This window comes from Garra rufa, chromosome 13 (assembly GCF_049309525.1).
Source record: "Garra rufa chromosome 13, GarRuf1.0, whole genome shotgun sequence".
NCBI lineage: Eukaryota > Metazoa > Chordata > Actinopteri > Cypriniformes > Cyprinidae > Garra > Garra rufa.
In genome coordinates this window covers 31,589,996-31,734,174 of record NC_133373.1, presented here as the reverse complement: position 1 = coordinate 31,734,174, position 144,179 = coordinate 31,589,996, and the positions used below count along the sequence as shown (strand labels likewise).

Below are 144,179 nucleotides of genomic sequence, written 5' to 3'. Positions count from 1 at the left end.
CAGTTTTGTAAAATTTAACCTTATTACTGGTTTTGTGGTCCAGGGTCACATATAATAAAATTAATAGTGTTTGATAGTGTTGATAGAGGTTTTTTTTTTACATTTTGCCTTTAATACAATTACATTTTATTTAATAACATTTTTACTCTTTTTAAATAAAGATTTCGAAAGAAGAAACAAGTGATTTCAATAAAATAAACAGTGTGTTCAATTTTCATTTTAGAAATGCAGCTTTGAATTGTAGAATTCTACAACATTGTAGCCCTTAAATGCCAATTCACACTACACCAAAAGACACTTGGTTGGTCATTTGGTTTTGTCTAATCGCTCTCTCTCTCTCTTTTTATAAAAAAAATAGATGTGGATGAATGTGTTAAGATACCATACATCTGTGGTCCAAACTCAATCTGCAACAACACTATTGGGAGTCACAATTGCTCGTGCAAGAATGGATATAATGTAACAGATCCAAACCTCCCTATAAACAGCAGTAACACATGTGAAGGTAAGATTGACAGGTATTTCTCATAGTTCAAGTGCATGTCAAAGAAATTGAGGAATGACAGGCATAAATAATATTTTTTCTTTGTAATACAGTGTCAAAAGTAACATTGTTGGTGAAAGTTTGTTTAGTGTTATATAAAAATGTGTATTTTAGTGATATAAAAACAAATAGACACCCATGGAACATGCTGTACTTTTGAATATGGACATGATACAGACAGAGTAGCATGACCTCTCATATATTTAAACATCTAGTTTAGTAGTGTTTGATAGTTATTGTTGATAGAATTTTTTTTAACATTTTGCCCTTAATGTAATCACATTTTATTTATTACATTTTTTTCTCTCTTTTTAAATAAAGATTTAAAAATCTTTTCACAATGAATTATTTTATATTAGATATTCAAAAATGTTACTACTGTTATAATTATGTTAACAATAAATTGTTTATTGTTAAAATATTCTGTTCTTCCCTTGCAGATATAAACGAATGTTTTTTCAATCCATCTGTATGTGGTCCAAATGCCAACTGTACAAATGAACTTGGAAGTTACAATTGCTCATGTCTGGATGGATTCACTGCAACAAACTCAAGTCTCCGCATCAACATCAGTAACACATGCAGAGGTACATTCTGTGTTCAGATCTGTGTACTATAACAATCAATAATAAACTAGATATTTTTCCACACCATTAGTCCAATCAGTTTTGTTGAATTAAATAATTATGTTTTTAATGCCAGGTATGAGATTTAATTGGTTTTCTACTTGTAAATGGAGCATTAGATTGTAAGGATACTCAAAGAATGAGTTGATCTTTATGTATAGTATGTATGAGTGAGACAAACTGTAAACTCTTATGTTTGTCTGAAATGTTATTTCAATATAGATGTGAATGAATGTGTTGAGATATCAGATGTCTGTGGTCCAAACTCAATCTGCAACAACACTGTTGGGAGTCACAATTGCTCATGCATGAGTGGATATAATTCAACAAACTCAAACCACAGTAACCCATGCAAAGGTATGATTGACAGCTGAAGCTCTGAACAGTTACTATTTACACTGCATAAATCTTTCTTTAAAGTGTAACCTTTATGTCTAGTCTGTTCTGTGGTTTTCATTGGTTTTAAGTTCTGCTCCCTGTGACCTAGTTTTCCTGAGTTATCGCTAGACCCCATTTCATCCACCTGTGTCTTGTTAATTAACTCATCAATTCCTTTGTTTGCTTTACCCTTAATTCTTCCTTTGTCTCTGTCCATTCTCGTTGTTTGTTTGGTATGTGTCTGCTAGTTTATTATTAAAGTCTATTTCCAGCGTTTCTTCTTTGTTGTCCGAGTGTTTTATACTACCAAACGTAAGGGACCATTTACTGATCAGCAAGGACTCACCTGCTGTACTATTACTATGCCTGGAACAGGAGCAGAAAAGCCCAGAGGCTCCCTGTGCTCGTTTTACCTGGCCAGCCTAAATGAGCAGACAAATGCTCGCCTGCATCTTAACATCTTTATATACTATTAATATCTCTGTATACCCCTTTATAGATGTTTTGAATGCCTTGTGGAGTTTTTTTATGAATAACTTTTAATGAATCTTCTTTTCAATTTTTGTTTCATAGACATAGATGAATGTCTGTTCAGTCCATCTGTATGTGGGCCAAATTCCATCTGCACAAATGAAATGGGCAATTACAGTTGCTCATGTCTGAATGGATTCACTGCAACAAACCCAAGTCTCCCCATCAGCATTAATAACCCATGTTCAGGTACGTTGTGTTGTCATTTCTGTGTATTCTCTAACTGTCTTGAGCTGTGTTTCATTTTAAAGGCTGCATCCTCTATAGATTGCATTTGTTGACTGCATATTTGACTGAGTATGTGTCTTTTCAGTAAATTATTTAAATATATTGCTTCGTTTGCATTTTAATGGTAACTTCTCCAAAATAACATAAAAAATCATATTTTATATAATAACAGTTATATTATAATTGTTGAAAATGATAATTAAAAATAATTTACAATAAAACAGTATGTGTTGAAATTGAAATTTAGATTTTAATTGGGAAGTTATACAAATTCATAAAGTTTCAGTTTTTGTTGTTGAAATAACAATCTTAGTTTTTAAAATGTTAATGGGTTTTTTTTGTGTGTGTGTGTAGATTTGTTTACCCTAAACTTATATTATTATCTAGAGTTAATAAATTTAATTTTTACCTTTTACTTTTACACTTCCTTTCACTATAGATGTGGACGAATATGTTGAGACATAATGTAACAGACATAAAACTTTCCTATAAACATTTCATTAGTTGGTGCACCTTTAACTGTTTGTTTATTTATTTATTAATTTTATTATTGGAATCATCGTTTCAACTGATATACTGCAAAATACATTTGATGATAACACACATACTGTATAATAAAAGCTTTTTACAATTATTAGAATGCCAAGTTTTGCCAACATAATTATTTTTCATCCCAGAGCATGTTTTTTATCACAGAGGATCTGTGCAAGTTATTAAAATCACAAATGTCAACCAAAGACATTTTAATACATTAATACATTTATGTATTAATAAATTGCATTGCACTCCATATTCCATCAACATTCCGGCTGATCCAGAGCTAGTAGGGGCAGCATTAACACTATTGCCTCCATTGTCTATTTGTTGTCGATTAGCTGCCAAATATAAGCACTCAAAAATAAAAATTCTGTCAACATTTACCCCACAAAAGAGGATTGTTGTTAACCAAATAGTTGACAGTAGCCATTGACTGTATTTTTTGACATATTTTTTTCATCAGCTGCTACAACTATAGCACCCACAACCACTGCAACAACTATAGCACCTACAACAACTATAGCACCCACAACCACTGCAACAACTATAGCACCTACAACAACTATAGCACCCACAACCACTGCAACAACTACAGCACCTACAACAACTATAGCACCCACAACCACTTCAACAACTATAGCACCTACAACAACTATAGCACCCACAACCACTGCAACAACTACAGCACCTACAACAACTATAGCACCCACAACCACTGCAACAACTATAGCACCTACAACAACTATAGCACCCACAACCACTTCAACAACTATAGCACCTACAACAACTATAGCACCCACAACCACTGCAACAACTACAGCACCTACAACAACTATAGCACCCAAAACCACTACAACAACTAAAGCACCTACAACAACTACAACTAAAGCACCTACAACAACTACAACTAAAGCACCTACAACAACTACAACAACTATAGCACCCACAACAACTAAAGCACCTACAACAACTACAGTAGCCTCCACAATTCTACAAGCACCCACTACAACTACTACAGCACCTGAAACTATTACAGCAGGTATGTAAAAAATAAAAAAATACCACGAATGAATCTAATCTTTCAACAGTGCCTGCCAAAAAAAAGAGATAGTATCATTACTGTTGCTGTATTACTATTATTATTATTAGGGGCCAAGCACAGAAGGTGACCTATTGTATCCATTGGCGTTCTTCTTCTTCTTCTTCTTCTTCTTCTTCTTCTTCTTCTTCTTCTTCTTCTTCTTCTTCTTCTTCTTCTTCTTCTTCTTCTTCTTCTTCTTCTTCTTCCGTTTTCATTTCTTCTTCCACTTTTGAGTCTATGGCAGCCCATAGAACTGCTTGCGTGAAAGTTATGAAATCTGGCACACAGATAGGGGACAGTCTCAACATTAATCATCGCAAGTTTGAAGTCTCTAATGCAAATTCTGGCACCACCACTTGTCTTAATTTCACTCATGTTTATGCTAATAACTTTTGAACTGTAAGGTCTAGAAGGAAAATTTTTTAAGGTCTGATTTGAAGGTCTGATTCTTTGGCTCATACCAAGTCAAATAGACACCACAATTTAAAAATTGTAGGGTTTAGTTTTTTCGCAATTTTTTAATAGTTCAAAAAACCTTTTTTGAACTTGTCCTAGACAGTTTGTCTGATTTTCACCAAAATTGGCTCAGATCATCTTCAGACCATGCTGGCAAAATGTTATGGAAAAAGTTGATTAGTCAAACCGTTCTCGAATAATGTTGATGAAGATATGCAAAAATTAATATGAGGCTATATCTTCGTAATTGTTAGGCGTATTAAGCATGACATGAGCATGACATGAGGCTATCTGCAGTGTTTCGGCACAGTGCCACCTAGGTCAGGAGATATGCAAAAATCGGTATCGGCCAGTGTGGTACAACCTAGCTACCTGCAGTGTTTCGGCACTGTACCACTTAGTGGTCAGTAGATATGAAAAATTGCTATTTTTGCTTATAATTTTGTGTCAATATATGAAACACTTTTTGTTTAGCGTGTCAATGAATTTGCTGGAAAGATGCCAAACTGCATCTGAGGCTGTATCTCTGAAAAGCTTTGACATATTGACACCAAATTTTGTATGTGCCATTGTTACCTCTAACTGACCACGCCCCATCAATTTGGTAACAGCGCCACCTATTGGTTGAGAGTGATTAACCATTCATTAACTATCAATAATGAAATTTCCAAAACTGTTAGTAACTTTTGATGGTATTAGTTGTTTGTTATTGTAATGAAACTGGTCTCAAAATATTCCCTGGGTCATGCTGACAACAATTTTGCTATAGTCGGCCAAACTTTCTGTCTGCCATTTTGATTTATGTTAAAAACATACTTTTTCAAACTCAGCCTGGACCATTCGTCTGATTTTCTCCTACAATTGAGTCATATCATCTTCAGACTGTGCAGACAAAAAGTTATGGATTTCATCTTAGTAGATGAAACCGTATTCATACAGCGCTGCAACAAATGTGAGGCATGATACCAAAATGACTCTGAGTTTTCACGTATTGACACCAAACTTAATTTGTGCCATTATCACCTCACACTGACCACACCACATCAATTTCATAACAGCAACACCTACTGGTCGACAGTGATAAATCTTTCATTATTATTAATAGTGACTGTATTTGTTTTTGTTTTTTCAGCCATGTCTAATATGTCTTTAATTGCTCATTTATGCATTTGGTCTGATACTGCCAGCCATGCTGGCATGACTTGTCTTGCCTTCTTTGTGCTTGGCCCTTTAATTAATTAATAATTAATATTAATTATTGTTATTGCTATTGTTGTTCCATAAAGCTGTTGATGCATTCAACTGACCTAAGAATTATTTGTTTTGATCAATATACTGTAAGGAATCATTCTATTTGATTCATACTTTTGGTATTCACCACCATTACTTTGTCCTGCTGATGGTGACTAAAAAGTTACTGACTTTTTTTGTATTTGCAGTTAAGATGTCCATGAAAATAAATAAAGCTTTTGACATCAGTCTCAACACTCCCACTAGTCAAAAGTTCAATGACTATGCTGAACAAATTAAGTTAGCGGTGAGTATTTTAATTTTGTGTATAAAATGTATTAATAGTTTATGCTTAACAACATTTAATAGAAATAATAATCATTAAAAAAAATCCCTTCCCGACCTCTAGAAGTCAAGCAAATGAATAATGCAAGGTTGTAATACAAAGCAAAAAAATAAAAAATACTTTTGAGTACTTTTTTAGGCAAATATGTTTATTACTGTAATTTAAAAATGATTGTTTTATATGGAAGGATAATTGCAAATTGAATTTTTAATCGTGTTTTCCATATGTGGGCACATAAATTGTGACATAATCCAAACGCAATTGTAAATAATTTTCACTTTCGCGAACAGTCCAGTCCATTTGTAAATGTATTTCACAAGTCTTATGAGTTATGAGCCTGTCATGTTTCAATATCAATATTAATTACCATGACTGCTTTTTCCACTCTCTCTGTGTTGCGCATATAACCTGACAAATCTTAAATGGAATCCCAATTCTTTTAGCATTTGAATTTTCAATGCCTTACACGAAAATTTGTCAATCAGTGTTAGGGGTGGGACTACACTATTGTTTTTATTAGGAAGTGGTGTAACTTGTAAAACACTTGCAAATGGACTGAGTTTGCTTTTCATTTTGTAATGAAGATAATTTTCTGTATGCTTATGCTGCCTTCACGCCATTTCGTAATTGACAACACATAACGTTCCTCTTGAAGCTGTTCACATCCTTGGACTCAAAATATAAACACACTATCAATGCCTAAACACAGTGCCTCAATGATTCTGAGGTGGTGAGGTGGTACAATTGTAACTCTCAGAAAATTCCCATTTTACAAGTTGTAAGTTCTACGAGGATTGTAAACACTTTTTACAAGTTGGTATCTCATAATCATGGTATTTATTACATGGCATGAATGCACTTTTAGTCTACAGTATACATTTCTGGTTCTTGCCACAGATTAATGTCATCAAACTACAATACATACTTTTATTTCATTTTTTTTTTAGATATAGTAAGGTACACTTTCTAATTAACAGTGGTTTAATTCTCTTTTTACAGATTGAAAAAAGTTATGGAGATTTGAAGTTCTATGTTAAAAATTCAGTTAGTGTCACTCGCTTCAGGTAAAATCTACGATCTAAACTTTTACTCCAAAAGTCCATTTTGGTTTTTCTCTGTTGTGTTGTTGAAACTGTGTTCTCATTGTTTTGGTTTTTGTGGTGCTTTATAGGTCTGGTAGCATTATAGCAGACTATCAAATTAATTCAAAATCCAGCAGCCTCAGCAGCAATGAATTTGCAAAAGCAAACACAAAGGTCGCCGGTACTCTCACATCTGTAGGATTCCCTGTAGCTGAAAATGATTTTGCTGAAAGTGGTAAGGCTGGTCAATATCTAATCTTAACTCTTTTTTGTATTATAATTTTTATATTTTCATAATGATTATTGCTTGTAAAGTGTTGAAAGGACCAACAAAGCTATAATTTAAATGAGAAGGATAAAATAAGGTTTATTTTTACTTTTAGTACCAGCAAACCTTTCCACTGTGGACAAATGGTATCCTCTGCACAATGTGACTCTGAAATGTACACGTCCCAGTTCTGTTGAGGGTCCAATGAGATGGACAGTGAAAGACCAAAATGCTACAATAGTCGATGATAAATATGTCATTTCATCTGACAGTAGCACTCTTACTGTTAACAACGTCAATGAGCGTGACAAAGGTGAGTCACACATACCTTTGTCTTATCAATGATATCTTACAGTTTGACTGTTCCTAGGTCAATATTAAAACTATATGGCAATTGTGCTTTTGTGGCTGTCAGGAGCTATGGAACAGTCTACCTTTGTTTATTTGGTCTGTACTTAAATTTCAGAGTCAGAGATTAGAATTTACAGTATTTGCTTGCTCAGGTTTATGATCAACTTAGACTCTGTGTTGTTTATGTTCAGTCAGAAATGAAAATGTTTCTTTCTTCTATAGAGCACATAGTGAAAGTGACTAGGGATCTGGGCTATTAAATTATAAAATGACAAAGAGAAAGAAAAAAAACCACAACAAGTATCATAGACTCTTCAATCCTGCCCATGTCCTATCCAATTTTCTGAATTTTTTAGTTTTTCCACTTTAAGTTCTTAAAGCTGGTCTTATATATTTTTATGTAGTAGCTTACCAGAGCACAGACAAACGCAACACTCAGTTGTATGATGGGACACTTTATCCTACTGGTCGCTATGTTTTATTAATGTCATACTCTTTGAGTACTGTATCATTACTTCATTTTTATTTGATAAATGTTATTCCCAGGGTGCACAGCCTTACCAGATTACTAAGTGTTCTGTTAGTTAGTTTTTTTTTTTTTTTTATTAAATTATTTGATTAAAATTTTCTTTAGCAGAACCAAGAAGTTGCCATCTAAAGTATACATTTTTGTTAACTACACTGTAAAAAGTTTTCACCAGTTTCAACTTAAAAACTTAAGTTTAGCAGCTGCCTTAAAATTTTAAGTTAAATCAACTTAAGTCATTTCAACTCACAAGTTAAATCAACTAATTTTTATTGTAATAAGTTAAAATGACTTCTAGTTTTAAGCTGATTTAACTTAAAAACTTAAGGCAGCTGCTGAACTTAGGTTTTTAAGTTGAATCTGGTGAAAACTTTTTACAGTGTAGAGCAGTGGTTCCCAACCATGTTCCCTTTTCTTTGTCTGACACACCCATATTAGGTCTTGAAGCAGAGATTGTTTTATTATTGGGCGGTGAGTGGGTCTGTACTTACCATTGGAAAAAGCGTAACACTAACTTGGATCACGAGGCACCTCAACCAATCATACAATGGCAGTGACATCATTGGCTGGCTTTTACAGTTCTACAACAGTCAGTTACCGTTTACATTGCACAGTAAAAAGACCTCGTATTGCTTTAACTTACTGCTCACTGCAATTCAAGATTAGTTTTTATTGTTCATTAAAAAAACAGCATGATTGGGTATACATAACAATGATACTAGTCACTAAAAATGTAACTAATTTGTTGAAATCTGCAAGCCATAGAATACATTTTTATTAGTTAAAAATAAATATATATATATATATATATATATATAAATATTTATATATATATATATATATATATATATATATATATCTTTAGTCATTAAAAGCCTTCATCATTATAGGCAGCAGTCACAAGTCACATTTCAAGTTGAGTTTCAAATTTTTTGAAACTCAAAAGCCATAAAGAACATATTTTAATTTCATTAAACAACATATAAAACGTAAATTAAAATATAATTAATTTATTCATTATAATGCATTATATCAACATAAGGCATATGGTCACATAATAGCAAAAATGTCTAAACCTGAAAACCAAAGAAAAGAAAACATCAATATTTGTAGACAATAAACAATACTACATATCTTTTATTAAACAGTAATGTGACATATGCTGGTAATATTGCCTTAAATGAGTTTATCAAGGTTAGATAAATATTAGTGTCCATTAGCATCCATTAAAAAAATACAACGGCCTCTGGTCTCCTTCCCTGCTGTTACAGAGAGACGTGAGTGAGAAACGGGCAGATCCAAATGCAAAGCTTTATTAGAATTAGACAAAGACATGATCATTAACAAGCAGGGTCAGACACAGACAAACAGGTACAGTACGGGCAAGACATGAGAGTAAACCGTAAACAGGCGAGGGTTGATCGGCGGTGAACATAATCCAAAGAGCTAGGCAAACGGGTAATCCAAATAGACAGGCAAGAGTTCATACGAGGGGCAAACAGAGTCCGAAACAGCAAGACGAAGGGTAATCCAGACAAGCAAGAGATCCAAGGCAGACGGCAAACTAGACAAGACGATAATAACCAAGCAGGGAAATTAACACATGAATAACTAAAGACACAAGACTAAATTTAGAACAAGAAAACTTGGGAAATGGCTCCATAAATGAAGCTAACACTACACGAGTGTTAAACGCTATTCAAGACTCTGCAGTCTGAAAGAGGAAGTTCCTCGTATTTATACCGAGAAAAAATTATATCTGATTGGATGCACCTGTGAACATGATCAGTGAGGTGAAGCATGGGAAATGTAGTCCAGGGTGTATTGCAATGGTCTGTGTAGCGTGAATGTCAATAGAGTGGCAAGGCGACCTCTGGTGGTGAGCGGGTGGAAAGCCACGGACCGGATTCGTGACACCTGTGTATCGCCAAAGCCGCGGTGTTAGCATTAGCCATTATGCTTTTTTGGCTAAAGGTTAAAGAGTTGCCTTCCAGTGGCTTTGCTTGGAGTCTCTACTAATGAGCTGATGATCTGAAAAACATGCAGTGTTGGGGCCACTTCAGGAATGTGGTTGGGAACCTCTGCTCTACAGTGAACATCAGCAGATTCCTAAAGGATAATTATCTTAAAGGGGTCCTATTATGCTCTTTTACAAAGTCTTTATTTTGTTTTGGGAGTGCAGTAGAACATGCTCTCTTGCTTGGTGGTTCGAAAAATGCATTATTTTTCACATAATTTACATTATTCAGGCCCGTAGTCAGCCTACCAGAAGGGGGGGGGGGTCTTTTTTTTTTTTTATAAAAGTGGACAATTTAAAAAAAATGAAGCCTACTTCATTTTGGTGACTCCTCATGCATGTTTGTGCTGGACTAGACTATGTCTGTTGGTATCTTAATAAGCATGATTTTTTCTGCTCATGTGAATTTGCGCTCCGCTGCTGTTTGAACTGTGATCCGAGCGGATAAACGGTCCGTGTGGCACGCTTTATGACTAGCACATTTAATCCATAATGCGATTCTTGTCTTTCTTTGCCCAAATTTATGACATCTTTAATAATTAAGGCTTTTATACTTATTAGGGTATTTAATACTTTTTATGGCTTTAAATGTTGTTGTTATTTAAAAAAAAACCTTGTTTATTAAAAAAAAAACGTATTTAAATTATGGACCTTTGACAGTATGGGGTGGTTCGTTCGAACCCCGAGAACCCCCCCTGGCTACGGGCCTGTTATTACAATAGCTTTCTCCCCAGGCTGGCACAAATGGCTTGATTAGTTCTGGGTTTGATGAAGGTCCACCTTCCAAAAAACTAAATTTCTTGTGATTAGTTAGCAGTCCTACTGCATTGCAATTGGTGAACAGCTCAGACAGCGTTTCAGTCCTGCCACGCCCCTTCCCAAAGTAGCAAGTTCTGTGTACAACTGCGCAAGCTAGATTCAAGTGATTCTTACTTTTTAAACATGGATATTTTTCTTACAAAACAACTTGGGTCGCTAAAGGAGGCTTTTACTTTTTCAATGGCGCGGCTCCAACACGGCTACCGGAGCAGTTCGCGGACACTGTAGTCAATGCTCGTGTTTACGATTCGAATTTCCGCGTTTACGATTCGAATTTCCGTAGGCGGGATTTATTTGAATAATATTCTAATGGACTGCAATGTGACATTGCATCTGGAAAACAACTAACAACAACTTTTTAAACTAAATATCTCCCTTTGGAATGGACTTTGAGATTTGTAACTTTGTAGATAAACATACACAGCACACACTGTCTAAAATTCAAAAAGTGAAAAAGCATAATAGGACCCCTTTAACAAATCCGTGTCACAACCAGTGTTGGGCACGTACCTTTAAAAAAGTAATTAGTTATAGTTAGTAGTTACTTCTCACAAATAGTAACTGAGTTACATAATTATAAAAGTAACAAATTACCAGGCAAAGTAACTATTGCGTTACTTAAAAAAAAAATCTAATTTAATATAACTATAAAATAAATATAAAACATTGTACACTAATTTACACAATTTTAATGTTGTCAGAGACAACTATCAAATTCAACATATTATAAATATTATCATTCATTACTATAGTGGAACAATAAAGCACAATAGATGGTTTAGAACTTTAAATATGCCTATTTATTGCACAGACCGACGCAAAGAAAATCTTTTTTCCTGGGCATAAGTTGCACGTTACATAAACATTTTTGCCTTTCACCTCAGCGAGGGAAAAGTGCTTATACTTCCAGTTTGTGAAAGCTACCTTGCTAACTTGTTGGACTTGCCATCGTTGTGACTCCTGGATGTTGGTGTGTGCGACTGACCGTGCATGTGCTTGTGTGTGAACATCTCTACTCTCTTCTGATTGGCAAACAATGGAAATTTACTCAATCTAAGCCAATCGTCGCGTTTTCAGTTACATCACGTTTACAGACACACCAATCATCATCGCTGGTTATGTGTCCCGCCCCGAACACACACACCCCAGAGAAAGAGAGGTCCTATGGCTGAGAGAGACGCTGCTCGCATGAAAACCGCTTCAGTGTTTTCAGTTATAGTAACGTGCATTTTATTGTCAGTAACGGTAACGGCGTTGTAATGGGGGAAACAGTAATTCCGTTGATTACTCGTTACTGAAAAAACAATCGCCATTAGTAACGCCATTTATTTATAGCGCCGTTATTCCCATCACTGGTTACAACCAAGTAAATATAGTGGAATATTAATTGACTTTTTGAAAAGATATAGGCCTACGATATTTGATCATCTTCTACACACACAAACAAACACAGCTCTTAATAGCTCCTAATGGTAAGATAAAATGACGAATACAGCCTCTGATCATTTTGTTCCACTGAATAAAGCTCTGTGAGATGTGCAGACTGACATTTAAGATATTTACTAAAATGAATGGGCTGAATGAGATCAGTGGAGGGGAAGATTATTAGATTATATAGCATATAGGTTTTATGAACTAAGTTTATGAAACTTTCACAGTGCTTTTTTGTCATTGTGGAAACCAATTTACTTTCATTATATGGAAAAATATGTAAAGTACATTATTTATTGTTATGCAGTTTGGAGGAGTCAATGCTAGTTGCCAGAAATCAGATCCAGTCTGTGGATTTTGGACAGTCAGAGTTTACCAATTTCACAGAAAGTCACATAGTCACAGACTCGATTTCAATTCCATCCAGTCACAGGATATCAAACATGTTTGATATTTTGAGCTGATTTTAGAACACATTGTTTGTGCAACTCCTAGCAATGGGGCACATGTTTCTGTGTTAATTTGTTGTGTTCTTAATGTGTTTTGTTTTTTTTTTTGTTTTTTTTACTTGCAGGTCGATACGCATGTATCATAGACAGGGAAATACCTTTCATTCAGTGGCAAGATATAGGTATTGAACCACTTCCCAATATCATAGTGGGTGACAAAATGAGACAGTTTCAGTGTACGGAAAGGACTGTGGAACTGACATGCTGTGAATCACAGTATGAGGTTGAGTGGACCCCAATAGCTCCTGCTGATTATGTGACACCTCCAGGTTATTAAATATTGTTTTTAAAAGTTACTGTAGAAAATTTTCAGTAATTGAAATTGATTGAAGTTACGTTGAATTTACCATGTTTTAGTATTTTATTATAATTTTTATTCTGTTTTTTTTTTTCCTTTTTATGGAATCAGACAATGGATGCATCACATTAAAGCATAAAATTCTGAGTACAGATTGTACAAAAAGAGAATTTACTTGCCAACTCAAGATCTTGGAACTACAAAAGTTCTCTTATGGCCAGAGCACAGTCACAGTTGAGAAAAAAAAAGATGGTAAACTTTCAGTTTTTACACTTCGATGCAGCATAATGTTCTTTTACCTGTTTCAGTCCTCTGAAAGAAATAAATTATTTTTTCTGATTTTTTTTTTTTTACTCCAGAATTACCCTGTAAAAGTACAATGCTTGGAGATGGAAATAATGGTAAAATTGTGACAGGACCCTGTGAAAAAGGCAAGGATGGCACCATAACTTATGAATGTAGATCAAGTGAATGGACAGAAATATACAGGGACTGTATACTTCAAGTTATCAAAAACATTGAAAATAAAGTTGAGGTAATCTTCATCATCTATTTATTTGGGGGGGTGGGGGTATTTACATTTCTTTTGTATTAACATTACATTTCTGATATTTACATTTCTTCTTTACTTTGTAATTTAGAACTTGGTCCCACTGGAAATACCAGATGTTGTGGCTGACCTTAGTACTGCTACACAGAACAATACACAAGAGATAACACAGTCTGCTGTGACTGTCCAAACCATTGTTGAAATACTTGTAAAAGTCGCTGATGTTTCACAAAAAATTATCATTAGTCAACCTGTGATGGAGGTATGTACATTACAGTGTATATGCAGAAAAGATGTCAGTCAAATTTTGGCTAATCAAAACTTTATCACGATAAACCTTTGTTTTCCCATCCTATTAAAAATTGCTAAACATTTTTTTCTGTCATTTCCAGAATTTCCTTAAAACAGTTGATATCCTTGTTTCATCTTTTGCCATTGATACCTGGAAAAATTTAAACAATGACAGCAGGACAGATAATACCAGCACAGCACTTCTGAGCGCTATTGAGAATATAAGTAGCCGTCTCACAGATGCCAATTTTAGGATTAATGAAACCTCAATTGAGTTGAATAGAACTGTAACAAACAGCACCTTTTATAGTGGAATATCAAGCCTCCCAAACTCAACTACTGAGATTCAGATACCAGAGATTCCTATATACACTCCTATAACCATTATAGTCTTGACAACTCTTGACAGTATCCTACCTACTCGAAATATTAGTAATAATGGCACTAACCCATCAGATGTGCGCATTAATGGAGATGTGGTTGTAGTTAAGGTTGACAACAAAACGATTAACAACATATCTTTTGCATTTGACATTACTAATCAGTCTTTGGGAAATCCTCAGTGTGTCTTTTGGAACTTCAAACTCGATGCATGGGATTCAACTGGATGTGAAGCAAAGCCCTATATAAGTAACGGGAACGAAACTGGCAAGATTACATGTGAATGCAACCACACAACCTCTTTTTCAATCCTAATGTCACCGTTTGTCATTGATCACGAAGCCATTGCCTATATAACTTACATTGGTGTATCTATTTCAATGGCCAGTTTGATTATATGCCTGATTATTGAGACTATCATTTGGAAGTCAATGACAAGAAATGACACATCCTACATGCGACATGTCTCCATAGTCAACATTGCCGTGTCCCTGCTGATTGCAAATGTCTGTTTTATCATTGGAGCTGCGGTCGCAGAAAGTGAGCAGCCAACCTCAGTGGGTCGCTGCAGTCCAGTGGTTTTCTTCATGCACTTTTTTTACCTGGCTCTCTTCTTCTGGATGTTAATTTCAGCGCTGTTGCTCTTTTACCGTACAGTCATTGTCTTTTCTCAAATGTCAAGGACTAAAATGATGGTCATTGCCTTCATAGTCGGTTATGGTGCACCTTTGCTCATAGCGTCCATCACTGTTGCATCAACAGCTGGACCTGAATATTATGTTACCAAAAGAAATGCATGCTGGCTGAACTGGTTGGAATCAAAGGCCCTGTTGGCATTTGTGATTCCAGCTCTCACCATTGTAGCCATAAACCTTGTGGTTTTGATTGTGGTTCTGTACAAGACGTTAAGGAGAGGAGTTGGTACCACAACTCAATCAGATGAGAAACATGCCCTGGTGGTTACTGCCAGATGTGTGGCCATTTTGACTCCTATCTTTGGTTTAACATGGGGATTTGGAATTGGAACCATGGTGTCACAAGACTTCGGTATTCATGTGGTGTTTGCACTCCTCAATTCACTGCAGGTACTACTTTCTTTACTCTTTTTATTTTGACTTTATGTTAAGGTTATATTTTGTGTGCTTTATTTAAATGCAATAACTGTAATCCAAATAATGCTATAATTATTGTTATGTTATTCTAACGATCCGTTATAAAACCTTACAACAAAATATTTTCATGCAAAATAAGTTATTTCCTATCTTGTTATTAATATATAATATTTAAACAGCAACTAGTATTTTACATATAACATTTTCCTCATGTATTTGTATCATTTGTGCAGGGATTCTTTATTTTGGTGTTTGGAACGCTTTTAGACAGCAAGGTATGAATTGATTTTTGTTGCTTGATAGTTTGACAAACCATTTTGTCAGAATCATTTTATTAAAATTATTTTATAGTCATTTAGCACTTCTTCAGTGCTTTAACTCATTTTGTCATATATGGTTGCAGATCCGTGCGGCTCTGGCAGGAACATTTTCGAACGTTACCAGCTCTAACCGTACCAGGGTAAATGCCAGCAAAAAAATGCATATGATCCATGAGATTTTACAGTTGGCTTTTTTTTTTTCAGTTATGACAAATGTGCTCAGTTTATATCAGCTGATACCTTAAATCTTTCAATTACAGAGTACTAGTGCAGGACCGTCATCTTCAAGTGGACAGGGTTTACTTCAAAGGTTCCAGAGAAGAAGTAAGTCAAACTATTACAATGAATACAATTGTTTACATATTTTAGTATACAGGCTTTCATTTAATCAAAATAGTTTTAGTAGGTCAACATTATTGACAGTATGTAATAATATTTTAAATAATGTGCAAATATCTATTTGCAGATGTGTACAACATATCTGAAAACAGCGCTGTCTCATAAGCTACATCTTCAAACAGCTCCAGTGGCTCTGATACTGTGAATGCATAATCAGCTACTTCATTAACTATAATCTACTTTATTAAATGTTAAACAGCCTTTCCAAACAAGATTTCTAAACTGCGACTATGTAAACTGCACTATTAGTTACTGATTTCTGGGAAGAAGTGTTTTTTATGTTTCTATTATAATGGCTTACAATCTTCTACAGATCTAATATTTAATTAAGTCTACATTTTAATATAATGCTGCAGTTGACATGATGGCATGCACTTTCATTTATAACAGAACAATTACATCAATAATATAGATCTGGAGAAATAGCTTTATGTTTTCTGGAAAGTGTTTTTCTTTGCCATTTATCATACTGTTCTATGGTGATTATTTAAAATAAATAAACATAATAATAATAATAATGTTACAGCTTCACCAAAAATGAAATGCCTCTTTATTTTACATTTATTTCATAGTATTACTCCTATCTTATTCCAGCTGGTGTTAACAGGGGGGACTTTCATCCCCTCTACTTATTGTCATCTATATAAATAGCTTGGATTTACAAGCTATAATTCCTGTGTAATATGCTTAAGAGCTAACAATCGCTGAGCTTTTGATGGGATCCTCACTTGGCATTACTCAGAAGGCCTTGGACTGGGATGCACAGGAATTTTCACTGACAATGAGTGGAACTATGACCATCAATATGATATTTAGTGCCAGGAGGGATGATAACATCTCCTCTCCTCCTTCTCCAGTAATTTCAAGACATGAGTCTCCACTTCTAAACTGCTTGGAAATTTAAATAGCATCTGATTTATCATGGGATGCACATATCAAGTATGATTTCAAAGTCACAGCCAAGAATCTATTATCTATTATCTTAGCGCTGTAAAGAGAGCGGGTCTCCCAGGCAATGTTTTAATGCAAATATTGATTGCAGTTTCAAAGGGCTGGCTCTCAGGGGTGTCAAACATGCGGCCCGCGGGCCGAATACGGCCCACTAAGGCGTCTAATACGGCCCGCGGGATGCTTTGAACAATAATTTTTAATATTATTATTTTTTATTATCATTATTATTAGTAGTAGTATTAAACAAAGTCTATATACGAGTATTCGCGGCAATATTGCATGCGCATTCCAAAGCGGCGCCTAAATCAAATTTCGAACACGTCAGCTGTGTCTCATTTAGAAGGCTGCGCCCTCCGGAGGTCGAATCCTCTGTAGAGTGTGTATACGAAGTGTCCTTAACTTAGAACAAAAACGAGACGGCCTTCGTAGGACGGGAGGAAAGAAAAATAAGGACAGGTGGAAAATGAAACAGGATTTATCACGTTACTATGCAAACAAATTTCGCATCGTTGCACTCTCACACTATTAAATGAAGGAAAATTATTTTTCAATTTATAAAGTAATTTGAAGGAAAAAAAAAAAGCTTTTACTTGTTTTATTTTATTCAATGTTTCAAGAGCTGCAGCATATCTGTTAGAGAAAAAAATAGGAGGATATGAAGAACAACCTTATCCATTTCTACCGATTTAAAGGTGCAATGTGTAATATTTAAGAGGATCTCTAGACAGAAATGCAATATAGTATACATAACTATGTTTTCAGGGATGTATAAAGACCTTACTTAATGAACCATTATGTTTTTATTACCTTAGAATTATCAGTTTATATCTACATACACCGCGGGTCCCCTCACATGGAAGTCACCGTATTGTTTCTACAGTAGCCCTAAACGGACAAACTGCTCTACAGATCGCGTTTTATCACTGTTGTTCTAGCGGAAAAACACTGACACAATGATGAACAAGTAACTGTAATATTCACAATAACATCGTTTTATTTAATTATTAAGTAAATATAATTACTTAATTTACGTTTTAAAAGAAACCTCATTACTCTTTGCTGTCTAAAACGACGACATCTTAATCCCGTGTGGGCCACCGTAGCTTCTGTAAAGGGAGGGGTGAGCGGTGGACGGGAGCCGTTGGTTGCAATTCACAATCTCACCGCTAGATGCCGCAAAAATCTAAACACTGCACCTTTAAATGATAAACACCACATCTTAGCTTGTGTGTACATCTGCCGGTGCCGGCATTTTTCAAATTAACAACAGTTGTTTACAGCGACGCAAAGAATTGTGGGTTATCTGTAGTAGCAAAGGATACACCTCATGCATCCTTCGAATTCACGTGAAAGAAGGTCGCATTCGAAGGTCGCATTTGAAGTGTCCTACTTGCTTTTCTGAAATGAGACAGCCTCGATGACGTATGCAGCCTTCGAATGCGACCTCCGGAGGGCGCATCCTTCTAAATGAGACACAGCTGTCGGCTAATGTGTGGCAATCACTCGCGTGTATGGTAAAGGCAGAGGAGCTTGTGTGTCCTGAGAAAAAACAGGCTTTTGCCAGTATTAGCTTGAAGGGCTGTGTCTAAATTCAGGGTCTACATCCTTCGGAAGACTCATTTAAAGGATGTTACGTCACAGCGCCGCGACGAAGGCTGTCCAAATTCGTAGGATCCTTCAAATGCGGCCCACAAATACGTCCTCCTTTTCCCCGAATTGGAAGGATGGGTCTGGTGGATCCTTTCCCGTCCTACCTATCCCATAATTCCTTTCGGCAGAGCGCTTCCAGAATTTTCAAATAATGGCGGACGAAGCGAGCGGCAGTAATGCCTAAGTTTAAAAAAAACTGGCGTTTCAAAAAATATTTTTTACAGCGGTTGTCTAGTTAGGCCTTTGGTTTTAGCGTTAAGCTTTTTTTTTTTTTACATTTGTATGTTTATATGTTTAAAAACATCCCTTTCGTAAACTAGCTTCTTTCTTACTGTCTGTGTGAATATCCCCTTACACACAGCTAATTTCTTGATTGAAGCTGTTTTTAACGCTTTTAGGGACGAAAGAGCAGTTCTTTTGTTTTGTGCAGTACAGGAAACCTTACTTCTTGCTTAGCGCTGTCACGGTTGCTAGGCGACAGGATATGAGCAACGGGTAGGGGAGGGAACTGAAAGAAGGGTAGGCTGTCCAAATTCACAGACACCTACTTCCAGGTTTTGCGGTCTTCGGAGGACCCCTCCTCCTTCAACCTGGTAGGAAGGATCCTAAGGAGGATGCAGACCCTGAATTTGGACACAGCCAAGAAATACTGTGGCTAAAAGAATTAAGGACCTTGCAAGAGACTTGAACCGTCAGCTGAAAGACAAAGTTAAAATATTCATTGCTTTCTCTGTAGCACTCCATGAGAGTACTGACGTTAACGACGTAGCTGGTTGCTGATGTTGATGCACTGTTTTCCTATTAAATATATTTGATGATTGCGCCTGATGCGCCCGCTCTGTCTGGGAGGCGAGTGGTAAAATAATAATTATTATTGATTACTTATTTTACAGTTTTTTACAGACGCTAGGACACATTTCTCAATACTTAGGCCACTTTTGCAAAACTCTTCACACAATTCTCCTAACTGACTTTCAGCTTGGCAAAGCAGTTCATTTCACATTCAAAATGCACTACAACTACCAAAACACTTTATTCAGGTCTCAAATAAACTTATTCTTCCAGAACACTAGCAAAGGTTGACAGCCGACAAACACACTTTGTCACCCACAAAACAATGACCTAAAAAACACTAACAACATGTAGCATTACACAGTGTTTTCTTGTGTAAAACAAGGAAACATCTGTTTATAATTGCAATATATATTGTTTATAACTGCAATATATGTTACTGGAATGAATCAGACATGATGCAGAATTCGTCAATATTTTATGTTGTTTATTTATTTTTTATTTTTTTGTACTAAGTAATTCCAAAATACAAGAATTTGTATACACACCATCAACTGATACAGATAAAAAAGTAATGCTAATCTACTGCATTTTTAGATTTGAAATATGTTTCAATAAAATATTGCTGTTGAATTTTGCTGTCTTGTTCAGTTTTGCATTACGTTATTGTTTGGAACATAAGTTTAACAGTTTTGAAAACAGTATGTAAGCATGTGCAAAATGTGCTGTACGTACAAAGGTTTTTTGGCAGTTGTTGTGTCTGAGTGAGAAAAGAATTCATGAAATTTGAGAGATGCAGTCATTGAATGCATTTTGTGCTAAAACAATGATAATTGATCCTCAGTTTAGCCTACATAGACTTCTGTTGTGCTCACTGTGTGAAGAGTTTTGTAAAAGTGACCTAAGTATTGAGAAATGTGTCCTAGCGTCTGTAAAAAACTGTAATCAGTACATTATAACTAAAACAATACCTTAAAAATGAAAAGAAACAGAATTTTACGATCTGAAATTTCTTAAACTGGTGAAGTAGTTATGCGTTTAAATAGTAAATTCAGAACGGCTCTAATATAGAGAAAACCTGACCGATTTCATCAGAGATTGTGGAGAGTCACATCCAGATGTCAGTTAACCTTATTCTTTTCAGCGTGGATTTGGTTTAAAAGCAGTGATTGAGCGAATATAAGTGTGTGCAGTAGGGGTGTGACGAGATCTCGTGTCCCGCGAGATCTGACTGGTCTCGCTGGAATGTGAAGATATCATGGCAAAACATTTTGAAGTGTTTACATTATGATCATGATCTCTATTCAAACACCCATGCGATCTTATTCATGAATGACAATAATTTAGCGTTCTCCATTACAACTGTTTCACGCTCCACTGATGCTTACCATGTGAAAGTTATTGAAGACATTCAAATCTGCATTCTTACTGCTGCTGTTTCAGAAAGCAAGACAGTCTTTTTAACCATATAGTTCTTTGTTACAGACATTTAAATAACAGAAGTACTGGGATAAAAGCTTATAGTTTAAGTATAAACACTTATTGTCTACAGTAGCGATCAAAACGAAAGTATCTTCTAATCTAACACGTCTGTAGAGCAACGTTTATTCTCTTCCGCCAGGAGGTGGCGACAACTGCACGTTTAAAAAAAGTATTTGTCATTGAATTATTATACATTTATTATATTATACATTCAAGAGATTCCAATAATGAAACAAGCCTTTATTACAGTTTTTTACACAGGCTAGGACACATTTTTCAATACTTAGGTCACTTTTGCAAAACTCTTCACACAATTCTCCTAACCGACTTTCAGCTTGGCAAAGCAGTTCATTTCACATTCAAAATGCACTACAACTACCAAAACACTTTATTCAGATCTCAAATAAACTCATTCTTCCAGAACACTAGCAAAGGTTGACAGTCGACAAACACACTTTGTCACCCACAAAACAATGACCTAAAAAACACTAACAACATGTAGCATTGCACAGTGTTTTCTTGTGTAAAACAAGGACACATCTCTGTTTATAATTGCAATATATATTGTTTATAACTACAATATATGTTACTGGAATGAATCAGACATGATGCAGAATTCGTCAATATTTTATGTCGTTTATTTTATTTTTTTTGCACTAAGTAATTCCAAAATACAAGAATTTGTATACACACCATCCACTGATACAGATACAATGGTAATGCTAATCTACTCACATTTTTAGATTTGAAATATGTTTCAATAAAATATTGCTGTTGAACTTTGCTGTCTTATTCAGTTTTGCATTATGTTATTGTTTTGAACATAAGTTTAACAGTTTTGAAAACAGTATGTAAGCACGTGCAAAATGTCCTGTACGTACACAGATTTTTGGCAATTGTTGTGTCTGAGTGAGAAAAGAATGCATGAAATTTGAGAGATGTAGTTATTGAATGCATTTTGTGCCAAAACAATGATAATTGATCTTCAGTTTAGCCTACATAGACTTCTGTTGTGCTCACTGTGTGAAGAGTTTTGCAAAAGTGACCTAAGTATTGAGAAATGTGTCCTAGCGTCTGTAAAAAACTGTAATTGAGACACTGGCTCTTTATTATTATTATTTTTTATTTTATTTTTTTCAAAAAGTCTGTCAGTATCACTAGTAAATTAAGAAATTTTGTTTAGATTTCTAATCCTTTTTTTCTTTAGAATCGTGATCTCCAATTTATAAAAGAAAATAGTTTTTCAGTTTATCCAGAATCATGCAGCATTAGTTTACATGTTTATTACTGCATATAATTCATTAAAATAGAAGTTTCATTTCATAAAGTACAAGTTCATATCAAAATGCACCTACATTTTTTGCATTTTGTGTTTTTTTTTTTTTTTTGTCGTCGAATAAAATACTATTTTACCCTATATATTTCATCATTGAGGATTTCTTAAAAAAAAAAGTTTAAAAATCTCGTCTCGTCTTGTTCTCGTGAACCCAATCTCGTGTCTCGTCTCGTCTCGTGAGATAAGTGTCTCGTCACACCCCAGATCAGCTGTTAAAACGAACCATCCATTCATCATATCATCATGCAAAACTTAGAATTACAATAATTGTAATAGGAAGATCAAGTGCTTCCCGAAGATTTTTATTTGTTAAAGTTCTCATTTCTAGTGTATAGTTCATATCCAAAGTAAATTATTTGTTTTTCATTAGAATTAACCATTATTTTTTTACATATAAGCTATTGAGTTGTTAAATATGTTAAAAGCAGTTTTTTTTAATTGTGAAGTGTTTTTCTAGTTTGTAAATTATATTGTAGCATTTAGCTTCATATTTAATGTAACTCTGTACACATAATCTTTAGCATTTGTTATTTCTTATTTTCTCATTACTAAAAGGTATCTGACAAATAATATTAGTGTTCAAAGAAAAGGGTTTTGTTGCCATTACTTTGGACAACTTTGTTTTCCCAAAGAATAAGAGTGTTAATGAACAGTTTCTGAGGACTTATTAAATGCAGTTTTACAGAATATTGTGTCTTTCTAGTTTTTTTTTAGTATTATTATTTTTTGCAAATTCATTTGTAATTTGGTGCACTATGATTTGAAAGGAGATTCTATGAAAAAGGGAGATTCGGCCCGCACATCTGGTCACATTTCTTCTCATCTGGCCCTCACCCTAAAATGAGTTTGACACCCCTGCTCTACATGATCCCAGCTGAGGAATAATGGTCTATCTAGCAAGACGATTGATCATTTTCTAAAAGAAATTTACAATTTATATACTTCTTAATCACAAATGCAAGTCTTGCACTACCTCACACCTTATGTAATTACGGAAGTACCGACCCAGTGTTTACAAAGCAAACGTGCAAAGAAAGTAAAACGCCCTTTACAAAAAAAGGTAAAACAATGATGTCTGACAATTTTGAGGCTGAAGGAAAAAAAAATTGTTTTTCTCCCTACCACCCTACCTTTTTGAATCGAAGTACACAGATGAAGATCATTTGTTGTCATTTTTTAATGTTTAGGTGAGGACCTCCTTCCCTTAGCCAGGGCATTGAAAATGGGTCGTGGATGGGACACTGACCCAAAACACACAGCCAAGGCAACAAAGGAGTGGCTTGAGAAGAAGCACATTAAGGTCCTAGTGTGGCCTAGCTTGTCTCCAGACCTTAATTTTATAGAAAATCTGTGGAGGGAGCTGAAGGTTTGAGTTGCCAAGCATCAGCCTCGAAACCTTAATGACTTGGAGAGGATCTGCAAAGAGGAGTGGGACAAAATCCCTCCTGAGATGTGTGCAAACCTCTGTGATTGCCAACAAGGGTTTTGCCACCAAGTAAGTTTTGCGAAGGCGCTAAATACTTATTTACTCATTAAAATGCAAATCAATTTTTTTAAATGTGTTTTTCTGGATTTTTTTGTTGTTGATATTCTGTCTCTTACTATTTAAAATAAAATGAATTTGACTGATCATTTCTTTGACAGTGAAAATCTCATTGTATGCTTTTTAAATAATTAATTACCATTTTATTGCATGAAATAAGTATTTGATCACCTACCAACCAGCAAGAATTCTGGCTCTCACAGACCTGTTAGTTTGTCTTTAAGAAGCCCTCCTAACCTCCACTCATTATCTGTATTAATTGCACCTGTTTGAACTTGTTACCTGTATAAAAGACACCTGTTAACACACTCAATCAATCAGACTCCAACCTCTCCACTATGGGTAAGACTAAGGGCCTGTCCACACGGAGACGCGTTTCGCTGTATACGTATACATTTTTTATCGTATTGGCGTTTCATCCACACGGATCCGGCGTTTTAGGAGACTGAATCCGCTATTTTTTGAAACCGGGTCCCAAAGTGGATAAATCTGAAAACGACACCCTCGCGGTTTCGTGTGTACAGCCAATACGTATATTTTGTGAAACGATGATGTCATCACATCACGTGTCGGCTGCGTCACACGTAACAGCAACAACAATAATGGCGGACTACATGATTGTGTTCGTGTTGCTACTAAGCCTACTAGCTTTATTACAGCAAAATCTATTGCTTCTATGCAACTGTTATGAGCAACAAGCGATAATGTTCGCATCTTCGTCTTCTTCTTCTTAGTTCGTATAGAGCGCGCAAGGTTATGCGCATGCTCAAAGTCTTCTTCTCCGTGTATAGCGTATCTCTATGGCAGAATTACAGCACCCCACACTGGTCTGGCATATATACTACACCGTTTTCAGTGGTTTCGTGTTTACGGAATTTTTTTTTAGAACGAGGAAAAAAATGATCGGATAGGGAACGCACCGGCTTCGTGTGGACGGAGTCTAAAGAGCTGTCTAAGGACACTTGGGGCAAAATTGTAGACCTGCACAAGGCTGGGATGGGCTACAGGACAATAGGCAAACAGCTTGGTGAGAAGGCAACAACTGTTGGTGCAATTATTAGAAAATGGAAGAAATTCAAGATTACTGTCAATCTCCCTCGGACTGGGGCTCCATGCAAGATCTTGCCTTGTGGAGTATGATCCTGAGAAAGGTGAGGGATCAGCCTAGAACTACACAGGAGGACCACAGTCTCAACGGTTTCCCAATAGTAACACACTACACCATCATGGAAAGTTCTATTTTGGTCTCATCTGACCACATAACCTTCTCTTATGCCTCCTCTTGAGCAGTGTGCAAGTTCCCCTGCTCGTGCCAGCACATGTCCAGGCCCGTCTGAAGTTTGCCAAAGACCATCTGGATGATCCAGAGGAGGCATGGGAGAAGGTCATGTGGTGAGATGAGACCAAAATAGAACTTTTTGGTGTAAACTCTACCTGCCGTGTTTGGAGGAAGAAGAAGGATTAGTACAATCCCAAGAACACCATCCCAACCGTGAAGCATGGGGGTGGAAACATTATGCTTTATGTTAAAATCTTTCTTTCTTCAGTCATAAAGAAATTATGTTTTTTGAGGAAAACATTTCAGGATAATTCTCTATGTAGTGGACTTCTATGGTGCCTGTGAGTTTGAACTTCCAAAATGCAGCTTAAATGCAGCTTCAAAGGGCTCTAAACAATCCCAGCCAAGGAATAATGGTCTTATCTAGCAAAACAATTAGTAATTTTCTTTAAAAAAAAATACAAATGTATATACTTTTTAACCTCAAATGCTGGTTTTAGGGTATGCCGAAAAACTCCCATCTCATTTTCTCCTCCACCTTCAAAATCATCCTACATCGCTGCAGAAGTACCGACCAAGTGTTTACAAGTCAAATGTAACAAAGATCAAATGCCCTTAACAAAAAAGGTAAAAGAGTAATGTAGAATGATTTTGAAGTTCTATGAAATTCCTGAAATGTTTTCCTCAAAAACAATTTTTTATGCCTGAAAAAAGAAAGACATGAACATCTTGGATGACAAGGGGGTGAGTAAATTATCAGAATTTTTTTTTTCTGGAAGTGAACTAATCTTCTTACGGGGTTGCAACGACATGAGGGGACATGAGTTAAGACATACAACAACAAATTTGGCCTTATTTTGCATTGCACAAACGGCAGACAAGCTGAATGAAAATGTAACTCCACTCTCTGACAGTAGGTGGTTCTTATGAACAGCAGAAATGGAGCAGTTTCTCAGTAACCGCTGTAAACAAAGCAGCGCTGAGCTTAGCTGATACCTGCCTGCTCCTCATTGTTCAGTTTTATTATGTATCTCTGATTATATAGCCTGTATGTGACAGAATTTCCAATTTTACAGATGTAAAGTGTCTGGATGAGCCATATAATTGTTGAAGTAATTTTTACTGACATACATCAGTGAGCAACATGGCTGGTCAAGGTACAATAAACTACACATTATTTTTGATTCACTATATCTCCTTTTGTCACAAAAATGCTGTAATGCAAGACATTGTACTTTTTATCTCAAACCACCTGAGTCAGTTTAGATGTTTACATTGAATGAGACGGAAGTCATGCAGTATTTTTTTATGAGACCTTTATTTTCGAGACTGAATTATAATAAATGTTTAGTTTTCTTGATATCTCTTTGTATATTTGTTTATATGTTCAATTTCTCTATTAAAGGAAGAATATTAAAGCACTACATAGGAATCGTCTTAGCTGTCCTGCTGACCCATGAATGTGTTTTAGAAATGCTCGATTTCCCAGAAACAAGTATAGATTTAGAGGTAGGGGAAAGTTTATTTACTGCAGGAACATAAAACAAACCATATGAAAAAAAATCTTAGTTTAACCTCCAATAAGATATTCATTTTTCATTAAGAATTCAATAGTTACACATTATAAGCACATTTAAAATCTTTAAAGTCTATAGCAATAAAACAGAAATGTATAGAATGGGGCCATGATTACATGATCAACCATAAATGAATGCAAAGTTCTGGCATGAAACTCTAGATGGCGCAGTCCGATAGGTCTAACTCAATCTGACATAATGACATCATTATCACATGGCACAGCTGATTGGTTCTCTCCTGTATCAGTAGCCAATGAGCTCGCTACTCAACATTAAAATATATGACTAGTGCTTGCTGTAGCAGTTGCAGCGTGCTTCAAAAATGCTCCACCTTATGTATGCAAATGTACTCAACTGTAGGTTATACGTACACATACAATAAAAAAAAACTACATTAAAGGGGTAAAATGGATGAATCTGCATATAATTTGTGCAATGAAAAGTGTGCAATGCTTACTTACAGTTTTTTTCAATCGCTAACAAGCGCTTACCCATACTTCAGATACTTTTTCTAAACTCTTAACACAGACTCGCACCTACAAAACACAATTGGCCAAATGGATAATTTTCTTCTCAAAAATACATTTTGTTAAATATATACTAACTCTTCATTTCAAAACAGAACACATCTTTCTCTGCACACACTAACTTTACCAAAACACTGGAAATCTGACTCAAAATGAAATTATTCTGTCAAAGAATAACACTTGTTTTCACTTCACAAGGTACATGCAGTCAGTCAAAGTACACCAGGTTTCAAAATACTGGCTATTGTTGACATTACAAAAACTGCATAGACTTTTTATGTTTCAGTTTTACAGGTATTTGCATGCAAAACATGCAATCCACCATTTTGACACTAAATTTCTTGGTTTGGAACTGTCTGTCCACATGTACAGTAATGTTCACATTCAAAAGCATTCCAGTAAAAAGCAAATAAGTTTGTTTTTCTGTTTATTACAGGAGCTACAGTAGAAACATGGTATGATAGAGCAGAAAAAGTTTAACTGTATTGCATACAGTGAACAAAATATCCATGAAACACACAAGAGCATTCTGAACAAAAAAAAAAAAAAAAAAAAAAAAAAAATACAACAGCAAAAAGCCCAGATAAAAAAAAGGGGGGGGGGGGGGGGGGGTCTAAAAAAAAGCACAAAATTACTGTATCTAATCTCTGCGATCTTGAAATGAATTGAATTGAGAATGAATGGTAAATTCCAATTCACTTCCTGGAATGGAATTGGATTTGGAATTGGAATGCCAGGAAACAGAATTGAAATCAAATTCCAAAAAATTCCACTTGAGTTGCTAGTTTATAATACATTAAATATTGTAAATCACATAAACAACAAACATATAAAAGAAATACAAAGTACTGTATATTTAGTTGGTTAAGCATGATCATTTCACATGCCAAATGAATTTATGATAATTCGATGCAATAAAAAGTGAATGAAATACATGAATGAACATGACTCAGACATATATTATGTGGTAATCATATATTGAATGTATAGTGCATAGAGAAACTTATCACCACTGTCATTCATTTTATTTACTTGCATTTGATCAACTCTATTTCATACATTACTTGGTATTTGTAAAGCATCATAAATAAAGTTAAAATGTATGTCTCTAAATGCAATCACACATAGATGCTCAGAAACAGCAATAAATGGAATTCATTGGAATTTCTCTGAATTTAATTCCACTTCCTATAATTCCTATTCAATTCCAACTCTGTTTCCCTGTAATTGTTGTTGAATTCCAATTCCAATTCCTTTTCCTTCTTTGAATTGGAATTGTTGAGTTCATTCCTGAATTGACCCCAACCCTGTTTCCAAAACATCACTCCTCAAAGTCCTCATTTTACTGTATAAGTGTAAATGTAATAGAAAAAAATAACCACTGCCTCTGAGTCTAAGCCAGACATAAACATAAATCAGCTGTGTGTCAATTATTTAATTGTTTGTTTATTATCAGCTGAGATATATTTTTGATATTGATATTGTTTTTGAACTGATATCATTGCAGAAGCAGAGGTTTTTATACTGTATCTAAGGTTTGGAATATTGTTTTTGCTATTGTGGGATGTTGTGTGTTAACATTCGGAAATACTACAAAAACAATCCATAATTTTGTTGGGAGGTATAGCTTGTCTGTTAAGAAAATGTAAGCATTGTGGAAATGTGTTCACTGATTGCATATTGGGTGAAAACGACATGAAATGTGGAAATGGTATGGCCACAAAAGACCGATGCTGTGCTAATTGTGTTTAGAGTTTTGAAAATGTGACAACTGTTTGGACAAACGCTTGTTAGCGACTGAAAAAAACTGTAATACGTAGACTGCTTATTTCTTGGATGTAATTACACACTCATAATGTAAACATATATTGTATGTAAACATAAAAGCGTGTAAGCACTAATATGCTTGTTGACATACAGAACTGCCCGTCACAGATTCTTGTCTGAAATTGAGCTGGAATCATCAAGCATCTCTCTGATCGATGAGATGAAACGATATCTGATGAATATCACCTTTCCACTTCAGCTAGATGAGGTGGTTGAAGTATTAGATATGGACATCACGACAGGTGAAGAATCTCAAATGACCTTTATGACCTTCTGAACACAAATAAAGTAGTGCTAATCTGTTAGAAATGAGCTTACATTAATGTTGTATCCTTTCTTAGTGTGCAATTTTAATAACAGTGGATACAAATGCGAAATGTGAGGACCAGTATTTCTGGCCATGTGAGAAGTGCAAAGAATATGGGAGCTGTGAAAACATCACTAACAACACATGCAGCTACATCAATGATATTCCAAGAGACAGACAGTTCTGTCAAAGAGTCACCGAGATAACAAGTATACAGATTTTAGATATTTCCTTTAGTAATCGCACATAAAATCTGGAAGAGTTACTCTAACATGAACTGTATAAAATAATTTCTAATCCATTCTCATCCTTTTCCCGGAAGATATAAAAGATTATATTCGTCTAAAAACATTTTCACACCAACAAAATTCTCCCATATTTGCTGTTCATTAGACCTGAGTGTATCATGAAAGTAAATCTAAGTTCAATTATTAGTATGACATTTTTTACTGATATCCAACATTTATGAATAGGTTTAATGAATAGGTCCCAACAGCATTATTCAGAGTCAAACTCATTTAATTATTTGTTTGGATACATTAATTGCTCCACTTTTTAAGCAACAGCCATTCATTCTCAAGTAAGAAATGTGTAGCAAACAATTAGTCAGGGCAATATAATGTCATAAATAACAACAATAATATTTATTATTGATAAAATATTTATAATGGATATCTTTGTGTGTGTGTGTGTGCGTGTACCTGGTATTCATCACGTTGTGGGGACCAAATGTCCCCACAAGGATAGGAATACCAGTAGATTTTGACCTTGTGGGGACATTTCTCAGGTTTTTGCTTGTTTGTTGTTTACAGTTCTTCAAATGTCAATGAGAATAGATGCGGTTTTTGATGCCAGTCTTAGCAATCCAAATAATGAGAAGTTCAAACTATATGCCTCTAAAATTGAGTCAGCAGTGAGTAGTTTCATATTTTGTAAATAAAATGTATTGTTTATACTTAACTAAAAAAAAAGATACTGTGCAAATGATAAATACACGGTTTGAAATACAGAGTGTACCTTTTCAGTACTTTTTTGGCAAATATGTTTTTTTATTTCACCTAAACGTTCTTCTGTTTTGGTAATAAAACTGTACAGAGTGTAGGCCAGAACAGAGCCTTTTCCTGAGGATATTTGACTTATTATCACATTTGATAAATAACTAACTGTCTAATATTCTGTCTAGTGATATTCCAGTTTAATCATAAGTAAGGTTCACTTCCTAATGTACATTTGTTACTCTGTACAGATTGAAGAAATGTACAAAAATGTGGCTGCCTACATAAAAGGTTCAGTAAAAGTCACTAGTTTCAGGTAAAGTCTACAATCTAAACATTCACTCCAAAGCTCTTGTTTTAAAACAGTGTTTTGTCATTGTTGTGGTTTGTGTGTTGCTCCATAGGCCTGGTGGCATTATAGCAGACTATGAATTTAAATCGACAACCAACAGCCCCAACAGCACTGAATTTGCAGCAGCAAACACACAGGTCAGCAGCGCTCTCAGAAAAGAAGGATTCTTTGTACCTCTGGATGCGTTTGCTCAAAGTGGTAAGGGTCGTCATTATCTAATCTTAAAAACTATTTTTCCTAATTTTATCTTTCGTATTATTATTGATTACAATATGTGGCTTACAAAATGCTGGTTTGTTATAAGCATGGATACTGCTTGTAAAAATACTGAAAGAACCAGCAAACCCTAAATATAAAATAAGTTTTGTGGACTTTACTTTCAGAACAAAAGAACCTGTCTACTGCAGAAAAATGGTATCTTGAGCAAAAGATGGTGCTGAAATGCATACACCCAGAGTCTGTGAAAGACCAAGATCCTACACTAAATAAAGTTAAATACATAATTTCATCTGACAGTAGCATTCTCACTGTGAATGACGTCAATGAGCGTGACAGAGGTGAGTGACACATATCTTTATCCTATCAACAATATCTTACATGTTGACTGTCCATGTAAGGTCAAGATTAAAGCTATTTGGTAAATTTGCTTTTGTGCTAGCTGGCCCAAAGCTATGGAACAGTCTACTTTTGTTTATCTAGCTGGCTGCTATATAAGATTAATGTCATATTCATTATATAGAATTAGCATTATTTCATTTTATTTATTTATTTTTGATCAAATGGAATTACCAGTGTGAACAGATTTATCAGATTCGTTGTTATTAACAATATTAAGTGCATTAAACGTTATATTACATCAAGGTTTCCCAAGCTAGTGTTTGTGAAGAAACTGCAGGGACTTTATGAGTTTAATAAAAAGCTAATAATTAATGAAATCATAAAAATTTAAAATGTTTTTTTAATCAATCAAAATAAAAAAGAACTTACTAAAAAAATGAAATATTTTATTTGTTTACCTGCATGTTATAACCATAACCATGACCATAACCAACATTAGAGAACATTCAATTCAATCAACATTCAAATGTGATACTTAATTATTAAAATATTTATTTTAAAATTCCAGAGGTACATCAAGTATAAGTATAAGTGAAAATTGTATTTACAATAAATTAAACTCAAACTTCAAATTACAGAAAATAAAATGTCCTTAGGAAAAAGTTATTAGGATTCAGTCATATTTACTTTATTTATTAAAACTGTTATGTAGCTGTCACTTTATGTTAATTGTATCAAGCCCAACAGACATCTTTTTGTAATAAGTGGCTAGTTAATTTCATTATTTTGTGATCTTTCAAAAAATAAAAGGATTTACTATTTTGCTGTAATATTAAATGCATTGCTTTAACTTAGCATATTTAAAGGAAAATTATTAAATAAACATTATTTAGTAAACCAGTCATTTATTTTTCTTTAGAAAATAATAAATGCATGAATAAAATTGTGTAACCTTTTTTTTTTTTTTCATTTGCAGGTCGATACGCATGTATCATAGACAGGACAATACCTTACATTCAATGGCAAGATATAGTTATTGAACCACTTCCCAATATTATAGTGGGTGAAAATGTAAGAATGTTCCAGAGTGTACCCCAGACTGTTTTGCTGAAATGCTGTGAAGAAAAGTACAGTGTGGAGTGGACCCAGATAACTTCTGAGGATGAAGTGACGACAGGTTATATATATTTATAGACTGTCAATACATTCTTATAAAAGTTACAAACTGCAGTATTCAGTAGTAATGAATTGTTTTGTTCAATTAACCATGTTTTAATGTGTTTTCAATTATTTGTATTTACTTGTTTCATACAATCAGAGGATGGATGCATGATATTAAAACATACAATCAAAATTGAAAATTGTGGGAGTAAAACCTTTATATGTCGACTTAAGAACCCAGTGCTTCAAGGTTTCACCTACAGCAGTAGACGTGTTACTGTTAAAAAAGTCAACGAAGGTCAATTTTCAGTTTTTTATCCTTTGATGTAATCACATGTTTTTCTGTTTCAGCTGTCTAAAAGAGAGATTTTTTCTATTTTTCTAAAACTCAATCAATCGTTTACTTTAGTGTTTAGCTGTAAAAATTCAATGCTTGGAGAAGGAAAGAAAGGTGACATTTTGACAGGGCCCTGTGAAAAAAGCAAAGAAGGCACCATAATTTATCAATGTATATCAAGTGAATGGAGAGAAATAAACTGTAAAGGACTGTATACTTCAAGTTATCAAAGACATTGAAAATAAAGTTGAGGTAATCTTCATAATCTATTTATTGGTGGGGGGGGGGGTGTCCCTTTTAAAATATTTCTGATATTTACATTTCTTCTTTACTTTTGTAATTGGTCCCACTGGAAATACCAGATGTTGTGGCTAACCTTAGTACTGCTACAAAGAGCAATACAGAAGAAATAACACAGTCTTCAGTGACTGTCCGTACCATTTTTAAAATACTTGTAAATGTTGCTGATGTTTCACAAACAATTATCATCAGTCAGCCTGTGATGGAGGTATGTACATCACAGTGTGTATGCACAAAAGACATCAGTCAAATTGTAGGAAATCAAAACTTTTTTTTCATGATAAAATATTTGTACATTTTCTTTGTTTTCCCATCTGATGAAAAATTGTTTAATTTTTCAGAATTTCCTTAAAACTGTGGATATCCTTGTTTCAACACTTGCCATTGATACCTGGAAAAATTTAAACAATGACAGCAGGACAGATAACACCAGCACAGCACTTCTGAGCGCTATTGAGGATATAAGTAGCCGTCTCATGGATGGTAATTTTAGGATTAATGAAACCTCTATTGAGTTGAATAGAACTGTAACAAACAGCACCTTTTATAGTGGAATATCAAGCCTGCCAAACTCAACTACTGAGATTCAGATACCAAAGATTCCTATAAACACTCCTGTAACCATCATAGTCTTCACAACTCTTGACAGTATCCTACCAACCCGAGATAGTAATATTGGCAGTAGCCCATTAGATGTGCGCATCAATGGAGATGTGGTTGTAGTAAAGGTTGACAATGAAATGATTGATAACATTTTCTTTGAATTTGACATTACTAATCAGTCTTTGGGAAATCCTCAGTGTGTCTTTTGGAACTTTGATCTCGACGCATGGGATTCAACTGGATGTGAACCAAAGCCCTATATAAGTGACGGGAATGAAACTGGCAAGATTACATGTGAATGCAACCACACAACCACTTTTTCAATCCTAATGTCACCGTTTTCTATTCTTCACATAGCCTTAGCCTATGTAACTTACATTGGCATATATATTTCAATAGCCAGCTTGATTTTGTGCCTTATTATTGAAATTAATGTGTGGAAGTCAATGACAAGAAATGACACATCCTACATGCAACATGTCTCCATAGTAAACATTGCCGTGTCCCTGTTGATCGCAAACATATGTTTTATCATTGGAGCTGCAATCGCAGAACAACAGCCAACCTCAGTGGTTCGCTGCAGTCCAGTAGTTTTCTTCATGCACTTTTTTTAAATCTTGCTCTATTCTTCTGGATGTTAATTTTAACTCTATTGCACTTTTGCCGTACAGTCATTGTCTTGTCTCAAGTGTCAAGTGCCAAAATGATGGCCATTGCCTTTATAGTTGGTTATGGTGCACCTTTGCTCATAGCGGTCATCACTGTTGCATCAACAGCTGGACCTGAAAATTATGTTACCAAAAGAAATGCATGCTGGCTGACCTGGTTTGAATCAAAGGCCCTGCTGGCATTTGTGATTCCAGCTCTCACCATTGTAGCCATAAACCGTGGGGTTTTGATTGTGGTTCTGTACAAGATGTTGAGGAGAGGAGTTGGTGCCGCAACTCAACCAGATGAAAAACATGCTCTTTTGGTTATTGCCAGATGTGTGGCCATTTTGACTCCTATCTTTGGTTTAACATGGGGATTTGGAATTGGAACCATGGTGTCACAAGACTTCGGTATTCATGTGGTGTTTGCACTCCTCAATTCACTGCAGGTACTACTTTCTGTCTTTGTATTTGACTTTATATTAAAGTTATATTTTATGTGCTTGATTAAAATGCAAACTGTAATACAATAACCATTATATTCTGTAATTCTAGCTATCCATTATAAAGTCTCAAAACAACACATTATAATGCTAAATAAGTTCCAGTGTTGTTACTGATATAAAATGAAACAGCATTACAAGTAGTATTTACTCAAAACATTTTCCACATATATTTGTAATAATTCTGCAGGGAGTCTTTATTTTGGTGTTTGGAATGCTTTTAGACAGCAAGGTATGAACTGACTTTTGTTGCTTGGCAATTTGACAAACCATTTTGTCAGAATCATTTTATTAAAATTAATTTAAAGTCATTCAGTACGTCTTCAGTGCTTTAACTCATTTTGTCATATATGGTTGCAGATCCGTAAGGCTCTAGCAGGAAGTCTGTCACTAAGGAATCTTACTAGCTCTAACCATACCAGGGTAAATGCCAGCAAAACAATGCATATGATCCATGAGATCTTCCTTATGATAGATGTAGTCATTTTACAGCTGATATAAATCTTTAAATTACAGAGTACTCACGCAGGACCGTCATCTTTAAGTGGACAGGACTTCTTTCTAAGGAGAAGAAGTAAGTGGATACATTATATACCTGTATAATTATTTTACATAACATTATTTTATAATTATATAACATACAAATAACTATTTGCAGATGACAACTTATCTAGAGCCAGCATTTTCTCAACTGCATCTTCCAACAGCTCCTATAGCTCAGATACATTTATGAGTTCATGATCAGCTGCTTCATTAAATGTTAAACTGTTTTTCCAAAAGCACTTCCTAAACTGCAACTATGTAAACTTTACTGAAAAAAAAATGTACAGATTTGATAAATAATTAAGAATACATTTTTTAATTGTGTGATTTGTTGGGTCTAGACTCTAAAGATTTGCTGTCCAGTTAGTATTGTTATATTTATTACCCTGTTCTGTTTTGTCGGATTTATTAAAAAAATAAAAAATAAAAAAACAAAATAATTTCACTGTTTCACCGATAAAATGCCTCTGTTTTTTTAATGAATAATTAAAAGACTTGCTCTCTCTTTTGTTCATTTTCATAGCTGCAGAATTATAGACCACAATGGTAAAATAAATGTTTTAAAATTATTTATTTTATTTAACAACTTCTCAGTATGAGTCATAATGTCATGTGACATTGGGCCTGCAACACCTAGTTCCCGCTGCTAAATGTCCACCTCATAGCATAATTCAAAATGACACATTCATGGAAGTATAGATAAAATGCTATATTAGGACTACAACTGTGTATAATTAAAGTAACAAACTACTGTAGACCAGTTTCACACAGTATTTACTGATAATAGATCCCCACTGCATCAATACAAATGTATAACATTTTTTAAATGGATCATAGTCTAAAAGTAAGAAAAAAGTCATGTAAGAAAAACTGAAAAGGTACTAGTAATTTTACTACATTAGGTTTTTTTAAATTTCCTTTATCCATAAAACACACAATGAAATGCATAATGCAAAATATGGGTCAAACTTAATTCCCTAATGTTAACACATTACAGTGTCCTATTTTTACATTCAATTAAAAAAATATATATTTAGAATACAGAATTGTGAAATTTTTGTATAATTATTTCAACTGAAAATTTTAAATGAATTACTATTTGTATTTACACTGTTACGTACTATTGGCACTATTAATTACTTCCTTTACAGGAACTCCACTCCACCACAGATTTTAATTTGAATTTGAATGACCACACAGTCTGCATTTTGCATATGTCTGCTGTGTGCCTTTCTCATTTTGGTGAGTACACATCGAAAAAGATTATCTTTGAATTAGTCGCTGGTTTGACGTCAGTGTCTGAATACACAGGTAAGGATGTAAATTGTTGTGCTGCTGGGTTTGTGTTTACAGTTGCTCTGATGCACTTAATGATAAAGTTCCCAAAATGATAAAAGTTCCCTTTCTAACCAATCTCCCTCATTATCTGAGCACTGAAGCTGATTTACAAGCGTACCATTCTTATTCTTTGTCAGGCAAGCTATTGCTATGGTAAACAGAAAATAAAAACAAACAAAAAAAATACTCATAATCAGTACACAGGAAAACTTTTGAATATTTGAAATAGAATAGGATAAAACAATAGGAAATAAACAAATGATAGAACAAAATTCCCGCCTACGTTTTACATGGTTTCTTAAATGGAATTATTAACCTTCATGAGCATGTCTTGTCATTTTGAATGAGCATGCAAAGCAGATACATTTCCATGGATGCTTATTTAACAAACAAATACGTTTGAAGAAAACAAGAGACTAATTTGCAAGTATGTTCCCTGACAATTAATCTTTTGTAAAATCTTTACTTTCACTAGATGTTCTACTAAATTTATGGACGTTTACAGTAGTGTATGTTCACAGTAGAAAAAAAAAAAGATCTTTTTAATCTGTATAGTTGACAGAATGTATGATGTAAATAATACAGCAGTTTGATATGAAGAGTTTGTATTGTATGGGATGGAAACCATTCACGTTAACTGTGGTACATGTTGATAACAATGCTTTTAATTCACTAACAATCATAATACGCTTTTACTCTATCTTACCCAACACATTCATGTTCTCCACAACAGCCAAATAATGAGGCTCAGTGATTTCACCTCATGCTGAATAAACACAGTCAGTGGAGATCCTGTGTGTTACCACATATTACCATAGTCATATGTGGGTTAGATGAGCTGAAAGTAGTGGTCACCATAACGGGCAAACAACCTCATCGTTGGAGGCTTAAAATAACAAATGATAAAAGATATAGTGAGGTTAATATATAAGAATGTCATTTCCCCTTCATCTAGGAGCAAATAGAATCTTCCAGATTGAAAGTAGGATTTTAGTTAAATGGACACTTTGAATTTAATTTGAATTGTGTCCATTTTTATTTATCAAACAATTTAGAAGCTTGAATTGGAATCATTTTGTACACTGGCCACATGGTGTTCGACATTCAGAAACAGCAGATCTTTCGTAAGTCTTATTTCGAATAGAAGGTTTAAACATGAAAATGATTTATCTAAATCAGCCACAAATGACAATCTAACCAAACATAGTTGGACACAGCATGCAGCTCGGAGCTACATTTGTTAGCCAAATCTCAATGGAAAGTCTGAAGCCACGACTATTGTGTGCTAGCTTATCCAGGTGGCCTATGGACTTGGGGAATGTAAAATGCAAATCTTGGAGAGCTTTGTAAATTAGCTTTTGCCTGCCCCACTGCATTCGTCAACTTTCCTTAATTCTCATTCAGCAGCAACTTTCATTCTGGAAACTGGTTCACAGGGAACATGTTGTTATGACAAATAACATTGCCTAAAACTTGCTGATCCTCTCTTTTAAAATGCCGATTGCAAGGTCAGTATTTTGGTCCATTTGTTCTTCAGCTTATATTTTTATAGCAAAGCGGTTAAGGTTCTTATTTTAGAAGTCTTATTGAAAAAGTGTCATCTTTTGGTCTTCACAGAATATGTTCTCCAAGCTATTTTAATCCTCATTCCAATTCAACGAATTGATTGTTTTGAAAGAAAAGAAAATGTTTCCATGTGAATTTATTTAGCTGGTGTTTCGAAAGGCTGCGTTTAACTTTTGCAAAGTTGTGTTATTTGCATTGAGGTTTGATAAGTGAGAGATGGCATAGAGTATTATAATATAAAAATAGCTCCATTTTCTATCAATAGATATTTGGGCAAACAAGTTCAGAGAAAAGTTCCACTTAGAGGTTTGAGAATGTCTTTTAAAAGAATTCAATGTGATCTCTTTAGGACCAAGACACTGTCTGGTGCAGGAATGCTGCTTTTTGCTGCACTATTCATTTTTAGCCAAGTAAGTTGATAAAGGCAATATGCATGAAAGCAGATTTTATCCTGAATAATACAAATCATGAGTACTTGCCTGACTGCCACATGTTGTACCACATACTGCTCTGACTGATGATCATGTCACTGAATTAATTTTTAAACACCACGGTCATCAGCTATATACTTCAAATTTATTTAAATTTTAATATATACAGTATTTTTTGTATGTTCTCTCATAAATACTGTAAGAATTCCTCTATTGTTCATATGATCAGTTGTTTATGACTAAAAAATAAAAGTACTGACTGTTTTTTTCATTCTGTTACCTAACAGACTTCATATGTGGGTAAGTTTTCATTTTACCAGATACAGTCCTTTTCGAAATCTAGTTTTGAAAAGTTATATAATACACAAATAACATGCAGCAAATTTATAATTTTACAATGTATATGATTTCAGGGTCCACAGAAGTGACCCACTGGGCAGAGGTCATGATTGAGGGGAATAAAACCTTAAATGTTGCAGTCCATCTGCCTGGACTTATAGGGACTGTTCTGGATACAACAGGGGTAACAATCACAAACGCTGAAATAGCAGCAGGTAAGTTAAATCTACCATGATGCAAGTTATTTTTTCTGATTTTATTCTGTTTTAATTTACAATTCTATATGTAGATAAAACATTCAGTTTTGAAATCAATAAACATTTAAAATGGCAGATTTAATTTTTGTGTTTAATGTGTTGTTATAGAGTGTGAGATAATTGGTCAAAATTCAACATGCTGGTGTGGACCAGATTATGTGTGGAGCAATTTTGTGTGTGACAATGTAAATAAATGCTGCAATGTGCTGCAATGTGTGGCAAACATATCACACTTCACACCTTTGTGTCTGCCAAAAGTGAATGGTAAGTTGTCGATATACATTAAATTTAAGTAAAAGTCAGTTAGACGTCACATGTGCAATTCTGGACAACATTTATGATTGTTTCCCTCTGTGTACCCACTAGTTTCACTCATTGGCGTGCTCACCGGGAGCTCCGCAGTGGTCAATACCATGGTACTTTTGCATCTTATTGTTTGGTAAATGATTACTAGTTCTGAAATGCAGTATCCGTGGGCAGCTGCATAAATCTATAAAAATATTAAATATGGAAGGGAAAATACAATAAGTTGGTGAATAGAGCAAATATACCCCCATTTGGCAATCAGGACACCGAAGCTTAGGGATTTATTTTGCGATAAAGAACTACACACTGTATGACTGTACGTTGTCCCGCTTAAATAAATAAAGACACAAGCGCTAAATACTAATCTAAGATTAAATTAGTGAAATTAATTTAATTGTTAAATTAATTGTAGCTATCTGCTTCATAAAGCCGCAAAATATTTACAAATCTTTTATTTTGAATCAGTGGTTCGGAATTGTAGCGTCACGTAATTTCAGCAAACGAAGCTTCGTAATGTCATACTTTTTTTATGAACGTTTAAAAAATTGTTATGACCAGCAGGTGGCACCAGCCTGTAATGTTTGATTTTGATTCATCCAAGCAACTGTGTAAATTCCAAAGTTTCAAAAAGCTTAATTTCTCATATTACTTAAATATTATAATAACTGACGTTTTCTGTTGTCATTTTTAATAACTGAGGCGCAAGGTGGCGCCAGCAGCGTTTGAATAAAAAGAGTAAATTCGCGGAGTGATACGAAACACGCGAAAGTAGTGCTGGTTTCAAGTGATGAGTATACCGCTGGGTGGCGCTATTGGCTAAAAAGAAGCACTCAAGAGAGCAATGTACAGTCAATCCAAAATTTATTTGGGTAACTTCAACATTTTTACATTATGACAGTTTGTTTGCTATAGTTTAGAAAATAGCAATAAACTATGACAAGAAGGCAGAGTTAATCGGTGTCAGAACAAATTCATCTTGATAATGTCAGATAACTTTGATAGAAAGGTATGTAACAGATTACAATCAACCATAAAATCATTCAGCGGTTAGTATGACAATATTTACACAACTATCAGTACTTTATTGACTAATTACGAATCAATGCTTAATTTTGTTTAGTCTGTGGTGTAGGTTGCATTAGCAATTATAGAATAAACACTTTTTGGTCCCAAATTTTTATCAGTTTTACTGGTAGTCCACTGTATGAAAAATTGTTGGGTATAGTATGTCACACTTTGCTTTATTTTTCTATCCTCACTTACATGCACTATAGTGTCCTGCACCCACAAGTAAAAAAAAATATCCAAAAATTATATCTGGTGTCTGAATAGGTTTTGTTTTGACTGTATTTCTGAACAAAAAAAATTATGTAGGCTGACTGTAAATATATTTAGTTTTGACAAAGCTCATATTCATCATGTTAACATATCTGCTTTTCAGCTGCTGTCTGCTTTTAATGTGCTAAATGCCTTCAACGGATTGATTATGGAAGGCTCCCTGTAAGATACTCTTCTTATTCTTTTTTTTTAATCTTATATTTTATTTGCTTATCTAAATGTAAATAAAGTAGTAATAAAGACTTTAACTACTTTTTGTTTGATAACATCTACAGTGATTTGTAACCAATATCTTTGTTTTTCTGTTTTGTCACACAGTTACACAGGGTTAAATACATACGCTCACAATTTCACAGTGTCTCTGAGTTCTGTGTTTTCCACCCCCAAAGTTCAAAGCATAATTTCTACGCTGCTAATGGATCCAACCATTTACAGCCTCAGTGTTAAGTCACTAGGTAAAACACCAACATTTTTAGCCACTTGTCCGATCTAGTAGGAACCCAATCTTTTTACCATCACAGTATTTTGTTTTCTTTTGCAGGCATGGTATACATGGAGGCACCTGCAGGGAAAGTGTGTTATAATTCAAGACAGCAGCTGAACTGTACCAGTATAGAGGCTATGAGCAAGTGTGTGTGGCAGATGACCAGAGACGATGTAGCAACATTGACTCTGGGACCAGGGAGTGAAGTACAGCTGTCAGATACTTGCACAGAACTCTCAACAGTCTCACTTCTAAAGACAAATGGATACTGGTCGGGTATGTCAGGTTAAATGCAGTTATGAGTCAAGCAGGATGCTATTTATGTTACTTTTGTTCTGAGTTCTCATTTTCTTGATATTCCAGGAACATACATCTGCCTTTTTGTCAGTGGGAACATAGCTCACATGGCCATGGCACCTATTTCAATCGCACTTCTGCCAGAGGTCATTAATGTGACAAGCACTCCACAAACTGCAGACTGTTCTGCATCATCAACCGCCAAAGTTACCATTTTATGCTCCATCGAAAACAGCACTGAAACCTACAAACCCATACTAAAACTCGGAAGTGCTGAACTTACACCAGCTAAAGAAGGTAAGGCTTTAATTATACTATAAATCTCTTATTGAACTGAATGTAAAGCGGAATGTATTGCACTTATGCATAACTGAAAGCGAACACAAATAAAAATGTGATCCTTTTTTTGCAGAGCTGAACGGAATCATTAAATATACAGCAGAATTCACTGTTGATTGTGCGGCAGACAGCAAACCAAGTTCACTTGAGGCCAATTGCATTTTAGAGAACTCTTTGAGTCAGCTGCGAAATCGCACAATAAGAGTACCAATTCTTTATCGTAAGTACTTAAAGTCATTTTTTACTAATGCAAAAATGTACGCCATTGTACAAAACTCCTTGGTGACTGGTAAAGTAAAAAAATTAAAAATAAATGTTTGTTTGTTTGTTTGTTTGTTTTGTAGCCTCTGACCTGTTTTGTGCAGAGGAATTAATTGAAGACAGAAAATGGCCAAAAACCAAGAATAATGAAACAGCCATTATAGACTGTGTTGCGACAGGAAGGCAGGGCTCAATGAAACGCAAATGCAATGGGAAAATATGGGGGGAAGAAGTCTCTCTGTGCGTTAAAGCTGTCCTGAATAATGTAGCTTTGCAAGCAAAGGTATGCAAATCTAGAAGAGGTGACTAATGCTGAGTCACTTGAAAACTTTACTGTGTGTTTACCGTGGAAATGTCTCATTTTTATCTCACTCTAGGATTTTGAAAAAGGCCTCGGAGCAACACCAGAGGGCGCTCAGTATATCTTTCAGAGCTTGAAAAACAACACATCTGAAGAGAGTGAGAACAGTTTTGGCGATGTCAAGACTGCAGTTACTGTTTTCGAAACTATGAACAAGGCCTCAGCAAACATGCCATTAGGCGAGAACCTTCTTGCAGTAAGCATTTCAACCATTTCACTCACTTCTGACAGCTCACAATTATTATATGTTTCATCTGAAATGCAACTCAGATTCTAACCTTATCAAAATGGTCATATACAGTCAAAAGTTTTTGAACAGTAAGATTTTTAAAGTTTTTGAAGAAGTCTCTTCTGCTCACAAAGCCTGCATTTATTTGATCCAGCAAAAACAGTAACATTTTGAAATATTCGTACTATTTAAAATAACTTTTCTATTTAAAAATGTTTTAAAATGTAATTTATTCTTGTGATTTCAAAGCCAACTTTTTTTCATCATTACTCCCGTCACATGATCCTTCAGAAATCGTTTTAATATTCTGATTACCCTGGTGAAAAAACAGTTATGTTGAAAATAGCTGAGTAGATTTTTTTCAGGTTATATATATACTGACTCCAAGCTTTTGAATGGTATAGTGTATAATGTTACAAAAGCTTTTTTATTTCAGATAAATATATATTTGAGGTAATTTCTTTGGGTCTTTCAATTCATCAAAGAATCCTGAAAAAATGTACTCAACTGTTTTACATATTGATACAGCAGTTCTGCATATTAGAATGATTTCTGAAGGATCATGTGACACTAAAGACTGGAGTAATGATGCTGAAAATTTAGTTTTGATCACAGGAATAGGTTACATTTAAAATATATATTCATAACAGAAAACAGTTATTTTAAATAGTAAAAAAATATTACAACATTTTACTGTTTTTGCTGTACTTTGAAGTAAATAAATGTAGGCTTGGTGAGCAATTTTTAAGAAACATTAAAAATCAAAAACGTTTTACTGGTAGTGTACCTGACATATTTGCAGTTACAGTAAAAAATCTGTTCTCTTCAAGGATTTCATCGACTCAGCCAGCAGCATGTTGAACGTAAGCTGGGAAGTGGGAGATGAGGAAGAGAGCGGTGCACTGGCCTCACAATATCTGTCATCCGTAGAAGGCCTCGTGAAGAGCATCCGAATAAACGCCAGCGAGGGCTACAACTCCACAAACATTCAGCTTCAGATCTGCCGAAGCGGCAGCTCTTGCAACAGAACCGTTTTCAACGTGGACGTTGAGCTGAATGCAACAGCAGATATGGTAAAGACCGTAGGATTACAGTACTTGGCCAACCGCATGCCAAATCTGGGCTACGAGGATGCTATCTTTCCGAGCATAGTCGTATCCAGCACAGTTGAGAACAACACTCAGTCGTCAGTGAACATCAGACTGGCTTTTCCAAATGAAGACGCCGGAAGTGCTTCATTGACCTGCGTGTTCTGGAACGTCACAGAGCAAAGATGGTCAGACGAGGGCTGCGATTTCGTTAAAGGCCCCGGGAACCTCCTCTACTGCGAATGCAATCATCTCACCTCCTTCTCCATGCTCATGTCTAAGCATTCAGTAAGCATGCCTTTTCTAGATCAGCTAACGTACGTCGGACTGGGGGTCTCCATATGCTCTCTTATCATCTACATCATCATTGAGTGTTTGGTCTGGAGCGCCGTTGTCAAATCCAGCCTCTCCCACTTCCGGCACACTTCTCTCCTCAACATCTCTCTGTGTCTGCTTTTGGCCGATGTCAGCTTCTTGGCTTCCTCCTTCCCATCAATCCTAAATGAAACCCTGTGTCTTGTTTTGGTGGTGGCCAAGCATTACTTCTTCCTTGCGATGTTCTTTTGGATGCTGTGTCTGAGCGTCATGTTGGTCCACCAGCTCATTTTCGTCTTCAGCCACCTTGGGAAAAAGGTGTACATGATCATCGGATTCACCATTGGCTACGTTTGTCCGACAATAACTGTGGCTGTCACTTATGTGTACTACGACCAAGCAAGCGACATCCCGTACTACAGCTCTAAAACGTGCTGGCTTACCTACCAGTCAGCCATGCAGGGATCCATCCACGCATTTCTCTTCCCAGTCGGGACCATCGTGCTGGTGAACCTGTTCTCCATGGTGGTGGTCATTGCAACCGTTCTAAAGCCATCTGGAGCTGAGACCAACAAAAAGAGTGACAAAGATGCGGCGAAAAGCATCATCAAAGTCATTATCTTTCTCACGCCTGTTTTTGGTGGGACATGGATTCTGGGGCTTTTTGTGTTTCTGATGGACGACTTTACACAGTTTATTACATACGTAGTGCATTATGCATTCACCATTGTCAACTCCCTGCAGGTATTCACTAGTTTCTCCATGCAAATTATAATACTTAAAATAGCACATGTATTTAATCATTTATATCTGATATCATCTATACCTTCCAGGGCTTCTTCATCTTGTTGACAGGATGTTTTGCAGAAAAAAGGGTATGTACTGATACTGACATTACAGCTTTTTTGTATAGCTGGTATCACTGCACACTGACATGTTTCTTTTTTTCCCTTCAGGTCCGAGATGAAATATTGAGAATAGTTCTAGGGGTAAGTTCTGCGGAGCACATCAAATCTTGATTTGTAAAGAATAGTGCAATAATTTGCTGAAAACATGTTTAAAAATATATAATTGATTTCCTTCTATCAGAAATCAGGAAAAGAAGGAGCAACAACATCCACCAAATAAATGATCACAAGGTAAGTCTTTGGATATGCCTCAATTTCCTTGTTTGATTTAGAACCAGGAGGGATTATGTAAGGGAAATTCAAATCAAGCCACATTTATTTTTATAGTGCTTGATACACAGTAATAAATACACACAGCAGTTTTACATAAGGCAACAATGTCATTATTCACACCAGTTTGGTTTAAATGTTGATTCAGTTTAGTTCAGTAACAATGTCAATGATGAAAAGTTCATCAATTATGAAACAAATTCAATTTAGCTGTCAAGCAGCTCTACGGAAGACAATAGTGTCATTACTTAACTCAGGTCAGTCACTGTTTATTCAATTCTGTCAGTGTTCATCCATTCAACAGCAGCTCTACAGAAGCCAACAAAAATCCTTTTAGAAATGTCTTTAATAAATTTTGTTTCCAATTTGTATTGCAGAAGGAACATGTAAACAAATTACGGGACATTGATCCACCTCTTAACCCATGGCAGCAACAAAAATAGGAGAAGGGGCGCAACTATTTGGTGAAGACCTAAAAGTACTTCTTGTACTTTAAAAGACTTAACATCTTTGGAACAAAGTATAGGCTGTGGTCAATTTTATTTACTGCATAAAATTAGGAACAAACAATAAGAAACAGATACAAAAAAATATAATAGATGGTCATGTTTGTGTTTTTAAAAGAACAATATAAGTGCTGCTGTATATATGTAGCAATAATCTGTAGTTTTCTACTTTGATTGTTGTCTTTTATTTAACGCTGTCACTCTACATGCAATGTAAAAAGTGGTCACCTAACTTAGTTGTAAGCTGACTAGTTTTAGCTCTGCTTTTATTTTGCAAAACATAAGGAACTATGACATCAACTTCTATGTACTATTTAGTAATTCTGACAAAATATCTGAAGAACCAAAGTTAATTTAACACATAATAAGCGTGCTTCTTGAGCTTGACACATAATTTGTTGTTTTTGTTTTTTCTCTTGTTAGACCTATTTCCTTGTTTCTTGTAAAGGGATATGGAAAATAGAGAGATGAGATTGTTAATAAAGATGTTTATTGTAAAATGGTTCATCAATAAAATACTTTGCTTATCAAAGAGTGATGTCAAATATGTTTAGTTCTGCCTGTAGACCACAGCAATAATGCCGACAGTAAGAGCTATAGTTCCTGCAGCACCACCGATCAGAACTCCCAGAATTCCTCCATCAATGCGCTGTTTCTCACAGGTGTCTCCTGTGTACACAATAGCCTGTCCAGAGGCGCACCTGCAGAAACAAAAGCAATTTATATATAAACAACTAATTTTGTAGAATGACCCCTGATGCAACTCATGCAACCCAAGTGGGACACTTCAGAAAAGAGATAACAGCTAAGATAACAGTCAGATTTAGGTGCACTAACCTGCAAGTTGCTTTCCCCTGATGCACAACACATGCTCCTCCATTATGGCAGGGGTTTGGCTGACATGGTTCACTGATTGCTCGTGGCTGCCGGACTTTTGGTCTTTCATAGCTTTCTTCTACAGGTTGGGGGTTGCGTGAGAGGTTGGGTTTTATTGGAACTTCTGATTTTATAAGATGTGCCAAATCTGGTTGTAAAAGAACATACTTTTCATAATTAGCAAATATGTTCATTACAAGAGTTGTAAATATACAGCACTAATAATTATGGGGATGGTTGGAACAGTTTTGCACTATACTCAGTAGGCCTGGTTTTGACACAAATTTCATGATTCCTTTGTGGTCGCAAGATTTAATTTGATTCAATATTGATTGTTTTGGAAATATATCAGATACAGGTACAGCACATGTCTTCACATGTTTTCTCAAGGAAATAAAAACATTCAACTACACTCTTAAAAATAAAGGTGCTTTGAAAGGTTCTTCAAGCGATGCCATAGAAGAACCATTTTGGTTCCACAAAGAACCATTCAGTCAAAGGTTCTTTGAAGAACCATCTTTTTCTTACCTTTTTATAATCTGAAGAACCTTCTTTCGCCACTTTGGTGAAACAGAAAGGTTCTTCAGATATTTAAGGTTCTTTATGGAACCATTTAGACGAAAAGGGTTCTTCTATGGCATTGTGAAACACCTTTATTTTTAAGAGTGTAATGCATGCAAAATATACATGAGAGATAGTTGGTCCTACATAAGGTTAAAATGAAATGATTTCTATACAAACACTTAAATTACATTCTATGAAGTTTTGACAATAATAAAGTTATAATTACATAATTATATTTCTACTTTTTTGAAATATAAACATTCAAATGGTGTCAGTCATAAAAACTTGACAGATTTTTTTTTTTTTACATAAATTAAACATTGAAGAACAGTAAAAATTATGAATATGTTATATGGTGCATATATTTAGCAAAACTGACTAACTAGCTGACGAGTTTATAGTCACCAAATATGTTTTTCTGACATAAAAGTGACATTACGTGACATTGTTTACAAGCTATTATACTGACTTCTTTCTGTGGTTGCAAAATGATTAAGTGATTACATTAAACAGGATACGTATTTCAGTAAGTTGTACTCTTCCATTTAACATACATTCTGATGTTCATTCATATTTATTTCATGCTCTAACTGGTATTAAAGCGGATGAGATAATCAGTTCACCTGCACTTTGTGCTGCAGATTCTCACTACAACAATCTGACATTCCACATTGAACAGGGCCAAAACTGTATTGTTTAAATACTGTAACAAAATGGACAGAATTTAAAATCTGAGACTTTGTTTCACATCTAAAGTAACAAAGCACAAAGCTTATTGTAATTTATACAATTTTCCCTTCATTAACTGAAAACAGTCTAGACTAATTGATTCTTGGGATTTAAGAATTTAAGAATCAATATAAATTAAAATCATAATATATTAAGATTTTCTCACCATTAAAATTAACGGTAATAATCAGGTCGTCGTTCTTGAGGAAGTCCCTCCTGCGAAGCTGATCGTGCGAGATAAATGTGCCCCAGCCAAACTCTGGACCTCTGAAGCATGGGCAACTTTCGTCCCATTCTTCAAATGTAGATGGTTTACTCCACCGCGAGTCAGCATCTAAGTGAGTGATTCAACAGGTTCTATTAAATCATTCAGAAATCAAAGTGAAATATGACAGATAGATAGACAGACAGACAGACAGACGCACCAGTGGTGAAGCTTCTGCTGTTAGACATTTGAAGTGTTGTATCTGGATTTTGATCCATAACCGTTATAGTAACTTGACGATTCTCTGCAGGCCATTCTAATACTGCATCATTCTCACCACTAAAGAGGTGAAATGTGATCCCAACATACTCTTCGGATGAGTTTTTCCTGCCGTTTGGATAAACATTAATTCCATAAGCATAACCCTCAGAGCTGTAAAAACGGTGAGTCTGAACTTTTTCACCATGTGGGATAGTATTGAGGAGGTTGGTGAAGTTCTGAATCCTCCAGACTGCATTTGGGCATGATGTTTCAGTCAGAGTAATGTCATCTATAAAGATCGCTCCTGATGTCTTGTTGGAGCCAACAACACCCTGGAAGAAGTATCTGAACTTTTCCTCAACATTTAGAGTGACGTGTGCAATTTTCCATGACTCGTCCCCATCCCCTGAAGAAATAAAAAAACACACAGTATTCAATATATAATAAGTAGTGTCTATATTGTGTTGGTGATATCAGAAAAGACATTTCAGTCATTTGTCAGCAGTCAATAGATAAGTCAAATTTGTTTGTATAGTGTCTTTGACAGTAGATATTTTTCAAAAGCAGCTTTACAGAAAATCCCTATTATCGTCATGCCTTACAGTCACTTTCAGCAAATTAGAGCTGGGGATTGATAATAGTTTGTTTTGCACGATAACATATAGCTGGTTTATGCTGGTTCTTTGCTGGTTTATGTTGGTACTGGTCCTTAGCTGGTCATGTGCTGGTCCTAAGCTGGTCTCTCCTGCTCAAGACCAGCGCATGACCAGCATAAACCAGCTAAGGACCAGCATAAACTGACTTAGGACTCGCTAAAACCAGCATCCTAGCATCAAAACCTACCTAACCAGCATATTCTGTTTTTTTCAACAGGGTATGGACGTCATATGCATTCTAATGGGTTCCACTACAAATACTATTACCATCATTACATTACAACTTTTAACCATTTAAGACAGTTTTCTGTAGTGTGTTTTGGGACATATTCCATTAGGATTTAGTGGTTTTAAAAGGTGCTAATAGAGAGCAACCAGTTACCAGTACAAACCCACATGGTCTATTACAGTCCCATTATAACCAGTAAAACCATTACAAATTTGTAAGGGTGTCTGTTTGTTTGTTTTTTTCCTTGTTTTTTTTTTTTTTTAAGAAAGGTACTGTAGTATTTATGCAGACATACATTTCCAACTTTATACGAAGAGCTGGGCGATAATTAAAGTTATATTTTGCCACAAATTTTAAGAGAAACAAGCGTAGCCATCTTTACAATTGTCTTTGAACCTCTGTTTTTGCTGTAGTAGCCTATATTTCTTTGACATTCCAGTCCAAAACTAATTAGCATTAACCAGCTAACGAAAATTTTATTTTTTATTATTTTATTAAATATGTTCAAAGCGGATGTAATAACAAATGTAAGACTGGGAAGATATCAAAACGAGCGGTTCATTTATAAATCTGTATTCATAGGGTGACCATATTCTGAGAATCCAAAAAGAGGACAACGTAGGAAATTTGTTGCTAATAAATTATGTAATAAAAAAACATTCATTAATAAAAATCATCACCCTCATGTCGTTCCAAAACTGTATGGCTTACTTTCTTCTGTGGAACACAAAAGATATTTTGTATAATGAAACCAAACATATTTGGTCACCCTTGATTTCTACTCTATAGACAAAAAAGTTTTGAATTTCTCAAAGTATCTTCCTTTGTTACACAGAAGAAAAAGGTTCATACAGGATTGAAATTATTGAAATTACATGATGTTGAGTAAATGATGACAATTTTTATTTTTGGGTAAACTGTCCCTTTAAGAACTTTATTATGTATAGTAAACACCTAATTTATATAAGACCCATATTTAATTCTTTAATCAGGCTCTTATTGAATTAACATTTTACTCCAATTAAAACGAATTACAACTAAAAATTAAAAGAAATTATTGATTAGAATAGTAGTAAGACGGTGGTCACAAGAAAACATTAGTTATATGGTTTTTAAAATTAAATAGTAATTATAAACTATGAAATTTGTAATAATTTTGTTTTGACAGTAATTATTTATTGGCATTTTCCACTTTACTTCATCATGCAGTATCCAGTGTCGTGGCTGTTTTCAGCCAGCCCAGCAGAACTTACAGAACCTTTAAAGTGCATATTGCAGGTTAAAAAAAAATTCGAGATAAACATATATTCGTGAATGAAAATACTATACGAACCGTTAATGCACTATTTGAAAATATTTTACAAGACCTAAGGGCACAAATTTAGAAGACAAAGTGACGGTTTCCTTGACCGCTCTCAAAAACAACTTTTTTTTCCACACCGCGTCATATGACGTCACGAGAGGGAGTCGTTCGCCTAGCTCTGTTGCTATTCAGTAGGAGCAGTCGTGAGTTAGTGTGTTTTCAGTAGTTATTTTTTATTTCAATTGATCATCGTCATGTTAAATTATTGTGTTTATGGAGGCTGCACAAACTCCAGCCTGTCAGGACATCGTGTCCACGGGTTTACTTACAATAAAAAGAACGGTGCTATCTTCCGTATCTGGGTGCGTTTGTGCGGATGAAGTGACTGGCCTATACTAATGCATCTGCTTCGAAGAACGCGTTCACTTTACACTGGAGGATTATCATCCCGGCGATATGATGCAGTTCAACATGAGATGCTGAAGCAAGAACCAAGTGAGGCTCAGAGCCGGTGCAGTTCCTTCGGTGTATACAGCAGCTTCATCTGTTCTCATATCACATGACTGTATAACACAATTCTGTGTGTTATCTGAATGGATCAAGCAACTTACACTGTTTATCACTGTACATCGTGGCAGAAGCGCAGCGCGCGTTCGTCAGCACTGTGCGGGTGATTGATCCCACCGCTTCACACTTTTCGGCTATTTGCGGTTTTGAATGCGCTATAATTTAAAATAGCGCCTAATATGGGGGAGGTCTCCCTCGCTTCGGTGATCGGCCCACTGGGAATGTCCCGGTGCTCCCGATGGCCAGTTCATACCTGCAGGTACCTCAGAATAATGCCGGTGGGTAGTGGCTGCATTTAAAGTGTTTAATTAACGACGGTCAGTGAAATGAGGTAAAAAAAAAAAAAAAAACGGACATTTTATGATATTTTACAAAATCCCCCCGGACATAATTTTATAGCCAAAAAGGAGGACATGTCCGGGTAAAAGAGGACGTATGGTCACCCTAGTATTCATGCTGTGGTAATACAAACCGGAAGACAATGAGCGCAGTATATCGCGTTAACTGACCTGTGATTGTGTGAACTTTGCTGACTTTGCGAACATTTCTGGACCCATCATCCTTTCTGACCCAAATGATGAGCTGGTCTCCAGGGTCTCCACTCATCTTGTAGAAAAACTGAAGGCACTGCTGGTTCCTCTTGGGGTAAAGAATCCGTGACTCCAACAAAGCACTGTAACCCTCAGCTTTGTTAGCGGTGTCAAACTTCATATAATAGCCTGCATCTAATAACAATTAATCATATTGGTTATGCAAATGGATTTTAACTGCATTAAAACTGTTGGAGCTTTAATATATTGAATATTGTTGCCACATTGTGCATTTAAATATTTAAGAAAACAATATTTTGCTAATTCAGAAGAGAATTTAAATGGCAATAATAATAGTAATAGTAATAGTTTTGGATTGTAATTTGAAGTATCTTGGAAATGTTGGTTAGACTGGACAATTATTTTTAAAAATCTGTTATATTTTACACCATGTAAGGTATTTTCCATCAAAAATGTGATATTTATTAAATAATACAATGTTTAAAAAAAGCCCTTAATGTTGAGCCCAGACATTGCCTTATTCTTTAAACTGAATTTAAACCATTTCAACTGAAATTCTCAAAATGTATTTGTACCTCTGCATTGTCCTCCAAGTGTGTGGTCTTTTCCATCTGTAGAGCTCAAAGCCTGGACCCAGTCAGCATTATCCTCATCATACTGAATCATTCCGCAAATGTTGATCTGCTCAAAGGCACATTGATCCAAGAGAGTGATGGATGCAGCTGAAAGAAACCAAGTCGATATGGCAATTCTGCAGGTATGAAATATCTATGTTTTGTTTGCTTTTCAGACATGCACAAAATATGTTCATGTTTGTAAGAAGTAGTTGTTGCATTTTCTAACTTACTGCATTCATACATGCGATTCAGTCTTTCCAGATCAAGAGCGCTGAAGTCTAAGCGCTGTCCTATTATGTTATTAAAGGCAGGAATGGTGGTGGTTATGGTGGGAATATCAGGGTCCTTGTTGAAAGACAGAGGCCTGTAGTGCATGATGGACTCGTAATCATAGGGTGTGTTTAAGTCGGTTATGAAATCATCCTCATACTTATTGAAATTGTGCTCTTTTCCTGCACAAATGTGGGTGAGAATAGAATAGTGGCATTACATTTTTTTTCCATCCTTCACAATAAATTTGCAATGCAATAAACAAATTTGCGTGAGCAATAATAAGCAACTAAATTATAAAAGGAGATGTTATTATATCATGCAGATAACCTGGAATGATCTGATCCCACCAAATGTGTACATAGTCATCCCTGTCTGAACGAGACTGCTCATGGTAGAAACCCAGTGCGTGCAGAATTTCATGTTCTACGATGGCCTTGGTGTCACATCTGTCCCCTATGGAGATGTTTTGCCCTGTCTTTAGATCTCCAACAAATGACCAACATCTGTAACAATAAGAAATAATATTAACATTTTATGTTATGGATATTCCTACTTTCTTCACATATTAGACAGGTTGAATTTTACTTACCCATCCAGCTTTATGAAAGAAATGTAGGTGCTCTCTCCTTCATAGGGCTTAAAGTCCACACAAGACTTAAGACGATACATTTCAAATGCTTGAAGGATCACTCCTTTTGCATTAAGATCTAAACAAGTGAAGCTTTATGAATTGTCCCATCTTAAAAATTAGTTTCTTGTGAGCATTTGCTCTAATAGAAAATAAGCTTACCCAAACTATCTGTGAGGATGTATGGAATGGGAAACTGCCATCTCGCTTTTTCATTTAATATGGCATTTCTTCTTGGCTGGGAGATAAGATTTTGTTTGAGGAATGATCAAAATAGTGATGATGAGATTGAATAGTAAATACAGTAAAATAAGGGAAGTAGAGATTTGAACAATAGATTTTTGTTTTAAAAGGAAAGACTTACATCTCCAGCAATATCTCCTTCAAACAAATCTCTTTGGGAATCTGAACAAATTAAACTTATTTTATTGAACTGACAAATACAATGTACAGTTGAAGTAAAAAGTGTACATACACTTTTCAGAATCTGCTAAATGTTAATTAATTTAACGAAATAAGAGGCATCATACAAAATGCATGTTATTTTTTTATTTAGTACTGACCTAAATAAGACATTTCACATAAAAGACGTTGACATATAGTACATAAGAGAAAATTATGCATGAAGAGCTGGGGGTGAAAACTTTTGAACAGAATGTGTACATTTTCTTATTTTGCCTAAATATCATATTTTTCATTTAGTACCGCCCTTCAGAAGCTGCAGAAGGTACTAACATGTTTCCCTCAGAAGACGATATAAGTTAAATTTACCCTAATCTTCGCTCTTAATGCATCCTATTTCCTTCTGGAGCATCAGTGAGTGTTTGAACCTTCTGTAATAGTTGCATATGAGTCCCTCAGTTGCCCTCAGTGTGAAAAGATGGTTTTCAAAATCATACAGTCATTACTGGAAAGAATTCAAATACACAAAAAATGCTGAAAAACCCAAGAATTTGTGGGAACTGAAGGACACAAGGCAGTTTAACTGTTCAGGAAAAACTGTGGATCATTCAGGTAACAACACAGTAATAAGAATCGTGTATGTAATCTTTTGAACAGGGTCATTTTTTCATAAATGCAACTATTATTTTCTCTTGTGGACTATATGTATATATATGTATTTTTAATGTGAAACATCTTATTCAGGTCAGTGCTAAATAAAAAATAACATGCATTTTGTATGATCCCTTACTTTGGTAAAATAACATTTTGAAGATTCTGCAATGTGTATGTAAACTTTTGACTTCAACTGTATAATATGAATTTTAATAAAGTTTCTGGCATTTTACTAACCCAAATTAATTTCAAGAATGTCCTCCCGTAATTCACCTGCATCTGCATCCTCACCTAACATTTAATAAAGCATAAATATCTGTAAGAGTCACTTTAAATACTATAGATAACACTTATCAATAAAACATCCAAAATATTGTACCATATTGAGTTGGAAGAGCATGCGCCTGCAAGGTAGATTGATTATAGATTAGATTAATATATTTACATAGGTTGTGTTTTCTTTACCATAATTCAAAATGTGTTTTTCATTAAAAAAAAATCAATAATAATGATGTTTGAAAATACCTTAAATGTGAGAAGTACCATGAAGGGAATGATTCTCCACACAGAGTCCATGTTAACTCCTGGAGACGAGAACAGAGTTTGGAGCACATATACAAACATATGAATAAAGTCAGAGTTGAAGTAGTACTTTGATCTTAAAACCACAGACAATTTACCAGGTGAGGTGACACACGTGGATGGTGTTAATTAGTGGCCTGTCATGTGTATAGTGAAGTGTCCGTATACTGCTTGTATCAGCTCTTCTTTACCCTTTATCTCTCTCTTCTTTATCTTATTTATCTGTACCTTTCTTTATGTCAGCAGTATAAGGAGTTGAATCGGTTGGAATGATTATAGTTATATTTGTACAAAAGAGAGTCGCTCATTGCATTTGATGAGCAACAAAACATAAAATGTAATTTAAACTTAATAAGCCCATATTTTAGCAGCAATGTATTTAATGGGCTACAATAAAAACTGATATATTAGGAAAACCATTTATTTTGCTTAAAATGTAAATGAAAAAATTCTACTCAGCTGTTTTCAATGTAATAATAATGATAAATGTTTTTGGAGCAGAAATTCAGAATATTAGAATGACTCCTAAAGGATCATGTGACTGGAGTAATGATGCTAAAAATGCAGCTTTGAAATCACAGGAATAAATTATATTTTAAAATATATTCAAATAGAAAACAGTTATTTTAAATAGTAAAAAAAAAAATCTAAATTGTCTTGTTTTTGCTGTACTTTGGATCAAATAAATGCAGGCTTGGTGAGCAGAAGAGACTTTTTTTTATTTAAAATCTTCCTGTTCCAAAACTTTTGACTTGTAGTGTACAAAGCTTTATATGTAAATTGACTTTTTGATATTTGATGTGCAAACCTGAAGTGAAAATAGCGGAGGTTTACTGCAGGCCAAGATATGGAGATGAGTATATATAACCTCAGCCCTGAAACATATCAGGGTGATTTCAGATAAGATTAAGATATTATCACATTTAAACACCTTTCACAGAGAAACCTCAAGGTTCAACTGCATGTAGGTGTATCTCTTCAGATGCCAGTGCAATATGCAACAAAACATAACTATTCACTGCATTAAAATGACAATTTGGCAAAAGAGTGTAATTCAAGACTTTATTGAGAACGTTTACAAACAGATTAAGTATATCAAAGACAGTTTTATAGCACTATGACATACTTCCATTTTAAAAATGTTTTAAAAGACGTTCCCACACAGTGCACACAGCTTCCTCTCTTCAGACTTTTCAGAATCTGACACCTGTTTCAAGAGATAAATAGTAAATTCTCTCATAAATGTATCACACTGCATGACATTTATCAAACAAGTGATATTTTCTAATTAGTTATTGGTAGATCAAAAGGTGTGGTAGTTAAAGGGATAGTTCACCCAAAAATTAAAATTCTATCTTGAATTACTCACCCTCATGCCGTTCCAAACCTGTAATACCTTCATCTTCAGAACACAAATTAAGATATTACGATATTTTTTCAGTTGCCATGATACTCTTGTGTACGTGTTATAGACTGACACAAAAGAAAATAAATTGTTGAATAAAGCTGGTATTTTTGTTTTCTTCGCACAAAAAGTATTCTTGTAGCTTTATTATATTACGGTTGATCCACTGATGTCACATGGACTGTTTTAACAATGTTCTTACTACCTTTCTTCTAGGCCTTGAATGTGTCAGTTTCACTGCTGTCTGTGCAGAATCAGAAAGCTCTCGGATTTCATCAAAATGATCTTAATTTGTGTTGCGAAGATAAACGAAGGTCTTAGCGGTTTGGAACCACATGAGGGTAAGTAATTAATTGTGAGTTATCACTTTTAACCAATAAAACTGCTATATTTACCATAACTGAGCACACTTACAGATTTATTGGCCTCAAACCTTTGGCGCAACCGGAACTTCACTGTTTATCAGGCTTGTCAAGTCTTCAAAGAGACACATAAAAACAAACCATTAGACAATAACAGTATTAATGTCGAAGACAGAATGTGTCAGTCAGTGTAACGTACCCTCAAAGTCAATAAAGATAATAAGGTCATCGTTTTTCAGGTAATTTCGTCTGCGTAAATCATAGTGTTTTATGAAAGTTCTCCATCCCACTGAATCTCCTCGATAACACTCGCAACTTGGGTCAAAGGTCCCAACATTTCTTGGATTGTCCCATATTAGTTTGCCTCCATCGACTAGAAAACAGGAAGACAAAGAATGTGTTATTTTTTAACTCACATTTTAGTCACAATACAAGTCATTGTAACTTTAAGGACATACCTGTGCTCATGTCAGTGGTGAGGCTCCGAGCAGAGGACATCCTCAGCTTTATGTCTGGATCCTGGTCCATCACCACTATGGTGGCCTGGCGGTTCACAGCAGGCCACTGCATGACGATGTCATTGTCACCACTAGCCAGATGGAAGTATAAACCAGTGTATTCGCCCGTGTAATCAGAGTAACCAGACAGTGGTCGTACTTGAACGCCAAAACCGTAACCCTCAGGGCTGTAGAAGCGAGGGCTGTTCAGCACAGTGTTGTAGTCTGCTGTTTCCAGGATTCTCGAGAAATTCTGGATGCGCCAGACAGCGGCAGGGCAAAGTGTCTCTGTCAGACTGATGTCATCGATAAATATACCTCCTTCGGATTTAGCGGGGTCTCCTCTTACTGCCTGAAAGGCATAGCGGAATTTTGCCCCTATTTGCAAAGGCACATGAGCAATCTTCCATGTTTTGTCGTCATCAGCTGGGAGAAGAAAACCTTTCGTTATCACAAAATTCACTTTAAGATAAACGATTACATAAGGGATAATATAAGGGATAATAAAACAGTGGTTGAACCTAAGTAGCATGTCCCAATTCATAGTATTCATAAAACAGTTGGCAAAAATATTTAGATGGCTTACCATTTTATTCAAACTAATTGTAGTACCCACTATTCAGCAGGGAATTGTAGATGCAACTTCAGTGGAAAAACGTTTTAAAGTTTTTTGGATTTCAGTATGAATATATTAGCCATAAAGGAGTAGTTCACTTCTAAAAATTTACAGATAATGTACTCACTACGTTGTCATCCAAGATGTTTATGTTTTTCTTTCTTCAGTTGTAAAGAAATTATGTTTTTTGAGGAAAACATTTCAGGAATTATTTCCATATAGTGCACTTCAATGGTGCCTGCAAGTTTGAACGTTCAAAATGCAGTTTCAGTGCAGCTTCAAAAGGCTTTAAATGATCCCAGCTGAGGAATAAGGGTCTTATCCAGTGAAACGATCAGTCATTTTCTAAAAAACAAAATTTAAATTTCTATATTTTTATACCTTAAATGCTCGTCTTGTCTAGCTCTGCCATGTGCATGCATACTCTGTGTAATCCGGTTCATGACAGTTAGGGTATGCCGAAAAACTCCCATCTCATTTTCTCCTCCAACTTTAAAATCGTCCTACATTGCTGCAGAATTACCCACCCAGTATTTACAAAGTGAACATGCAAAGAAGGTTTAACACATTTTACCAAAAAAGGTAAAACAGCGATGTAGGACAATTTTGAAGTTGAAGGAGAAAATGTGAGTTTTTCGACCTACCCTAATTGACCCGGATTACACAGAGTACGCATGTGTTTTAGTAAGTGACCGATCGTTTCGCTAGATAAGACTCTTATTCCTCGACTGTGATCGTTTAGAGCCTTTTGAAGCTGCATTGAAACTGCAGTTTTGGATGTTCAAACTCACAGGCACCATTGAAGTCCACTATATAGAGATCATTCCTAAAAAGTTTTTCTCAAAAAAAATTTCTTTTTGACTGAAGAAAGAAAGGCATGAACATCTTGGATGACAACAGTTTTATCTGTAAATTTTTGTTCTGGAAGTGAACTACTCTTTATCTATAAGATAGTGTGCTCCAAAACAATGACAAAATTCGCATTTACACGATATAAGCATTTAACTTAGTCTCTAACTGCCACCAATATGGATCTACGATTTTGATGACATCACCCTGCACTTCAGCTTCTCATCAAACTTTCTGTCCAATCAAATACTGTCTAGAATCCGAAGTGTCTCACCCCTGCACTAGACGCTGAAGCTGCGGTTGAAATCAGTCACTTGTTCACAGAATTTTTTTTTTCTGTATGGTAAATGGCACATAGTGCACTATATAGGGGATGTCAGTGTAAATATGCTTTCCATAGGTGCAAATGAAGTCTGGATTCAAACTGCCGCAGCGCGCACACAGCCTGCTCCGGTCCAGACACATGATAGCACAGAGTAGATCATATGCATATTCAAAGCACTTCAGTGGACCTTTAAAGAATCTTTGTTTTTTCACTATAAAGAACCAATGTGAAAGTTCCATGGATGTTAAAGGTTCTTCATGGACCACAGATGCCAATAAAGAACCCTTATTTTTTAAGAGTGTAGGCTACTAGTAGTTCAAAAAGGAAACAATTACCCCAGATTGTTTGCAGTTTCTTTAATGTACGCACGGTTCCTGTTCCATCATCCGTCTTGGACCAAATTACTAGCCTATCCATTGTACTCCCTGTCATTTTGTAGAAAAACTGGAGGCATTGTGTCTTCCTCTTAGGATACAGGATGCGGGACTCGAGGAGAGCAGATTGCTCTGCATTTCCAGTGGAGGTGTCAAAGTGCATAGTATATCCTAAACCTAAAAATCACATAGCAAAAATGTTACATTTGTCAAACTGTAGTCACTTGGAAAAACTTCATTTCAGGAGATTGAGTTCTGTAACCTCTGCATTGTCCACTGAGTGTGTGATCCTCTGAGCTTTTAAGATGGACCCAATCAGCATCATCAGTCGAACTCTGTATCATCCCACAAATGTTTATGTTTTCAAAAGCACATTGGTCCAGCAAGGTAAGAGAAGAGGCTGAAGAAAAACCGAAAATAAATAAATAAGTGTGTATATTCATAAACTTATAGTTATATTCAGAAATGTACACCATAATAATACTATTAACTTACAGCAGTTGTACATTCGATTCAGTCTAACAACATCCATCTCACTAAAGTCCAGATATTGCCCTATGATGTTGAAGAACTCTGGGATGTTGGTGGTGATGGTAGGAATATTAGGGTCTTTGTTGAAAGCAAATGGACGATAATGCATGACAGATTCGTAGTCATATGGAGTATTTAGATCTGTGACAAAACTATCATCGTATTTGTTGAAGTTGTGCTCCATGCCTAGAAAATAAAATTATGTAATATATGAAAGACACATCCAAGATTCAGTAATGAATATTAAACAATTTAGCAAATGACAACAAACAAACCTTCAGTGACCTGATCTAGCCATATCTTCACATAGTCATCTCGGTCCTGGCGAGACTGCGTATGGTAAAAGCCCAGAGCATGCAGCAGTTCATGCTCAATCACGGCCTTGTGGTCACAACCAGGCCCCAGAGAAAGCACCTGCCCATTCTGTAGATCGCCAACATAAGACCAGCACCTGCAGGCAATTCCAAAGTCCTATTAGTATGACTTTTATTGTTTTATTATAATAGATAGGTGTTGTCTAATAAACTGATTATGCTCATACTTAATATGCTGGTGCTATAACATAAATAGTTTTTGCAATGTCTGGCTTCACACATACCCGTCTCTCTTTTCAAATTTGATGTATGTCTTCTCGCCCTCATAGGGTTTAAAATCAACACAGGACTTCAGACGGTACATTTCAAATGCCTGATGAATAGCACCTTTTGCATTAAGGTCTGTGTAATAAGAAAATATCCATAAAGAAATTCATCATAATAAAAATACAAATGTGTCAGTTTTTTTGTTTTTCTACTTGATTTTGTAAGTAATTGAAAATCACCTAGGCTGTCAGACAGAATGTATGGAATAGGGAACTTCCATCTGTACATTTTGTCAATAAGACCAACGCGACCAGGCTGTAAAAAGACATACATTTTAATAGACATTTTTAAAATCAACAACAGATACTGGTACATAGGAAGATTTCAGCACATGCAAAAAAATGTTTACACACACCTTGCAGAATCTGCAAAATGTGAATTATTTTATCAAAATAAGAGGGATCATACAAAATGCATGTTATTTTTAAGTTAGTACTGACCTGACTAAGATATTTCATATAAAGTACGTTTACATTTAGTCCACAAAAAAAAAAAAAAAAAAAATAGTTGAATGCAGAAAAACCAAATAATTTGTGGGACCCGAAGGATTTTTCAGAAGAACAGCGGGCAGTTTAACTGTTCAGGACAAACAAGGGACTCATGAACAAGTATCACAAAACAAAACAAAAAAGAACGTAGCTGTGGATCATTCAGGTAACAGCAGTATTTAGAATCAAGCATACGTAAACTTTTGAACGGGGTCAATTTTATAAATTTGACTATTATTTTCTCTTGTGTACTATATGTAAATGTATTTTATGTGAAATATCTTATTTAGGTCAGTATTTAAAAAAAAAAAACTTACATGCATTTTGTATGGTCCCTCTTATTTTGGTAAAATAGTTAACATTTTGCAGTTTCTGTAAGGTGTATGTAAACTTTTGACTTCATCTGTATATATAACATTGATTGTGCACTTACAGGTATAGCAATGTCTCCCTCAATCAGCTGGGTTTTTGCTCCTGACAAACAAGTTAAAATATACATTATAGTGGTGTGATAATGAATTTGCATAAAAATGAACTTTGTTTTGTAATGTAAAATATAAAAGTTGATTTAGATTACCAAGATTGATGAAAGGGTTAAAATTGGGTTCATCTTCAACCTCTGTAGAAGAAAAAGTGTTATATAACTGTTTAGATCAATTGAATAACAATGTATTATTTACAGTAATTGATTAAAATAATAAATCTTACCATGAATACGAGTTGAAACTGGAATCTGAAAGTCATGTAGGGAGGAATAGAGTTAAACGCATTTAGAGATAGCATTTAATAGGGACCAAAGCCTATGTAAGTATCATATCATCAAGGTTAAATTATAAATACAGAAAATCATTCACTCACAGCATGAAGTGCTGCAGCCAGCACTGTAAAGATGAGCAGCTTCGGTAAAAGCATCCTGACAATATGTGGGGTATAAGAAATTGTCATTGCTTAAATGATATAAAGAGAACTTTAACCTTTGACCATGTTTATTGGAGTGATGGTTTTGAAGTCTTACTTCTGACAGTATTTTTATAGCCCAAGAAACACGTGTCTCCCATAATGCAGTGTTAGTAATTATGTGCTGTTTACAGAGCTTATGCAACTCAGTGCAGTCCACCATTTTAAATAACAACTCAAGCAACCCTTATTGTAGTAAATATTTCTAATTAAGATGTACTAAATGAAAACAAAAAGAACTGGACTTTTTAAAAAAGTGCTAAAAGTAGATGCTAGCCAAATCGGAGGTAAAATTGCGATAGAACTTTGGCAAGACAACACTTTTAAAAGCAAAATTGGTGTATTTTAATGCATTCAATTAACACATACAGTAGCTTTTCTTCTTCTGTGGTTTTTATTGGCAGTCGTGGTTGTGTCTACATCTACCAACCCTAAAACTCTTTACAACAGTGCAAATACAGTAGTTGTTGTTCAGAATGACAAGAATTACGCAATATTGATGTACACATGGCCAGTATCCGCAGCTGTATTCCATCTAGCCTTAACCGCAGTTTTGAAAACGAGCTGCATTGCCGCCATCTTCTGGACTGAGGTCCCCCCTTAAAAAAACAAAACAATAGGCACCATCAAAGAATTTGTAGGCTTAATGGTTGAACTGGTTATAATGAGACTTGCATTGATTTTAATGAAAACTGTAATGGACCCTGTGGGTTTCTACTGGTAATTGGTCACCTTCTATTGGGGATTTGTTAAAGCCACTAAATCCTAATGGAATATGTCCCAAAACACACTACAGAAAACCATTTTTAAATATTTTTTACAATTCTACAGAATTGGTGCAAACTGCTGTCCCAGAACAAAAAACACATTTAAAAAGCATTATTCTATTATCTCTTGAAACCCACAATAATATTTAAAATATTGGTAAGCTTAATAAGATTTAAAATCATAATTTATTGGGTACTTTCAATTGGGAGGTTGCTGTCCCAAACGCTAACACCTAAATTTCTTATTAAACATATGAAAATGATATTTGAATTTTTTTCCATTGTTGTTTTTAAAAGTATCTTTTTAATTAGTGTGCCCCCTCTCTCATAGCCACAAGGTGTGAGTAGACAGGCCCCATTATTTTGAGGTAAATTTGTTAAAAATTCTGAAAACCATTGAAACTTTAAGGAGCGCCACTACCAATCTTTTTTTCTGCAATTAACCACAGGTTTTTGGGAGTTATTCCATAACATTTAGTTTTTATATGTGTACCACTGTTCAGATCTGTGCTAGCTCACCATGTGCTGATCATCTTTGAGCTAGATCCAAAAGTATTAAAAATTCTGTTTTTTGGGGGGTGTTATCCCATAAAATTGTCTCTAATGAAACAGTTACGACTGAAACATGTCATCATTATTTCGGTAGTGACAAAAGCAAACATAATCCTCATATTTGGGGGAAATAAACAAAATTTTAGTACTTTTTTTGTATGTTTTAGTAGTGTTTTGGTTTGTAAGTTAAAATTCTGTAATGTGATGTGGTCGCTACCAAAGCATTAGCGTCACTACTGAAAATGTGCTGTCACTCCCGAAACATGGGATGTTTTGTCAAAAATAAAGTATAGGCTACTGAATTATCAACTAAGATGTTATGATTGTTTTTGGTTTAATGTAGGTTTAAACTAATGAATCTTTAACTTTGAAATCAGTTTGATCAACTTTTTGTCTTTTACGAAGAAAAATTGGATCCAAAATACAACAAATCTCATAAATTAAATTTGAAATATTGTTAAAAATGTAGTTGCTATTGATTTACCTGATTTTTTTATAAATACAATATGAGAATTAACTGTACAATTACTAGAAATGGACACGAATCTTTTGAATCATTCAGATTAGTTCACTTGCCCCGATGGACTGAATCATTACGACACAAAGAGTCTTTCAAAACCGGGACCAAATTAAAGTCCTTTATTATAAAGTCCTTTATAAAAATGTTCAAATCGTTCTACGAATCTGCTAAAAGTCCACTTTCTTTTATCGTTCTGCACAAAAACGACTCGCGTGATGAGTCACTGAGCGAACAACATGCTTTTTGACCCTAAAGAAGATGAACTGATTTGTTCAGTGAAGGGGGCGTGTTCCTTCAGTAAGTCCAACAAATGAAATGCTGCTTCACGCAGCCCGCACTCGAATGCTATTGGCTCGTGTTGCAGTCCGTCAATAAAGGCAAGACAGCAGGCGTGCCATTTCAATGTGAATCGTTCTTTCGACGAGTCACTCACTTAAAAGATTTGTTCAAAAACACTTTTTGTGACATCAACACATTTTCCCCACTGATCCAAATTCATTAGGATCTGTGACAGTTGACATACATGTGTCGAGTCGCGGATAGGATGAGGCTCCGCCTGCTCAGCGGCGACTTCAGTTGAGACTCTATGTTGCCCTGCTAACGTTTATGTATTTTGTCGGCAGACTCGGTCAACTGACTCTGGTCAAGAGAATTTATGAATGGTCAAAGTCAACGTCGGGTAAGTCATGAAAAATTAATGTTAAAAGCTGTTTGACACTTTGCCATAGCAGTGGCTAGTATGCTAACAGTAAACAACTTGGCAGCGTTAACAGTTAACGTTAGTTGTTACTGGTTTCGCTATTGACTTCCTATCTCGTTACTGATTTTCATAGTTTTTGCATATTTTTCTTATTGTCAAGCCATTGTTAACTTCTATTTATACTGTTATATATTTATACTGGGATTCATTATTACACTGAAAAGCACAGTGAGCTCACATGATGAGCTACTTCTCTAATAGGCATTATCCATATGACTAATAAACCAAAATGTGGTTATTAACAAGCATGAAGTAAACTAGAAGTTGTCAGAGACTCGACAAACTTGTTTGAAAATGTCATAACGTCATAACCAGTGTGGTTATCTTGTTTTTCAGGTTTAAAGTTTGTTCCTAAGTGGAAGTGGTTGGTTGTATTCACAATGGGTAATTCAAGCGGGCACAACAACACTTTGAGTATCCCACCAGGAAAAGGACCCCACCAAGTGGGATGCACAGACTTGATGGTGGGCCACACAGTCCATGTAAGTGTGCATTTTAATTGTGTATGCTTAATTTGAAAAGCAGCAGGTTTACAAAATGTATTTGTATTTTTTTTAAGGGTACATTCTTGAGACTCTACTATCCGTGCCAAGCATCCGAGAATCCTCATCTGCCAGACTGGGTCCCGTGCAGGGAGTATTTCAACGGCCTCGCAGACTTTATGAAGATTAACAGAACACTGAGTGAAAAAATTTTCAACTACCTCTTTGGTAAGCATTTATGTTTATTGAGTGCTGTGCCCTTTGAAAATGTCAGTCAACCATGCCACTTCCTCAGCGTATCTGTCACTTCGAGATGTGGTTAAACATTGGTTTCCAGTGTTGTCATGCTATCGACATTTATGTGTGTTTGTTTGCATTAGGGTCTTGTAAAATCCCAGCTGCCTGGAATGCGTCGTTTAAACCGGATGGCAAATATCCTGTTATTATTTTCTCTCATGGGCTGGGAGCTTTCAGGTGTGGCTGCTTTGAAAATTCAGGCACAAACATGATCTCAATCTTTGATTCAGTGTTTTATAATGCCACTGCGTTTTTGTGTGTTGTACTTCCAGGACGTTGTATTCAGCCATATGTGTTGAACTGGCCTCACAGGGCTTCATTGTTGCAGCCGTGGAGCACAGGTGCCTGCTTTCAGTGGAATTTATTAGCTGTAAAGGCTTTTTGTCTTTGCAACTGGACCAGTATGTTGAGATAAGAGATAGCCACTAACCGCACACTGACATGATTACAACTGCTCTCCTTGACCTGCGCCGGTGAAAGGTTTTGTATGTTGTAATAGTCAAAGTGTGTGAGAAGAATGCAAACAATAGTATGAACTAGGTCATCACATTCTTAACAGTGTTTACTGTTAAACTGACACGTAACAGGACAGCAGAATTGGTTAAACACTGCCTTTCAGGTTTAAACATCAAAATGGGACAATGGAAATACTTCATAGTGTTGCAACTAATAAGTTTATAAGTAATAAGGTAACCAATTTTAAAAACTACAGTAATTACTATGGAACATTTTCACATTTCCGGGTACCGTTAAATCCTGTGTTAGCATGCTAATTTTGACAGCACTAATAAAAACTTTGGTACCAATTAAAAATGCGTCATCACAGTCTGTAAAAGGGATCCATATACTAGAAAACATTAAACATTAATTATCCTCACTCTTGTTCAAAATCCCAAGATCACCTTATGGTTACGAAATGAATGTTTCATTTAATGAAACCTATGACTGAGAATCACTAGGTGTGTGTTGTATTTTGCCTGGTGTATTTCTCATTCACTAAACTGTCTTTTTAATTTCAGGGATGAATCTGCCTCTGCAACTTTTTACTTCAAAGAAAATACTGAGCCAGGAACAAAAAAGCATCCATCATGTGACATAGCCAAGCCTGTGTCTGATAATCTGGAGGAAGTTTGGATGTACTACAGGCCATTGAAACCAGGCGAGAACGAGTTTCCTCTAAGAAACAAGCAAGTGAGAAAATCACCTTACTCATTACTCATCTGATACCAAAAACATAGTCTTTCTATTTGCAGGAGCTTTTATGATATTTGCAGCCAAACATTTTTGTGTTGTGTGTTGTTTTGCATTGAAAAGTGTTAGTGACAATACAATTACCTCTACATTTTTTGTGCATAATTTCTTTGCTAATGCACCTTTGAAGGAACTGTCTGTGTTTCATTTTCTGTGAAAAGGGATCCAAATTTTCTTTATGTTTCAGGTAAAGCAAAGAGCAGATGAATGCATCAGAGCCTTGGATCTTCTCTTTGACATCAATTCAGGAAAGTCTGTGGAGAACGTCTTACAGTGTGACTTTGATTTCTCAACAATGGAGGTGAATATTACAATTCGTTTAAACTCAATTAGTTTGAGATTAAACTGACTAACTCAATTAGTCTTCCTGAATTTCAGAACTCCATGGACTTGTGTAGAATAGCAATTATGGGACATTCCTTTGGAGGTGCGACTGTGATCGAAAGTTTGTGCAAGGATGTCAAATTCAAGTATGTTTTGAGCTGACTAGCATGTCCTATACATATTACGACAGGCTATGTGTTACAAGATCTTGTGGGTAGATAAACTTTTATCATGCTGTCTGAGAAACAGCTTTTTCAGTTAGTGTGGTTGGCCTTTATTTTATCCTTCATGCTGATGTCTGTGAAACCTCTGCAAATTTCCTGTTTTTTTTTTATCTTTTCATGCACTCTAAATGGCAAGAATAATTTAAGAAGAAAACATTAGCATTGAATTGCAGAGGTGATTTTCTTTTAGGAACAAATTAATCTAGCCAAGAAAAACACATTTACTTCGTAAACTAATTACAGTAGCATGTCGGTAGTGCCATGTAGTTTTCAAGAAGAGATTCATACACAAAATAATCAACTTTGCATCAATGTTGCTTTCTAGGTGTGGTGTTGCACTGGATACCTGGATGTTTCCTCTGGACGAGGAGATCTTCCCAGGAGTGAAGCAGCCAATCTTTTTTATTAACTCTGAAAAATTCCAGTGGATTGGGAATATCATCCGTATGAAGAAGCTGGATTCTGCCATCTTTCTTCGAAAAATGATAACAATCAAGTCAGTAATTCAAATTTTTTTAGTGTAGTTGTATTCAATCTGAAAAATGTGCTTTATTCAATTGTGCTGTACTGTGTTTTGACAGAGGGACGGTTCATCAGAGCTTTCCAGATTTCACATTTCTTACTGGGAACTGGCTTGGAAGGCTCATGAAGCTGAAAGGAGAGATCGATCCACACATAGCCTTGGATCTTTCCAACAAAGCAACTTTGGCTTTTCTTCAACGCCACTTAAGTGAGTTATTTACCCTTTTCAGTATGAATGGGTTTGCATGCTCCAGCTCACTTTTCCTTTTAAAATTATTGTTTTATTTGAATATGTATTACTACCTAAAAATTAAAAGAATTTATGATAATGAAAATAAAGTTGTAATGTTTCGAGAATAAAGTCAAATTGTTTAAAGAATAAGGTCAAAATTACAATTAAATCGTAGCAATAAAAGTTAAAATATTTAAAAGTATAGCCTGCGCATGCAAATGGCCCAGATTATTAGCGGAAATCATACCATGTGTTGTACTCGTCGGGAAAGTATGCTTGGAAATAATATTTCGCATCTTCAAATGCAATCATTAGGCTTATTTTAGTGCGCCAGCCACCCAGTAATAGCAATAAGCTTTGTGCTTTTGGTACTTTTAATATAAAACAAAGTCTTAGATTTCAAAATCTGTCAGTTTTACAAGAAATACAAACAATGTGTCTTGCAACAGTGTGTTTTTCACACTCTTTAATGCAGCAGAACAGATCGCTGTATTCATGTGAATCATTCGTCTTTTCAATTACGAGACATTAGTTTAATTAAACTATACTGTTTTCTAGGGGTGAGGGAAAAATTAATTTAAGCGATTCGCATCGATTCACAAATTTCAAAAAATGTTCTAGTTAATATAATAATAATAATAATAGTATTATGTTGTCAGAAAAAAACAGCAACAGCAATAGAGAAGGAAAAACAAATACATTCTGGCCCATTTTCAGCAAGGGCAAGTGTTTGGAAGAATATTATGTGCCCGACTAGTGAATCCGTAATCGGAAAGGCACTACGGAGCCACTAGACGGACATGGTTAGCCACGTGCTGTCAATTGCCTGTTACATTAGAGTACATAATATATACTTCACTTACCACGTAAACGGAGTAAGGAGAGATGGCGATGATAAGATGATGGCGAACGATTTGCAGATCCTGTGCACCACTGACAAATATCTAATCTTGTAAAATATGTGGTAAACAGGCCTACTGTCGCTCTGTGTGATTGCGAATCTTGAAAGTGAAAGTAAAATGCAGACGCACATTCAAATGTATTTTCAATGCCCTGCATATTAATAAAGGCTCCCCGATGACCGCAATTTATATACAGTATAATTATCCAACGATATAATTGCAAGAGAAAGCAGTGAAATATATTTTTACTCCCATCTCGTATTTAGCGGTTTCTTAGTACATGAGTCCTATTTGCAGAAAGGAATATGGTAAGATTCTGACACATCCCTAATAGGAAGTGTAAAATATTTTTGATTAATTAGGAAGTTAATAGTTAATAGGAAACATTGATTATTAGCCACACTGTAGACTGGTGTGTTTTTGTATTAAAATTACTGGGGCGTTTGATATCCAGTGTGCACAAAAGAATTGTGAATCGTGTTTGAAAATCGAAAAATCATGAATTGATTTTTCATCAAATCATGACCCCAAGAATCTACTTTAATCGAGTTGTGAGGTACCGAAAAGTTCCCACCCCTACTGTTTTCTTTGTGAAAATTTCACCTACTCTGCATGGCATCCAAACTTTCATTCCTCACATGTATTTACTTAAAAACAACAATAAAGCATTCTAAAGGTTGAAGTGGACTCAAGCTCGTTAACAAATTTTCTGAGGTATATAAGTGACTGTTCACAAGCTGTTTTATTCACGGTATAGTACAATAAATTATTAGAAATGATATTCAACGCCTTCTATTTACAAGTAATCACAATAATTTTGTGCTTTGTTGCTTTTAATATAACACAGCTCAGCTTTCATATTCTGTCAGGTTTATTACAAAATACAAATTGTGTTTTTCCTCTTTGTTTCAAGTTTATAGCATGATGTGTATATATATGTATATGTGTATACTTTTTACTTAGAAATGCATGATATAAACCCACAATTCTGACTTTTTCCATCAGAATTGAGTGATATAAACTCAATTATGAGTGTTGTTTTTTAGAATTGCGTGTTTGTATCTCACAATTCTGACTTATCTCACAATTGCGAGATATAAACGTGAAATTCGGAGCAAAAAATGGTCTGACTTGATTTTATTTTATAACTCAATTCTGAGGAAAAAAAGTTAGAATTGTGAGAGAAAAAGTCACAATTAGCTTTTTTAAAATGTTTTATTCAGTGGTGGAAACTGCTGCCATGTTACCTTTTAAAAGATTGCGGTCTGATTTTTTGTCTAGAAATTATTCAAGAAAGCAAGCATCTAATTCACTAACAGTTAAAGACATTTACAATGTTACTAAAAAAATCGGTTCAAATAAATAGTTCATTTAGACCTTTATCAAAGAATCATGAAAAAATCCACAAAAAATTCCAAAAAAAAAAAAAAATATTAGGCAGCACAACACAAGCGTTTTCAACACTTATAGTAAGTGTTTCTTAAGCACCAAATCAGCATATTAAAATGATGTCTGAAGGCTCATGTGACACTAAAGACTTGAGTAATGGCTGGAAAATTCAGCATTGCATCACAGAAAAAATAACATTTTAAAATACATGGGAAAACAAGTTATTTAAAATTCTAATAAATTTCACAATATTCGTTTTTTTTGTTTTTGACAATTATTGCAATAAAATATCCCCCCTAAAATACATCAGTACTGTATGTAATACTGTATACTTGCTTGTTTGCAATATCTAACATATCTCTTTAATCCCCAGATATGGACAGAGACTTTAATCAGTGGGATCCTTTAATTGAGGGAAAAGATGACAACTTGATTCCTGGAACCAATATTGTTATACCACAGTCATCTATTTAATCGAGTAACCTGAATGTGACCTGAATCAGTACAATCTTGAAAATGCATATGTAACAAATAGAGCCAGAACGCTACATGTTTGAGGAAGGGCCAGTCTATCATGATGCAAAATCTATTTTTGAAATTTCATAAAGGAGACTAAATTTTGACTGCTGTGTATGAGTACGATTGAATTTGCACTATGGATTAGAGGTCTCAAAGTCAACTCTTGGAGGGCTGCAGCTCTGCAGAATTTAGCTCCGCCAGCTCCAACTCACACCTGCTTAGAGTTTCTAGTAATCCTAAAGATCTTGATTAGGAGTGTTTGATTAGGGTTGGAGTAAAAGTGTGCAGAGCTATGGTCCTCCAGGAATTGAGTTTGAGATCACAGACGGTGATCTGATGTAAATTACATTTAGTATTTTTGATAAACATGGCAAAACTACATTCTATGCAGAATGACTTATGAAAGGTACCAGCCACATTTTTGCAAAACAGACAGTGCAATAGACTTTAACTTTTAACACTTCACCGTCCTTTGTGCCTTAATGTTTTTACAGTTATATAAAGTGGGTTTTTATATCAATGCAATGATTTTAATGAATTCTGTGACTGATGTAAAGGGGACAGTTAGCAACCATTTTCAAATCAAATACCGTACTGTGAAGCATATTTATCATAGCTTCCTTGTTTCACCCAAGTGATTTTAACACATGGAAAGTAAAAAGTAATGTTTTCTCTAAATCTGTAACTAGAACCTGTGATTTTCTGATTTGTAAGGCAATCAGTTTTTACACTACTAATCATCAGTAAAAAAAAATTAACTATTCTGTGGGTTTCAATATATATTGTTTCCAGTAAAGCCACAACAATGCACAAGTTTTTTATGTATATGAGACTTTGTTTAATAAACAATCTCACCTTTGGTATTTGTTTTTTTTTCCACATACAAAAAGTCTGAAAAGTATACTATTAAGAAATGTTCATCCAACATTGCTATACACAAAGGTTGCATATTTATTAAAGAAAATGTCACATAATACAACAAATTGCTTTTTCACCACAAATGTAAACATGTAAGAGCATCTGAACAAACAACAGACTCCCTGCATGAAGTATAATTTAGAAACATTGTTTCAAAATGCAATAAGGAATACAAAAAAAAGGCTGTGTAATAACTGAAAAACAAACATAACAGCCTTCATCTGCAATAAGAAATAACTGAACAGTAATGAAAGAAGAAAACTAAATTAAAGCTCTACTCTATGAACAAGCAGAAGTGCTTACTGTTGCTATTATACTGTTTATGGTATTAGGTAGACAAAACCACTTAATACATCAAGCTGTTGGCAACAAATGTGAACAAAACAAAACCAAACCAACAAAAAAAAGCACATTACATAAACTTGCCTCTTAGGACACATCAACCAGCTCCTGAGAGGTTTACAGTGTTTACATTAGTCAAGTTTGTGTTTTTCATTTTCACTCTCCGGCTCATATACTTCTGCCTCGGATTCTTGCAAAACACCAACAAAAATGACGTCATCGTCAGATGCGTCCTCAACCTTCAGGGTCAGATGAGTGACACGTGAATCCTCTGCGCTGGTGCAATCAGATGCATCTGACTTTTCTTGTATGCCTGTGAATCACACTGCCATCAGTTCTCACTTTAACCAGAAATTAATATTTCTAATAAAAACTGAAACTGTTAGTGATTCTTCCAAATATACTTACACTTAAATGACTTACATGAAGATTCTTCAGCATCAGTATAAATTTCCTTAGCCACTGCATCTCCCTGAAGCTGAGTAGTCAAAATAAAGAATATAAATACATGACATGTTTGTGGTTAAAGGAGTAGTTCACTTTCAGAACAAAAATGTACAGATAATGTACTCACACCCTTGTCATCCAAGATGTTCATGTCTGTCTTTCTTCAGGTCATAAGGAAATGTTTTTTGAGGAAAACATTTCAGGATTTCCCTCCATATAATGGACTTCTATGGTGCCCCTGAGCTGGAACTTACAAACTGCAGCTTCAAACGGCTCTAAACCATTACAGCCGAGGAAAGAAGGGTCTTATTCTAGCAAAACAATCGGTTATTTTCTTAAATAAAAAATTACAATTTATATACTTTTTAACCTCAAATGCTTGTCTTGTCTAGCTCTGTGTGTACTCTGTGTAGAGATTAAAAAGTATAAAAATTGTAAGTGTTTTTAGAAAATAACCGATCGTTTTGCTAGATAAGACCCTTCTTCTTTGTCTGGGATCATGTAGAGTCCTTTGAAGCTGCATTTAAACTGCATTTTGGAAGTTCAAACTTGGAGGCACCATAGAAGTCCATTATATGCAGAGAAATACGGAAATGTTTTCCTCAAAAAACATTTCTTTACGACTGAAGAAAGAGAAACATGAACATCTTGGATGACAAGGGGGTGAGTACATTATCTGTAATTTTTTGTTCCGAAAGTGAACTACTTTAATGAATCAAATAAATAACAATAAGCTTATAATACCGTGCCATCAGATGCCGTGTCAGACTCCGTTCCATCACTAGTAAGAACAATAAGATCTTCAGTAACGTCTGTGAAAGAAAAATACAAACAGATGCTGAACATCGATTCTGTATTTGTTTAAAATTGAAAGATTGAATAGGGAATGCAAACTAAACACACTATTGAACTCCTCAAGCAAGTCATCTGTTCGAAGTTCAGTCTCACACGCATCCTGCATTTGCAAAAACATGATATGAGAGGAATGTATATCTTTAGCCACTGGGTAGTGTTGGTCTTCACTCAAGATAAGAGAGAGAGAAAAGACAAAACACCTTATCATGGAGAGGCACATCAAGGAAATCCATCAGTAAATCCACACCGGTAGTGATCTGGGCAGCATCTTCTAAACGGTCACATTTTACAGATTACAAGAAAAACCAGTGTCAACTACTCTTTAATAAAGTTTATTAGAGCTCATTAAAGTATGAAGTGTAACCTCTTTGCTCTCCAGCTGAGGTGTTTAAATCCTCTTGGGGCTCATTGATTTCTACCGGTTCAGGCTGAGGTACAAAAAAAATTGAAGATGAGTGGGTTAATATGATTTAAGGATAAGTTCACTTCCAGAAAATTAAAAAAAAAAAATCCTGTTAACTTACTCACCCACATTTGATCCACGATGTTCATGTCTTTGTCTTCAGTTGCAAAGAAATGACGGTTTTGATAAAAAACATTCCAGGATTTTTCTCCATATAGTGGACTTCAATGGTGGCCAATGGGTTGAAGGTCCAAACTGCAGTTTCAATGCAGATTCAAATGGCTCTACATGATCCCAGCCGAGGAATAAGGATCATTTGATTAAAACGATAAAAAAAAAAAAACATACTTTAACCACAAATGCTTGTCTTGGACCAGCCTGACCTTACTATTATGTAGTCACTTCAGCGAAAGTACCGGCCCAGTGTTTACAGAGCGAACATGCAAATAGACAAATGCGCTTTACAAAGAAGGTAAAACAATGTGATTTGATTTTGAAGTTGGAGGACAAAATGAGATGGAGGTTTTGGTTTTACCGCACCTTTTTGAATTGAAGTACACAGACGAAGAACACTTTCTAACATGATTACATAACGCATGAAGCCACGCATCGCAAAGCTAGTGCAAGACGAGCACTTGTGGTTAAAAAGTTTATAAACTGTTCATTTTCTGAAGAGAGAGAGAAAAAAAAATCATTTCGCTAAATAAGACCCTTATTCCTCAGCTGGGATTGTGTAGAGCCCTTTGAAGCTGCAATTTAGACCTTGGCTCCTATTGATGTCCATTATATGGAGAAAAATCCTGGAATGTTTTCCTTAAAAACCTTAAAGACTTGAACATCTTGGATGACATTGGGGTAAGTAAATTATCAGTCATCAGTCAAATAAAAGTCATCTCAACAGTCTTACATCTCAATGTGTGTACTTACACTCAGTACTTGAACAAGATCATCCACTTGTGCACTTTTCCCTGATGCATCTTCCATTACAAAAAAAAGAAAAGAAAAAAAAACAGCCCTGTCATTTGCATTGAGGTCAAATCAGGACATTTGCTTGTTTGTATAACTCTGATGGAATTACACACTTCAGTTTTGTTTGAAAGATGATGTGCATGTAAACGTGGTAAATGAATTAGACAACCGCATATTACGCATGCAAAGACTTTATGTAAACTTGATATTTCATTCTATCTAAATTAAATATTCATTCAAATGCAGATTTAATAGATTTAAAATTGTTATTTCACACAAACAGACATTATACATTACAAATAGTACATTCGAAGAGCAGGTGTACTACGCACTATTTGAAATTGAGCTTTGTTGATTTACTTACTTATTAAAAGTATTGGGACCTCACTTACCCTCAGAATCTTCAACCAAAATTATGGAGCAAGACACACATCCCGTGGCTTGAAGCTGCAAGTGAACACATGTTGAGGCGCCACAGGCTATCCAAGTATTATCAATCAACTGTATTTGCTTTTGATTGGTACAACAGCATCACACTGTACCTGGTCTGCAGGTTCATCACCTGGATCCATTTGATCAATGGCTGTTTCTTCACCTTGACATATTAAAAATGCAATTTTGAACATTTTTCAATTATTTACATACTACTTCGCCATTATTTAATAACACCATAGTATATTTTAATGTGTATAAAGCATGTATAAAACATTTTTTCTACCCTAAGAGTATGTGATGCAGTAACTTTCTAAATGTATACAAACACTTACCATTTGGTTCCTCAGACTCTGAAGTGACAACAGTGGAATATTCTGAATCTTCCGCCTGATGTAATCAGAGATAGAATTGAATAGAACATTATTCTATGCCCAACTGCTGTAAACATTCTACTTACCACAGTTAAACATCCATTTACCTTTGAATGGCCATTCTTCACTGCAGTATGTTTCTCCTTGGTTACTTCATCTACAAAACGTTTGATATATTTAAGGATCTTAAATGGTTTATTTCAGATAAAAAAAGTTATCAGAAACAAAGAAAAAAAAACTAACATTCTAAGGCTAATTACTATTATTTTTTTGCATTAAGGCATTTGTAGAGAAAAATTACAATGAGTAGTATTGTATCGGATGCCCATTTTCCACAAGTTGTGTGGAAGTGGTGTGATTCTTTAGGGTCTTCATACTGTCAACATACTTTGGATAACATTAGTCCAACGGTAATAAAACAGCACCCTTTTTACCTTGTCAAAAACAGCTCTGCTCACAGTGACCTGTTTTGGTGCAGGTCTCTTTAAATGATAATGAGCTACTGCTCACCCCACCCCTCTCTTCTGTTTTTTTTGTGTATTTGGAGGTGCAAAAAAAAAAAAAAAGACCAAAAAAAAAAAACCTGCATCTTCAGCAGCTCTGACGTCGTGAGAAAGATGTTAATTTTTATATCCAATCACAAGCAGAGAAAATAGCAGACAACGTACAAATGTCTGGGGTGAAAAAATGCTAATACAAGAAGTCCATCAACGGTCGTGGGCAGGGCCTGAGAAATATGACATCATACTGCTCAGAAAATCAAAACAGCTTAATTTAGACCGTTTAGATTTTGGGGGGGATTAAAAACAAGGAGTGAATAGATTTCTATCATTGTAGGGTGGTTGTGTCCACACACTGTTAAGACATTTATATGCTAACACCATGTAAAAGTGAACTTTGTATCTAAAAAAATATAATACTTACCACTTGGAACTGCAGCTTCAATGCAGGAAGCCTACAATTAAAACACTGGATGAGTAAAAAATGGTTTGATTATAAACAAAAATACATTCAGCATTACACTACACACCTGCAATGGCTTGTCTGGCAGAATTTCAAAGATGTTGAGAGGATCTACTACCACCTCAGAATCATATTCCACAAGCAACACCTAAAAAAAAAAAAACAAGTGTTAAGTTAGACAAAACAAAAGCAGGTTTCTTTACCAGATAAACAACAAAGGCAGCTCTTAAAAAAAGTGTGAATGAGAAGAGAAATAAATACACACCAATGCAGCATCTTCTGAGCTTTTTAAAACTCTTGCTCTGCACCAGTTTCTTCTTACACGAGACCATATCACACATTCTGACCCAGCAGGCTTCTTCTCTGTTGCTCGCCTTAAAAAGCCCAAGTCTTTAAAAAATGTGAAAAAATTAGAGAAAAGAAGGTAGATCTCTGTCAGTCAACACTCCAGCTCTAAATGTTCTACTACAAAATGTAAGTCACATTCAGGCTTACCTGATTGAATGATCTCAGACGATGGTGACTCTGGTCTCTCAACAATGCGTAATTGAGAATCTGTGTTATTCATCAAGAAGCTATCTATATTCTCTGAGGTAACACTAGGTGTAGCTCCCTCAGAGTGCTGCGGCAAAACTACAGCAACAGGTGTTGGGTCTGCCTCTTCAGCAAAAGCATGCTGGTTTGTGTCTGATGGACTTGCTGAGACTGAATCATCTTCAATGACACATATGGTTTCAAGGTCCTCTTGTGCATCAGAGGGCACTATACTCGCTGTATCAGGCGAGGCATCATCTTCAGTAATCATCTCGAGTGCGTCATCCTGTGCTTCATTTCCAACTTTCGTACTTGTAAGTAAATCAAGCTGCTCTTGTTCAGAATTTTCCACCTCGAGAACTGATGCGCAGGTTTCATTGTCAACATGGTCAGTGTATGAATCATGTATAACTACTGAGTCAGTAGCCACAGAGGCATCGTCAGATATCAGATTTGCTCCACTTAGGAGTTCAACAGATGGAGTTTCAGAACTTTGACTTTTCCAAAAGCTTCTCATAGCATCATTGATAACAGCACCGTTGCAATCCAGCTTGACGAGGTTTGGCATTTCAGAGTTCCCCATTTTCTTAATGGTGATATTTAACAGCTTGTCATTAGCTAGCTCAAAGAAAGCATCATCTGCTTTTTCAGCCCAGAAACCCTCGGAAAGATCAAAACCGTCAAGCTGGCAGTCAAATGCCTGAGGGGGCACATCCGATAGCTCGGGTGGAAGTGCTTTAACGTCACCGATACTGACTTTTGCTTCATTTCCATAGTCAACAAAGGTAATGGAGAGTGTGTCAAGGTCCCTAGATGTAACTTTAGCTCGATACCACAAATTATCCTCAGTGAAAAGAGCAATGCAAGCACTTCCAACTGGCAGAGATTCCTCACTCAAAGTTTTTTTTGATGCATTGCCAGCACTCTGTAACGCATCCGAAATCTCTTGAAGTTTGTCCGATGCTGCATACTGGCACCAGAAGAGCTGGGGACTTTTTATGAATGAAGTGTATCCAGTGATCAGCTGACCAGCTGATATGTCAGGGTTCTTGTAATAGGTGCAGACCTTGATTTCAGATGTCTGCTTGACACCTGTGGTCGTAAGCTCAGCTGCTGATGTAGCATCATCGCTGAGGGTGGATCCCAGCACTACACCATTAACATCAAGTTTCACTTCCCAAACGTTCCCTGACATTTTCACAAATGTGCACATGACCTTTTCAATGTTTTGTTCAATTACTCGTTTGAAGTTGGGTGCAAGTTCTTGGTCCCCATCCTCAACATTCAGTTTATGTACAGAGCAGTGGATGCTGTACCTAGGAAGCGAAGCAAATGATTGATTGAGGCAACATATTTTTGAGGCAGGAATTGTAGCCGTGTTTCCGAAGTCAACAAATTCGACGTCGATTGTATCGCCAATGTTTTTCCTCACTGCTGCACGGTACCAAGACTTATCTTCAGGGAACATTGCACAAACCAAGTCTCCTTCACGAATATCACTGAGGTCGATGTTTGCGCACCTTGATTGGTCAACATTCAACTTCTCCACAAGTGAATAAATGTCATCCTCATCAGTTGCAAACTGAACAAAGAAGCTACAAGGGCTATTGCAATGAGAGATGAACACCTCAGCTTCTAGACCTGGTTTTATGACTTTCACTGGGAGCGCTGATTCGTTAAGAGCAGCCTGGGACTTGGGCTTAACAGCATCAGTTTTGTCAGATAGACAAGGGCGACGCACATCAGCTCTATCATTGGACTTCCTTTGTGGTTCTTGCTGTTTCTGGAAATTGCGCAATGTCCCAAAATCTCTTTCTGGTTCAAGCCCACCATTTGTTTGGAATCCCCACTTTCCCCGTAGCTGTTTTGATTCAGCATTACCTTGTTGTGCCACACAACTTTCACGGGATAGTGGAACTGGATCCATGAAATCTCGTTTTAGACCACTGGAGCTTTCCTTCATATGGGTTGCCCCACTTTGTGCACTTCTGTTCTTTGAACTATATCCTTTGAATGTGCTTGGCTCATTTCTACAGATTTCATTGTGAAACTTCTGTCTGATCAGTGCATTCACTTGAGTTTTTCCCTCATAAAGTTCCACCAAAAGCCTTCCACTTGGGTCTTTTGCCACGATCAAAGCAGTGAAACAATGACTGTCAGCATAATTCCGAAACCAGTTTCCTACTTCACATGGCACATCTTCAGGCATATCTGACAGCCCGCATTCAATTGCCTGCACTGGGACGGACATGATCTCTCCTGCTTCAATTGGAACTGGCAGCAAGTCTGATTTATTAACTTCCAAGGTGTCACCGTAATCCACAAAATTGACCACAACTGATGGTTTTGTAGACTTTATTTGGCCTCTGTACCAAAGTCCATCTGTGTATTTTGCAAAGCAAACTGTTCCAAAGGTCTGAGGACACTTGGTTGCCTCTAGCTGATGGCATAGGGAGTTGACCTTGCTCGAAAGTTTCTCAATCTCCTCTGAATTCCTGGCAAGATGGCAATAGAACTGAGTGACACTTTTCACACAGGTGACACTCACTTTCTCTTCACAACCAGTCTTGACTCCATGTGTGGAGTAATAGTATGTGTCCAGGCGAAAGGGTGGAAGAGGAGCTTTCTTAGAGGGTGCACGGTCAGCTAGACGTCTTTGGACAAGGAGATTGCAAATGCTTTGGAAAGGGGTCTCCAAGTCTACCACATTGAACACAACCTTCTGGGAGTCATACATGACAGCAAATATGGTGCATTTTAAGGGCACATTCATGGACGCTGCAGTGTTAACAAACTCTTGAAACTGCAATGTGGCTTCAGGGCTCCAGTCTAAAGCGGAGTGGGAAACTGGTTGGATCAGGTTGTACAAACTACATCGAAAGGCTTGTCCTTTCATCCTCAAGAAGGCCGAAGTGATCTTTCGAAGATCTTCAACAGCAACCTTCTTTGTCTGCCCGTAGTCGACGAACAAGACATCAACATGAGGCGTTTGGTGCTTTTGAATGACCAGGGCTCTGTACCATATCCCAGTTTCAGGATGACGGGCAACGCAAGCAGCTTCCAAAGGTGGCTGGAATTCGCTATGAGAATAGAAACGCTGAATGTCTTGCATTAGCACTTCTAAGCATGCTGCATTTCTGGCTTTTTGACACCAGAAGTCATTTGGACTCTCAATGTAGGAGACAGTTACCTCCAGAGAACTTCCAATGGGAAACAAGTATTCCTTGAAAGCAGATGTACTGTCCGTTAAGGCAGAAGAACCGGAAGGAGTTTGAGGCCGTGCTTCTGTCAAGAAAACTCCAGATCTTGTCGCTGAATTTTCCACAAAGCTCTTTTCGCTGTCTGCAAAATCTGCATTGCACAATAACTTGCTCACATCGTTTTCTCCATCTAAACTCGGATCCACTAACTGGACTATGTGAGTGTCTTGGTGCTTGTCTTGTACATGCAAATCAATTACTCTGTCTTCGACGAGTCTCGAAAAGAACAACGTAGCCCTCTCTTCCCAATGGTTCAGTTTGGATTTAATGCCATAGAGGGAGCACTTTACTGCCACAGCTGGAAGCTGCTGAAATCTCAGAGGCAACTGTCGGAGGTTGAAACAATCAACAAGTTCTGTGTTGCCATAGTCGAGGAAGTAAACTTCTGCTTTCTTCTCAATTACCTTATAAATAGCCGCTCTATAGAACACACCATCTTGGGCTTTAGCTGCACAGAGGAGACCAACAACAGGCTTTCTTACCAATCCTTCAGTGCTGGCTGGATCACTGTATAGATTTCCAAGGCCATTCATTAGTTGATTGAATTCATCAGCGTATTGCTGAGTTTGAACCCAAAACTTTCCAGGGCTCTCAACGTGCTGTACAACAGCCAAATGTGAAGTATTAGGTGTGAGACTTTCAGTGAAAAAGACTGGCTTGTTCCCTTTAAGGTCCGAGTAGGTTTCATCAATGTGTGTGGTCTTGGTTGTTTCCAGAATCTTGCTCTTCTGAGATGATGGGCTCTTCTGAACAGCAAAGTCTGTAAGGGTCATATCAGAAACCATTGAACATTTCTGTTTCAGTTCAAACAACTTGTTGATGTTTGTGTTCTCCTCTCCATAAAGCGTGACATAGTGGACACCTTCAGAAAGGCTTTGATACTGAAACTTGGCGATCACTGTGCGGTTGAGCAGGAGAGATTTCAGGTAATCGATCTGAGAGACTGTCCAACCAATACCTCTGTCGGCTATTCCATGAAGGGAGCACACGTACGTTACGACAGGCATCCTGAAGAACTCAGGGGCGAGTGGTCGGACATTCTCAACTTGTACAAATTGTTTCTTCCCATAATCCACCTGCAAAATCTCAACCACATTGTTGGCAGACATGACCTGCTGCAGCACAGAACGATACCACTTGCCATCATTTCCTCTTGATGCACACGGGCTGCCTAAATTCTCAGGTCTTGCAAAATTGCATCCAACTCTTCCCTCGTAATGCTGAGTTATCTGTTCTGTTAACTTCTTCAGCTCCTGAGAGAAAACCTTAAGCTGACAGAATATGCGAAATGGACTTGTTACTTCCGTGATCACAACAGTCTCAACAGTATCGGTTTGCAGCTCTGGGTACATGTAGGCCTGCTGCTTCTCTATTTGCTCAATGATCTCAACTGGTTTGGTCCTAATGGAAGAAATTCTCTGAGGTTCTCCAGTTCCTCTGCTGGCCTGCAAAGATCTGGAAACAAACTCCTTGAACTGATCACTGTACAACTTCTTTGCAAAGCCCATTTCAAACATCTGTCTGGACAGGCATGGAATGTCAAGTAGGAATGTTCGGTGAGGCACAAGAACATCTTGGACAGTGGCATTGACTCTTCGACCACAGAAGGTCTTCATGAACTCCAAGGCCATTGCTGACCATTTGTTTTCAGGGGACAGCGGCAGGACATTGGCAAGAACGCAGAATTCAACTTCAGGGGGAAGATAGAAAAAGTCACTTTTGCCCCATGCTAAAGTGTTTACAGTGGCACAGAGCGTTCTGCCTTCATCGATTAAAAACACGCTGTACTCATCAGTGTCTCTGGTCACTATACGTGCTCTGTACCATGTTTCATACACTCGGACGAGGCACAAGTCACCAGGGTTTCCATCTGTTTCACAAAAACCCTCTCTGGGGTATTGAATCTCCTTTTTCAATTGCTGATAAGCAAACTTTCGATCTTGATCAAAATTCCCCCAAAACTCTACCAGCACACATGCTGGGTTCAGGTGTACTCTGGTAATGAGTACAGGTACATTTGAACCCGTTGATGGAAGTCCCGGAATAGAACACATTGTGATTCTTTTCTGTCACCTTCGGTTGTCTAGGTGTATCTAGAAAGAGAGGGGAAGGTAAAAAGAAAAAGTAATACTTGTCCATAATCAGGGTCTACATGTTTGTTTTTTTTCTTTTGTAAATACACATTGACACTTTTTCCAACCAAATTATACATTTTTTTTGTGTGTGTGTGTGTTTTTGGGTACAACACTAGACAGGAAAATATCTAAGAAAAAAAAAAAAAAACACCCAATGTCAAAATTTTAGGCAAATTACACCACCAGTCAAAAGTTTTTAACAGTAAGACTTTTAATGTTTTTTTTAAAGAATTCTCTTCTCACCAAGCCTGTATTTATTTGATTCAAAATACAGCAAAAAAAGTAATATTGTGAAATATTTTTACTTTTAGAAAGAACTTCTTTCTATTTGAATACATTTTAAAATGTAATTAAAAAGCTTTTGGTACATTATATTCAAAAGCTTAGAGTCAGTATACTTTTTTGGGGGGTGGGTGAAACACTTATTTAGCAATTTTTTAAAATTAAAAAAAAAAAAATCAAAAGTAATGATAAAGACATTACGTTACAAAAGATTTCTATTTCAGATAAACACTGTTCTTCTAAACTTTCTATTCATCAAAGGAACCTGAAAACTATTCTACTCAGCTGTTTTCAGCATAATAATAACAATAATAATAATGTTTCTTGAGCAGCAAATCAGAATATTAGAAAGATTTCTGAAGGATCATGTGACTGGAGTAATGATGCTAAAACCTCAGCTTTGAAATCACAGGGATAAATTACATTTTAAAATATATTCAAATAGAAAGCAGTTACTTTAATAGTACGAATATTTTACTGTTTTGCCATGCTTTAGACCAAATAAATGTAGGCTTGGTGAGCAGAAGAGACTTCTTAAAAACAAAAGATTAAAAATCTTACCATTCAAAAACTTTTGATTGGGAGTGTATATGTATATAAGGAAGTATGCTTTAATACAACGCACTACAAATTTTACATAAATATTTTATACTGTACAACTTTTATCTTTTACAATGGGAGGAACATTTTAACTTATGAACAGTTAAAATGTTCCTCCCATTGTGCAAAAATGTGGAATATTCTGACTTTATCTACTGCTACCACCTCCACCCCAACACATCCCTGTATTCCATCCTATCACCTGTAGCACAACTGTACATACATATTTATTGTCAATTTTTACAAATTATTATTATTATTTTCTATTTTTATTTTTGGTCTATTTATGCTTACATGTGTGTATTTTTTTTCTGATTCTCTTATTTTTATTGTCTGTGCGTCTCTGTGTACTGGAAGCTAATAACACTGAAACAAATTCCTCGTATACGCAAGCATACTTGGCAATAAAGCTCTTTCTGATTCTGATTCTGATCTATGGACCATTGAACATGGAATGAAGACATTACCTAGTTATACCTAGTTTACCTCAACATACCAACTAAAGTATAAACGTTAACAGTACAAAAAAAAAAAAACACACACACAAGAGAGTGTAATTAGAAATTAGAAAATATGTTGGAGGCCGTCAAATGACTTTTCTCACAGGTGAGATCTGTGAGTTTACAGGCAACAGGTGCAACCTCTGATTGCCAACACATGAAATATACACATAGGATCATTAACTGTTATACAAAGATATATAGTTACTATAATTATGAATTGACTTACATATCAAATACACTGGTCCGTAAAATTAAAATGATAACCTTTACGTACGTCTGTAGCAGTTTTAACAAACCTTTCCCGAAATATTCCCGAAAATCACTTTAGATAACATAGCATCAACACAGTAACTGTATTTAGGCTCTTGCACAACAAAACGCAAACACGTTGACAAAACTTGTAACATTACATTCAATATTCAGCTTAGTAACGTTACTTCAAAAAGTAAAGTAAATTCGATTAACTGTTAAATAAACTCAAAAATAAGCCATTCACAGTTGTGTCTTTCCCTCAACAGCTTGCAAAAGCCTAAAACGAGACATAACCATTTAGACTAATGTCGATCCTTTTAAACAGAACACATTTAAAAAAACAAGGCCAACATGAAACTAACATTTATGACAAACACTCACCACTTCAGAGTATATTCCGCTTTTATTTCAGGGTTGACCAACGACATCTTGGTTTCTTGTCAGCCGTCGAGGAGGATTAATGGCTAATTACCGAAAAATGGATTTTGACCCCGTGATCCTTAAAGTAGTCTTAGCGAACAACTAAGTTTCAGTTACACAAAGTCAGGGAAAACGAACTACGCCTAAACCCGAAAATTAAACGAAGAAATGAAGAGATACGTAACTAGATCCCACAACTACTGCTTTCGCGCCTCGTTCTCGCGCGTTCAGCTGATTGGCTCATTTATGATCAGACGGAAGTTCATTAAAAGACGGAGGCAACAATATTTAACGTCGTTTAACTCAAGACACAATATGTAACAATATATAACGATTAATCCAACTCAAGCTATTGAATTATTAACTATCAAAATAGTGTATTTCTAAAAATATGGAGTTGTTGTTCTCTTCTTCTCATCAAGCCTGCATTTATTTGATTCAAAATACAGCAAAATCAGTAATATTGTGAAGAATTTTTGCTATTTAAAATAACTTCTTTCTATTTGAATACATTTTAAAATGTAATTGAAAAGCTTTTGTAATATTATATTGAAATTATATACACTTGGAGTCAGTATACTTTTTTGAGGATGGGGGGGGGGGGGTTATAGAAACAAGCAAGAATGCTTTAAATTAATAATTAATAAATAATTAATAAATAATGCTTTAAACTTTCTATTCATCAAATAAAACTTAAAACAATTCTACTCAGCTGTTTTTAGCTTAATAATAATAATAATAATAAAGTTTCTTGAGCAGCAAATCAGAATATTAGATTTCTGAAAGATCATGTGACTGGAGTAATGATGCTAAAAATTCAGTTTAAAATCAAAGGAACACATTACATTTTATAATATATTCAAATACAAAGCAGTTATTTTAAATAGTACAAAAATTTGACTGTTTTTGGCGTGCTTTAGATCAAATAAATGTAGGCTTGGTGAGCAGAAGAGACTTCTTAAAAACAAAAAGTGTTTATGGTAGTGTTTATGTATATAAGAAAGTATGCTTTAGACAGGACAACGTACTACAAATTTTACATAATTATTTTATACTTGACAAACCTATGGACCATTGAACATGGCATTACTTAGTTATAGTTTACCTCAAGCTACCAACTACAGTATAAATGTTAACAGTAAAAAAAAATATATATATATATATATATATATATATATATATATTTATCCAAGTGTAATTAGAAATTAGAAAATATGGAGTCTATCAACTGAATTTTCCAACTCCAACTCCAGATATTGAATTATTAACTATTAAAATAGTGTATTACTATAAATATGGAGTTATTGTAATCAAATTAATTTAATGTGAAAAAAAAGTTGAATGCATTAATCAGGCTTTTTTTAATTTACTCATATAAATGCAGTTAATGAAAAAAGCAAATACAGAAAAAGGTCTATAATTTAAAAGCGATATATTAACTTGTATGCAATATTATATTGATTATCACTGAATTGTGAATTAAAAAAATAAAATCGTTGAGCATTTTAATTTGTAAAACCTAGCTGATTATAAGCACTGTGTACTCGTTTACGTGTATAATAAAAATGTAAAAATAAGACACCAGGCAGTTATATTAAAAAAGAAAATCACTGATTTAATAAAACAAATGCTGATGAACAAATGCTGTTTTATTCCATATTAACAGTAAACTCATTGAAAAAGACATTAGGTCAATATATAACAAGACTTCAGGCAAAGTAATGAACTGTTCAACAGGTTTTTTTTTTTTGTAAAACCAAACATTACTTATTTGAGTAAAGTGAGAAGGTCATGGGTGCAACACAGAATAATAGAACAGTAATGTAAAAAAAAAAGAAAAAAAGTTGACTATTTCGGTGGGTCTGTGTTTATCCCGTACTTCTCTTTGAGAAGTTTCAGCTGCTCCTCCTTTTTCTTTGTGTCCATTTTTTGGAAAGCCTTGGAAAAAGAACAGAGGTAACTTTAGAGTTTTGTATCACACTTAATGAAATTAACTTTAAAAATGGAAGTGTTAATTTAAAAAAATGAACAGTTGGAGAATAGTCAAAAGTCACTGCCAGTTTTCATTGTATGGAGAAGAAAGTTTTGGACATTCTGCATAATATCTCTGAACACTTATAAATTATAAGTGACCCTGGACCACAAAACCAGTCTTAAGTAGCATGGGCATATTTGTAGCAAGAGCCAACAATACACTGTATGGGCCAAAATTATAGATTTTTCTTTTATGCCAAAAATCATTAGGATATTAAGTAAAGATCACATTTCATGAAGACATTTTGAACATTTCTTACCGTAAATATATCAAAACTTAATTTTTGATTAGTAATATGCATTTCTAAGAACTTCATTTGGACATCTTTAAAGGTGATTTTCTCAATATTTTGAATTTTTTGCACCCTCAGGTTCCAGATTACCAAATAGTTGTAGCTCAGCCAAATACTGCCCTATCCTAAAAAACCATGCATCAATGGAAAGCTTATTTATTCAGATTTCAGATGATGTATAAATCTCAATTTCAAAAAATTGAGCCTTATGACTGGTTTTGTGGTCCAGGGTCACATAAGTGTTCAAAACAGAATTAAAAGCATTTAAATTCCACACACATAAGTTAGTGTTTGAATCAAAGCCAAATCAGTTAAACTCACCCTGTTTGCATTATAGTACAACACAACTAAGTATCTGTTGCAGACGTTGAATCCAGAAAGGTGATCACAGGCATTTTTGGCATCAAAGATGTCTTCATATACGACATAGGCTGTTCCTCTCGTCTCTGGCGTGTTTCCGCTAAAACAATCACAGAACAATCAGTTACTCAGCTTATGAAAATATATGTGATTAATGACACATAATAGAGTGTTTTCTCAATGCAGCAGCAATCGGCCATATTATTGACACTGAACGTAAACAATGCCACTGAACTGAATCGAACTCGCAAATTTTGCTGATTATTGCTGCTGAAAATAATCAATTATTGTCATGTTTTGGACTATAAAAACATTTGGGGATTTGGGCCGGGAAAAACATTTGGAATACTATAGACTGCCAAAAGTTATAACGAATCAAGGAGAAGAGTGCAAAAAAACTGTCTGAGGAACAAAAGGCGTTTGTGTTTGGTCAAACTGTAACAGGATTTCCAGTTCAAGAATCTTGACAACATTTGTGTTTGTTCTTATCATTCCCAGTCAGGTAGGTGAAATATTAGGCTAATTCATAATTAACTTAAGTTTCTCAAAATATTGCACCCTTTCCTGCTTACTAAGTCCTTCTCTGTATGGATTTAGCACACGTTTTTCCCCCTGTGGTTTAGACAGCATACATTAGCAGAACAACATCTTCAGTAGTACATTAACGTGCAATCCATGCTGTTGTTTACATCCCAGTATCTCCACTATGGTCGTGTTTCCGGGTAACTGACCAAACCGTGACTTAAGTGCAAACCCTCTATTATATTAACCCTCTATTAAACCCTATTATAGTATGTAAACATGTGATACTCACACTCTGATTTGACGAATTGGCCCATACTTTCCAAAGATGTCGTACATCTCCTCTGCGGTGATCTTGTATGGAAGGTTACGAATATACAAAATCCTGTTCACCTCTGGAGGTAAACGAATCTGAAACATGCCAGCAAAGAGAAACATTAACATACAAATACATAAAATGTTATCGTTTCAGATTATTAAAACAAACCACACAGCCATTTAAAGAACTGTAACGTCTTCAAATGTTTCGAATGACAATTATGAAAAACTATTCATGAAATCCAGTGTGTTTTGACCACATTTCTATATTAAGCGAAGCCATTCGAGGCCTAAATACGTCTAATCTTAAAAAAAATAAATCAGGAAATATTTCTTTTTAACACACAACTAGCAATAACGTTTACTTGTTTGTTTAAAGATAAATGATCACATTTATACCAGGAAAACAACAATAAACATCGATCTCCAATGTACTGATTAGCCATTTTGAGCCCAAGACTATCAGCTTAACGATCATTTGAACATTTGAACAAAATCTGGACTTACATTCGCGCGTTTAGCTGCTTGCATCGCCATGGCTGGATCTTTTTAAAGGAAAAACTCAAACTTTACAACAAAAAACTTATATCAGTTGTAATCTGTAGCAGCTAGCACAGGCTAAGCAGCTGCGCACTTTGAGATGTTCGATGGCGCAGTGCGATGACGTATTTCCGGTACGGCTGTGGTCAGGTTTCTTGAGGTGACGTCAAGCGGAGATTCCACTCATGTTTTATTATAAAAATCTCTTCAGCTTATAAAGAATAAAAAAAACCTAAGACTCCTGAAATATTATACAGAGGTATTTAAAGAAAACCCGTATATTTTGATGCGTTTGTTTCAATTTCTTTGTAATGTCATTGTAATATCATTCACATTCTGGTGGGGTTTTTTTGTATCAATGTTTATTTGCTATGTGTATACGTTTGTGTTTGTCATTAATGTTTAATTTAAAATTATTGGTCATTATTTTATGGATTTGTATGTGATCCATTGGCAATGTTCTTTTTGTACTATCTGTTCAAGCATTGATAAAGGAAATTAAAAAAAAAAAAAAAAAGTTCTATTCCTGTAGGGGTTTTGTCTGTTCTGTCCTTTTTGTATCTGTTTAATAGTTGCATAATAAAAATATATATTATATTATTATGATAATTATATTATAAAATATTAGATAGACACAAGCTGTTCTTTTTAGTGCCCCTAGCAGAACGGGAGATAATAATTGTCCTTATAAACAATTATATTAGATCGATTTTTTGTTTGTTTGTTTATTTACCAAAATATGTTTTGAGTCGTTTAAGGATGTTATTTAATTTCTATCGTGAACCAAACAAGAAATTAGTACTTTATTATTAATCTTGTATTGTTCCTTGCCAAATCTTTTATTAATCGTAGTAAATTCAGTCAACAAAAGCGTTTTACTGCTATATATCCAAGCTATTTCTTCCTCAAGTACAATTTCTTAAGACGATACATCTGTGTTGCCTTTTTATTTTGTTATAAAATTCAATATATTTTGGAGAGATATATTTTATTTTATATTGTGTTTAATGTACTGTATTAAGTCTGTACATTTTCATTTATTATTGGCAATATAAAAAATCTCAATTAAGAGAAAACTATTATACAAATATTCAATACTTACCAATGAACGGAACAATGCATCCAACTGATCGGCAAACAAACAATTAAAAAAAAAAAATCGTCGTGAAGCTTTCAATATTTACCCGCTCATGTCCCACGAAGTCAACACTTTGATGCCATCTAACGGGCGTCTTGTGTTATTACAGTTTACATTTGCTGTCCATAATAAATATGGGTCATTCCTGTTATGCAGGAACTTCGATGCCACCATTATATACGTCCTAATATATTGGATGTTTTCTTATAATAAATATAAATATATAAATCCACAGACACTTCAAACATAAAAAAACTGATAGTTTCTGAATATTCCAAGTGTTTTACTTTCTCTAATTAATTTTGAGGGATTACTTTCTTTACATTTCCCTTGAATTACAGCATAATTCTAAAAAATAATATTAAAAATGCTCATATTAGTCCCGATATGTGCTGATTAACAAATAATATTGTAATTGCATGTAATACATTCTGACAGCCAAATTCCTTTCAAATCAAACTCTGACATTGAGGAAAAAAAATCCCATATACTCTTTTATTAGTTTAAACCACAACACAAGGAGTAGTGCAGCCATGGCATCAGGGGCACAATACATGCTACATGTACAAAATAACTTTTAAATTGGAAAAGTTTGCCATTGCATGAATTTGGTGCGGTGCCTACGTAGGTAAACATTACAATGACAAAGGTTATGCTTGTGTAAAGCTCTTGACACTGGCAGAATGTTCTTTCAAATGGAGCACAGAAATGTGCGTATTTAGAAATCGAGTCGGTGCTCAAAATGTGCAGTTGGTGCAAATGTCTGGATTTAAAAAGTAATAACCTCAGGGTTAACCTTTAAAACCTCAGTTGGACTTCTCCTTTAAGAGTAGCATGTAATAAAAAGTAGGAATAAATACAGTCTTGGACATTTTAGCTGTCAAGGACAGGTACATTTTTGAGGCAAAATCATTATTGTACATGACTTTGAACCTAAAAATGATCTTCGTAAATTCATTCCATGCTCAGGCCCCACATATCTCCACACTGATATGCAATTTATCACATTTGATGACATTCAGAAACTGCACAGCTTGTAGGTTTAATATGGGAATACTCAGTCTCTGGATTCTTCTCACGGATTACATTCGGCCACTTCGAATCCCTCTCATGTGATGTACACGCTAGACACAGAAGGTGTAGTAAACGAGCCTTTTCCCATCAATGCATCACAGATCTTTGCCAGACCGATGAATTATCCATCTAATTCTATTTAACATCTCAAATGTTTCTTTTGAATAAGGCTTGGTATCATTCTTTATGCAGGATGCAAATGAGGGAAGTACTTTTAAGGCAAACCTAATGGCATGCAAATAAACTACATTTATATTCACCAACAGTACAAGCACATTTGAAGGGAAAAGTTGGATGGACATGAGCTTATCTTTTTGTCCATCCAGACAAGAGTGGGTAAATCCGGAACAGTTACGATTACCATAAGAATCGGTTCGGTTGACATTACGCAGTATATGGTACACATAGCTAGCATCAGTACAATAAATAGTAGCTCGATTTAATACAGCACATCAAAGATGCGCAAGCTCCAGTGGATTCAGAAGGTATTTTGCACACTCTTCACATTTTGGCAGTTAATTTCGACAACTCAATATATATGTATATTAATATTCATATAATCTATTTGTGCATGGCATGGTCTGTATGTGTGTAGGCATCTGCAACGTATGCATGTATGTGTGTTTGTGTCAGTGTATGTGTGTGCCAAGGTGTTTGTGTGGGTGCGTATGTGAAATTCGTTAGCAAAGAACATTCTCATGCACACAAGTGTTTCAAACACAGGAAGCGGATTCATTGAAAGGTAGTCCAAGCAATTTTTTTATCAGTGGAAATAGCTGCAAACTGAATGGAACATTAATCATTTGTGCAGTCCCTGGCTCTTTTTTCGAGAAGCTCATTTTTGCAGGTCACACTGCAGCAGTAATACAATGGAAGGGTCGCTCTTTGCTGCTTCTTTGAACTCTTCCAATGAGATCTGGTCGTCGTTGTTCTTATCCATCTTACTGAAGATCTTGTCGACCCGCTGCTCGGGCGTCAGGCCGTCCTCGTTCATCTTCATCATGATAACAGTCCCCACCATCTTGTAGATTGCCTTTAAATGAGAAAAGCAGAACAAGTTGGGTTACAATCTTTCGTAGAGTAAAAGGCACACTGAGGCAACATTATTCAAATCCTACTCTATTTTCTGTCAACTCCTTCTCTGGCCATAAGGGGGCGACTCACTCCATATATACAGTAGAACTTCTAGGGAGGCATCAAGATGACAAATTGAAAATCCTGTAATTAATTACTCACCCTCATGTCATTTCAAATCTGTAAGATTTGATTGTGTTCATTTTCAAAACACAAGTTATTATATTTCTGAGCCTGCATAAACAGCAATGCCACTACCATGTTCAAGGCCCGGAAAGGTAGTAAGGACATTGTTATAGTAGTCCATAAATAGTCCATGTGACATCAGTGGTTCGACCGTAATGTTATGAAGCTACGAGAATACTTTTTGTAAGCAAAGAAAACAAAAATAATGACTTTATTCAACTATTTCTTCTCTTCCATGCCAGGAGTGGCGCTTTAACGTCCATCTCTCGAAGTTCATCGCCTGTATATTCTGGTTTAAATAAGTAAGGCTGAAAAATTGTAAGTCATCCTCTTTGTCAAAATCTTTTTTCCGAAGACCGTTTTATGTACAGTGTGTCTTCCTCTGCTTGTAAACAAGGCACAGCGCATCCGGATTCTACGTCAGAACGTTGGCTCCTGCGACAACAACATGCATGCGTTGTGGTACTGTCATGAACGTGCATTGTACACTTAGACGGAAGAGAAGAAACTGTCGAATAAAGTTGCTGTTTTTCTTAAAATTAAAGTTGAACCACTGTGACACCACATGTCACATGGACTTTATCGATGTCCTTACTACCTGTCTAGGCCTTGAACATGGTAGTTGCTGTCTATGCAGAGTCAGAAAGCCTTCAGATTTCAGCAAAATGTCTTAATTTGTGTTCTTATAGGTTTGGAAAGACATTGGGGTAAGTAAATAATGACAGAATTTTCATGGGTGAACTATCCATTTAAAATCAGACAAAACAAGCATTAAAATAATCAAAAACAACTAACAATCAAGGATTCCTAGATTCTAAACCCAATTTTAAAAGTTAGATTTCTACATCTGGAAAAGTCATGTAAATTCTAAAGTAAGTTCTAAAATATTTTATTGGGTAGAAACTGCGAACATGTACAATGTATTTAAAAAAATCCTTAATCCTTATTCACTAAATCACAAAAACTGGAAAAATCAGTTGAAGTTGAAACAATTTATGAAATAAGAATTCTTTTTAGCTATTTATTAGGGATGTAACAATATCAAAATCTCACAATACGATAACATTGCGATATGTGACCCTGGACCACAAAACCTGTCATAAGTAGCATGGGTATATTTGTAGCAATAGCCAAAAATACATTGTATGGGTCAAAATTATCGATTTTTCTTTTATGCCAAAAATCATTAGCATATTAAGTAAAGATCATGTTCCATGAAGATATTTTGTAAATTTTCTACCATAAATATATAAAAACTTGATTTTTGATTAGTAATATGCATTGCTAAGAACTTCATTTGGACAACTTTTAAGTTTTAAGTTCAATTTTCTCATTATTTAGATTTTTTTGCACCCTCAGATTCCAGGTTTTCAAATAGTTGTATCTCAGACAAACAATGTCCTATTTTAACAAACAATATATCAATGGAAAGCTTATTTACTCAGCTTTCAGATGACGTAAGAATCTCAATCTCAAATTTACACTTATGACTGGTTTTGTGGTCCAGGGTCACAAATGAGGTTCAGGATACAATATTTATTCCAATATTTAAAAAAAAAAAAAGACAAATGAAGAAAAAAAATAATATTTTGTACATTAAAGTTGAATTATTCTATCTAATGCTCCTTGACATATCAAAATTAAGAGCTCCAACCCATGATCTTAACTATGTAAACTTAAGTCAGAAAAAGTCACTTGTGACTTGTACCTGAATCACTGTAAAATAAAAGAAAATGAATATTTCATAGGTATATTATTTTTGCTTTACACTACAGTAGGAATCTTACAATACTTAATTCCTAATTTCACTTGAAAGAGATATTTAGAATTTAGACTGCAGTAACGTTACCCATTTAAACCGCTAGCTATCAGCAATTCATACTGCACTTTTAAGCTTTTATTTTGACGGAAATGACAGTAGCGCTTTTATTATGAAGGAAAACTCCAGCTTCATTGAAAACAGGCTTACAAAAATGCGTCTCACTACAAATTTAGTGAAATGCTGTAATCATCTGCCGTGAAAATAAAGCATAATTGGTGGCTGCTGCATTCCCAAATGTGTGCTAAACTCACAGCACATGCAATAAATGAGTTCACTGCATTGACTGTGAATTGAGCCGTTCTGAGGTGCGGAAAACACAGAATCACGAGCTGATCGCCTGAACGAAATGCATGCTTTGCTTTAAAAAGCAGCGGAAACAGACTCGATGAAGGGTTTAAGCCATATCGTGCTTTCGGTTTTAGTTTGTTTGACAATAAGAAGTTTAAATATATTTTTAAAAACTACATTTTTGTAGTTACATTTCTATTATTTTTCATTACTACAGGAGAACAGACTGAATCCAGTACCTCAATGATCTCAAGCATCTCAACTCGTGTGATTTTGCCATCTCCATCCAGGTCGTACATGTTAAAGGCCCAGTTGAGTTTCTGTTCGAAGCTGCCTCGTGATGTGATGGACAGGGCACAGATGAACTCTCTGAAGTCGATGGTGCCATCTCCATTCTTGTCGAAGGTTCTGAAAGCATGCTGAGCAAACTTTGAGGCATCACCATAAGGGAAAAACTGAAAAAGAGGAAAACAACTCAATTAATCAATGTATAATCAATATGGTTTTTATTGGTGATTTATTTCTTGTTAGTCATGTTAGTATGCCTTGAAAATAGCAAAAGCCTGGTCCTTATTGACAAAAGACAATTAAAAATCTAAATCAATTTCAAGCTACCCCTCATGGCCAAACTCTCAATTCTTAAAAAAAAAAAAAAAAAAAAGATTCTGTCATTAATTACTCGTCCTCATGTCGTTCCAAACCCGTCAGACCTTTGTTCATCTTCAGAACACAAATTAAGATATTTCTTTTGAGCTTTCTGATTCTGCATAGAAAGCAATGCAACTACCACGTTCAAGGCCCAGAAAGGTACTAAAGGCATCATTAAAATAGATCATGTGACATTAGTGGTTCAACCGTAATGTTATGAAGCTACAAGAATGCTTTTTGTGCCCAAAGAAAACAAAAATCCCAACTTTATCCAACAATTTCTTCTCTTCCATGTCAGGCTGTAATAAGAAATTGATCAAATAAAGTCGCTAATTTTGTTTTCAAGGAAAGATGTTACATGGGCTATTTTAAAGATCTCCTTACTACCTTTCTTGGCCATAAAACGTTTCAGTTTGTTTGTGTTCTAAAGATGAACGAAGGTCTTACAGGTTTGGAACAACATGAGGGTGAGTAATTAACAAAAGAATTTTCATTTCTGGGTAAACTTTCTCATTAAGTCCCTGAGCTTGACCAAATTGTAGTAAATTGATCAAAATTGACATTAAAGACATTTAAATTTCAAATAAATGGAAATATCTTTCAAAAACATCCAGAAATCATCAAACTTTTCAACTGTAATGCGTATGTTTTTTGTTCTTTTCTCTCACGTGAAAAACCTGCTTCATTTTAGTGCTGCAGGGCTTTTCAACTATCATTTGGTTGCATCAAGCTAGAAACAGGAACTTCACAGATAGCACTATGAATGCAGAAGATTTTAGTGGTGGTTGGGTGAGCATATGTATGCGTGTGTTAACTAAGACCATCAACGCCCAGCGCAGTGCCTGCCTCTTTGCAGAAGAGGGCTGCAATGCGGACGTGAGCAGTGTAATCGGTCTGTGCCGCTACGAGAGCAGCACACAGCTCCTCTTTGAAGGGGAGGATCATTCCCCTTCTAATACTGTTACCCTCTCAGTAAATGAGGGCAAAAATTACATTCACCCGTTCCCAATGCAGTCCCAGCCAAAGCATTATTTGTCACCTATTGTGCCCAAAACACCACTGATTTCCAATCTAATGAGCAACAGGGGGAGGATAAAGGGTTTTAATGTCGGCGCCAAGCTGCAGAGACTCAAGTTAAGTGAAGATTTATAGGCACCACTGACAAGAGATAAAATAGCATGTTTTGTAAGCCAAAAAGCAATTGAAAATATACATACAGGCTTTTCTAAGCAAAATCAATAGCTGAGAATTGCAACTTTTATACCGGCTTCTTAAATATCTAGTGATAATGTTTTTAAACAGTATCTTACCTCACATTTGAGTGTAGAGTTATTTGGCTGCTAAATATTAAATGACGGAATCACTGGAGTGTGATGGCAGAGCAGAACTAAGCTAATAATAAATTCTGAGCACTTAGGAACAGATGCCATGCTCAAAGACTGGGAAATGAGTTTCTCATAGTTTTCACCGAATGAGAGAAAAGACTGTGTGAGAGTGTGTATCAAATGTGTTGCAAAGACAGCAAAACCTGAAATCACCTACATAGTAGGTACATGTGTGTGTGTGCTTAGGCACTGGGATAGATAATAGAAAATGTCATTATAAATGCTCAGTATAAAAGCATGGTGGAAAGTCTCCACCATGACAAATTTGTGTATTTCAGGGGGTTCAGGAAGGTTAATGATGGAGTTGAATATTTTATAGTACTCCAAAAAGATGGATGACATGTTTTTCAGGAGCCGACAGATTTCCCAGAATGCACTACTGAGAAAAGATATTGTTCATATATTTGCTCTGAGATTTACTTTATATTTCACTAAGCTGATTACTCACTAAAAACTCCCACAGATCATGTTTTCGTGACATTTAAGTATTATTTTGATGTAACAAAGTGGTTCTGGTTATATCAAAGTGTGTGTTAATTAATTACTTTTTTAAATTAGTCTTCCCATTAATACCATTTCATTGTTTATTCAGACTGATTTGTGAATGCGGAATGCACACAAACACAAGAGGCGAGACTTATCGCATAAATCGATCATAACCAATCATCTAGTGATGGAGGCACTGCCTCCTCTCAGGTGACTTTCCCCCATTCATTCTCAATTAGCCCTCACCAAAGTCACTACATGCTTAAGTTTAGGAGGTCTGTTAAAACTCAGTGGGTTCAGGGGAGGTGAGAAAGATGAGGATTGTTTTAAATTTACTGGATGTTTACATTTTTTCCATTGTAACCCAAATTAACATTTTAACATTTTCATGCTGAGGGCAACTAAGGGACTCGTATGCAACTATTACAGAAGGTCCAAACACTCACTGATGCTTCAGAAGGAAAGGGGGTGAAAAGGGCAGTACTAAATGAAAAAAAAAAAGATATTAAGGCAAAATAAGAAAAATTTAAGCATCTTTATTCTGTTCAAATGTTTTCACACCCTAGATCTTAATGCATCGTTTTTCTTCTGAAGCATCAGTGAGAGTTTGAACATTCTGTAATAGTTGAATACGAGTCCCTCAGTTGTCCTCAGGTTGAAAAGATGGATCTCAAAATAATACAGTCATTGTTGGAAAGGGTTCAAATACACAAAAATGCTGAAAAACGAAGACCTGAGGGATTTTCTGAAGAACAGCGGGCAGTTTAACTGTTCAGGACAAACAAGGAACTCATGAACAACTATCACTAAACAGTTGGCGCTGATAGCCTTGTGGGCAGCGTGCCAACATACAGCGCTGTTGCGCTCCGGGCGTCCCGTGTTTGAATCCTGACTCGAGGACCTTTCCCGATCCCGCCGCCTATCTCTCTCCTACTTCGCTTCCTGTCATATCTGATCTGTCCTATCACAATAAAGGCAAAAATGCCAAAAATAAATCTTAAAAAAACAACAACCTATCACTAAACAACAACAACAAAACACATCTGTGGATCAATCAGGAAACAACACAGTATTTAGAATTAAGTGTATGTAAACTTTTGAACAGGGTCATTTTTTATGAATTCTACTATTATTTTCTCTTGTGGACTATATGTAAACATCTTTTATGTGAAATATCTTATTCAGGTCAGTAATAAATAAAAAATAACATGCATCTTTTGGTGAAATAATTAATATTGTGCAGATTCTGCAAGGTGTATGTAAACTTTTGACTTTAAATGTCCTATGCACATTGCAGATATACTTGAACGCAAGACGCCAACTCACAAACCCACTAGCTGAGGCTGATGAGGCAGCAGCAGTCTCTGATCTCATCAGAACCCAGCCAGCACAAAATCAAATGATCGAACACAGCGCCACCCTGTGAAGATGCAGAGTCCTCTCATATATCAAAGAGTTCACACACTGTCAAACTCCTTCAGAAAGCAGAAGCCCTCTGGGAAAGCATAGGTCCGGTCATAAGCCCCTGCCAGACTGGCACTGGGTGGAGAAAAGAGAGCTGAGACAGGAAGTAATGCACACTGTGATGTACCCAGCACACATGCAAAATGATTCTCTCATGGGGCTGGTCCTTCTGCTCCATATGGCCTTGCCCTTCACCAAAGTAGAGGAGAGCAAAAGAAAACAAACAAAGTGCAAGTCATGAAGAACTGGAGAGCTGCCGTGCGGTCCCCTCCCTAAGTTCTTCCGTGCAAATCTGGCAGGTTATGAAATGTTTTGTTATGTAAAAGAGAGGTTTTTTTTCTAATAACTATCTAGGGCATGGCTGTCTAAAATTCTCAGCTTTCACATGACATTAATATTCTTCTTTTTACTACAAGCACATCCAAATGTCTGTCAGCATACATGCTATCACATGGGAATGCCACCTGATCAAGATCCAAGCATCTGCGATTTCTCTGATGAGTACATGAATGAGATGAACAGTAATTTGCCATAATCAAGACAATGCAGAATATCATATCAGCTTATTTGTGTTTTTATAACCTTATATAACAGCAAATTTGTTTGTGTTAAAGGAAACTAAAAATTACAAATCTGCCATAACTTACTCACCCTCATGAATTTCTAAATAATAGTTTTCTTTCTTCTGTGAAACACAAAAGAAGATGCAGCCTGTACAATCTGCTCTTTTCCATAAGGAAAGTGAATGATCATTTATCTTGCTCAGTTCCAAAAAGTAACACACAATATTTCAAAGTTTGGGTTCAGTATGGTTTGTTTTAAAAGAAAGTAATACTTTCAGTCAGCAAGGTTGCATTAAGTTGATCAAAGTGACATAAAAGATATTTACAATGTTACAAAAGATGGCATGGATGAGGTAAAGAATAGCAAAACTAGGCATTGCAAGCTCCATATGTGACCCTGGACCACAAAACCAGTCATAAGTAGCACAAGTATATTTGTAGCAATAGCCAACAATACATTGTATGGGTCAAAATGATAAATTTTTCTTTTATGCTAAATATCATTAGGATGTTAAGTAAAGATCATGTTCCATGAAGTGATTTTGCAAATGTCCTACCAAAACTTAAGTTTTGTTATATTATCCATATAATATTAGTTATATTCAGAAAGAACTTAATTTGGACAACTTTTGATTTCGATTTCCCCATATTTCGATTTTTTTACACCCTCAGACTCCAGATTTTAAAATAGTTGTATCTCGGCCAAATACTGTTCTTACAAACCATACATCAATGAAAAGCTTATTAATTCAGCTTTAAAAAAACTGACTGGTTTTGTGGTCCAGGGTCACATATGGAGATTTTGAGGAGGAGACAGTTTTATAAATCTGAAAATGTTTGCGCGTATGTTCACTTTTAGGATGAAATCTACTGAGAGTTTTATAAATGAGGCCCCTGAGATGGTAACTAAAACATTGTGGGTTTGAAGCCTGATTCATTAGCTGCCATTGTGTCCATGAGACATTTAACCCTAAACTGCTCCAGTTTGGGGTCTCTACAGTTAAACTGTCTTTGTAGTTAAAAAAAAAAAAATCACTTTGGATAAATAGATCTGCTAAATTAATAAAAGTAAAAGAGTGAGAGGAGCAAAATAGAAGCTGAGAGAGACTCCCAGTGAGAACACAAGGGTGAGAGAGACAACCTGCCCTACACAGCTGTTAAATTAAACTGATTTAGAGTGTGAGGCAAACTGCACGATCACAGAAACGCCCTGCAGACTGAGTCCAGCCGCTAAAAGCCTGCGTAATCAGAGCACAAGCTGATGCCAGCCTCTGCCCTGTCTCAGCATCCTTGTCAGGCTGATCCTAATGCAGGCCATTTAACAATGCAAATGTCATGGATTTTTCATTTGAGGATCTGAACCTATTAAATGTACACAGCAGAATCTATAATGATCTATTATGTCCCTATATTACCAATATGTAATATAAGTCTAGTGTCTCCAGTATGTGTCCATGAAGTTTCAGCTCAAAATACCCCACAGATCATTTATCATACAGTTGATGTCAAAAGTTTACATCCCCCTTTCAGAATCTGCAAAAATGTTAATTATTTTACCAAAATAAGAGGGATCATACAAAATGCATGTTATTGTTTAGATATTTCACATAAATATATTTACATATAGTCCACAAAAGAAAATAATAGATGAATTTATGAAAATTACCCCGTTCAAAAGTTCATATTTTCTTGATTCTTAATGCTGTGTTTTTTTTGTTTAGTGATAGTTGTTCATGAGTCTCTTGTTTGTCCTAAACAATTATACTGCCTGCTGTTCTACAGAAAAATCCTTCAGGTTCCACAAATTCTTTGCTTTTCCAGCATTTGTGTTTTTGTGTATTTGAACCTTTCCAACTGTATGATTTTGAGATCCATCTTTTCACACTGAGGGACTCATATGCAACTATTACAGAAGGTTCAAACACTCACTGATGCTCCAGAAGGAAAAATCATGCATTAAGAGCCAGGGGGTAAAAACTTTTGAACAGAATGGAGATGTGTACATTTTTCTTAATCTTGAACCTTCTGTAATAGTTGCATATGAGTCCCTCAGTTGTTATTGAGTAATTGTTGGAAAGTGTTCAAATACACAAAAATGCTGGAAAACCAAAGATTTTTCTGAAGAACAACAGGCTGTTTAACTATTCAGGACAAACAAGGGACTCTGAATAACTATCACTAAACAAAAAACAGCTGTGGATCATTCAGGTAAGAACACAGTATTAAGAATCAAAGGGGTGTAAACTTTTGAACGGGGTCATTTTTATAAATCCAACTATTATTTTCTCTTATGTCTGTGAAGGTAAACAGCTGGGATCGAAATCGTATGATTATATTAGATCTGTGTGTCAGCAGCGTAATATATAGTAAATAAGTAAATATCGGGGACTCGATTACAACACTTAAACATGAAAAAGTAAGATTTTCATTATATGTCACCTTTAAAACACATTCAAGGCATTACCTCAAATTTACATTTTAGAACCTGTATTGCTATTTTTGTGTTGCTAAAATGCCATTATCTGCCATTGATTATCTGTCATTACATGAAAAAATGTTGATTTATTGGTATTAAGAGGCCAGAATTCTAATATCTTTAACTAATCCACCTCACTAATTGACTAGTAAACAATCATGATGCTTATAATGACTTTATTAGTATGTGTGTTACCTGTGAGTCAAACCCATTTCTGTGGTATTGCTAGTGCTACGCTCTACTAGTCGAGCTAGGAACAGAAGACCGCACTGCAGGCATAAGTGTGCTCAGCATGAAATACAGATTCAGATTCCTCTGCTTGCCATCAAGACATGCACCAAAAGCACATTCCTACAACATCTAAGTCACCATGCAAGCTGTCATCACTGTCATCACACATATAAACATTCACAGTGAGCAAAGGAGAGACAGCTGTTGAGGGCTCAGTATGCACTTCAAATCAACCGGCGTCTACAGCAGGTCTGACCTCAGCAGTGATAATACTAACTGGCTGGATGGTAATGCCTGAGCTGGAAGATTGCCATAGTTCTCAACAAAGCACACACACCCCTAAATGCTCTTTATAGTGGTCAACACAATCAGATGACTACTGCAAAATTGTGGCAGCACTCATTTTGACTATCATAATCAATATGTTTTGTCTGTTTAATCAAGCTGATATGTTCTTCATGAGAATACCTTTCATAGAATAATCACTAGTTTCGTAAAGGGCTTGAGAATGTGGTAAATGAGTTGGTCACTGCAATTAAGAGCCACTAAAATGAACAATGGCACAGACTATACTATAATGAAATATTGCCAAAAATGTTGAGTATTATGAAATGCATTTTTCCAAGTGGTGTAATTATGGCATCTACCAGTAGGGGGTAATGGAGCCATGCTAAGCAACCAAATCTTAACCCTTTGAAGGCAACAAACACTGCAAGGGTTCATAAAACCTTACCAAAAAAGACAAAATTAAAATGCAGTGTTTGTTTTCAGGCTCATTTGAGTATTGTTTATAAACTATTATTGTATTTAGTGATCTTTAATTTCTTTGTATATTTTCAGTTTTCTTTTTTAAGTTCTAGTCATTTTGCAAAGTTTTACATCCACCTTGCAGAATCTGCAAAATGATAATTATTTTACCAAAATAAAAGGGATCATACAAAATGCATGTTATTCTTTTTTTTTAGTTAAGACCTGGAAGTCCACAAGAGAAAATAATAGTTGAATTTATAAAAACGACCCCATTCAAAAGTTTACATACACTTGATTCTTAATACTTTGTTGTTACCTCAATGATCCACACCAGTTTTTTTTTTTTTTTAATGATAGTTGTTCATGAGTCCTTTGTTTGTCCTGAACAGTTAAACTGCCTGCTGTTCCTCAGAAAATTCCTTTAGGTCCGACAAATTCTTTAGTTTTTCATCACTTTTGTGTATTTGAACCCTTTCCAACTATGACTGTATGATTTTGAGATCTTTTCGCACTGAGGACAACTGAGGGACTCATATGCAACTATTACAGAAGGTTCAAACGCTCACTGATGCTCCAGAAGAAAACAATGCATTAATAGCAGTGGGGCAAATGAATAGCAAATACCAAACTTTTGGAATTTGAAGATCAGGGTAAGTTTTAATTTATTTTGTTTTCTGGGAAGCATGTAAGTATCCTCTGTAGCTTCTAAAGGGCAGTACTTGGGGCAGAAAAATGTACACATCTTCATTCTGTTCAAAAGTTTACACCCCTGGCTCTTAATGCATTGTTTTTCCTTCTGGAGCATCAGTGAGCATTTCAACCTTCTGTAATCGTTGCATATGAGTCCCTCAGTTGTCCTCAGTGTGAAAAGATGGATCTCAAAATCGTACAGTCATTGTTGGAAAAAATGCTGAAAAACCAAAGAAAATGTCAGGCCTCAAGTCAACTTAAGAATGGCTTATTTACTGTTGTCTGTAAAAAAAACTGATAACAGCATGCAATATGTTGTCAGCACAAAGAAAAATACTCTCTGAGAAGTTTAGTCTCTAAATTTATCCTTTTTCAAGTATTGTCACTGAAAACATTAAAGCTAAACCAAAAACTTACCCTTTTAACATAGCAAAGAAAAAACATAGCACTTTTCCTTTAAAGATGAAAAATGACCCAGTTTGTCAGAGAATATTATACTTCACAACAGAAGAAAATGAATTACACATGACTGATTCTCATCCACTCCTCCATACGAGAACATTTTAAAAGCCTCTTTCTTCCTTTACAGCAAAGTGCTTCTCTCCAAGCCCATGAATCATGAATAAACAATGTCCTATAATTTATGCAACCTTTCCTTTCCTCCCAACATACACAAGTTACTTCAGACAGGCCAAGGAAAGCGTTCAGAAGGTGAATGCCACATCGACATGATGTCATCCTCCTGCTGAGAAACGAGTGAAGTTAAAGAACTCTCTTATTCAGCAAAAGACAGCGTGCCATCTGCACTACGTTTAAATTAGCATGATAACGAGCATCGCTAGGCTCAGATATGGATTATGTAAACTGATGGCGGCATGCTGTGCTGGGTTCGGCCTGCTTTTACACTTGAGTTGGAGCTACAAAGCAAATTCAAGCTCCTCAGATCAACTGTACCTATTGAATTGCTAATAACGGTCTAATTAGCCTGGGAAGGATTGAGTTGTAATGACATGTTATGGCAAAAAATATCTAATTAGCCATTTCTGGGACATAATGCACATCCTTACAGATCTATCTGGAGACATTTCATGCAAATTAGCAAATAAACTGTTTGCATATCTCCTAAGAACACTTCGTAGTTTTCGGTTTGGTTCTCAAAGCCATGTTTGGAAAGCCTCGGGAGGTTCATATTGGCATGGCAATTGCAATGTCATGTCATGCGAGTCATGATACAGATTAACCCAGAGGTTTATCTGGATTTCCTCAGTTTGTTGTAGTTGCACTGTAATGCTTGATGTGATTAGTGTGCTTGATGTGTGCAAGCAGTGCAACTATGAGAATTGCATTTTCAGTGGCCAGCAAATCTCCAGTGGCTGCTTTAAAGCAATTTAACTGAAACACAATTACATATTTTCAAAACTGACTAGCAATTGGGTTGCCTGAATGACTAATCGACTATTTTTTCTTAAGGGAGCCCAGAAAAAATTAGGATGGCAGTTTTTTACATGAATATTTTTTATTTTCTGCATTAATTTGGTCAGAAGAGACAGTAGAGACTTTGATTTCAAATAAATGCTTTTCTTTTGAACTTTCACTTCATTAAATAATCATTTTGAATTCATAAACATTGAATCTGTCAACATTGATAATAATAAGAAATGTTTCTTGAGCAGCAAATCAGCATATTAGAATGATTTATGAAAGATCATGTGACGCTGAAGACTGAAGTAATGGTTGTTGAAAATTCAGCTTTGACAGGAATAAATTACATTTTAAAATATATTTGACCACAAAACCAGTCAGAAGTTGCATGGGTATATTTTTAGCAATAGCCAACAATACATTGTATTAGTCAAAATGACCAATTTTTCTTTTATGCCAAAAATCATTACAATATTAACTAAAACTCATTACAATTAACTCATTACAATATTAATTAAAGATCATGTATCATGAAGATATTTCGTAAATTTCCTACTGTAAATATATCAAAACTTACTTTTTGATTAGTAATATGCATGGCTGAGAACTTCATTTGGACAAATTTAAAGGTTTGATTTTTTCAGCTTTCAGATGATTTATAAATCTCAGTTTCCAAAAATTTACCCTTATGGCTGGTTTTGTATTAAAATACAAATTGCAACAAAATTTCACAATCTTATTGTTTTTACTGTATTTTTTTGTTATCGATTGATTATGTTACTGTTTTACCCCATCTTTTGTTGTTACATTAAGAATAAAAAAGGCACTCTTGAAGAGAAAATTACCTTAGTTCAAAATCTAAATAATCAAAATGATCTTAGTTTGATTTTCGCCTTAGAATTTCGCTTCAAAATTCTGGCATTAATTTCTTACCCTCATGTCGTTCCAAACCCGTAAGAAGCAACGCAACTACCACGTTCAAGGACCAGAAAGGTAGTAATGACATTGTTAAAATAATCCATGTGACATTAGTGGTTCACACAGTCAAATTGTTCAAATTGTTAAATAAAGTCGTTATTCTGTTTTCTTTGTGCACAAAAAATATAAAATTAAGGTTGAACCACTGATGTCACATGGACTATTTTAACAATGTCATTAATACCTTTCTTGGCCTTGAACATGGTAGTTGTGTCACTGTCTATGCAGGTTTAATAAGCTCTCGGATTTCATCAAAAAAATCTTGATTTTAATCTTAAAGATGAATAAAGGTCTTACTGGTTTGGAACGATGTGAGGGTGAGTAATTAATGACAGAATTTTCATTTTTGGGTGAACTAACCCTATATAATTATATATCTGCATGCTGTAGCTAGTCCAAACCTTTCATCCTGATACATTTTTTCTATGATCCAGTGTATCAGAGCAGCTCCAGATAGCCCTTAGGCCTCTACAGTGCAATGCATTTCAACAAGTAGATAATAAGGTCTCAAAGGAACAGAACTAAGTTAACGCAATACCCCGAGATGGCGGGTTAGCACCACAAACTGAGTTGACTTCACTAACACAGGGGTCATGGATAATCACCCTCCCCCCTGCACTACTGATTGAATTATATGGGCAATGTGCCCAAGGGATAATTGAGCTTGGCTGGCACTACCCTTCCATTACTACAACAGCTCCCAATAGCATTATGTAAACACTTTTTATTCCTAACCGTTCACTTCGGATCTGATTCTGAATGGGAAGAAAAATGAACAGTTCATTTATTTTCATGAATGGTCAGAGTTGATTTAAAAACCAACAGAGTGCTGCTGCAATGCAATTTCCTTAATTCTCTCAAAATGACAGATCTGCTGACATTTCTGAGAACTGCTTTTCTTTTCAGTCCAATCATACTCTTAATTTAAAGCTGAGGACTCAATAAGGTCTGCATTTGTAATGAGGAGTGAGTCAATGGCCCTCATACTCCATAACAGTTCTGCTTCATTGAACATTCACAACTAAATTCAAAAAACAATCCATTCATGCTAATCCTTCTTGAGCTGCTACTTTGTCACACTGTGTTTGTTTATGACTATTTTTTACACTGCAATTCCATTTGCCCTTTGTAGAGTGGCTGCAGTGGTGTGATTGAGGTTCAGGACTGGTAATCCAAAGGTTTTACGTTCTAACCCCAGTGGGAGTGACCTTTGAGATGGAGAGAGCCGTTGTGCCCGTGAGCAAGGCACTTAACCCTAGGTGATGTTAGATAAAAAAAAAAAAAAAAAAAGGAATCACAAGTCCCTTTGCACATGGTCGGCCAATCAAAGCCCTCCTCTGAATGATGCATGACGCATTCTCACCCCAACTGACCATAGATCACAGGCAAGCACAGCACTCTGCCGGCAGGAGACCTTGAGGTGACATTGGGAAGAGAAGCACCGGGCTGCTGTAGTGACCGCCAGCTAATCAAGAGAATCATCAGAGCATTTTCCAGCCGCTCAGCCCTCGCACGTCACAGGAAGTCATGTGGGGAGACAGCGGTTAACACATGAACACATATAAAGAAAAGCTCCTCCAGTGGAAGCAATGTGTGTGTGGAAAGGGTGGGAGAGCAGCAGGGGTTAGAGCCCTAGCCCCATTTATTCCGCAAATCAGGACACAAAAAAAAAATTACGTCATTAATGTTATTATTATTATTATTATTATTATTATTAATAACCACTTTCACACATAAAAGTCTTTACTGGTAAATTATCGGTAAATTACCAAATTTCCAAAAATACCAGTCAATTTTTTTCTGGCAATTTACTAGTATAAGAAGTTACAACATTACCAAAAAAGAATATTGGCATAGGCATGTACGAGTTTTGAACATGCTGATGTAAGATGTCTACTCTGGGCTAATCATAACATTCTGACACAGATGGCGCATTTACTCCGCGGTGTGTAGTTTGATTCGAAATCATCTAATATGATGTCTCAGGGCCAAAAACACCTGCATGAATGTGAAAGTTTGACACAAAAAAGAAAACATCAACAAAAACACTAACTGCATATACCCCTCCATGTTTACAAATGACATCACAGAATTTACCACTATTTTGAAGCTGATGTGTGAATGGTGCTTTACTGGTAAAAAGACAGAACATCATCACAGCCTGTGTGAACAGCACATTTTTGTATTTACTGACAAAGTTTTTGTCAAAATTCGAAATTTTACGGCAATTTACTGGTATTACTGTGTGAAAGGAGCTGATACCAATGAAAATAATAATACATTATTAATTATATTAATAAATTAATGAGATTAGCTCGGGGAAGGATAATGTTGCGCTGTCCAATAGAACCAATTTGGTGTTTTCAAACAGTGACTACGTTTACATGGACACCAGTAATCTAATTAATGACCTTATTCTGAATAAGACAATAATATGATTAAGCTGTTTACATGAGTTGCTTTTAGAATATTCCTTTCATGATCCCGTTTTACATGTTATAGTACATAGATCGATTAATGACACACATCATTACGTCCACACGCGACGCTATCAGTTCATCTTCGTTATAGACTTTTGGATGTTTGGGTTTTAATTTTACAAAAGCTTGAAGTGGCTCTGGACATAGGCAACATTTTTTAGAATGTGTGAGTTAAAATTTGCCGTGGTCGCATTTGTGCGAGTGCATGCTGTGCTGCTCCAAAGCGTCTGCTCCATACAGCGAGCGTTTCAGAGCCAGTCAGTTTTTAGGAGAAAAAAAAAAAACACACGCAAGCACAGTCACCGAAAGCCAGTTTAGTTTTACTTTTTTTGTTTGTTTTCATTTTGAAAACCCTGTTATCTTTGCCGTTTACCTCACATTACGCTTTGGAGGCTTTCTTTTATTAATTTTTTTATTAATTATTTTGATTGCTCAGTGTTTGCGCGCCCTGTAATAAATTGTTTAGTCGGCATATAACAGCATGTGATGGAGTCCATGCCTGGTCTTATTAGTTTTTGTTAATAAATGCTATATAAGCTAGTTTTAATTTATTTTTGTTATGCTGTTTAATTAAAAATAACAAATCCATCTTTTAAGAATTTGTTTTAATCTTAAAATTGATAGGTGTAGCCTTATATATGCAAGCAAAACCAAGATCATGAATTTGAAAGTAAAAGTAAAAAGCATCCTAAGACATTCCAATAGCGGAAATCCCGTTCACAAAATTAAAATAAATACTTACAAATAATACTAATGAAAAAGGGGGTTGATTGTTAAAAACGTTTCCATAAAACTAAAAATTATGATAACAAACTAGGCTATTTATCAGCAATGAGCATTGATTAAGCCCATGTTGTAGCAAAAAATAAATAAATAAAAATGAAACCAAAGCGCGACCAACTGAGAGCATTATGCCGCGTTCCAGACAACCCGTTACCCGTGTTTTTCCAAACTTCTACCCGTGAAAGTGCACTGGAACGGCACTCAAACCCGTGAATTCCCAGCCGTGAACTCGTACTAGATCGACGACGTACTCCCAGTTCCGCGTTCTGACGTGACATAGCCCGAGAAACAACAATAAAGCCTCTAGGGGTGCGGTTTTTAGTGGCACACGGTGGAAAAATAGAGTTTAGGACAATATAACGTTGCAATCAAATTATTAATACTATAAAAATAATAAATGCTTGGCGTGGCTTGCCTGGAACGCTACAAAGTCCTGAGTCGTGGTTTGAACACGTGATTTACGAGCTCAAAAACCTGCCTGGAACGCAGCATTAGTGTGTATCCTGTCACAAAATGTGGCAAAAAGTCCTACACAAGGGGAATAGTCTGATTAAGGTGTGTACATGTCTTCCATAATGCGACTAAAATAGGAATACTCCACCTGTCTTAATTCGATTTGTGTTTACTCAGATTATGACTTTAGTCGGATTAAATTAATCAAAAATATCAGTTTACATGGTTGCTTCTTAATCAGAGTATTGACTTAATCGCGTTAAAATCGGAATATTGTTGTCCATGTAAACGTACTCACTGATGACATTTTTTTGCGGGTGAAGCCTATTTGGTGGCAGAAAATGTAAAGCCATGGAATTAAAGAATAAAAAAGGTAAATTTGATTTTATATTTTAAAATTCGGACTTCTGACTGAAAAATCAACTTCATACAAAGTCATTCTCACTTTTCCCCTCAGCTCAAAATCATGACTTTATATCCCATAGGTTTTTTTCCTCAGAATTAACAAACTTGCTAATGTTGAGTTAGATCAAGTTAAAAAGTCCAAACTAGGAAATATATATTTGCATGTGAAAGAAAAAAAGTCAGAATTGTGAGATAAAATAGGTAAATGTTATGTAAAACGTTATAGGTTTAAATATTATTTCTATATTATAGCTGTAACTGTAGGGCTAATACAATGTCCCCTATGAACTGCATATGTGAATATTATGTAGACAAACTGTTTAAATCAAATATATGCTTTAAAAGTCGAGTAATCATAGCAGTTTCATCAAGTCTGTATTTTAAACCATCTGCACTTAGCTTTAAAGTGCCACTTTTGACAACAGTATTCTATAAAAATTATTTGCATTTCGATTCTGACATCTAAAGGCACAACAATACATTTTTTCCACTTATTCCATGGATTTTACCCGATTCCCTCCACTTGTTACCAGTGTTTTTCTGCCACCACAATGCAGGTGACGTAACTGTGACGTCTACTCCATATTTGTCAATACAGCAGTCACAGACATTAAAACCTACTGGCATTTATTTAAAATCATGCAAGTTTTCAGTTAATTAAACTAGGATGGCAAGTGAAGGTGCCTTCATCATATCCGAACATGCCCATCTAATCATCAAAAAAAATGTATTTCAATATATCGATGTCTTTCATAAAATGTCACGAAAAGACACAGTACACCTGACACAGAGTGACAACACAACTAGAACCCTCTCAAATGAAACTGACCGATGGCTGACCAAAGGAAAAAAGGGGGTGTGTTAGTTTGATGCATTGTTAGATATGCATAAGTTGCATCTGTTCTAATTAATTTTATTAATAAGATTTTTCCACCACTGCAGAGACATCTGACCCTGTGTGCACCACTGATAGACTACTTGTTATGACTCAAGAGCATCACTTTCATGATATTATGATCATTCTGCAAACTTAAGTACGTACACTGCCATTATCCAAGCTATATAAAGCTGAATGATTTAAAAAATCCAATCATATGAAAGCCTTTTTAATGTGTGAGTCATGTGAGCCCTTTGTGAGCCCAACCACTATTCTTCTAAATAAGCCATTATGATGTTGATATAATTATTATTAAATACATCAATGTGAAAAATGCAATTGAATTGATAGCCTGGATTTATGATAATGATGCTAGAAATATAAAAAAAAAATGAAACTGAATAATAAGGCTTGTTATCCCTGATAGGTCATCTTACAAGAACTGTGGATGGGGAATAAGATGGCGTCCTATTGATCGCAGGGAGGCAATTTGTCTCCTTCTCCAAGACAACCTTGTGTGACACCGAGGTCCTTCATCTTCTCCACAAAGCTATCATTAAACAAAATGGATACTTCAATAAATCCATATTATGTAGGTCATTCGTTATTGCATTCCAACACAAGGGACGCTTCCGCTTGTCTGCTACTGTATGTAAACACACATGGACAGTCGTTCAGCTTCACCTGCCACATCTCACCATCTGACATTAAGGATCCTCTTGGTCAGTTTCACTTTGTTACTGTGTAATCTGACTTTACAGCAAAAACATGAATCAGTCCATTTGTTGTTTCTTCAAATTTGACACCAACATCTATGACAGATGAGCACTAGTGATGCCACGATTAAAAAAATAATGAAAATCAAAATTTCCCCCGGTTCTGGTATGTTGCTATGACCACATGGATGAATCTTCTGTACTGAGTATTTAAGTCTATATTTGACAGAAAATCTAATCAAACACAAGAAGGGATGAAAATTTCCATGACAGAGTTAAAGTAACATGCTATTTAAAGTGATGTCTTCTTAGTGCTACAAATGAAGCACTAGAGACTCTAGAAGGCTGCTTTGATTTTTCTGGTCTCTTTGTGCACACAAAACAATGCAAAAAGAAACAAGTCCAGACAGCCTATGCATGTCTGTCATGCTCAGCATGGGAAAATGAAAGTGCACTAATTTTAGAAAATCTGCTGTTTGTGACTGCAATCGAAAGTCAACTTCAATGATGTGCCTGCTGTAACAGACGGTGTGTGTGTGTGTGTGTGTGTGTGTGTGTGTGTGTGTGTGTGTGTGTGTGTGTGTGTGTGTGTGTGTTGTGTGTGTGTGTGTGTGTGTGTGTGTGTGTGTGTGTGTGTGTGTGTGTGTGTGTGTGTGTGTGTGTGTACCTGGTATTCATCACGTTATGGGGACCAAAAGGATAGGAATACCAGTAGGGACATTTCTCAGGTCCCCATGAGGAAACAGGCTTATAAATCATGCACAATGAGTTTTTTTGATGAAGTAAAAGTATGCACAATCTCCTGTGAGGGCTAGGTTTAGGTGTAGGGTAGTTGTAGGGCGATAGAAAGTACGGTTTGTACAGTATAAAAACCATTACGCCTATGGAATGTCCCCATAAAACATGTAAACCCAACATGTGTGTGTGTGTGTGTGTGTGTGTGTGTGTGTGTGTGTGTGTAGGCAGAAGAAGGCAATGACAGACAAACCGTTTTTTGTACTTGTGTTGATGCATTTCCTATATAAAAAGAAAGTTTGGAGCGGAATTGCAAGTGTTTGTCCCTTTTATTTTAAAATTATTTAATGACTTTATTTGGTAACACTACAATAAGGTCCCATTGGTTACTGTTACTTAATGCAATATATTTGTCACAGAATTTATTAATCTATTTAATTCTATTAATGTTAGTTGTATATTTTAACTGTTCATTTTTAGTTCATAGTCTATTAAATAATATTAACAGCTACAGTGTTAACAAAGTGTTACAGAATACATTGTCTATCCACCTTTTTCTTCCCGTTTGTAAATTTTATGGGTCTGGCTTCCAGTCTCATCCGCATCCAGCTATTTTTAGCTAAACAAAACAGCTTGTTTTGCTGCTTGATGTTGCAAATTGGTGTGTCTTACCATATTTTTTTCATGTATTATCTTATTTTATGAGCACACTGGTTTGTAGTGCAAACTGTTTAACTGTTTACTGAACTTTGTTATTAGGCTTGTTCTTCAACCATAGGCTTTCCACGTTGATAGGTGGCTTCAAATTAGATCAGATTAAAAAAAAAAAAAAAAAAACTTTACATTTTCATCCATCAAATGAAGGAAAACTTAAAGGAGTAGTTCACTTTCAGAACAAAAATTGACAGATAATGTACTCACCACCTTGTCATCCAAGATGTTCACGTCTTTCTTTCTTCAGTCGTAAAGATACTGTGTTTTTTGAGGAAAACATTTCAGGATTTCTCTCCATATAATGGACTTCTATGGTGCCCATGAGTTTGAACTTCCAAAATGCAGTTTAAATGCAGCTTCAGTGGGCTCTAAATGATCCCAGCCGAGGAAGAAGGGTCTTATCTAGTGAAACGTTTGGTTATTTTCTAAAAACATTTACAACTAATATACTTTTTAATCTCAAACGCTCGTCTTGCCGAACTAGACAAGATGAGCATTTGAGGTTAATAAGTATATAAATTGTAATTTTTTTTAGAAAATAACCCATTGTTTTGTTATATAAGACCCTTCTTTCCTTGGCTGTGATCATTTAGAGCCCTTTGAAGCTGCATTTTGGAAATTCAAACACCATAGAAGTCCATTATATGGAGAGAAATCCTGAAATGTTTTACTCAAAAACCATAATTTCCTTACGACTGAAGACAGAAAGACATAAACATCTTGGATGACAAGGGAGTGAGTACATTAAATGTACATTTTTGTTTTGAAAGTGAACTACTCCTTTAAGACTTTAAGATGTCTAGCCACATCATTGTCTATGCGACACCAGGGCCGCAAACCAGACGCCATCATGTCATTCCACATTCATGTGCTGTGAGTTCAGATCAGGGTTGATGTTCGATCCACCACAGCTCTCCGTTTGGCCACAAGATGAGGGTTCTGAGCTGTCTGCTGAGGGTGATGTAACAGACTGGTGTAAATAATGTCCCTTGGATACCCCTATCCCCCTTCTACTCAAGAGATTTACTATCACATTTTTGTGTCCAACCAACAACCTCATCACAGTGTATGTCATCTCTATAACTGCCCATTAGATTTGAACACAAAGCACATACCCAAAGTCCATTACACAACACCTCATCACTGTTGTCAGAGTATTAACATCTGAAACCGCAGCAAACAAACAAACACTAGGAGACAAAGGGATCACTTTACTGACACCATGTACAGGCTTCACTTCTGGATACTGTTGGCAGATTAATCACAGAGGCAGAGGCGTTTCATCCTTAAGGTTAATAATTTCCATTGTACTGTAGTTAGTGTGGCACGGTTGGAGTCTAAAGGATGTGCACTGAGGTATTTTGCCATGGAGTAAAATGCTAAGAATAGAATGGGAACTTTGCCACATATTGTCTCCTTAAATAGCCAGCCTTTTCCACGACTCCACGTTCCATTCCATTATTTACATTGCTACACATAAGGGATAATGTACAGTCTGTTGTTCAAACCCAGTAAACATATACAGTCAACCAATAAACCCTGCCAATTCAGAGGGGTCTTGTGTCACCCTTAAAGGGTTTATTTTCTGACAATGACCAGCCGGCTGGTTGTTATCCTATTATTTCACGGGTACTTACTACAAAAAATGTATATGAAAAAGTGTATGATGATCATAACATACACTACCATTTAAAAGTTTTACCATTTTAAATATGCAACCCTGGACCACAAAACCTTAAGTAACCTTAACTATACCCGTCTTAAGTAGGACGGGTATATTTGTAGTAATAGCCAACAATACATTATATGGGTCAAACTATCCAAAAATATCAATATTAGCCAAAAATGATTAGGATATTAAGTAAAAATGTTCCATGAAGATATTTTGTACATTTCGCCTACTGTAAATATATCAAAACATAATTTTTGATTAGTAATATGCATTGCTAAGAACTTCATTTAAACAACTTTGAAGGCGACTTTCTCAGTATTTAGATTTTTCGCACCCTCAGATTGCAGATTTTCAAATAGTTGTATCTCAACCAAGTATTGTTCTTTCTTAACAAACCATACATTCATGGAAAGCTTATTTATTTAGATGATATACATCTTAATTTCCAAAAATTGACCATTGGTTTTGTGGTCCATAACTATTTTCTATTTTAATATAATATTTCACAATGTTGATGTTTTAATTTATCAAATAAATCCAGCCTTGGTGAGCATAAGACTTCTTTCATTAAAAATTGACAGACAATCTTTTAAATAGTAGTGTATATATTATTATTTTTATTTGCAAACTTTCTCTTTTCCAGCTCTTTTGTGTCTCATACTGGTTCCCTTTCTATTTAATCACTTTAAATATATTGATTACAAAATCAGAATCTTGTATGGATAAAGTTTGTTTGGTAAATGTCTACATACCGGGTTTGATGCTTGTTTTACCAGCAGCTGACTGGTGATTTTTTTTGTTCGTTTTGCCCATAGCAATAGATATGGCTGTGTAATTCTATTCCTGTTCATAATCTGTTGTAATATTTTCTGTACGTCTACAGTTTAAGATGCACTAGTTATTTTTTATGTGATCACTATCTGACCCCAAAGATGATTACTGTACAAACTGTATCAAATATCTGCAGATATACAAAGCGTAGTTCATTTATCCATACAACTGATCTATCCCCAGTCTAGTCTGGCAACCTATTATTGAAAAAGCATGAAACATTGAAAAGATGCTAAATTTAGCAACCAATATGGCTTCAACAAAAACAGAACGAAAGACAATGCCAGCAGCCTCCCAAGCTTTGCCCATACAAATCATGCTCATTTCTGGGCTCAAATTATTCCCTCTATTACTCTATATAAAGGAGCTCAGATTATTGCTTCCACATTTAGAAAAACTATATCGGTACAGATATAGCATGTCAAATGCCTTAAACCTGATAAGTGGTAAGGAAAAAAGGTTGTCATAATTTGCATCCATTTAAAAGTTAGTGTTCAAAAAATAGTGTTCATTCTAAATAAAATATATACCACTATTTTGTTCCAACAGTTATTGATTCATTCTGATAATGTAAATAAATAAAAAAACACTACCAGTCAAAAGTTTTTGAACAGTAAGATTTTTAAATCTCTTCTGCTCACCAAGCCTGCATTTATTTGATCCAAAGTACAGCAAAAAAAAAAAAAGTATGTTAAAATATGCTTTTCTATGTAAAATAACAGTTTTCTATTTAAATATATTTTAAAATGTAATTTACTATTTATTCCTGTGATTTCAAAGCATTTTAGCATTATTAGTCCAGTCACATGATCCTTCAGAAATCATTCTAATATTCCGATTTGCTTTAAAAAAGTATTATTATTGTTGTTGATGAAAACAGCTGAGTAGAATTTTTTTCTGATTTTTTTTTTTTTTTTTTTTTTTTTGAATAGAAAGAACAGCATTCATCTGAAAAAGAAATCTTTTGTAACATGAAAAATGTCTGTATCATCACTTCTGATCAATTTAAAGCATCCTTGCTAAACAAAAGTATTAATTTCTATAATTTCTTTAAAAAATGTATGTTGACTCCAAGGTTTTGAATGGTATAGTGTATAATATTACAAAAGCTGTTAGAAAATCTTTGGATCTTTCTATTTATCAAAGAATCCTAAAAAATGATTGATTTAAATACTGACAATAATGATGATAATAATAAAAATGTTTCTTGAACAGCAAATCAGAATGATCCAAAGGATCATGTGACACTGAAGAATATATTCAAATAGAAAGCATTTATTTGACAATATTACTGCTTTTGCTGTATGTTGGATCAAATAAATGCAGGCTTGGTGAGCAGAAGAGAATTCTTTAAAAAAATCTTACTGTTAAAAAACTTTTGACTGGTAGTGTATAGTATTATACTTTGTATGTTATACTTTCAGAATTGTTTTTTTTAGAATTATTTAAATAATAATATATTATCTTATATAATTACATACAATTACATAAAAATATATACAATAAGCATACATTTTTTATTTCAGTTTTAGTTATGAAAATTGTTGCTGTGTTAACTGTTAACTTGTTAATTACTTAATTTTTTATATAGTATATATAAAGATATAATAAATGAGTAAAGTCAAAAATTCACAAAAACATGCAATAATTCTGCAGTTTGTACAAAAAAAACATCCCACATTAAATAAATTAAAAAGCAAGTAGGATGAATCATCACTGACCATAGCCAATCACAAACACCTCCTCCCAGTATCCCTATGCCACAAGCAGTGTAAGTGTCAGCACACACACACACACACACACACACACACACACACACACACACACAAACAATCCGTTACTCCAGTCCACAGGAACTCAGTGCCCTGCTAATGCGAGGTCATCCATTTCCTCTCCCCTGGATTTTAATAAAACTATCTAATTGATATCTTTTCGCCATCCCTGATCACTAAAAGGCTTGCCCCTAAAGAGGGTTTCTATTATTTCTTTACGTTTCGAGCATTGTGGTTTCTGAGCATTGTGGTTTCTGAACAGAGCTGTGAGACCTGTGGTTATTTACTCTGGCTGTTAGTAGAAATGATCTTGCATAATGTCTTTACATAATTCATATTCATATTATGCAGCAGGTAGTGTCATGTTATAATTGGAACTGCAGGGCTGTACAGTAGATACACACAAAGTGTAATCTGCGGCGAAATATTTCCTCGTCAGGCAGTCATAACTGTAATATATACCCTCACAAATTTAAATAACTAAACTACTAAAGAGGGTAAAACCTGTCATGACAGAAACTGTTCCTGCTTGACATGCCATAAAGAAGCCAGCCATATGAATAGCCGGCGAGTGTAGCCCTGGAGATGTGAATTGAGTTTGGTGCCAGTTATACATCAGACGATCCAACTGAATGACTCAGAGGGATCTTCCAGTCACTTGTAAATCACAAGGCGCATCTGATGTGTTCTTGAGTGACCTCGAAAAGCCAAAACATGTAGGGAAGTGTATCACAGAGCGACTAGCGTCCCTACCTTAACATACAGCTGCTGGAACTCATCCAGGTTGAGTCGGCCACTGGGGCAATCCTTCAGGAAGCCTTTGTACCACTGTTTGAGTTCATGTTCATTAAATTCTGTGTTCTTCACCAGGTCCTCCATTACCTCAGGGGTCAGCTTGCTGTTCTGTTTCCCCATGGTGTCTGCAAGGCACAGAAATCAAAATAGCTATGATCTCACATTGCCCGAAGCTGTAGTTCATTTTAACTGCATAAACTGTATAAAGGTTGTTCAACAAAACTGAGGCCATTTGTATCTCTACTATACAACCATACTATACTACCATTCAAAAAGTTGGGTATGGAAAGATTTTTCATTTCGTATGCTCACCAAGGCTGCATATATATGGTCAAAATACAGTAAAAATAGTATTTTAATTTAAAGTAGCTCATTTCCAGAGCAAAAAATGACATATATTGTACTCACCCCCTTGTCATCAAAGATGTTCATGTCTTCCTTTCTTCAGTCGTAAAGAAATTATGTTTTTTGAGGAAAACATTTCAGGATTTCTCTCCATATAGTTGACTTCTATGGTGCCCCTGAGTTTGAACTTCCAAAATGCAGTTTAAATTTAGGTTCAAACGGCTCTAAATGATGCCAGTCGCGGAAGAAGGGTCTTATCTAGCGAAACGATTAGGTATTTTCTAATAGAAAGTGTGTGTTCCGGTTAATGACAGTTAGGGTATGTCGAAAAACTCCCATCTCATTTTTTTCCTCCATCTTCAAAATCGTCCTACATCGCTGTTTTAACTTGTTTTAAAAAGGGCATTTGACCATCTTTGGATGTTCACTTTGTAAACACTGGGTCGGTACTTCTGCAGCGATGCAGGACAATTTTGAAGTTGGAGGAAAAAAATTAGACATACCCTTTTTGACATACCCTCAGTGTCATTAACCGGGATACACAAATTATTTTAGAAAATAACCGATCATTTCACTAGATAAGACCCTTCTTCATTGGCTGGGATCAATTAGAGCCCTTTAAAGCTGCATTTAAACTGCATTTTGGAAGTTCAAACTTGTGGGCACCATTGAAGTCCATTATATAGAGAGAAATCCTGAAATGTTTTCCTCAAAAATCATAATTTCTTTACGACTGAAGAAAGAAAGACATGAACAGCTTGGATGACAAGGGGGTGAGTACATTATCTGTACATTTTTGTTCTGGAAGTGAACTACTCCTTTAAAACAGCTTTCCAATTTAATATATTTTAAAATGTAAATTATTTCTGTAATGGCAATTACTTCAGTCTTCAGTGCCACATGATTCTTCAGAAATCGTTCTAATATGCTGATTTGGTGCTCAAAAAACATTTCATATTATTATCAATTGTGCTGCTTAATATCTTTGTGGAAACTGTGATACATGTTTTTCAGGATTCTTAAATATATAATTTTCAAGAGCAGTATTTTGAAAAACTATGCTTTTACTATCACCTTTCATCAATTTAATCCATCCTTACTGAATAAAGTAGACATTTGTGACCCTGAACCACAAAACCACAAAGTCTTAAGTAGCACAGGTATATTTGCAGCAATAGCCAACAATACACTGTATGGGTCAAAATTATTGATTTTTCTTTAATGCCAAAAATCATTAGGATATTAAGTAAAGATCATGTTCCATGAAGATCTTTTGTAAATTTTCGATGCAAATATATCAAAACATAATTTTTAATTAGTAATATGCACTGTAGACGTACTTTATTTGGACCAATTTAAAGGTGATTTTCGAAATATTTCGATTTTTTTGCACCCTCAGTCAGATTCCAAATTTTTTTTTAACAGTCGTATCTCTGCCAAATATTTTCCTATCCTAAAAAACCATAAATCAATGGAAAGCTTATAAATCTGTATAAATCTCAATTTTAAAAAGAAAATAATGACTGGTTTTGTGTTTCAGGGTCACATTTCTCTCAAAAAACAAGACAAAGCAAAATTACTAACCCAAAACTTTTGAATGGTATAGTATTAATACAAACATTTTTGTATTTGCAAACCCACACAGAATGTTTAAAATCATACAAAATTCAAATATAACCCATAAAAAGGAACATGTTTCAAAGAATGGAACATACAGGTCCTTCTAAAAAAATTAGCATATTGTGATAAAGTTCATTATTTTCTGTAATGTACTGATAAACATTAGACTTTCATATATTTTAGATTCATTACACACAACTGAATCTCAAAAAAATTAGCATATTTCATCCGACCAATAAAAGAAAAGTGTTTTTAATACAAAAAAAGTCAACCTTCAAATAATTATGTTCAGTTATGCACTCAATACTTGGTCGGGAATCCTTTTGCAGAAATGACTGCTTCAATGCGGCGTGGCATGGAGGCAATCAGCCTGTGGCACTGCTGAGGTGTTATGGAGGCCCAGGATGCTTCGATAGCGGCCTTAAGCTCATCCAGAGTTTTGGGTCTTTTGCCTCTCAACTTTCTCTTCACAATATCCCACAGATTCTCTATGGGGTTCAGGTCAGGAGAGTTGGCAGGCCAATTGAGCACAGTAATACCATGGTCAGTAAACCATTTACCAGTGGTTTTGGCACTGTGAGCAGGTGCCAGGTCGTGCTGAAACATGAAATCTTCATCTCCATAAAGCTTTTCAGCAGATGGAAGCATGAAGTTCTCCAAAATCTCCTGATAGCTAGCTGCATTGACCCTGCCCTTGATAAAACACAGTGGACCAACACCAGCAGCTGACATGGCACCCCAGACCATCACTGACTGTGGGTACTTGACACTGGACTTCAGGCATTTTGGCATTTCCCTCTCCCCAGTCTTCCTCCAGACTCTGGCACCTTGATTTCCGAATGACATGCAAAATTTGCTTTCATCCGAAAAAAGTACTTTGGACCACTGAGCAACAGTCCAGTGCTGCTTCTCTGTAGCCCAGGTCAGGCGCTTCTGCCGCTGTTTCTGGTTCAAAAGTGGCTTGACCTGGGGAATGCGGCACCTGTAGCCCATTTCCTGCACACGCCTGTACACGGTGGCTCTGGATGTTTCTACTCCAGACTCAGTCCACTGCTTCCGCAGGTCCCCCAAAGTCTGGAATCGGTCCTTCTCCACAATCTTCCTCAGGGTCCGGTCACCTCTTCTCGTTGTGCAGCGTTTTCTACCACACTTTTTCCTTCCCACAGACTTCCCACTGAGGTGCCTTGATACAGCACTCTGGGAACAGCCTATTCGTTCAGAAATTTCTTTCTGTGTCTTACCCTCTTGCTTGAGGGTGTCAATGATGGCCTTCTGGACAGCAGTCAGGTCGGCAGTCTTACCCATGATTGCGGTTTTGAGTAATGAACCAGGCTGGGAGTTTTTAAAAGCCTCAGGAATCTTTTGCAGGTGTTTAGAGTTAATTAGTTGATTCAGATGATTAGGTTAATAGCTCGTTTAGAGAACCTTTTCATGATATGCTAATTTTTTGAGATAGGAATTTTGGGTTTTCATGAGCTGTATGCCAAAATCATCAATATTAAAACAATAAAAGGCTTGAACTACTTCAGTTGTGTGTAATGAATCTAAAATATATGAAAGTCTAATGTTTATCAGTACATTACAGAAAATAATGAACTTTATCACAAAATGCTAATTTTTTGAGAAGGACCTGTACATTTGTTTAAATAAGTGCCAGCTCAAGAAGGCATCCTTCTATAGTATGTATCCAAGATTTCTTCTTTATCTTAAAGGGAGAGTTCACCCAAAAATAAAAATCCTGTTTATAATTACTCACCCTCATGTCATTCCAAACCCTTTTGTTCACCTTCGGAACACATATTAAGAAATTTTTGATGAAATCTAAGAGCTTTCTTCATAGACAGCAATGCAACTACCACTTTCAAGGCCCAGAAAGGTAGTAAGGACATTGTTAAAACAGTCCATGTGACATCAGTGGTTCAACCGTAATTTTATGAAGCTACGAGAATACTTTTTGTGCACAAAGAAAACGAAAATAACAACTTCATTCAACACTTTTTGCCCTTCTGTGTTGTGCTGCTGTCTATGCAGGGTCAGAAAGCTCTCGGATTTCATCAAAAATATCTTAATTTGTGTTGTGAGGACAAACGAAGGTCTTACAGGTTTGGAAAGAAAAACAATTTTAAATTAAAATTTTTGGGTGAACTATCTCTTTAAACATCCTATGGAGTATATATATGCTGTCACACTACTATACAAATTTAACTGAATAAGAGAAAATGGGATATTAATTAATTTTGTTTAAGCGCACAAATACTAATATTGTCACGTATCTGGTCTATCCTGTCATTATGAACTCTTGCACCACACATCATGGACTTCATTTCCCACAAGCCACTGCACCAATCACTGCACACAGCTGCTCCTCGTTTTCCACTGAACTGATTGCTGCAAACACCTGGTTCACATTTTCCCACATGCATTTAAGCCACAGACACGCACACTTCCGGCGCAAAGTCTTATCGTTCCATATGGTCGTAATTCTAAGCGTTTTTCTCTGTGTTGGATTATCTGTGTATGACTCTGGACTGTGTACCCCGTTGACGATTCCTGCTTCCTGCCATTGCGACCATTCCCTGTCTATCGAACTGTTTCCCGGATTACCTACGTTGTTCCTGTTTTCTGGTGATTATTCTGGCCTGTTGACGATTCTAATAAATGCTGCAAATGGATCCGCACGTCTCTGACTCTCTCTGTGACAGAAGACTTCGCCAAACCAGGATCCAGCGGCTTTGTTTCACCTCCAGCATCACAATATGGACCCGCATGAGTCTGTAAGCAAGATGGCCTCCCTTCTAGAGTCTCTTGACAAGATGACCTCCCTTCTAGACTCTGTTCGCAAAATGGCTGCCCTTCCAGAGTCTGCTCTCAAGATGGGCCCCCTTCCACAGCCATGGCACAAGATGGCTACCATCAAATCAGTGACTGCGCCGCCAGAGCGCCCTCCAGTGACCGCTCGCTCAGAGCCTGCTCTTCCAGAGTCTCCGCTGGAGACGCCCAGCCCTCCTGAATCTCCGCTGGGGTCGTCCAGTTCTCCAGAGCCCGCTTCACAAGAGCGTCGTCCAGAGCCCGCTTCACAAGAGCGTTGTCCAGAGCCCGCTTCACAAGAGCGTCGTCCAGAGCCCGCTTCACAAGAGCGTCGTCCAGAGCCCGCTCCTCAAGACAGCCTTCCAGAGACTCCGCTGGTTCAGCCCAGCCTTCCAGAGCCTCCGCTGGTTCAGCCCAGCCTTCCAGAGACTCCGCTGGTTCAGCCCAGCCTTCCAGAGCCTCCGCTGGTTCCGCCCAGCCTTCCAGAGACTCCGCTGGTTCCGCCCAGCCTTCCAGAGACTCCGCTGGTTCCGCCCAGTCTTCCAGAGACTCCGCTGGTTCAGCCCAGCCTTCCAGAGACTCCGCTGGTTCCGCCCAGTCTTCCAGAGACTCCGCTGGTTCAGCCCAGCCTTCCAGAGACTCCGTTGGTTCCGCCCAGCCTTCCAGAGCCTCCGCTGGTTCCGCCCAGCCTTCCAGAGACTCCGCTGGTTCCGCCCAGCCTTCCAGAGACTCCGCTGGTTCCGCCCAGCCTTCCAGAGACTCCGCTGGTTCCGCCCAGCCTTCCAGAGACTCCGCTGGTTCAGCCCTGCCTTCCAGAGACTCCGCTGGTTCAGCCCTGCCTTCCAGAGACTCCGCTGGTTCCATCCAGTCGTCCTGAGATTCCTGTCTGCCCGGTTCTGGTCACGGAGCTCATGCATGGACTGTTCCCACCCACCCTCCCTGCTGCTCCAGTTCCGCCACCTCTGTCTCCTGACAGTCCCTCTGCTCACCCACATCCCACCTTCGGTGCAGAGGACTTGCCGTGGGACTGCCAGTCTCCATCGGTGTCCAGACTGAAGGACCCCTCACCATCACCTCCAGTCTCAGAGTCCTGGACTCCACCTCGGCCCTCCGACCCTGCGGCTCCACCCCGGCTCTGTGCTCCCTCGTCTCCGTTGTCGGCCGTCGGCCCACCAGCTCCTCCGGGCTCCAGCGTCTCTCCGGCTCCGCCCCGGTCAGTCGTCGCCCCACCTTCGCCTCTGGACTCTACTCCTCCAGCTGCGCCTCGTCATTCCGTCCTGCCGGCTCTGTGGACCTCCTCCCTCCCGTGGGCACAGCCTCGATCCTCTGTCACTCCGGCTCCGCTGCGTACCTCCGGACCTCCATCTCCGCCGGGGTCGCCAGAGCCTTGGGTTCCGCCTTGGCCCTCCGGATCCTCTGTGTCGCCCAGGACCATCGACTCTCCGGTTCCGCCTCGGGCTCCACCGGCTCCACCTCCGTCGGTCGGCCCCATGCAGGAGCCAACCCTTCCTCCGCCATGGCTTCTCCCTCCGTCGGCTCAGCCTCAGTTCGTGGTCCCAGTACCCCTACATGGACCTGGCCCTCCATCCCTCCCCCTGTTCCGCCTCCGCTCCACCACCCTCCAGGTTGTATAAGGTGGTTAGAGCGTCTGGAAGCCGCTCCTTGGGGAGGGGCTCTGTCACGTATCTGGTCTATCCTGTCATTATGAACTCTTGCACCACACATCATGGACTTCATTTCCCACAAGCCACTGCACCAATCACTGCACACAGCTGCTCCTCGTTTTCCACTGAACTGATTGCTGCAAACACCTGGTTCACATTTTCCCACATGCATTTAAGCCACAGACACGCACACTTCCGGCGCGAAGTCTTATCGTTCCATATGGTCGTAATTCTAAGCGTTTTTCTCTGTGTTGGATTATCTGTGTATGACTCTGGACTGTGTACCCCGTTGACGATTCCTGCTTCCTGCCATTGCGACCATTCCCTGTCTATCGAACTGTTTCCCGGATTACCTACGTTGTTCCTGTTTTCTGGTGATTATTCTGGCCTGTTGACGATTCTAATAAATGCTGCAAATGGATCCGCACGTCTCTGACTCTCTCTGTGACAAATATACTAAAGGTACAATGCAAGCAGGAATACTCATTTCATAATTAATATAATGGCCAAAATAAAACTAAGCAAGCCATGCAGTAGAATAAATATGATGGCTTAAGTGAGTCATTGTGGATTATATCATTTCATAATGCCTGATTACATTTAAAGGAGGCTTAGATCACACCAAAACACTGAGACCACCAATGAAGCTTCTGATGCAGTGCCTCCATCATTTTCGTTAGCACGAAGCTGTTCCTGCTCTAGGCGCCTAGAGAATGTTCCAGAATAGACAGAGTCAGTAAATAATATCTCAGTAGACATGAGAGCATCCTCATAAGAAATCCCCTACTTCAGCCTATAATTATTATTACAAATTTATCCGTCCCTTTGGAGGACGAGCGGTGTTTTATCCTGCCCACATGCTTATAAGAGCGGCCCCCAACACTTTTCCCCCTAGATGGCTGTCACACACTGTGTGTGTGTTACTGTCAGGGAAATGGGTTAATTAAACAAAGCATCATTCGCATAATTACCAAAAGGTCATCACATCCTAAGCTTCAACAACGTGACATTTATATTTTTTTGCAAATTGAAAAAGCCTGTCCTACTGTTACATTAATAAAGGATACAATGAAAGCAGAGACAGAGAGAAAAAAAAGACGCAAAGCATGGCAGCAGTGCTGTGGATGAAATGCTGAGTAATTCTGATGCTTTTTAATTTCTTCCCCGCTACTAAATCAGAGACGAGCTCTCATCACACTCATAGAGACTCACGTAAACACTCGATGAGAACATTGCGCTTCAAAGTTCATTACAATTAATTTTCAGTCTGAGACTGACAAACGAGCAGCGATGTTGACGATAATGAGTACTAATTTAGTTTCCCACACAACAGCATTTTATTTTCAAGCAAAAGACATGTCTTGACTGTTCTCTAAAGACACGGATGCAGAAAATACTATTAAACAAGCATTTACACATTTTATACATGATGTAAATGAGGCCAACAAGCCCAGATTGTGAGCCGGTGAGTTTTTAAAGGCAGGAGCACAACACGTCTTGATCTGCAGACTGCATTGGAGCCCCGTGTCCTTGGGGAATACCTCTCTTTATGAGGGATCCACCCATGAGAAAAAAGCACAGCATAGCACATTTAGAGTGCTAAAAACAGCTGCCCTGGAACTGACTATGAATCAGCGATAATGTATCGCCGTATAGCTCGTTCCCATTCTGTGAGTGTGATTTATGATGCCAAACTAATTAGATGATCAGCATCGTTTCTAATTGAATCCTCATCCAGCTGATCCCTCTATTGCCAAAGATTTACATGATTTCTGTCAAGACACAAAATTAAAGGTTCAAATGATGCAATAATTGGTCAAGGATTGGTGAAAAGTTTTGTTCTTTCATTTTAAAGATTTACAATATTTCTACCAATTGCAAATGGAATAGTTTACTCTTGAATTAAAATTCAATAATCATTAACTGATTTACTTTCTTCTGAAATGTAGTTGTCATATGGCATTTTTTCCCCTTTTTGGAGTTTTACAGCCCCTGGTCGCCATTGATTTTTACTGTATAGAAAAGAGCAGGTCAAGCCGGTTTTCTTTTGGTGGAAAATGTTCATTCTTGGATGAGTAGGTTCTCTGAAAGGATAGTTCACCCAAAATAGAAACTTCTGTCTTCGTTTTTGCACCTTCAAGTTGTTCCAAACCTGTATAACTGTCTCTCTTGTCTATGGAACAATCAAGATACACTACCAGTCAAAAACTTTTAAATACTAAGATTTTTAATGTTTTAAAAGTAGTATCTTCTGCTCACCAAGCCTGCATTTATTTGATCCAAAGTACAGCAAAAAAATATATAAATATATTTAAAATATAATTTATTCCTGTGATGTGAAAGCTGAATTTTTAGCATCATTATTCCAGTCACATAATCGTTCAGAAATCATTCTAGTATTCTGATTTTCTGCTCAAAAAACATTTATTATTAATATTACATTAAAAACAGCTGAGTAGAATTGTTTTCAGGTTTCTTTGATGATAGAAAGTTCAGAAAAACAGCATTTATCTGAAATAGAAATCTTTTGTAACATTGTAAATGTCTTTTTCATCACGTTTGATCAGTTTAAAGCATCCTTGCTAAATAAAAGTAATAATTTATACAATTTCTTTTTCAGAAAACTGACTCTAAGCATTTGAATAGTATAGTATATGTTATAAAAGATTTTTATTTCAGACAAAATCTTTAGATATTTCTATTCATCAAAGAATCCTGGAAAAAAATGTACTCAACTGTAATAAATGTTTTTTGAACAGCAAAGCAGCTACTGTAATTAGAGTGATTTCTGAAAAATCTTGTGACACTAAAGACAGGAGTAATTATGCTGAAAATGTAGCTTTGTTCACAGGAATAAATTACATTTTAAAATATATTCAAATAGAAAGCAGTTATTTTAAATAGTAAAAATATTTCACAATATAAATGCGTTTGCTGAATTTGGGATTAAATGAATGCAGGCTTGTTGAGCAAAAGATAATTCTTTCAAAAAACATAAAAAATCTTACTGTTCAAAAACTTTTGCTTGGTAGCGTATTTGGAGATATTTTTTATGTTTTTCATTATAAAATGCAGCTGAATTGTAACCTAAATTGTTTCTCCAAAATAGCTTCTTTCGTGGTCCAAAGTGGCATAGTGCTGGGCGATATACCGGTAAACCGGTTTGAATTACCCTGTTAACTGCACACACTTCTGACTAATTGTTGGAAAACTTTTGGAACTATTAATAACACACAACTAATTCTTTAACTGGGTAAATAAACCAACTATAAACATCCATTAACAGAAGCCAGAGACAGTGAAGACAAGCACAAAGAGGAGAAAATACTGTAGCAGGCAGAACACTACTGTTGTGAAATGTGTGAAATACAGGAATAAATTTGTAAATACTGAACTGGGGGTGAGGGTTTTTTATATGAATGTATCTCTGAGGGGAATTTAGTTTAGATGGTATTCTCCTTTCATCTTACCTCTGTATAATGCATATTAATGTAGATTTTAAAGTGCTGCGCTGCTTTGTTTACAGTGGTAACCAAAGAAACACTGTATTGCTGCTGTTCCATAAGCGCCACCTGCTGTCAGAAAAGTCTGTCTACTTTTTGTTTCATTCAGATGTTTTATGTAGCATAATATCACAACGCTAAGGTCAGACCATTGTGTTTTTGCTTTAAACTGCTCATGCTATAGACCATTTTCTTGTTTGCAAACAGTGATGATGTTTTTTGTGTGCGAGCCTATCTGGTGGCAGAAAATGACAGTTTTTAAGTAGCAGTCTATGGAAGCTGTGGAATTAAAGAATAACAAAAAGGTAAATTTGAGTTTATATTACAAAATTCTGGCTTTATTCTTGCAATTCTGAGATTATATCTCACAATTCTGATAAGAAAAATCAACTCGTCATTCTCAGCTCAAAATCATGAATTTATATCCCATGCTTTTTTTCGAGTTGAGTAAAATCGAGTTATAAAATCCTAACTAGGAGATACAAACTTGCATCTGCAAGAAAAATAGTCAGAATTGTGAGATAAAACAGGAAAATGTTATGTAAAATGTTATAGGTTTAAACAGTATTTCATGCTATAACTGTAGTAACCCTATGAACTGCATATGTGAATGTTATGTAGAAAAATTGTTTAAATCAAATTTATATTTTAAAAGTGGAGTAATCAAAGGAGGTTTCATCCATAGTCTGTCAGTTTAAATGTCTGTGTTTAGCTTTAAATGGCATATTTGATGAAAGTATTCATTACAAATAAATGCATTTTAATTCTGACATCCAAAGGATACATTTTATCTCTTATTCCATGGATTTTACCCATTTCCCTCCACTTGTTACCAGTGTTTTTCTGGACCACAAATATGTGTGCAGCCACAAATGACGTAACTATGACGTATACTCCAAATCGGTCTATATGTAGGATGTTTGTTTGGATCGTGATTAAAACGCAGTGGTTCTGCAACTGTTTCATGCATTCTGATTAATATAAAGGCACAGTCAGGGCAAAACTGTGATAAACTGTTAAATGCCAGAATCCTAGGAAAATACAGTAATACAGATTTTCGTTCAAACCACTCCGTACTAGGTTTAAAACAACACAAAGGTGAGCAAATGCTGACAGAACAATCATTCTTGGGTAAATTATCCCTTTAAATTTAAGCGCCCATCTAAGCTTGCCAAATTTAAGATTACTTTCCGTAAACTCTCAAGACTGCAAATGCAATACTAATTTCCATTTCCTACTGTTACATTTTTTTAAAAGCACTCCAGCGTGAGAATCTGTTGTCTCAGGGTTGTGGAAATTGCCTTTGCTGCAGTGCCAATCATTTAGGATTTAATTTGTCCAGTATAAATAATAATAAGATTCAAAAATGAGAAATTGCTACTTGTTGCATCATTCTAAACAAAAAAGATGTAGATGGTATTAAGAAGTGTAAGATTGAACAATTCATGAAGCACTGACCTACTGATACTGTTGAAAAGAATTGGTCACTGCAGGCTATAAAAGGAGCCGAAGAGCCTGTCTACCTAAAAAGCAATAGTCCACTCCATTTTCCATTTAGGCTGCATCAGTGCTATTTCTGCTGCAACAGGAGACCAGAGAGAATACTCTGTCCCCTGTGACTATACCGCGCAGGTTGAATCGATCTCTTAAAATGATTTTGCCTTTTCACGCGACACTGCTGTAATGCAGATAGATTAAACTGATCTTTGGCGTACAAGCAGTGGCTCATCCAAAGTAGGTGGAACACACACCATATTCTGATCTGCTGTGTGTATATGTTGAGCTCATCTTATGTTTGTACCAGGAAAAAATGCTGTGTTATGATCAACACAACAATGCCGTGTTATGTTGCACAAGCATTCTTGTCATCTAAGAACTGACTAGCAGGCGTTATGATGACTGTGCAAACTGAGCTCTGTCCAGAGATCAAAAGGCGTTTTAAACCCTGAGTCGACTCATCACAACAGCGTTCCCATCCACACAAGCCTGACAGATTATGTCACATGTGAATTTAGCCAGCCAAGTGATTTAGCACATCCAGCTTATTCAGACAGTCACATTACATAACGAACATTTAGTTTATTTCATTATTTTACAGTGTGACCTTGAGAGTGTGAGATTGTAGGTAATTGATTACAGCTTAATATTTAACTACGACTCTATCATCCTTGTACGTTATGCATAGATCCTGCAGTGTATAAGAAGCTGGATTTGCAGTGAGAATAGTCGGTTAAGAAAATAATTAAAAAATCTAAACTAGAGATATAAAACAAGTAATCTAGCTGAAAATTCATAATCATAATTGTAAGAAAATTAAGTCATGTTAGTGGGAATTTTTCTATAGGATTCCATCAAAACACAAAACAAAAGATATTTTAGAACAAACAGTAGAACTATGATTATCAAAAGCATAAACTGCCCCTGTAGGACATTATCAGGATTTCAAACTCCTTTTTCAGTTTTCTTTAACCGTCCAGAAGCAAAATAAAATACAAGCAGCAAGCAGATTATGACACAATAACCAAATATGGCATAACAATCAAATAATGATTGCATTTGATTCTTAAGATTCTTTTAGAATTCTTTCAGGTTTAAAATTACAATACAATTCCAAAAAAGAATCTAATTCACGTTTAACCTTTTTTTTTTTTTTTTTGACTGCCTAAACTGTCAAAAGCAAAAATGATGCACCAACTGGTGCGAACAAATACATTTCTCACCTAGCCCTAGTATGACACACACAGTAGATAGCTACGTAAGACACACAGCTGTCTCAGACGTGTACACCTGGGGCCATTGTCAACTAATGTCCATTCATTTGACAAGGCAAGCTCACATTTTTTGACCGCAACTTTACTACTGTGTCCTCTGGTACAGCTTTGAATGTTTTTAACTCATAAAGGCATTTGTAAAATTAACAAACAGTGATGGATATATAAAAACTGCCAACAGTCTATTTGAATAATCAACATAAAATAAACTGGTTAAATTGGTCCATACCAAAGTATTGTCAAATATCATAATCATACACATTACATCCTCTGTGATGAATCAATGCATTGCAATGCTGCAGGCTGGCTAGATAAACCAGCTCAACCATCGTCTCGTCAATTCATAACGACTTTCTAAAGGTTTCTTATTTCAGCGAAAACACATAGTCATTGGGGGACTTACCGAAAAGGAGAGCCAAAAGGAGGTCTGACGATTCCTGCTTCGGGCGACTGTAAAAGGTAAACGCGATGGAAGGGCTCACTAATCGGCTGACAGCTGCGGTGAGGTTTCTTTGGGGTGAAAGGGAGAGACGCAGCGATTACTGCAGCGAGGACAGTCCACGCGCAGCGCTCGAGGTGATGTGACGCTATAGGTATACAATAGAGCTCAGCGTCGGTCTGTGTTCATCACCACCAACCTCTCTCGTGTTTTCACACTGCTCCGCGAGCTTTGCTTTGCTGTGGTGTGTGCTCTTTTGAGTGTGCGCAAATTGTGCCTTCTCGCTCTGACCGAACTCGGATAGAGCAATGATAGAATATGACATCAGCAAGTCAGCGAGATGGGAAAGTCTGTGAGATCCAAGCAATTCGCCTTTATTATTTCTAGCATTTTATTGTGTTATTATTACGTATTATTATGTATTCTTATTATTAATTAGCCGATGTGAATCGCTTAAAAAATAAAAAAAATAAAAATAAAAGAATTTCAAAGGTAAATGTCAGAGCGAAATTAGTTGTTAACAGTCCAGGCAAAAAGACTAGGCCTTATATATTTCTGAAATGTAAATGTAATTGTGATAAACAAGCACAGTATTTATTCTTGTTGGTATCGAAAACGAGCTAATGAGCGTTAGTCCACTGTTGCTATAGTTACCTTTGACTTCGCGCTTTTATTTAAAAGATGAAATATGAATGAAACACGTTTCTGCCACTGAATAAAAAAGGTAATTGTGACATTTTATCTCACAATTCTGACTTTATTTCTCGCAATTGTGAGTTTATATCATAGCCTACAATTTTGACAAAAAAACCCTCACAATTCTGAGAAATGAAGCCAGAATTGCACATTAAAAAATCTGAATTGCAAGATTTAAACTTAAAATTGTGAGGAAAAAACTTAGAGTTGCTAGATATAAACTGGCATTTTCGTGAAAAAAATAAATAAATCTGAATATAAACTCTGAATTCCGTAATATAAACTCATATCATGTAATTCTGAGAATTAGTAACAAATTAGTAACTAAAAAGTAACAATTTAAAGTTTACATTTTGGAATTCTGACTTCATTTCTCAGAATTTTGACTTTATTACTCACAATTGCGATTTATATCTCACAATTCTGACAAAAAGTTGAGAAATTAATTTAGAATTGCATTATATAAACTTGCAATTGCGAGTCATAAAGTCAGAATTGCAAGATATAAATTTGCAATTCTTTCTTCTTTAGTTTATCTCGAGCAACTGTGACTTTATTTCTCAGAATTGCGAGTTATCAAGTCAGAATTGTGAGATATATAATTTCATATCCATCTATTTTTCCCCCTCAAAACTGGACTTGCGAGCTTATATCTCACAATACTGACTTTTTTGTCAGAATTAAGTGATACAAACTCGCAATTGCGGCGTTTTATCTAAGAATTGTGAGATATAAACTCGCAATTGCGAGAAAAAAAGTCATACACGCAGCAATTCTGACTTTATTTCTCACAATTGCGAGTTTATAATGCACAATTCTGAGAAAAAAAAATCTGAATTGCGCGTCTCTATTACTCAATTCTGACCAAAACAAGTCAGTATTGTGAGATAAGGGCTTCCATAAATATGAGAGCTCTTTACTTGTACATTTTTGTAGTTTCAGAAACTTTTTACAACCTTACATATATATGCAAACCAAAGGGCATGTTTATAGGTCAATGTACTAAAACAGAAATGTTCAAATGTTTTGTGTACAGACAACATTGTCAATACAATCCATGTTCACAGAGATTTGCGAAAAAATGACAGAAAACACTGTATTATAAATGTCAGGCCAGTAGTTGGAAATGTTACACTATGCATCTGCGCACATAGGCCACATATGCGCATGTCGTCACCGTTTTCATCATGTTTTTTTAGTTTACACAGTGATGATAACAGTATTATTTTGAAAAACTTTAAAACCTGTTTTCCAACATTTGCATTTTCAGGACACCAAAAACATTGCGGTCATGTAAATGAACAACCAAAATGCCTAAAAAGAACAGTTTTTAGTTGAAAAGTGTTGTGTAAACACCCCCAAAGACTGCTTAACCGTATGTATTTTGGCATCAAATTAATTGTTAAATGTTTAAGTGTTAAAACACCATAAAATAATGATTTATACATCAAGCTTTCCATAGATGAATGGTTTGTTAGGATAGGACAATATTTGGCCGAGATATAACTATTTGAAAATCTGGAATCTAAGGGTGCAAAAAAATCTAAATATTGAGAAAATGTGTTGAGTGGTGTGACTTCAGTTTGAAAACGATTGTTTCACTATGCATATCAAAGATGTAACATAATTTTTGTAATTAACAGAATGTACTATGAGCCGCGTGTCTGTTTTATATCTAAGCTTTCATTTATTACACCAGAGATATAACAAAGAATGAAATTGTGCCAACCAGCCCTATTCTCCCCTTCAATTTAATGTACAATAACATTGACCCTACCACAGTCATTTCACATCTGAACTTAGTGATGACACTGATCAATTTTTCCTCATTATTACAGGACAGGCACTGTATCTGGGGACAAACAGAAGCAATGAATCTTTTTCTCTAGGATGTAGGTTTTTTTCTTGGTTTCTTCAAAATGACATGTGGCAGATGGTTCTTAAAGCACTAACACGCTTGTGGTCTGACAGAAGAGTCCCATGACAGTTTGTCCCTTCAAGTAGTTTGCTTACCTTTTCCACCTACCCAATGGCAGAGTGATGGACGATGTGAAGAAGTCGAAAAGTTACGAGGCAGTTAGCAGATTTTCCACTCTTTCAGTTACATCTACAGGGTGTTGTTTGTCATTCGCACATTTGTTGAAGTCAGCAGCATGGTTAAAGATTTTCTCCCAAAGCAGGCATCAATAAGGAGACCAATATACGCCTGAGGAATGGTCAAAGACCTGTTAAATTACAAAGTGAAAACTTGTTTTAAAACAAACCAATTCTAGAGTGTTCCGTGACCCACTAATGAGAATAAAAGTGTCAAATGGAGCAGAGGAGAACAGAAAAGTGAAAAATTAGCTCTATGCTGTGCTACTGTTTGAAAGAAAGCTTGAAAGGAATACTAATCTTTCTTAGAAAAATGTTTTGTTTTATGTACCAAAACTAGTTTTGAATTCATACATGTCTTGTTCGAAATCTCATGAATAATTCAATGTGTAATGAAAATGCTCAACTCTATTATACCTCCTGCAGTTTTACATTGTATCGAAAAGAGACTGTGAAATCACTTTCTTTAATGTCTTGCATCCTCTTGTCAAAATATGCTATTATTTCATCACCCCACTGTACTTGTATACAAAATTCATGAAATACAACAGGGTGTTAAAGCAAAATGCAAGTTTCTGTATTAACACCATGCTAATAAATTCAGTATCATGGCAGAAAATGCAGAGCAGCTCCTGTTTACTGAAGAATCACTCTGTAAACCGCTTCCATTCTGCTAGCAGCTAGACAAATAGGCCTTGCACATCATTTGAACATCATGACATGCAGACAGCCAAAGCATCCTCATGCAATCACACAAACGCTGCTGGGTCACTGCAAATCACAAAGCTTTGATGACTGATTCCACTTGTGAAAAATTCCTGCTGAGATTCTACAGTGCAAGTGAGGAGCCTGGCAAGTGCAAAGGTTTGTTATGGCAGGAATGAAGAGGGGATTTAGTCTATTATAATCAGAATCAGAGCTGCGGGGATGAATCAAGGGGTTATCCAGACCTCACTGATCAGCCAGTCTCAAAAATCACGTCTTATTTTTATGGCACAATGAATCCCGCACACCCAGGCTGGGAGAAATAGCACAGCATTGCCAAATTTGACAGTCGTTTTGAAAAGAAATGCTAAAGCCTTGGATTGAGAAACAAAGACTTTGGTTAATAAGGACTGAAGAGCAACGTGGAAATTGCAGATGCATGAGGCAATTCAGAGTTTGAATGGAACTGGCCAAACCTCAAAGTAGAATAATGTGAATATATTATTTGATAAAATATGATACGAAATATATTAAAGGATTAGTTCACTCCAGAACAAATCTTCCTGATAATTTACTTACCCCCTTGTCATCCAAGATGTTCATGTCTTTCTTTCTTCAGTCGAAAAGAAATTAATGTTTTTGAGGAAAACCTTCCAATATTTCTCTCCATACAGTGGATTTCAATAGGAGCTAATGGGTTGAAGATTCAAATTGCAGTTGTAATGCCGTTTCAAAGGGCTCTACACGATCTCAGCTAAAGAATAAGGGTATTATGTAGCGAAACAATCGGTCATGTCTTGCACTAGCTTGACTTCACGCATTACGTAATCACGTTGGATAGGTCACGTGTGACTTGGAGGAAGTACCGACCCAGTGTTTACAAAGCGAACTTGCAAAGAAAGTCAAACGCCCTTTACAAAAAAAAAGGTAAAACAACGATCGGATGATTTTGAAGTTGGAGGAGAAAATGAGATGGAGTTTTTCGCCCTACCCTACCTTTCTAAACCAAAGTACACAGAAGAAAAACTAACCATGCGTGACTTTTCCAATGAGATTACGTAACGCGTGAAGTCACAGATGCACATCGCAGCGCTAGTGCAAGACAGGCATTTGTGGATAAATTTTAATTGTTTGACCGATCGTTTTGCTAGATAAGACCCTTATTCCCTGGCTGGGATTGTGTAGAGCCCTTTGAAGCTCCACTGAAACTGCAATTTAGACCTTCAACCCATTGATCCCTACTAAAGTCCACTATATGGAGAAAAATTCGGGAATGTTTTCTTCAGAAACCTTAATTTTGTTTAGACTGAAGAAAGAATGACATAAACATCTTGGATGGGAGTAAATGATCAGGACATTTTTATTCTGGAAGTGAACCAATCCTTAAAACTAAAAATTAAACTTAAAAAACAAAGTTAGTTAAAATTTAAAGCTTCTTTTAAATTCAAATAATTGTAATTCAACTGCCTTACATTCAAATTCCCTATTCTTGTTAACACAATTTAGATTAAATTCAAATTTAGAAGCTGATTTGGAATTTAAAAGGGAATTCTGAATGGCACACAATCCTAGTGTTAACAGGATCCCGTATTCATCCCATAATAGACCTTAGTCAGGCTAGACGCCATATTGAATTTAACATTGATTAAAATGAGGCTGTAGACTCAGGATAGAATTACAGTCTTTAAAATGACACGCACTGTATAACGGTCCTAGATTTTGTGATTTTCACAACTCACAACTTTCAAAAATGTTTAATGCTATTTTTGTTGAATGTTTTCTCAGAAAGATGTTGTGTCAGCTGATCAACTAGTATGTTGTTCAAGGGTTACTCCACCCCAAAATGAAAATTGTGTCATTAATCACTTACACCTATGTCGTTCCAATCCCTTGACACTGTTATTTACTTGGCAGTCAATGGGACAGTTACAAGCCTCCTGGATTCATCCAAAATATCTTAAATTGTGTTCCGAAGAGGAACAAAGCTTTTATGGGTTTGGAACGACACAGGGGTAAGTGATTCATGACAACATTTTTATTTTGGGGTGGAGTAATTCTTTAAACAACAGTACAATCCATTGAACGCACTGTACTTCTATCCCTCAGACTCATTTTCATTCCTGTAAAAAATGAAATATGGTGCTACACAATGGTCTATGTCATCTGTAATTAAGTGGGGCTAAAATTAATGATAGTATCACACAAAAATAATGGTTTGTACATTGCAATGTTTCATGCATCAGCCATTAGAACAAATTAAAAAGTTTCAGAGTTTGTCACTCTATAATCTATAACTGCTTCGGCCAAATCCAATGATATTCAAGTACAACAGCAGTCTTGCTCATATAACACTGGCAAACTAACACTATCGTATTTCCAACAGACAAGGCCTCACAACAATTTGATGCGTACACATTGAATCCTGTTGAGGGAATTAAAGAGAAATCAGTTCAAGATGACGATATGTCAGCTTTGATGAAATCAGATGCCTGCTTTTCAGCCGTTTGACTGGGTAACAGTCTCCAAAGACAGCTGTTGCAAGATTAGTGAATGTGAAGATGTCACAGAGACAATACTCATACAACAATGACTGAAAGGAATGGACAGGTCAGAGGAGAATTGAAGACATGACCTTTGGGGTTGAGACCTGACACTGCAGATTTTGCTCCAAAATGTGATTCAACAGTGTAAAACAAGCCACAAAAAAACATGACTTGAAGGAATAGTACACCCAAAAATGAAAATTCAGTTTTGTAATTACTCACCCTCATGTCGTTCCAAACCCGTAAGATCTTCGTTCATCTTCAAACATAAATTGCCATGACGCATGCATGTGGTGCTGCTGACGTAGAACATGCATTTGCTGCGCCATTTCGAAGATGAACCAAGGTCTTATGGCTTTGGAATGACATGAGGGTGAGTAAATAATGACAGAATTTGAATTTTTGGGTGAACTATCCCTTTAAGACAACAGGGTATTGTAGCTTAGTTAAACTCAACACGTAGATGATTACGACGCTCCGCTATCACTGGAAAAACGTGGTGGCACAAGGGTGGCCGCTGACTCAAGCAGAGAGGAGGCGATCCATCATATGGAATTCTCCTAAAGCCCGTGGAGAGTTTTGACGTTAGTGGAGAGGCACCGACTAATCCAGACCCAGCAGGTGTGGAGGCGGAGGACAACAACCCTGCGGGTCAGGTCTGCAATAATACTAAAACTGAAATGCATCTGAATTAATACAAGGAAAAAATGACAGATTTTTACAGCTCATTTACATTTTACAGCTTGCTACTAACAAAGCTGACAGAGTTCTGAAACATCCTCATTTAACACAAACTGAAATTGTTCAGTGGCATTGCTTTATATCATTAGTATTGGTAAAGTTTGGTTCTGAATGCGAAACAGCCATCTGTTGTGAGTATTATTAGCCTAATGGTTAAAGTCAAAGGTTAAAGGGCAACCCATAAACTTTAGGGTTATTGAGGACCAATTTCTCTCAGGTTGCTCCAGAGGGACTATCAGTATGTATAATTAGTTTACCACTTGGGTAAAATGCTTCTGGTACATCATATATAAAATTCAGCTTTTTTCATACATTAGTAATCAAATTGTCTAACCAACCTCATCGGAAGATATGCCAGTGGCTACATTCCTGATTATGTTGCTTCTTGCACATTTTGTGACACTTCACAATTGAAATGTCAAGTGAGTGGCGCTGAAAGCAAGTTCTGTTTCATCTGAAACAAATGACCGTGAACCTGCAATCTTTTTTTTTGGTTGTTTGAAATAAATTGGAAAACACGTTTTTACTAAATCTGACCGATATTGTTAACAACAGCATGCAGCATGTTGTTGAAGTAACCTTACCATTTTAGCTTGCTTCTTAGATCTTTTTAGAAGTGCAATGCTGTACCGGGTGAGCTACAGAGCAATTTTACTACTAATTTTACTACTATTCCAAATCTGTAAGACCTTCATTCATCTTCAGAACCAAAATTAAGATATTTTTGATGAAATCCAAGAGCTTTCTGACCCTGCATAGACAGCAACGCAACTGAAATGTTCCCCAGCCCAAAAAAGAGAAAGGTAGTAAGAACATTGTTAAAATACTTGATGTGATATCAGTGGTTCAACACTAATGTTGAAAGCTACAAGAATATTTTTGTGTGCAAAGAAAAAAACAACAACTTTATTCAATAATTTTTTCTCTTAATAATAACAGCCTCCGCCACACGTTTATGAGAGTACCATGACGCAAATATCTTAATTTGTGTTCTGAAGATGAATGAAGGTCTTACAGGTTTGGAACATGAGGGTAAGTAATATATTAATTTTCATTTTTGGGTGAACTATCCCTTTAAGAAAACGCAAAAATATGGAGTGGTTATGTATTATGTAATGTATTGTTTAACCAGTCATGCACTACAATAAAAGAGTTTTGAGGTCATAACACAGTATTGTGCAAGGAACCACAGGAAAACGTAGAACACTAAACCAGCCATCCAGAAACTGTCAACTGTCTAAGCACTTGAAGAGCTATTTGCATTTCTGTATCAACATCAAGGCCACAGCAATCAACATCACAATCTGCAGACCACAGCTTGGAGCCCATCATTACACAATATTATGATTCAGAGGGGGAGATTCATAAAATTATTTTACTGTAGCAATCAATGGTGCTGAACCAGGAGAGAACATCTATTCACAGCCAATAGACTGGTGCAGTTTTAAAATCCTTGAATAGATTCATGAATAGTTTTTAATTAGATTGAGGAAGTGCACAATTTTACCTTAATTTAATTTGCATCTATTGGTGAAGCCAATAAGTCAAAGTTTGCCTGGATAATATTGCCTTATTAGACCTTTCTGGTAGACACCACAACTGAAGAAGGACACTACCAGTCAGTAAGATTAAAATTTTTGTTTAAAGAAGTCTCTTCTATTCACCAAGCCTGTATTTATTTCATCTAAAGTACAGCAAAAAACAGTACAATTTTGAAACATTTTTACTATTTAATATAACTGCTTTCTGTTTGAATATATTTTAAAATTTAATTTATTCCTGTGATCAAAGCTAAATTTATAATATTACAAAATATTTTTCTTTTATTTTAGATAAATGCTGTTGTTCCGAACTTTCTTTTTATCAAAGAAACTTACTATTTATCAAAATCTACTCAAAAATGTTTTTTAAACAGCAAATCAGAATATTAGAATGATTTCTGAAGGATCATGTAACTGGAGTAATGATGCTAAAAATTCAGCTTTGAAATCACAGGAATAAAGTATATTCAAACAGAAAACAGTTAATTCAATAGTAAAAATATTTCAGAATTTTACTGTTTTTGCTGTACTTTGGATCAAATAAATGCAGGCTTGGTGAGCAGAAGAGACTTCTTTAAAAACATTACAAATCTTACTGTTCAAAAACTTTTGACTGATAGTGTATATTTCGCTATTACTAACCAATCAAAAGTTGCATGCTAGATTAAAACCCATCTCTGAGATGTGGGGAAATTAAAGTCAAAAGAAACTCTTGATAACGATTGATATTTAATTGCATTAAATATGCTTTTAAATAAGTTACTGTCTTTATTTGATGATATTAGCAGCCTTAGGATGAGCGTCAAAGTTGTCACTTTGATATTTTATATCTTTACTTTGTCTGTAAGTGCTTATAAATTATGCTCCCTGTAGAAAATACATCTGCTGTTGTGTATCATTGGAGAGAAGCCACTAAGAAATGCATTTGGCAGAACATTAATTAGACAGGAGCAAGAACATGAAACTACAGTGCTATTTAAATAAAGACCTATTAATTTCACGCCAACTGCGAGACGGAGCACAGTGGTTTAACATCATTGAAAGTTTGTCTCCTGATTGCTTCACATTTGCTGAAAGGTAACTGCTTGCATAATGTCATTCAACAAATTGAGATCATTTGCATCTGGGTTAGAGTGCTCCATTGCCTCTTCTGACCGGTTCTTATGGAAATACAATCCAAACCCTCTGATTAATGCTAATAGCTGCTTCCTATTCGATCAAATAGGACCACTGCAAGTGTCTGCATGCTTCATAGTTGCATTTGTGATCAAGGTTTTATGCATAATGCATCTCAAAAATGTGCAGTCTGATGTGTCTCATGTCATGTTCATTTAGAAAGCCCATGCGTTATCACAAGAACAACAGTGCCAGGGTGCTGGTGATATTCAATGACGCAACCACTGCTAGATGTCAGGGAGTATGCAGCCCTGATTTCATTAATGGTCTCATTTGGCTTATCTAAAATCAATAAACTGCCTCTGTAACATGAAAGAGACGCATCGCTGATGGGACGTGGAGACATCAAAGTTTCCCGCCGAGCCAGAAGGTATCTCTGTCCTTTTGAAGTTCTTAAAAAATTATGAGCTGTTCATAGCAGATGCTTCTCTGTGTCATTCATTTGCAGACATAATGAGACCCAGTAATTATTTAATGTGATTAGAATTCAACATAGAAGATCAATGAAGTTTCTATTTGGAGACTTTACGAAGAAGAAATCACGTGAAAAAACATAATCTTTGTGATAAGCAGCTTTTACTGCATCTTTAATGAGGCAGAAAGTTGACTGCGGTCTGGTGGATCACAGCTTGTTGCAACGTTAGATGATCTACTGTATGGAAGCATTATCATTACACCTATAACTATTCAAAAAACATTTTTTAAACTAAAATAAAGTTGAAATAAAATGTAAATATATTAGAATACTTTTTGTGCTCAAAGAAAACAAAAGCCCTTTCTGGGCCTTGAACATGATAGTTGTGTTGCTGTCTATGCAGGGTCAGAAAGCTCTGGAATTTCATCAAAAATATCTTAATTTGTGTTCAGAAGATGAACAAAGGTCTTACAGGTTTAGAACGACAAAAGAGTTAGTAATTAATGATAGAATTTAAATTTTTGGGAGAACCTTCTCTTTAAGTTGAAGTAAACTAAAACTAATCGAAATACTAAATCTATAAAAATATTATTCATATTGGACGAAAAACTTAAACTAAATGTTGCCTTGGCATTTAATTACAATAAAGTTAAAACACTGTAATTACTAGCTGAACAAAACAAAAACTTAGCTGCAAGCAGCGATTACCAGGGTTTAAGCGTTTTAAGGCATTTAAGAACATTATTTAGCAATTCTGTTACCACCTAAATCAATGATTTAAAACTGATTAAAAATAAAACAATAAGTAAATTTACTTAATTTTTATTTGACAAGTTTTTGCATGCACATTTTTAAAGTAAAATTTAAGTATGGAATTATGTAAAATTAGCAAAGGAAATAAGTAGATTTAACATGTAGTTAGAGTTTGATGAGTAATTTCTACTTAATTATTTTAAGTTTACTCTGCAGTCTTTAAGTACAATTCACTCAGCCACGGTTTGTAAACTTTACTCAAACATCATAGCACTGGAAAAAATTCCATTAAAGCATGTGGTTCACTTACAAACATACATAGCAAGTAGACAGCTCCTTATTGTTTTTAAGGTTATATGTTGACTCAATGTAGTTACTAACCAAATTAACACAGAGACCTCAATACTTGGCACAGGATACACAATGATGGTAACCATCAGTGAATAGTTTTTGAGTATGAATGGGTCATTTCGAGTAGAAAATGGACTCTAGATGTCACAAAACAGCAAGTTACTTAACCTAACAACAAAATCAACCAAAAAATAGTGTAAATAAATCTCGAAAACAGCAAAAAATTTAACCTTTTAATTATTAACCATTTAATTTAACCATTAATTATTCATGCCCAAGTGCATGATGGTAAAAACGAGATCATGACTTTGATATTTACTTAAACAATCTTTGTAAAAATAAACAATTCCAAGTAAAATATATATTTTTAAGTTCAAATGTTAAATTCTACAAGCTTAAATTGAGTACTAATATTAAATTCACTTTTTTTTAAATTGTTGTCTAAACTAAATTATTTTGTTTTTCTGTATTATTTACTTCACCACAAAATAATTTTTATCAGTGGATGGAAATATTATGTTTTTAACATTTATGACTGTTTATAGCGCCAGTTGTGGTCAGATCTCCTTAAAACGTTGCATGCTTGTTTAGAATTACCTTCATTAAGTTTTGAGTTTTCCTTTAGGCTTTGTAGGATTTGGGGTCAATTTGGACAGGCCCCTTTCCTAAACAACCCTGTTGTAGCTTCCCAAAGGGGAAAATTTCAGCCTTTTTGATAATTATTGACCTAGAGAGTCTTGTAGAGAGAATTTTACTGCAGTGTTTTTTTCCCAGATTGAGTGAAAAATCTAGGACCAGTTCACAAAAGTATTTTTTTTTTTTTTTTTTTTTTACATCTTCTCAATTATTTAAATTTGATTGACAGCAGTGGTTCCAGAGGTAAAGTTGTGCGGAATGATGATTTCTATCATATAATACAAATATCATGTATATTCCTTGCCGATTTCTTTCAAATTTCAAACCTTTAGGGCCATGAGTCAAACAGGCCCACAGAGCTTAGTTGCAGAGTTGACTTGACAAAATCAAAAACGACTTGGGACTCGACTTAGACTTTGACAGCATGACTCGAGACTTGACTTGGACTTGAACCCTGTGACTCGGCAAGTCTTTACTTCTAAAAAAAACTTTGGAGAGTTCTGATCAATATAGGCTGGTTACTGAAGCATATGATCACACTGGTATGATTAGTGCAGCTTTTGGCACTGAGCCAGAGAAGGACTCGCAAAGTGAGCGTTTGTACTTATCCACATAATAGGATATTTAATGTTTTAGGGGCCGTTCACATGTCGTGCCTAAAAACGCATGGAAAACGCTATGCGCGCCACTTTCTCTTTCTTTCCAAACCGCTCTGTAGCTTGCGCTCCTGTGACATCTGCCATTGCTAAGCAACCATGACCTGCACTCTCCATAAAGACGCGGACGTTTCAGCCAGAGCCGTTTCAGCAAAGGATAAATGGATTTCCAGCATTAAAAATCGCTTGCAGTTGCTCTGCTATTAAATGTATTATTCCTGTACAGCTATGATAAGCTGTTTCTCAAACTTGGCAGTCCTTTCAATGTAATTAAGCGAAAGGATTGAAGCGGATTGGTTGGTTCTTGTCACATGACCTGCGGTCTTTTGCGTGCTCAAGTTTGTTATTTCAAATGTAGACGCGCAGTATGCGCGCTCATAATGAAAGCGACGCGGTTGCGACGCGCTCGTTTTTTCGCAGCAAGATAAACATCTCAACTTTTCATACTTTTTAGACTGAACATCTCAACTTTTCAGACTGAAAATTTGAAATGTTTATCTCGATGCGGCGCGGACGCGCCTGGAAAAAACTAGCTCAAAAATTACGGAATCTTTAACAAATGAAACAGTGGACTTAATAATAAATAATAATAAATTATTAATTCAATTAGGCCTTTATTTGTACACAAACAATGATTAATTCCTCAATAAAAAACACTTATTATTATAGCCTATCTTTTAGGCTATAATTATACCTACTATAGACTATTATTGACTTTAAATTTACTGTAGTAATTAATACAGAGACACTAATCTGGGCAAACAGCACTAGTGACTTGTTAAGGACTTGAAACTTAAAGTTGAGGACTTGCAACTCGACTTGGACTTGCCCATCTTGACTTAGGACTTGACTTGGGACTTGAATGCAAAGACTCTAGACTAGGGGTGTGCAAAGCAGCCGGTATTTGTATCTGTATTTGTATTTGTTGAGGGGGGGAAAGTATTTGTATTTGTATTTG

The 144,179-nt window shown here is 35.9% G+C and overlaps 8 protein-coding genes and 1 pseudogene across 8 annotated transcripts in view; 4 read left to right on the top strand and 5 right to left on the bottom strand.

The window, feature by feature from the left end:
- Nucleotides 1-16,745, top strand: part of LOC141348475 (uncharacterized) — a 52,239-nt gene extending 35,494 nt beyond the window's left edge. The window contains 18 exon segments of the mRNA XM_073852770.1: nt 359-505; nt 985-1,131; nt 1,393-1,527; nt 2,122-2,268; nt 3,308-3,883; nt 5,821-5,918; nt 6,957-7,021; nt 7,129-7,274; nt 7,423-7,620; nt 13,026-13,229; nt 13,370-13,510; nt 13,618-13,793; nt 13,900-14,070; nt 14,201-15,565; nt 15,826-15,867; nt 15,996-16,052; nt 16,173-16,236; nt 16,379-16,745. Coding sequence (XP_073708871.1) covers nt 359-505; nt 985-1,131; nt 1,393-1,527; nt 2,122-2,268; nt 3,308-3,883; nt 5,821-5,918; nt 6,957-7,021; nt 7,129-7,274; nt 7,423-7,620; nt 13,026-13,229; nt 13,370-13,510; nt 13,618-13,793; nt 13,900-14,070; nt 14,201-15,565; nt 15,826-15,867; nt 15,996-16,052; nt 16,173-16,236; nt 16,379-16,464 — 3,965 coding nt within the window. The 3' untranslated portion in view covers nt 16,465-16,745.
- Nucleotides 16,746-29,435: 12,690 nt separating this feature from the next.
- On the top strand, nt 29,436-41,760 carry LOC141348474 (adhesion G-protein coupled receptor F1-like; annotated as a pseudogene).
- Nucleotides 41,761-42,931: 1,171 nt separating this feature from the next.
- LOC141283508 (adhesion G-protein coupled receptor F3-like) lies at nt 42,932-46,226 on the top strand. The gene is made up of 6 exons (XM_073816793.1): nt 42,932-43,097; nt 43,961-45,277; nt 45,367-45,408; nt 45,490-45,522; nt 45,623-45,672; nt 46,089-46,226. The coding sequence occupies exons 1-5, from the start codon at nt 43,050-43,052 to the stop codon at nt 45,659-45,661; spliced, it is 1,479 nt and encodes a 492-aa protein (XP_073672894.1). The 5' UTR covers nt 42,932-43,049; the 3' UTR covers nt 45,662-45,672; nt 46,089-46,226.
- Nucleotides 46,227-46,234: 8 nt separating this feature from the next.
- On the bottom strand, nt 46,235-55,346 carry LOC141348473 (meprin A subunit alpha-like). Its single transcript, XM_073852769.1, has 14 exons — nt 55,258-55,346; nt 55,112-55,191; nt 54,970-55,023; nt 54,041-54,081; nt 53,839-53,914; nt 53,638-53,755; nt 53,376-53,551; nt 53,006-53,227; nt 52,734-52,880; nt 52,117-52,332; nt 48,812-49,258; nt 48,553-48,720; nt 47,055-47,241; nt 46,235-46,918 (listed from the first exon to the last, which is right to left on the bottom strand). Exons 1-14 carry the CDS (start codon nt 55,344-55,346, stop codon nt 46,768-46,770), a joined length of 2,172 nt encoding a protein of 723 aa, XP_073708870.1. The 3' UTR covers nt 46,235-46,767.
- A 1,016-nt stretch (nt 55,347-56,362) lies between these two features.
- mep1a.1 (meprin A, alpha (PABA peptide hydrolase), tandem duplicate 1) lies at nt 56,363-62,348 on the bottom strand. The gene is made up of 14 exons (XM_073817031.1): nt 62,261-62,348; nt 62,111-62,135; nt 61,980-62,021; nt 61,836-61,876; nt 61,094-61,169; nt 60,872-60,989; nt 60,549-60,724; nt 60,238-60,459; nt 60,005-60,142; nt 59,704-59,919; nt 57,540-58,004; nt 57,281-57,454; nt 57,134-57,196; nt 56,363-56,521 (listed from the first exon to the last, which is right to left on the bottom strand). The coding sequence occupies exons 1-13, from the start codon at nt 62,345-62,347 to the stop codon at nt 57,147-57,149; spliced, it is 1,830 nt and encodes a 609-aa protein (XP_073673132.1). The 5' UTR covers nt 62,348; the 3' UTR covers nt 56,363-56,521; nt 57,134-57,146.
- Nucleotides 62,349-64,626: 2,278 nt separating this feature from the next.
- Nucleotides 64,627-71,908, top strand: pla2g7 (phospholipase A2, group VII (platelet-activating factor acetylhydrolase, plasma)). Its single transcript, XM_073816760.1, has 11 exons — nt 64,627-64,877; nt 65,295-65,440; nt 65,518-65,668; nt 65,821-65,914; nt 66,010-66,078; nt 66,757-66,928; nt 67,176-67,289; nt 67,367-67,458; nt 67,862-68,032; nt 68,118-68,266; nt 70,955-71,908. The coding sequence occupies exons 1-11, from the start codon at nt 64,805-64,807 to the stop codon at nt 71,053-71,055; spliced, it is 1,332 nt and encodes a 443-aa protein (XP_073672861.1). The 5' UTR covers nt 64,627-64,804; the 3' UTR covers nt 71,056-71,908.
- Nucleotides 71,909-72,491: 583 nt separating this feature from the next.
- tdrd6a (tudor domain containing 6a) lies at nt 72,492-82,651 on the bottom strand. Its single transcript, XM_073852768.1, has 15 exons — nt 77,299-82,651; nt 77,069-77,193; nt 76,871-76,951; nt 76,765-76,795; nt 75,948-75,997; nt 75,802-75,856; nt 75,577-75,629; nt 75,427-75,481; nt 74,191-74,222; nt 74,027-74,090; nt 73,863-73,930; nt 73,711-73,750; nt 73,552-73,619; nt 72,784-72,838; nt 72,492-72,673 (listed from the first exon to the last, which is right to left on the bottom strand). Exons 1-15 carry the CDS (start codon nt 82,649-82,651, stop codon nt 72,492-72,494), a joined length of 6,312 nt encoding a protein of 2,103 aa, XP_073708869.1.
- Nucleotides 82,652-86,425: 3,774 nt separating this feature from the next.
- Nucleotides 86,426-88,963, bottom strand: sf3b6 (splicing factor 3b, subunit 6). Its single transcript, XM_073817070.1, has 4 exons — nt 88,824-88,963; nt 88,291-88,409; nt 87,438-87,576; nt 86,426-86,727 (listed from the first exon to the last, which is right to left on the bottom strand). Exons 1-4 carry the CDS (start codon nt 88,851-88,853, stop codon nt 86,638-86,640), a joined length of 378 nt encoding a protein of 125 aa, XP_073673171.1. The 5' UTR covers nt 88,854-88,963; the 3' UTR covers nt 86,426-86,637.
- Nucleotides 88,964-90,475: 1,512 nt separating this feature from the next.
- On the bottom strand, nt 90,476-131,197 carry vsnl1a (visinin-like 1a). Its single transcript, XM_073816868.1, has 4 exons — nt 130,879-131,197; nt 117,723-117,889; nt 94,678-94,893; nt 90,476-92,101 (listed from the first exon to the last, which is right to left on the bottom strand). The coding sequence occupies exons 2-4, from the start codon at nt 117,882-117,884 to the stop codon at nt 91,904-91,906; spliced, it is 576 nt and encodes a 191-aa protein (XP_073672969.1). The 5' UTR covers nt 117,885-117,889; nt 130,879-131,197; the 3' UTR covers nt 90,476-91,903.
- Nucleotides 131,198-144,179: the final 12,982 nt, after the last annotated feature.

Excerpts from the sequence above, each read along its gene's own strand:
- LOC141283508 (XM_073816793.1), top strand. The coding sequence starts at position 43,050 with ATGAACAAGGCCTCAGCAAACATGCCATTAGGCGAGAACCTTCTTGCA. Across the intron at positions 45,409-45,489 it reads GATGTTTTGCAGAAAAAAGG|GTCCGAGATGAAATATTGAG; the intron begins GTATGTACTGAT and ends TTTTCCCTTCAG. Across the intron at positions 45,523-45,622 it reads TATTGAGAATAGTTCTAGGG|AAATCAGGAAAAGAAGGAGC; the intron begins GTAAGTTCTGCG and ends TCCTTCTATCAG.
- LOC141348473 (XM_073852769.1), bottom strand. The coding sequence starts at position 55,346 with ATGTGCTCCAAACTCTGTTCTCGTCTCCAGGAGTTAACATGGACTCTG. Across the intron at positions 53,552-53,637 it reads TCTTTCATAAAGCTGGATGG|ATGTTGGTCATTTGTTGGAG; the intron begins GTAAGTAAAATT and ends TTATTGTTACAG. Across the intron at positions 53,228-53,375 it reads GTGGGATCAGATCATTCCAG|GAAAAGAGCACAATTTCAAT; the intron begins GTTATCTGCATG and ends ACATTTGTGCAG.
- mep1a.1 (XM_073817031.1), bottom strand. The coding sequence starts at position 62,347 with ATGACAATTTCTTATACCCCACATATTGTCAGGATGCTTTTACCGAAG. Across the intron at positions 62,022-62,110 it reads AGTTTCAACTCGTATTCATG|AGGTTGAAGATGAACCCAAT; the intron begins GTAAGATTTATT and ends TTTCTTCTACAG. Across the intron at positions 60,460-60,548 it reads GCTAGATCAGGTCACTGAAG|GCATGGAGCACAACTTCAAC; the intron begins GTTTGTTTGTTG and ends TTTATTTTCTAG.
- pla2g7 (XM_073816760.1), top strand. The coding sequence starts at position 64,805 with ATGTATTTTGTCGGCAGACTCGGTCAACTGACTCTGGTCAAGAGAATT. Across the intron at positions 65,915-66,009 it reads CATGGGCTGGGAGCTTTCAG|GACGTTGTATTCAGCCATAT; the intron begins GTGTGGCTGCTT and ends TTGTACTTCCAG. Across the intron at positions 68,267-70,954 it reads TTTTCTTCAACGCCACTTAA|ATATGGACAGAGACTTTAAT; the intron begins GTGAGTTATTTA and ends TTTAATCCCCAG.
- tdrd6a (XM_073852768.1), bottom strand. The coding sequence starts at position 82,651 with ATGTGTTCTATTCCGGGACTTCCATCAACGGGTTCAAATGTACCTGTA. Across the intron at positions 72,839-73,551 it reads ACACGGCATCTGATGGCACG|CTTCAGGGAGATGCAGTGGC; the intron begins GTATTATAAGCT and ends TTGACTACTCAG. Across the intron at positions 72,674-72,783 it reads TGATGCTGAAGAATCTTCAT|GCATACAAGAAAAGTCAGAT; the intron begins GTAAGTCATTTA and ends TGTGATTCACAG.
- sf3b6 (XM_073817070.1), bottom strand. The coding sequence starts at position 88,853 with ATGGCGATGCAAGCAGCTAAACGCGCGAAT. Across the intron at positions 87,577-88,290 it reads CCAATTCGTCAAATCAGAGT|CGGAAACACGCCAGAGACGA; the intron begins GTGAGTATCACA and ends TGATTGTTTTAG. Across the intron at positions 86,728-87,437 it reads TGTACTATAATGCAAACAGG|GCTTTCCAAAAAATGGACAC; the intron begins GTGAGTTTAACT and ends TCTTTTTCCAAG.
- vsnl1a (XM_073816868.1), bottom strand. The coding sequence starts at position 117,884 with ATGGGGAAACAGAACAGCAAGCTGACCCCTGAGGTAATGGAGGACCTG. Across the intron at positions 94,894-117,722 it reads TCCAGCAGCTGTATGTTAAG|TTTTTCCCTTATGGTGATGC; the intron begins GTAGGGACGCTA and ends CCTCTTTTTCAG. Across the intron at positions 92,102-94,677 it reads AGATGCTTGAGATCATTGAG|GCAATCTACAAGATGGTGGG; the intron begins GTACTGGATTCA and ends TCTCATTTAAAG.